The sequence below is a fragment of the Pteronotus mesoamericanus genome, unplaced genomic scaffold, assembly GCF_021234165.1.
Source record: "Pteronotus mesoamericanus isolate MK-2021 breed Mesoamerican mustached bat unplaced genomic scaffold, CSHL_Meso_final contig_68, whole genome shotgun sequence".
Lineage (NCBI taxonomy): Eukaryota > Metazoa > Chordata > Mammalia > Chiroptera > Mormoopidae > Pteronotus > Pteronotus mesoamericanus.
In genome coordinates this window covers 14,224,508-14,368,136 of record NW_026555234.1, presented here as the reverse complement: position 1 = coordinate 14,368,136, position 143,629 = coordinate 14,224,508, and the positions used below count along the sequence as shown (strand labels likewise).

The 143,629-nt window shown below is 45.4% G+C and overlaps 2 protein-coding genes and 1 long non-coding RNA gene across 5 annotated transcripts; 2 read left to right on the top strand and 1 right to left on the bottom strand.

Annotated features, from left to right (window-relative positions):
- Positions 1-26,285: 26,285 nt before the first annotated feature.
- CCDC149 (coiled-coil domain containing 149) lies at positions 26,286-125,343 on the top strand. 3 transcript variants are annotated; one of them, XM_054581998.1, is made up of 13 exons: positions 26,287-26,449; positions 60,276-60,437; positions 63,974-64,012; positions 76,470-76,577; positions 92,961-93,077; positions 93,901-94,073; positions 94,786-94,858; positions 96,272-96,356; positions 98,359-98,503; positions 105,955-106,031; positions 107,579-107,611; positions 112,067-112,183; positions 122,615-125,343. In XM_054581998.1, exons 1-13 carry the CDS (start codon positions 26,402-26,404, stop codon positions 123,046-123,048), a joined length of 1,611 nt encoding a protein of 536 aa, XP_054437973.1. In that variant the 5' UTR covers positions 26,287-26,401; the 3' UTR covers positions 123,049-125,343. The 3 variants fall into 3 exon arrangements, with proteins under 3 accessions (XP_054437975.1, XP_054437973.1, XP_054437974.1); XM_054582000.1 differs by lacking the exon at positions 63,974-64,012 and having other exon boundaries at positions 26,286-26,449; XM_054581999.1 differs by lacking the exon at positions 107,579-107,611 and having other exon boundaries at positions 26,292-26,449.
- A 4,733-nt stretch (positions 125,344-130,076) lies between these two features.
- On the bottom strand, positions 130,077-135,776 carry SOD3 (superoxide dismutase 3). The gene is made up of 2 exons (XM_054581997.1): positions 135,680-135,776; positions 130,077-132,114 (listed from the first exon to the last, which is right to left on the bottom strand). Exon 2 carries the CDS (start codon positions 132,096-132,098, stop codon positions 131,400-131,402), a length of 699 nt encoding a protein of 232 aa, XP_054437972.1. The 5' UTR covers positions 132,099-132,114; positions 135,680-135,776; the 3' UTR covers positions 130,077-131,399.
- Positions 134,948-137,150, top strand: LOC129077556 (uncharacterized). The gene is made up of 3 exons (XR_008529872.1): positions 134,948-135,007; positions 135,137-135,244; positions 136,884-137,150. It is a non-coding gene; the product is annotated as an uncharacterized LOC129077556 (long non-coding RNA).
- Positions 137,151-143,629: the final 6,479 nt, after the last annotated feature.

The following is a 143,629-nucleotide window of genomic DNA, read 5'->3' as shown; positions in this document are numbered from 1 at the left end:
ACTGTGTCTGATACTATAATGATGGCTACATGTCATTATACATTTGTCCAAACCCATAAAATGTTCAACGAAAGAGTGAACAGTGAACTGTGCTGTAAACCATGGACTTAGGGTGATTACAATGTGTCGATGTAGGTTCATCAGTTCTAACAAATGGACCTTCTGGTGAGGGAATGTTGGCAATGGGGGAGGCTGGGCATGTGGGAGGGCAGGAAATATATGGGAAATGTTGGTGCCTTTCTCTGAATTTTACCATGAATCTGAAACTGCTCTAAAAAATAGAAAGTCTTCATTAAGCCATCCCCAAATTTTAGAGACCTGTTTCATAGCAATGTGAATACACTTCATTTAATGGTTAAGATGGTAAATTTTATGTTATGTGTTTTTACCACAATAGACAACATTTTTTAAAAAGCCGTTTAAATTTCACTTACTTCCAAACCCAGGTGGGCCCGGTGAGTCATAGCACGTGTGTGTACAAATAAAGCTGGGTGTTCAAGGGGTGGAGCTGTGCACGCACTACGTGTGGACGTGAACACTGGTGCCCCGTAATATGTCCACAGGAAAGTGGACTTGTGAGTATCTTAAGCCAAATGGAGAAGAATTGTTTGGGGCCCTGGAAATCAGTGGCCCTGTGTCCTAAGCTGTGAGAAAGAGGAAGCTTTAAGACAAGGGCTGTCTAGTGGAGCTGAGGTAACTGAAACAGAGGAAAACGGGCACCCATGGAGAAGAAGGTTATTGCAAAGAGACAGTGCTTGCCCTTTGTGCAAACTCCTTGTCCTCTAGCATCTAAGGAGCCACATTTCTTTGTGATGCTGACTGCGGCTGAGTTTGGGAGGCTGTATCTGCAGTGTGGGCTTCTGTGAAGACGTGGATTATTAAGATGCAAATTAATAATCATAATTCCTGGCCTTAAATGGCACCTCTTCTTGAAAGACCTCAAAGAACTTTACTATTTACCGTCCCAAACAAAATGCTGCTTTCTCCAATAACACGGTGAGGTACAAACAGCCACCGAAACAATATAAAAAGAAAACATGTTAAATACAGTCACTATTGCAGGTGCATTTTGGATGGGAAATGTATTTTGTTGGAGAAATTGTTATCAGCTAGGCTTCTCTTCTTTTTTCCCCTTTTAAGCCACCATTAAAACCCAGAGTAAGTTACCGTGAAAAACTATAATAATGCTAATTTTGTTCCCATTTCCTGGCTTTTTCCACTAGACTTGAGGCTGTTTAATATGACTTTAAAATTTTCTTCCATTAATAATACCCTTTCTTTTGGCCTCTGATCTTTTGAAGTTGTATTATTATTTCGCTCTGTGAGTGACTGCGGCATATTTGCTGTTCAAAATCAACTCCCAATGCATGAAAGCATATTCCCAAGGGCCACGCTGTCCACCCTGAAATTTAAAAGCTTCTAAAAATGAGTCGGGTGCATCCTTCTGAATGGAAACATTTGAGGCAGCTTGCCCTGGAACCTCCTTGGGAACAGGAAGATGTGGAGCATGCAGGGGGGGTGGTGCCTGAATGGGGCGGAGTGTGTGTCTGTCTGTCACTCACACCTGTAGTCCTGCGCCCTAGCTCCAGGGGCACCCACACATGTGGTAATCACCTACTACGGGCAACAATTTCCTGCGCGCACCCCTGTGCCTGGCCCCTTTCCTTCCTCCCCAGCATGGGAACAGCTGCTTTTTCTCCCGGAGGGGTCCCTGAGGGTCCACAGATGCTGAGCTGGAGTGTCAAGGGGATCTGAGTCCTTGAAGGATGGAGTTGAGAAACACGGGGAGCATCATACTCAGAAGTGAGAATTGTGTCAACTCCCTGTGGCAACTTAGGCCTGGTCCTTCTCATCAGGTGACTCAAAGGACTATTATATGTGCCTTAGACTCACCCCCAAATTGCAAAATAAGTCTGTTGCTTTAATAAACGCAGCTTGTGTGGTGGAACACATATGTTTATTAAATCAGTGAGTGAATGAGTGAATAAAATATAAAAGAATGATTTGCATTAATGCCCACCATAACCCTAGAAAGTAAACACCATCTTTATCCCCATTTTCTAGATGAGAAAACTAAGGGTGAGAGAAGGTAAGCCCTTGTGAAGATCACAGCTGGCTCATGACAGAGCTAAGATTCAAATATTTCTCTTAATCCAAAGCCGGGGATGCTCTACCTCTCCTTCCAACCTTGTGACCCTCAGCCAAATGTCCACCTCCAAGTACACATGATTTGGGGCTATCCTGAAGTATTTTCACAACTTGGCCACCAGGAAATGAAAATAGTAAAGTGGCCTGGAGTAACAAGAACTAATATTTACAAAGTGTGTCCTCAGCGCCAGGCACGGTTCTAAGTCCTTTGTGTACATTCATGGATTAAATCGTCACAACCCTCCCGTGAGGTAGGGCTAGAACTGGCCTTTACAGATGAGGAGGCTGAAGATAAACATGTTACTTGTCAGCAAGTGGCACAGCCTGGATTCATAGCTGGGCAGTGTCACTCCGGAGTTTGTGCTTACAGCTTTGCACTGTCATCTGTCAAAAGGGAGAAGCACTTGCATATCCCTTATACGCATGGCGCCTCTCAGGTCCTTGGCACGACCCATTGACTCTGTCTCCCATCCTTCTGTTGACAGCCGCCTCTACTGCCCACTCTATGGGCCTGCAGGTTTCTAAAGTGATCGTCGACGCAAACCAAGAGCCCCGGTGAGTCTGCGCCAGAATCCCTGACAGCATCTTGGGGGCAGGGCCTTTCTGTTTCATCCTTCTGTCTGCGCCCTCTCCTCTCAGAGGGTGTCGGGTCCTCACTGCACACCCTCTCACTTGGAGGTGGGGCTGTTCTCACTTGGAGGTGGGGCCTCCCTTCCACCACCACAGCAGACAGAACGGGAGCCCCCACTGAGCGACTTCAGTGCAGCCACAGGAATGTGAGCTGACTACAGGGCCCTTCTCCTAGGCTCACATGAAAAGTATCTATCTATTGATCTACCTAACTAAGTATCTAACTATCACTAACTATCTATTGATGATAGCTAATAAGTGAATAAATGAATAGAGACACTCAGTCTGTTTGGATTATAATGGATAAGGGAGTCCCCCCCACCCCGCCCCTTCTCCGGGTGATGACTTGGAAAGAACCATTTTGGCAGTTCCTTCCTGCCTGTGGGGAGTGTCCCCACCACGCCTCCCCCACCTGCAGTGGGTGTGGGGCATACTGTGTGCTTGCCCCAACCGGAGCAGCCCCCCTCTCGTCAGTTTTGCCTGAGAAGTTTCTGTGTGCATCAGTTCCTGCAGGAAAGAGATGTGACATTTCCATGGGGTCATTGAGGAGGAGTCAATGAAGAGGTTCTTTACCAAGGCGGGATTAAAGGAAACCCAGAAGGGATGACAAAACTCTTCAGATTAATGAGAGTCGTTGCCGCTCATGTCTGAAGGGATGAGGTTCAGGGTGTTTCTGGAACCCAGAGGGACAGAAACAGAGGTGGAGCTGAAGGAGAAGGTCAGCAAGCAAGAACACAGCCACTGCCAACCAGTGACAAGGCAGGGCGAGACCTGAGGGAATAAATGCCTTCTGTCTCTCTCTCCCATCCTTCCGTCTCCGGCGGGCTCCTCCTGCTGGTTGAGCCAGCGGGGGTTGTCCTGGAGCTCAGGGGAGGGTGAAGAAGGCCAGTGTCTTAGTCCCTGTGAGCTGCTATAACAAACAACAAACAAACAAGCACAACCCATAGACTGAGTGGCATAAACAGCAAACATTTGTTCTCACAGTTCTAGGGACTGGGAAGTCCAAGATCAAGGTGCCAGCTCATTCAGTGTCTGGTGAGGACTCGTTTCCTGGTTCACAGACCCTTCTTCTCCCTGCGTTCTCACACGACCTATGGGGAACAAGAGAGCCCTCTGGAGTCTCTTTTATAAAGGCATGAATCCCTTTCATGAGAGCTCCCTCCTCATGGCTTGATCACCTCCCAAAGGCCCCACCTCCGAATATCATCCCACTGGGGGTTAGCGCTCAACCTATGAATCTCAGGGGATCACAAACACTCAGTCCACAGCAGCTCAAGTACAGGCCTGGAGAAGCAAATCAAACATGCCACACAGTAAGATGAATCCACTGGTCAAAATGACAAGTCAAAGCAAAACTTCGAAAATCATTGCTCTGATCCACCCCCGGTCTTTCACAAGTGAGGAGTTTGTGGTAGAACATAGGGTCCTGGTCCAAATTGTAAACCTAGAACACTAATGACTTGATTGCAAATCCCTAATTTGTCTGCAAGAATATCCTTCTAGCTTTCTCTCGCGGACATGCTTCAGGGTCACGTGCTTCCCTAACTGTCGGTCTGCGCAACCATTTGCTGATTTTTGATGGTAGGTCTCTTAAATCACTGGCTATGACCCACTGCCCGGCCACTCTGATACCTCTGAATTTACAGTTCCACTTAGTCACATCCACGAAGAGAGCTCTCCCTATCCCTTCAAGCCCCCAGATTGATTTGGCACTCACAGTCACTGTTATATTTTATACTGAGTCTCCTGAATCAGTTCATTGAATTTTAGCTGTAGCTATATAAAATCTTCTCTAGTGAAATTATTTGGCCCCATTGCGGACAGTTCTGCTATGATCTATCAATGCCACCGACTATCAGCAATAAAAAAAAAACAAAACTCCTTCTTTTCTTTTCACTGTAATGAATTTCGAAACCCCAATTGAACCTTAGAAGGCACTTGACTGTTTTGGTTTTTTTTTTTTAATTTTTAAAAGGTAGCATTTTGTATGTTTATACAAAACATACAAGATGGGTGGTGGCAAATTTTGAATATTTCTTACGTTGTAGAAAATTGCTGGAGAGAGTCAGGAAAGCTTGGCTGGAGTTTCTTGGGAAAAAAGGATGGGCTTGGGGCAGGGCCATGGGAATCAGGCTTGACTTAAATACCTGTGATTTAGGCTGGTCAGGAGGATGGAGTTTGTGAAGCAAAGAGCAGGTATAAAAAAAACCTGGCTGAGATTATTTCAATGCATTTGTGCATTGATAAAAAGGAAAACGTTGCCATAAACCATCTAATGGTTTAGAAAAAATATATATTATCTCATTGCACAGGAATCTGATTCCCAGGTCAGGTAGGGAGCAATTGAAGCCGACTTTATGGTAGCATTACAAAGGGGCTTAGGTGGAGGAGGCCGATGGTGTCAAAAAGAGGAAGACATTTACAGTCCAGGCAGGAAAAGCTCTGCGCGCATATGAATACTTAGACACCACAAATAATTGTGTATGGAACTCTTAAATCTTAAACTCTAAGAGTGCATCTGGAGTTAGTATAAATGAGAGTTTTAAAGCAAATCTCAGACTGATGCTAAAGCTGGAGTTAATACTATCATGCTTGACAAGATAACAGAAAGGAAACTCACCTCTTGCTAGGACAATGTCCCCTCATATTCCCCAGGACTGTGGTCTTTTAAGAGAGCCATTTAATGTGTTCCCTCCTCAGGGGAAAGCCCTTTAGTTAATCAATATTGTATCTTCTCACAGTCTACACAATGAGACATCCAATGACATTTTAACCAATGGTAGGCAAGCAAAAAGTTTTTTAAAGAACCACTTTAGAAAGCATCTTTCCTTTGTTGTAACATGTGCATTACTTCTGTAATTAGGAAAAAGAGATGTTTTAATTGAAAAATTATGTTTGAATGATGAAAATATTGAAGTAAAAGGTCCTCATGCCTCTTCAACCCAGCTAAGTGTAGACTGCTGCAAGGACACGTAAGGAGGCTCTAGGGAAAACCCTTCCCTGTCTGGTCCTAGTTGCAGGTCTCTTGATCCTGGCGTTCCATTGTTTGGGGGATACACCACTTCAATCTCTGCCTCTGTTGTCACATGGTGTTCTCCCTCTGTGTCTCTGTGCCTTTCTGTTCTTAGAAAGACGCCAGCCATCTTGGATTTAGGGCACACGCTAATCCAGTGTGACCTTATCTTAACTAAATACATTTGCCAAGATCCTACTTCCAAATAAGGTCACTTTCTGAGGTTCTGGGTGGACATGAACATGGTGTGTGTGTCGGCGGGGGGCACTATTTGACTTGTATACCCACAAAATATAAATTCTCAGGCCCCACCCTACATCTCTGGAGTCACAAACTTTGGGAGCGGAGCCCAGCAATCTGTGTGTAAATGAGATGCCCGGGGACCTGATGTCCTGCACAGTGTGAGAGCCTAAATCCCAGAAGGAGCTGCACACGCATCTCCCAACATCAGCATTCAGTCCTCACAGAAAGCATAGAGAAAGATATCGCTTTAAGGAGAAAGTGCTCATGAATGGGATTCGTGCCCTTCAAAAAAGGGACCCCAGGGAGCTGTCCTGTTCCCCTTCTGCCTTGTGAGGACACAGGGAGAAGGTGGTGTCTACAAACCGGGAAGCGGGCTCTCACCAGACACCAAGTCAGCTAGCACTTGCTCTTGGATTTCCCAGCCTCAGAACAGTGAGAAACAAATTTCTGGTCTTTATAAGCCACTCAGCCTATAATATTTTGTTATGCCATATTTTTATGGTATTTTGTTATAGTAGCCTAAACAGACTAAGACACTGTTTGTTTTTCTTCAGAGCAATTATCTCAGTAAGAAACCACGTAATTATTAGTTTATCTGTCTACTGTTTGTTATCTGTCTCTCCCTCTGCAATATAAATTCTATGAGGAAAAGGAGTTTGTTTTATTCACCATGGCATTCCAAGGGATCGCTTGGAATAATCCCTGGCCTAGTTGGGGACTCAATAAATATTTGTCGAGTTAACACCAGGCTGCAAAGTAAATAAATGAATAAAAACTGGTGTGATACATACATTCATACATACATGCATGCATAAATATTTGTCAGATAAATTAAAATACCAGGAACCCTAACGATACATGAGCCTCACTCTTCTACAAAAATCATGTTCATCTTAACGGAAACGATTTCCTTTAAATCCCAACAGCCTTTTTTAAACCAGAGATCTCTATCAGGGTGCTAGGAAAACTTCAGGCTTTTTTTGTTTGTTTGTTTAATCTAGAAAATACTCTGGGTCAAGATGTGCAATGCATTTTAAGGTGACTTGGGCATTCTTACCTTTCATTACATAGTGCAGAGCAGTCCTGTGGGGAGGTCAATGACAAAGTACCACTTAGTCCCCTGTCTTCTCAGGATAGACTTCTCGTGCCGCCCAGCCCCTCCCATTTAAATACATACAAGTCTCCACTGTTACAACAAAAAGTCCAAGCAGGGCTGATAGTTCCTTATTAGCTCCTGAGATCCCACCAATTTTTCCATCAGAGCAACACGAGAACAGCCCCCTCTTTGTTAGTCACCGAAGAAGACCATTTTCTAGTATTTTTCCTCCCTGACTCACTGGCTCTCACCACGCATAAGACATCAGCCGTGGCCACACTGGGGAGTGCCTCCCCCTTCCCTTGACACAGGCTTACTGCAATTCCTGTCATGCCCGTTGGACCACGGAGCTATAATTAAGATGAGGCTCCTCTCCCCATCACCGCTCTGATGGCTCTAAACTGGTTTGCACTATTCCATTTCTTTCTAAATGAACGGGATCTTTGCCTTTCTGATTGTAAACCTGGGAGACTGACCACCAGGTCCTTGACATGTCTCTCTTGCTGTCATTCCCCTGGTGTTTGTAGGCACTCTGCCCTATGCATTTCATTTAGGGAGCCACATGGCTAGGTTGTAATTTAATTTTTCTACATTTAGTCTGTAGAAGGCTCATGGCCAAGGGAAGGGGATTACAGCTTACCAGGAATCCACACTTAAGCGAAGGGAAGTCCCCTCTGGGGATCTGGATTTATTTTAAAAGTTTGGAGATTCAAATGAAGACCAAATAGATTTAGCAGCCACACTTCCCTATTGCAATTTAACAGTCTCTTAAGCACAAAATCAAACACAATATAAATAAAGTGACTCGAGTTTCTCCTCAGTGTCTCCCCTTAGCTTCTGCTGCCTTCTGTCATGCTACGCCCTAGATGTCCCCAAAGACCCTGTTTCATCTTCCTGAAGACCTGTAGCTTTTTAAGGAGAAACAATCACATCTCCTAAAATGCTTCCGGATCCCTCAGGAGCAATTGGCAATGTGGAAAGCCAAATTACTAGGAGATGAGATCTGTTGACAATCTTGACTAGAAAAGGTACTGATTGTGTGAAATACCTTTCAGAAAACCTGTAACAGGCCTAACATTGTACTTAGTATTATGGGGAAAAAAAGGCAACAAATCAATTTTATATCTTAATCTCTGCTAATAAGGAAGTTAAAAAAACAAGCCATAGCATAGCAGAGTAATTCAGAGCATGCATAGTGGACAAGAACTGGCTGTGCTAGAATCCAAGTGGGATACTTAGCCTTCTGTGCCTTGGTTTCCCCATCTATAAGTTGGAGACAATAAGAGTAGTTACCTCTAGGGTTACTGTGAAGTTTTAAATGATTTAATGCACAAAAATAGGAGAGCGGCATGTAGTAAGTGATTTCTATTTTATATAGAAAGGATGTGTGTGTACAATGTAAAACAATACCCATTGTAAGGAAGGGGCACATATAGTGCTCTCAGAGTTCAGAGGCAGGAGACATTATTTGTAGCTGGAGGGAAACTGGGAGGCTTTCTAAAAAAGTTGCAAAGACAGCAACGATCACTAAATATTACATCTGATCTGCCTACTTCCCAGCTCTTTCTTCAGGGTCACATGGCAAGTTCTAGCCAATGGGATGAATGGGAATGAACTGGTCTGGTCTGGTCTCTCCTCTCCTGCTGTAGTGAATAAGAAGGCCACATCTCTTAAATGCTGTAGCTACAAATGGTAGAAAGGCCATCCGCCTAAGTACTGGGGTGTCAGTGTGGAGTAGAGACCTCCTTTGACTCAAACACACACATAAAACCCCAACAATCGATAAGTAGTGTACCCTAACCTGATTTGACTAATACAAAATTTTATATACATTATAAGAAAACCAAGAATCCTGGTTTCTGCACCTTTCCCCAGAAATACTAAAAGCTATTATACTGGTGAGTGTAATCCTAGCTACTGTAACAAATAAATGGCTCAACACGGTAGACATTTATTCCTTACACAGAATCCTAAAATGGTCTTCCTGATTGGTAGGTGGCTCTCTCCATGAGATGATTCAAGGACCCAGGTTCCTTCTATCTTGTGGTTTTGTCATCTTCCGGATGTAGTTTTCAAGGTCTCTAGGCTAATCTGTATCAAACTGGCAAAAGAGAAAGAAAATGGAAGGGCATGCATGGAGGTGTAATGGGCCAGGACTTGGCATGGTACAAATCATTTATGCTCACTTTGCAATTGCTAGAACTCACTTATAGGCTCTGCATTAACTGCAAATAGGCAGGTCAATGTTATTCACCTGTCCCAGAAGACGAGGAAAGGTATTTGGGGAATAATAGCAGACTCTGCCATACCTGCTATTGTTCCCCTAAACACTTTACTCTTAATAGGTGTCTATTCAAAGAATGAGTTAATAAATCTCTAGTTTCTTGTTCTTTCAATAGACATTGATCAAACACCTGCTCCCTTCAAAGCATACGCTTGGTGGCTGAAGTGTGGGAGATGCAGAGAAGAATGCAACAGAAAGTCTGCTTTGGGGAGTTCATAATCTAGTAGAAGAAAAAGACTCCCTATATGTATAACATAAGGCAGAAAATGACAAAATTTCCTAGAGGTTTAGATAAGTCTTCTTTGAGATTGAGGAAAGAGGGAGAAGAAGAATTCTGGGATGGGAGGGGGTGTTATAGGTACAGAGGTAGGGGACCAGGGAGTCTTTACGGCAGGAAATCAGACTCAATGTACTGGAATAAACGGTATTAGAGAGGAGAGGCAAGTTTAAACTGGAACAGTGTGTTGGGGCCCACACCCTCAAATTCACTAATCACACATGATCATGTGCATTTCCGAGGGAAGCTGTTCAATCACCTCTCTCCACAGTTTCTATTCTTTCCCATCTATTTTTCAATGAGTGGGTAACCTGCTCTCTTTCCACTTCAAATAATTATAAAGATGATTATGGAAATGATAGTGGTGGTGTTACTAATGATTAGGAAGGAGAAGAGATTTTGGAAAATTTCCTAATCTACCCAGAAGTCTTACTCTGAGAACCCACCATTACTCTTACTCTTTGAGCCCACAGTTCAGGTGCTTCTCTGGGCCAGTTTCCACTCCTAAGGAGCCCAATACGAGAAAAAGTGTAGCAGATTTTGGCTGCTTCTGAGAATCAGCAGGGCAGGGCGGTGGGATAATCAGCTTGGAGAACACAGAAGTCACCAAAGAGCACATTTAGGTCAGCTCTGCATGGGGCCAAATACCATCACCAGACTGTGGGACTGAAAACCACTGGGGCGAGGACTGCTTTTCTCCACCCTCAGCTTTTGCAACAAGTGTCAAGGGATAGGAGATAGAGTGCTATGCTAATAAAGGTGCGTATTTTTCACTTAAATCGGGCAGATGGGTCAGCCAAGTGCATGATGTTGTTGCAAACTGGCAGATGAAGTTTAGCAAGAATTCGAGTTCATTTCAGGTGACCATAAATGTCACCTAAAGAGGAAGTGTGTGCTCCCCAGCCCATCACATGACCCATCACAGGGGGCCTCTTATTTTTCTCCTTCTCTAGCTCCGAGACTCATTTCAGCTCCCAGACACATTAAGAATAACAGAGAAACCCCTCTACTCTGTGAAGATGATGGTGCATCTCTCTTGGTTTCCTGGGGCTGCCGCAACTAAGTACTACAACCTTGGTTGTTGAAAACAATAGATATCTATTCTCTTGCAGTTTTGGAAGTTATGGTTCAAAGCAGAAGGAACCGTAACTGCAAAGGCTCTGAAGTGGGAAGGTAGTGTCATTGGAACAGAGAAAGCAAGATTAAGGGCAGTGGGAACTGAGATGAGACTTTTGGACACCCTGGTAATGTTCAAGTTCACGCATTAGCAGTGGTAGGAAGGCAGGGGGTTAATTAGGAAAGCGAGAGAAATACGAATACCATCCATTGTATTGGAATTTCTGGGCATTCTTCAACACCACCTCGTGCCCATGCCCCCTGATTCTGCCTCTCTGCCTTCTCCTCTGCTACCTCCTCCTTCCTGGACACCTGCCCTATCTACACACAGCACTAATCTTGACCTCTTTTATGTCAAACCATACAATGTATGTCTCTCTAGAAAACCACCTAGCATGTTGATTTGGACACAGTACACTCTGAGTGGTATTTCCTCCTTTTTCTAATAAATTCCTTACCACAACTTTAGGGATTTCCACTGTAAATCAAATTTGAACTGAGTTTTTTAGGGAAGACCTAGTTTATGTGCAAAGACATAAAGATGTAATAGAATCCTTTCAAAGAGCTCCCTTGCTAATGCTAAATTGCAGGGAACAATGCATTTCCTGACATTTTTCAGATTTGCAGCCCAGAGAAGGAATATGATCAAGAGGTAAAAGGGGGTGAGAATTTTATATTGGCACTTTGGTGCCATCTTCTTCCAGATTATATCTTAATTCATGGGGCAAAAGGAAGGAATTCACAGAGAGTAAAATCAACTTCACATCGACTTGGGCAAGGGTGTATATGTCCTACTTTTCTGTCTAAGTCAAGTCTTAGTTATAGAAAGTATACCTCTTCTACATAAGGAATCTAAGGAACATTAAAGGACTTTGGAGGGATACAGGAAATTTTGTGTATTTGTGTGCATGTGTGTAAATATGTGTGTGTGTGTGTGTGTGTGTGTGTAAAGAGAGAGAAAGTGGTAGACAAGTAACATACATAAGAAAGTATAATAAGCCTTTGACTGCTTAGACAACCGTAGAAGCAGCGCCTAGAGAGCGACATCATTATAAGGGAAGGAGGTCATTTGTAAGTGGAACACTTCGGGTTAGGAAAAGGTTTCAGCACCTTTTTTAATCAAACTTACAACTATTTTTATGGAGATTTACACTTATAGATGTTAAAGTAGTTTTCTTGAGTTCCTTCCTCTTGCTTACGGTTTGTATTTTTCCATGTTTCTGGACGCAAATAAATGCAGCTGTTTGCTCTGTGAGAGCTATGGAAAACATATATTTATGCTGCATTTGTAAGACAGAGAATGTTCAATTGAGACTGAATTTGGCTTCTTGCCTTATGTTTCAACTTTTTTTCTAATAACATAAGGTCCTTCATTTATGCAAATGATGCTATTGACTCATCAGCTTGGTATAGCAAAAGAACTGGGGTCTGAGCATAAAAATGACTGCGTTTCAGTTCTGCTTCATCAGTAATGACCTTCCTGGATGTGGCAGCTTGTATTTTCCACAGATGACCTAAAAATCTCTTATCCCCCATATTCTTTTACATTGAGAACTTGACACCCTTCCCTCAAGAGGAAGAGTCTATGTCCCCTTCTCTAGAATCCAAATAGGCTTGTGACTTCCATGTAACTAACGGAAGGTGGCAGAAGTGACCATGCCTGACTTCCGAAGCTGAGTCATAAGAGCCATGTTCACCAGAACGTTCACACTGGGAGCCAAGCTGCCATGGGAGAGGCCTGATTATCCTGAGGGTGCCATACTGTGAGGAAGCTAGGCGGCATGGAGTAGCCATGTATAGACACTCCAGTCAGAAGTCTAATCTTCGAGCTCTCTGAGGCCAGATGCCAGGCTGATTGAAAAAGGCTTCAAATGCTCCAAACTTGGCATTGTGGAGTCACTCGCAACCTTCAAGTGTTTCCAGCTGAAGCTTCAGGCAGGCCAGACACAAGCTATCCATGCTATGTTCTTGCTGAGTTCCTGATCCACATAATCTATTAGCTTAGTATTTTATGCCACTAAATTTGGAAACATTAAGAATAGAATTGGCAGCAATAGAAAGAGCAAATCTAGAATCTGGAAGCGAGGGATGGCTGTAACAAAAGTCTAAAACATATGACATTAGCCTAGGGGCAGAGTGGCAGGTGAGTTCTGGAAGCGCCTGTGAGGGCAAAAAGCTGGGAGAACCTCAAGGAAAGTGCTAATGAAGGGTTAAGGCAAATGGAGGAAGATGTTATTAGAAACTGAAGGAAAGGAGATCCTTGTTATGTAATCAAAGAAATCTCGGCAAAACTGTTTCCCATGGTAATGTATAAATAGAAACTACATCCCTGTAATTTAGTAAACTTGATTTCCAGTCGGTTACGTAAACTTGAATACAGTGGGTTATGTATTAATACACAATAATACACACTAAGTTTATTTTAAGGAACTACATCAGCTTTAGCTAAAAGGAACAGAGACAGCATATAATGAAGAGGAATTTTTGACTTCTAATTTTTTAAGGACAAGAAGCAGGATAAAAGGCTATTCAGTTGCATGCACGATTCATTTCTTAAGGAAAAGGAGGACTAATTCAGGGTAAAATCAAGAGCCACAAGGAAAAACTTCTAGAGAGTTCTTACTGACTCTAAATCTGTGCTTACTGAGTCTAATTCTGGTTTCAGAATTGCTATGGACCAGTGACTACTGATATTTTCTGTTTTCCCTATTTTTGAATGGAATGTTGGCAGCAGTTATATTATGCCTGTCCTACTGTTGTATGCTGTGCTGTATGCTCATCTCTTTAGTTCATAAATGTGCAGGTCAAGAAGAATGGTAAGGAAATTGACCCCCCCCCCCAAAAAAAAGCTGTGCTAGAAGAGCTTCATCCACACTTGGACATTACTTACATTGTGTAATTCTGCACTTACATTTGATGAATTTATCGGATGAAATTTTGTATGTCTTGAGAGAGAAGTGATTCATTTTGAACATGCAATGGATATTGTGGCCAGTGGATGTGGTCACTGTAAGGGATTATATTCTCCAAAGATAACTGCAACACCTTTTCCCATCCCCAAAACTCCCCTGAATTGTAACCTTGGTACTCCTCCCATCAGCAGGTAAAGTCTGGACAAATTTTTGACTCACTCATGAACAAAAACATGTAGTAGAAATGATGTTAAATGACTTCTAAGGACAGATCATAAAAGGTAATGTAGTTTCCGCCATGTTTGCTGAAATAGTCATTCTTGCATCTCCACAGCATCATGTGAGAAATCACTACCCTGAGCTGCCGTGCTGCAAGGAAGAAAGCCTCATGGAGAGACCACAAGTCAACACTCTTATCAACAGTCTTAGAGTCCTCCCGACCAGGTGTCAGGCACACAGAAGAATGACCTTCAGTTGAGTCCAGCCCCAGACACTGAGTCATTCTCTGCCTTTGAATCTCTCCAGTGAGACCTCATGCCTCATGAAGAAGAGCAAGCTGGGCCTACTGTGCCCTTTCTGAATCCCTGAACATAGAATCTGTGAACATAATGACACATTTTACGCCATGAAACTTGAGGCTGTTTGTCATGCAGTAATAGTAAATGAGGCCCTAGACCTCATTTTGTTTTCCCATTTGTAAGATGAAAAATTTTGCCTGTATGACTCCCAAAATCTTTTTTTTCAGCTAGAAAGAGTTGAAAATCTGATTGTGTCACTTTATGGCTTCAAAGCATGTTCCTTCATCCCAAATTGGTTTTCTTTCTTATGGGCCCATGGCCACCCAGCTAGAGAATATTCCCGGTTCCTTTGCAGTGGCATGTGACCATATGACTGAGTTCTCACTAAGGAAATGTGAGTGAAAGAAACATATGCCACCTCCCTCTCAGTTGTTTAGAAGGAAATTGCTAGCCCTGGACTTCTTTCCCTTCTGATAAGCTGAAACACACTTGGGCCAGCAATTCAGCTCAAACTTGCACTTGAGACAGGTGTCCTCGGTGAAGGAAGAACATGGAAAGAACCTAGGTCTCTGAATGGCCTTGGAAGTGGGGCTGCCTGCCAGCCTGTCATGTGAAGGAGAAATTAAATTCTTTCTTATTTAAGCCACTGTATTTGGGTCTCTGTTACTGTAGCTTCATTCTAATCCTCCCTATACCCTCCAAAGGCTCCCAGTGCTTGTGTGACAAATTCCAACTTTCTTAACAGGGCTAAGTCTCTGATAGTCCTTCCATCCTGATCTCCTGTCACTTCTTCCCTACTCTGTGCACTCAGGTTAAGCTGGTCTTCATGACATTCTTTTGTTTACATCCTGTTCTCTCTGCTTGCGTGGCATTCTTTCTTAGCTCATCTGTGTGCCCAGCTAACTTTTACACATATTTCAGGTCTTGCTTTAAATGACGCTTAACTTAGAGACCTTATTCTAGGCTCTCATGGCATCCTTGTATTTTTCTTTCATAGCACTTATGACTTTGCTAATGAAATAATCATTTACATAACTGTTTGATACCTGCTTCTTCTCTGCTGTAGACATCATGGGGACCAGGCCCACGTTCCTCTTGTTTCCTGCTCTGTTCCCAGTACCTAAACAGAGCCTGGCACATAGTAGGTACTCAAGGACTATTTGTTAAATTTTATTGAATGAACTTGTAAGATAGCTGACCAAGCCTTGCAGTTCAAGTTTGTAGCCATAGAAGTAAGCAAAAGATGAACTTGCCCATATAGTATCAACCTACAGCCTTGGCTTCATAGTTATTATGCACAAATCAACTGAGCTCACCCTACCCAGCTGAGGGCCTCCTGAGTTTGCTCTGTATAGGCCATCTTGATGTCATCAGGGACACTTCTGATAATAGAATCTCTCTCTTTAAAAAATTGGTTTATGGATGAAAAAGTCCCAAGTATATAGGATGCTGAGTTTAGCAGAATTTGTATGTAAATTGGTATTTGGCTGGTGATCAATCTTGTGCTAAAAATGGAAAATCAATAAAAAAAAGAGAATCTAAGGGGAAAAATAAGTTGTAGACATTTTTGGTCCAATGAGTTTCCAAGTCTGAGGACACTGCCTCTGAGACCAAGGTTACTATCTGTTTCAAAGGAGTGTGCAAGAAAACCAGACGGCCATCTTACCTATGTGGAATACAGCGGGTGATCCCGCTGGGAGAGAAGTCCCAAAGGCAATGTTTCCCATAGCACTTTCTGGGAAAGGCCTTTGCAGTGTCTCCTTGGGACCCAGGAGAGAGTCACCATACACGAACAGCAATTCCAGGATCTCTCGAGCTACAGAGTTCACTGAACTACTGAGGGAATAAGAGCTGCCCTCACGTGCCAGGCAGGGATGGCAGAAACAACAGCCAGCTTGAGGACATTGAGGTGGTGTGAAAAAGGAATAACACGAGTTAAAAAAAAACACCTCATCTCAGTGCTTTCCACTAGGTAGCAAAATGGATTGGCACAGTAGAAAGATATGGATTGCATGGGGGGAGGGCAAATGTTGCTGAGTAGCACCAATTCGAACCATCCCTGATTAAAGTAAGGCGGGGAAGCGTGGGGGATGGTTAAGCATTCGTTGAGAAGCTAGTGGACACAGATAATTTATGTAGATGCCTAGTTAAGTTTATTATACAGAGATGTGGGAAATCTCATCAAAAAGAAAGAAAACAGCTGTCATGGGTTGAATTGTGTCCCCCCACCTGAGTACCACAGGATGTGACTGTTCTTTGGAAACACAGTCATTGCAGATGCAATTAGTTAAGATGAGGTCATGCTGGTGTACGGTGGGCCCCTAATCCAATATCACTGGCGTCCATATGGAAAGGAGACATTTGGACAGAAACAGACACACACAGAAGGAAGACAACATGAAGAGACACAGGGAGAAAACAGCCATGTACAAGCCAAGAGAGGCTCAAAACAGATCCTTCCTTTGCAACATTCAGAAGGAACCAGCACAGCAGATTTTGATTTCTGAGTTCTAGCCCCTAGAGCTGTGAGACAATAGATTTCTGTTATTGGAAGCACCCAGGCCTGCGCTTCTTTGTCACAGCAGCCCGAGCCAACTAACACAGCATCGTGCAATAGCAGGGCACAGGGATCTCGGACGCATGCATGGATCCTGGGTCCGCCCCTCACTAGCCATGTGACTTTAGTCAAGCCATCTAAGAATTCTTTAAAAGTCTTAACTTCCTTTTCTTTCAAAAGCAGATAATCTAGAGTGCTATTCAAAATCTTAACAGCCCATTTGGTATGCTACAGAGGCTGCAGAACACCTGTGGCCAGGGAAGAGTGACTCTAGGTCATTCATTCTAAAGATTCATTCCAGACTTGGGTGGCTAGACAGGCACCAAGCATTTATCTGCTGAGGTGACAGCAACATGTGTGCCAGGGTTCTGTCTATTCCTTTAGGGTCTGGTCAAATCAGGCCAGGGATGGGACCACTGGGGAAGGACCACTTGGAGCTCCCAGGCTAACGGAGGCTCCCTGGTAGTGCCCACCTGGGTGTCTCCTGGGCCAGGGTGCTTGGTGGGAAATGACGTGTGAGGTAAGAGGCTCGTTCAAGAGATTGAGAGAAGCTGCTACTTACCAACCTACATGGAACCATTTTAATATCTCAACAATCACTTGGGCCTTCCTGACTTTTATCTGCTGAGTATCGGGCCTGTGATAACTGCAGATGATGACAGTTTTGTGAAGATTAGATGACACACGTCAAGTGCTTTGCAAAGCGCCTGGCATGTGGTCAGTGCTCAACAAATATTAGTTTACATTATTATTGACAAGAATGATACTTAAATGAAGCTAAATTTATTAACAATTAACACATACTAGGGGCCAGACAGTAGGAATACAGAAATGAATATGGCATAATCCCTGCCCTCAAGGAGTTTATTTTTAGCAGAGCTGAGACACCCTTTTCTATTTCCCTGCTTTTCAAAATAATGGGAGGCAAGGGTCTTTCAGTATTCCAGTGCCTGTCATTGTTGGTTCCATCTTTCTGTCCATACTAATGCCTTCATGCATTCCTCGTTTGAGTATTTCATTAGGGGCTTGCTACGTCATGGTTTGGCTTAAGTGATCCTTGATCTAGTAGAATCTACAAACAAACAAGCAAAGAAAAACTTGTACTGAGGCCTGAATTCAGTTGATTCTATTTCTATTAAGATAAAGAAAAGTCAGGCTTGGTTAATACCTGCCTGGTATAGTTTTTGCAAAGAGGGCACCAAAGGATAATTGGTGGTAAAAATCAGAATTGCTGCTATGGTCTCTTGTTTCCAAAGATGGTAACCATCCAATTCTCCTCTCCATGTTTGCACGAGGCACCATTGCAACCCCATCTAGAAGCGGAATCTATTTATTGACCTTCTTGAATCTGAGCTGTCTTGTGAGGTACTTTGACCAAAAGGATATGGTGGAGGTGACTTTATGCCAATCCCAGAACTAGCCTTTAAGAGAACTAGCAACTTCCACTTTGCTATGGTCTGAATGTTTCTGTCTCCTGAAAATTCATATGTTGAACTTCTAACCCCAAGGCGATGGCATTGGGAGATGGGGCCTTTGGGAGGTGATTAGGTCATGAGTGCTCTACCCTCATGACTCGGATTTACATCTTCATTGAAGAGACCCCAGAGAGCTCACCTTCCACCACTGTGAGATCACAGCGAAAAGTCAGCCATATGGAAATGGGGCCCCGCTGGACACTGAATCTGCTTGCATCATGATCTTGAAATCCCCAGTCTCCAGATTTGTGAGAAATAAATTTCTGTTGATTTTAAGCTACCAGTTCACAGTAGCTGAATATTTTGTTACAGCAGCCAGCATGGACTGAGACACGCTTCCACCCTGTTGAAACATTTGCCGTTGGGCAGCTCCTCCTGGGAACCCGGGTGCCATGTTGTGGGAAGCCCAATATTGGGAGACATGATAGGTGCTCCAGGTGACAGCTTCAGCTGAGTTCCCAGCTGACAGCCAGAATTGACCACTAGCCCTGTGAGCGAGCCAACTTGGAGAGCTAGCCCAGCCACGTCTTCAGAGGACCGCAGCCCCAGCCTCCATCAGACTTCCCCCAGCTGAGCCTAGTCAACCCACAAAACCACAAGAGGCTATGATAAATTAATATTCAAGCCACTGATTTGGGGTGGTTTATTGAATAGCAATAGATAACAAGAATTCTGCTCTTAAGAACCTCAAATATTGGCAACCTGTAAGGACTGTGAAAGAGCCGGGGTCAGAAGAATCTGAAGTCGGGGCTCCCATCACAGCTCTGTCCCTAACAAACTCCGGGACTCTTATCACTCAGGGCCTTTGTTTCTTTTCTTGTATAATAAGGGTCCAGATTGCTAACATTCCTCATACTTCTAATGCTCTGTGGCACTGTAATCTGTCTTGAATGATATGAACACCACCTTCACTAACCTTTTCTGCAGAGTTCCATTCAAATGTAAAATTTTGCTTTAATTTTATAGAGTCACAGATCTCCAAGGTCATCCGGCCCAATCTGCTCATTGTGTAGACGAGGATAAGTCACAGAGAGGTGCCGATGTCCCAGCTTCCATGCTCACTGCTTCAACCCCTTTGCTCCCTTTCTAAAGTTTTTGTCCAATTTTCCCTTCCTTCACTTTGCAAAGGGGTCATTGCTTCCTCTTTTTCAAATGCTCTAGGATTTGATAGGTAAACTCGCCAAAGTGGAGCTTTCTGTGCCTTTGCAGCCTCTGATCTTGCCTTGTCTCAGCTTTCTACGTGGACATGGTTTTTTCATTTTTTCAATTTTTTTCTTTTGCTTAAAAAAATTATGGTAAAATATAGGTAACATAAAATTTGCCACTTTAACCATTTCTCAGTGTACGACATGGTGCATTCCTGGGTCTTTCAGCCTGGGTGACACAATGCCTGAAGAGACCAGCTGTGGACCATCTCTCCGTGAATCTGTGGTGCTCAGCTGCTCAAGTCCCTGGATGAAGAGCCTTGAGGACAGAGGACCAGGTCTAGGCCTGATCATCCCCATGGCCTCGCTCAGCATACACATGCTCTAGGAATGTTTGTTGAGTGAATAAGTGATCCTATATGTTAAAAAAGAGCCTCCTAGGACTCTCTTATATCACCTTAAAATTACTTTCCCTATCCCATGGGAATAAACAAGGTTAATAAATGGCAACCACTGTGTCACATCAGGGCCCTAAGGGGCACGTTTGTGTCTCTTTCTCCAAAGGTAAGCTGCCTTGTGCAAAAGCAGGCACAGGATAAGCTCATAAACACCGTACATGACAGCGTCTTTTTAGAATTCATGTTCACTTGCCATGTGGTGTTTCTGTTAGAGAACAAAGAGAAATTTGCCCTTTGGTGACTGAATGAGATCAAAACATTATAATCAGTGTCACCCAGGGCTGGCAAATTCTGCCCCATGAATGTAATAAACATGAACAGGTCACTGCCATCCTTTGAAACACTGGCTCAAATACGTCCACAAACCGTGGCTGTGGGCTGCAACTAAATACCTCTTTGTCTGCCCCAAGACCAGGTAAGTCCTAGCTGCTCGGGGCAGCCACAGCTCTCTGGACATTGAAAGGAATTGCAGCTTTGGTGGAAAGTAAGATTACTTGTATTTCATGGGAGTGAAGGGACAGTAAAACCCTTTGGCCCAGCTTCGCCTCTACTGTCTGATTCTCCTGTCTCAGTGCAATTCCAAGTTGCAGAATAAAGCCTGGCCCAGAGACGTTACCCCCAAACTGTGAACGGCTCTCTTGGCTGTCACGGCCGTGACCAGGCTGGAGAGGCTGCCGCTGACAGGGAGAGACACATCTTTAGAGAGACACCATGACCTGGTTTGAGGGGGGGAGATAAAAATCAGCATCCACAGTGTTGTGAAGGACAGCCTAATGGACAATAAATATTTTACCAGCTCCGGCCATTTATATGAAATGCCACCTTTTCACCCTCTCTAGCAAATTGTTTTCTTTGTTTTTTTTTTCCTTCCCAAGCCCATTATTCTTTCATAGTGCAGAGGGAAAAACAACATTTCTGTCACTTCCCTAGCCAACTCTGTGTAACAGTAGGTCCTAGTTAATGTTAATCTTATTTTTTCTCCCTTGGTCATCTCTACTGGATAAAAATTGTTCCCCACCCTAAGACAAAAATCAGACCGGAGGACAACGTAGGTGATTCTACTTTGGATAGCCATCAGACTTTTTTTTTTTTTTTAATAGGCCTTCCAGAGCGACAGGGTCAGTCCTTCTCTTGGCTTGAAGTGGAGGCCAGTGGCCCCCAAGTCAGCCGCTTCTATTTTGAGCTCCCCAAGTCCACAGAGTGGTAACCTCGCGTCGCCCAAGGCCACGCAGCCAGCCTGCCTGCTGCTCCCGCCTGCAGCCTCTCTGCATCTAGATTTCCATAAATTTACATCAAATTTGTGCTGAATCATTCCCCCCGCACCCCCCCCGCCCCCCGCCGAAGAAGTGAAATATATTATCAATAAGTGCAGCAAATTCGAATAATCTGAGAGACCGGGGACTTTTCCTGTCTCTTTTCCGTTTAATTTCTTCCTTGGGCCACGGCTCACCCCACCCCTCCCATGAGTCCAGCAAGTCTTTCTCCCCACCCACCCCCTGTGTCCAAGGTTTTCTGCTTCTCTCCCCTGGCTCCTGATTTTTTGGCCTCTCATCAGGAGCCCAGGGTTCCGCATCTCCCCTGTCCCTCCTTTCCTATCTCACCTCCTCCCGCAGATCCCCCTTTCCGGCTGACATCTCTGTGCCCCCTCCTGGAACTCTTCCACCAGCAGAAGGAGCTGCCCCTCTGCTTCCTTGAGCCCCACCCCCTGCCCCACAATGCCCCAGCCAATCACGCCCACGCCTGGGCCCCCTCAGAATGACAATTGCGGGTCCCCAGCCTGCCAGGCCATTATCAGCCCCACTCAGTCAATCTGAGCACCTCCTGGTGGTTCAGCAGGGAGTGGAACTTACTTCCGCCCCCTGCTGCCCGGCTGATTGGCAGCCAGCGGGGTAGGGGAGCAGCCAGCAGCTGATTGTTTGCTCTTAGGCAGGGAAGGCTTTGTGGGACCCAGGGCTCAGGGGGCTACCACACAGAGGATGCTCTGAGGCAGGAACCTGGCCAGAATCCCCTGCCTGTCTGGCTTCCAGCCCTGTAGAAAAATGGATGAGGCCCTTTGCAGTGTCCCCAAGTAGGGGGAAGAGAGGAGGTTTACCTTCTACGGAACTGAGGCCAGTGGCCCCGGGGGACCTCGGGTCTCAGGGCTCTGCAGGAAGCCTGACTGCGGTGCACACTGGGACAGGCAGTCCAGCCCCTGGATGAAATCAAGAACAAAGGAAGGCATTTAACAACGAGCCCATGGGGGCTCCTGGCGGGGCCTGTCAAAATGGCCTTCCCTTGACAAGAGCAAGAATTGGGGGCCTTGGTTCACATGGAGTTAATTAAAATATCTATGTTTTATAAAATATCTCTACCTATCTACCACTCTAAACCACGGTCATTACGCATCATTTCCTTTCCAGGCTGATCAGACTGGGTATCTTAATCCAGAGAAAAGTGACTTGGGAAAGGAGTGACCGTGAATATTGCCCCGCTGCACAGTTCAAAGAAAAACCGAGTCAAACATCTCTCCTGGAGATTTGCTTCATTTCTTTCAATGAGAACTCCGACAAGTTTGCTTGGGCAGCCAGAATTTGAACTGGAAATGCTGTCTGGAGAAGTTGTATCAAAAGCTTCAGGGTTTCCCCCCCTGTGTGTCTGGGGCTGCTGGGACTCAGCCAGAGTCATCCTGCAAGTCAGTAGAAAACCTGTAACGAGAGGCCCGAGTTTCTAACAATAAGTTCATGTTGTTCTTTCCCAACCTCTCCAGAGATTTTTTTGTTTTATTTTGTTTCCCTTGTTTTCATCAGTATCTGCTGGTTCAATTTCTTAGATCAAGCTATTTTGGAGTTTCCACATCTAAAACTCTCTCCAACTTTTGAAAGTGAAAAGCATCACTCAAAATCATCGAAGTACTTTCTTCTCATGCGATAGGTGCATATAAATAAATAAATGGAACTGGCCCCACGGCTATAATATATATGGAAAAATTGGGTCCCTTGAGATTTTTCAGAGCACTAAGGGGATATGAAAACAGAGGCCAAAAAATGAACGAACAAGCAAAACAGAAAGACTCATAGACACAGAGAACGTTGCGAGCGGGGAGGGGGTTTGCGGGACTCGGTGAAAAAGGTGAAGGGATTAAGAAGTACAAATTGGTGGTTACACAATAGTCATGGCGATATAAAGTACAGCAATAAAGGTAAAAAATAAATAAAACCCCCTGATGTGGGCTTTCAAAATATGTAATTAGTATTAACATTTATTTTTTTTACGTTTACGAAAGGGTAGAGAAAGCAGAATATCACACCACAGTAAAAATCAACATCTCCCCCATAACTGCACAGAACAAAATATTGGAAATAAGCTAAAATATTTATAGCATTTTTCCTAGGTCATGGGAAATTTTACCATCTTCTTTCTACAGCAAGCAAATAAAATTCCATTTAACTTTAAAAAAGAAAAAAGAAAGAAAATAGAGGCTAAGGTCAAGCGTTCACATTCAGTTCGAGGTAGGAAATTTAAGTCAGGGGCCCCTGGTTTTAAACGGGTTCTGTGCAAACACTGTCGGGTGAAGCATTTAATGTACTGCTTTCATCAGAGGTAAGGATAGCTGGTCAGCAGTTTTATTATTTTTTTTTTATTTTTTTTTTTAAAAACGTTAACCAACAATATAATTAGCTTTGTTTTTGTCAGCCTGGGCTGCTGTTGATGAGGTATCTAGAGGCCTTCTTGTATAGGTGCCTAAAAGCCTAAATGGCATTTAATTATTATTATTACTCAATGTCAGGCTCCATAAATGAAAGAGATAAAAAAAAGATTGCTCGCAGCAACACTGCCTTGGTTTGTGATTTCATCACATCTCCCAAGCGAAGCAGGTTTGAGCTGGCAGGTGGGGCATGAAACCTCAGAGGAAAACCCAGCAACTAGAGATGCTGTTTCAACTGAGTGGGAAGCTTCTCCACATGTCGGGGAGGAAAGAGGCCCACCACGCTTTGACTCTCCTCCCCAATTTTATTCTAAAATACCTTAAACACTGGCTAACTTACTTCAGAGAAGGAAAGCAAATAGGAGAAATGGCATCACACAGAGTTGTCTTAAAGGTACATGGCCTCTAATGTAAGATTCCTCGGCTCCCAACAGCTTGCCGATGGCCTGTCCTGCTGCCTGAAATACGTGTCAGTGAATGTTCCCAAGGAGCAGCAGTACTGAAAGCCTCAGCTAAACGTCGTAATGGGAAGGGGCCGGATGCTTTCCCACCTGAATTCCAGCCGAGAGCAAGGCACGGACCAGGAGGCAGCGGAAGGCAGATGGACTAAGTTATGTCCACCCTTCCTACAGTCTATTTCATCGACAGGTCAGAATGAAACCAGATGGTTTGCCAGAGGGCAATATATTGGCAGACAGTACCTGCTTCTTAGCATGAGACATCAGGCTGTTAGGAACAGGAGCTTGGCACTGAGTTAACCCTAGACGTTCAGCTCAGGGATGACCTTCCTTCCACCTCCTTGGATTAAAGAGAACAGATTAGATGGCCCAGCATGGTCGAAAGACCGGAAGCCATAGCTGCATTCTAGCCCCTTCTTTTTCTCTTTTTACTCCCTAGAGCAAAACCTCAGTAGTAAGGTTTGCAAACCCCCAGGTCCCAGGGCAGGGACCGTGGTCTGCAATGTTATTGAACCCAGGATGAATATAGGATTCGTACACAACAGGTTCGGAATAAATGCGCTGACTAGCAGTCTCTCAGTCCCCGGCCTGCCAGAGTCTGTTGTAGAATCCTTGAATCTGTCTTCACGTGAGGACCCGAAAGGTCATGACGCCAGGGGCTATAGCTTTTTAAGGGCTGCCAGGCAGAGTTCAGGCCGTTCAGGCTCTTCATCACCACTGCCACCATTTACATCAGTTATCTTTTGATATATAGCAAACCCTCCCAAACATTAGTGGCTTAAAGCCACAACAGTTTATGCAGCACGTGATCTGTGGGGCAGCAAACTGGGCAAAGCTCAGCTGGGTAGTTCTTCTGCTGGTCTCATCTGTGGTGGCTGGGGGTCAGCAGCCTCGTTCACACATGTGGCAGTTGAGTGATTGTTGGCTATGAATCCCTCATCATCCAGTGAGCTTTTCTGGGCTTGTTTCTATGGTGGGGAGCACAGGCTCCCAAGGACATACGCGAGGATAAGCCTGACTGCACAAGCGCTTTATAGGCTTCTTTGCGTAACACATGTGCAAACATTGCATCAGCCAAACAGAGTCACATGGCTGAGCCAAGGGTCAAAGATGGCTGGGACACAGGCAGGAAATTATTCATGCCGCTCTGCAAACAATCTACCATGTCAATAAAGCAAAGCCAACAATAGAATCCAATCTTTTCAGCTTCCAGGGGCAATACTTCATTTGCAGACCTCCAGGCTGCTGAAGAGGGCCTTGTGGAGCCAGATGCCCCAGTGGAGTCTCTGTTTGCCCATCTGATAAATGGGGATGACACCCACCTCCCAGGGTTGATCCAGGACCAATAAGGGCTAGGAATAACAAGTAAATATTGGCTGGGATGCCTGACACATGAAAATGGGCTCACAAGTCCTCAACCTCCCTGCTCGCCTCCACTGGCAACTGCTTCTGCAGGTACGGGAAGCTCGCCTGTTGGTGGGGGTCCACAAGCGGGTTTTAGGTGGCTCAGGAGAAGTGCCTTGAATAACGTCCACTTCTGTGAGACACACGGGCCCCCTGCCATTCTCTCTCAGTCCTTCCTCTTGTAAGTCTCAGTTAGGTGCTGATGATGTGTCTTTAACACCTCTCCTGCCACCTGTGAAGTATCACACTCAGCTTTTGGACCTGTTTCGAATGCAGTATCATTTTATTTTGATTTTTTTACATTTTTAAATTTTTGACAGCTGATAATTTAAGAAATAAATACACATAAACCTTAGTAGCTGGGAAAACCATGTTCAATGTCTAACATGTGGTTCATTCATTCAGGTGTTCAACAAATTTTTGCCCAGCACCTCCATGTGCCAGGCCCCCTACGTATCTTCCATCAGAGAACAGAGCAAAGCCCCCTGCCCCGGTGGTGCTTCCAGTCTCCTGGCCAGAGAGAGCCCTTATGGTGGTCAAGAAAGGGCTGGATCTGGGGATACGCTTCCTGCGCGGGACACACAGGTGCTCGCCCTGCCTGCCACCCGTTCTGCAGGGCGGTAACGCTGGGGTCTGGGGCTGCCTCCGGGCTGAGACCCGGGCCGCCTCTTCCCCACCAGTCCCGGCGCGGGCCGGGGCGGTCCTCAGGGTCCCGGACTGCGCGGAGGGTGGGGGTGGGGGAGGCCAGGCCGGCGGGGCTGTGGCTGCGGGCCCGGGCCGCGGCTCCTCCTCCCCTTCCTCCCGGAGGCTGACGTGGAGGCGACAGCGCGGGCGGCTGCGGGAGGCGGCGGCGCAGCGGCTCGGAGGCTCCAGGCCCTGGCGGGGCCGGGTGTCTGCGACGGCGGCGGCGCAGCAGGAGGCGGAGGTGGAGGCGGAGGAGGGTGGCGTCCATGCAGCCCGCCGGCGCTTGCAGGAGGAGGCCATGAACGGGGACCCGACCGAGAGCGACTGGCAGGGGCTGGTGAGCGAGGTGAGGCCAGGCGCCGGCCAGGCAGGATGGGCCGGGCCGGGCCGAGCGCCCGCCAGCCCCGGGCCCTGCTCCCCGGGTGGCCGAGCCGGGGCAGGGACGCACGGGCGGGGGACGCGCATCCGGTGGCCGCGGCACACTGGCCCCGCGCGACCTGCCAGGTGCGCTGTTCCTCCCGCACTTCCCGGTCTATCCCGGTGCCACTTTCTTCCGCGCCATCTGGTGACAGCCTTTGGGGAGGGGCCTTCCCTGCGGCAGAGCCTGGTCCGGGATTGGAGAGAGAGCGAGCCCGGGGATCCGGGAAGCGTTGGAGCCAAGCCCCACCTGCATCCCAGTCACCACTGTTTAGGAGCCAAGCGATTGGACGCCCAGAGCTGAAGCGGAAAGGTGGTGCGGGGCGGCGGGGGCGCGGGGGGTGTGTGGAATCCGGGCCCTGGGGTAACTCCTGGGCCAGGTGGCGGACCCGCAGCACAGCGGAGGTTTGGGTCGGGGAGTTCACGCTCCTCCTTAGCCTTCATTCATTCACTATTTAACTAAATCAACACGTGTGTACTATCGGCCTACGAAGTGAAACACAGGTGCAAAAGTCATGCGATTTGTGGAAGCAGAGAACACCGTGCCCTCCTATTTTGTCATAACACCCCTGGGTCCGTTTTTTGGATTCCCATGCTATTTCCTCCTCTGTCCACCCTGAGAGTTCTTGGCTTGGGAGGGACTACGTGGCTTCTCCAGGTGAAAGGTTTGCTGATGTCACCTTATCACCGGTGAGTTGTCTGTCCTGGCTTACCACCATTGGTGATAGCAGGTACCTGTGTCGCCTAGCCAGGCTGACCGTCCACCAGAAACTCTCCCTTCTCTCCCACCTGGGAATTATCCTCCATCCCCAAGGCCCACGTGGGGCTTCTTTTCCTTTACTCCTGTGCACACATACAGAGTGTAATGGTTTGCTCTCTTCCTTCCTTTGTGGGGGGTAGGAAGGGAAACCCTGTACTGACTTTCTCTTCTCGACATTTTTCTGGGCCTCCAGGTCGGCCTGATAACGTGTGTGCAAAGCATTGCATTTCTGAGGAGGAATGAAGTGTCATAGCCTCTCCTGTAGTTTAATTGGTTTACTCTTGGTCTAGTAGTTGAAAGCGCCTACCTCTACAGTAGTATTAGGATACATTGTATTGCCCCCTGTCCCCATCTTCCCTAACGTTCAGGTTTATGCTAAGAGACAGATGCTCTGGGCATCTTTTCTCTAGGCCCATCAAAAACCATACCCAGCAGTCAAGGAGGCTGGAGGTGGTTCATATCAGTATAGTGTTGGACTCTGAAATATCAGCAGAATATTCATCATGCCCACAAATACTTATCAGATGCCTATTAAGAGTCAGGTACATTGCTAGGTCCTTGGGACTCAGTGGCGAAGAGAGAACCCTTTCTGCCATCAAAGGACTCATGGAGCATATGGCATAGTTTGGGAGGGGCCTTTCCAAACACTACCGATACTAAGAGAGTACAACAGAACGGAGTGGGAAGGATGGAAAACCAAAGGAAGGAGGTGCACTGTATTGTAATTGAGTGGTCTCCCTGCTAGGCTGTGTGTTTCCTTTGGCTTTCTTCCAGGGGTCCACACACTGAGCACCACACACAGCAGGTGCTCAGAAAGTGCTTGCAGAATGAAGGTGAGATCCAGGACTTGTCTTGCCTAACCCAGCTGCGTTTCTCCAGTTATGCCTTCTTACCTTCCACAGACATTCATTAAAGGCTTAAGATGTGGCAGGCACACAGCAAGGGGCTAGCTAGGGGATGTGAAAATGAATGCAACATGCTTCCCAACTTCGCAATAGCTAACAGCTATTTCTTGTGTCCATCTTTGATGTTAAGCATTTTATATGACCTCATTCTCATAGTGGTATAGAGGAAAAATATTTCTTATTTTATAGATAAGGAGACTGTGGCTCAGACAGGCTAAGGAATTTGCTCAGAGCCTCACAGCTGGAGGTGCAGAACTGGAACCCTGGTCTGTCTGACTTCAGAGATTGTGACCACTAGGCCACACTTTGTATTTTATTTTATTTTTCCTCACCTGAGGACATTTTTTCACTGCTTTCTAGAGAGAGAGGAAGGGAAAGAGAGAAACATTGATTGGTTGCCTCCTGTACGTGCTCGGACCAGAGATTGAAACTGTAACCTAGGTATGTGCCCTGAACGGGAATCAATCAATGCTCCAACCAACTGAGCCAGAGCAGCCAGGGAGCACACTTTGTATTTTAATCATCTGTTCATCTGTCTGTATCTTCCACCAGATAGTAGGTTCTCCAAGGGAGGGGACCATGTCTTACTCATTCTTGAATCCTCAGCAACTGGATTAAATGTTTCTCAGAATATGATCTATAGATCACCTGCATCAGAGTCATTTTATGAGCAAAGAGTACAAAGAGTCACTTTGCATTTTGGGGGAAAAAGGTAAGATTTTGAGTCTCATCACGAATCTACTGCCATGGATTGAAATCTCCCTCCCCGCCCTCCAATAGATACATCTACCTAACATCCCTCCCCCCTACCCTCATGAATGTTAACTCTTTTGGAAATAGAGTCTGCAGATATAGTCAAGTTTAGAATCTCAAGATGATATCGTCCTAGGTTTAGGTTGGGTCCTAGATCTGAGTGGTGTCCTTGTAAGATAAGATAGAGTTGATATACTGTGATACAAGGGGAAAGGCTATGAGAAGATGGAGACATGCACAGAGGAAGGTCATATAAAGATGGAGGCAGGAAGGGGAGTTAGGCAACCACAAGCCAAGGCAGGCCAGGGGTGGCCAGCAGCTGCCAGAAGCTGGACAAGGCCTGGGACACACTGTGCTTCAGAGCTTCCAGAAGGAACCAATCCTGCTGTCACGTTGAGTTTGGACTTCTGGCTTCCCCAGCTGGGAGAGAATAAATTTCTGTGTTTTAAGCTGCCCCATTTGTGGTAATTTGTTATGGCAGCTTCAGGAAACTAATACACATAAGGCATGGGAGTGCCTGGGGATATAGCCCCAAATCTACCTTTTTCACAAACTGAGCCACCCAGGCGAGTCCCCTACCCACTCAAGTTCAGCTGGCCAGGGGTGGACTGGACCTGGCAGGAGGGATTGGCTGGTTCTCAGCGAGGCAGGGTTTAAAGAAAAATGTACTCACTGGTCAGTGGTGTTTCAAAGTGATCTTGGCGCCCAGCCAGAGGAACTGGGGAAGAGGCCACCAGACATCTGACCTGGGCCAAATGACCTTTTGACACACATCTGCTTCTGCAGAAGTCCTGGTTTTTACCTGCCACTTGGGGTCCTCACTCCAGCGTCCTACCTGCCCAGAGCCCTGGGCTCGCTTTCAGTCAGTGTGCTTCCTCAGCTTGCTTCTAGGAAGCAGTTTTCATTTAAAATGATTTTATAGCGATCAGTTTTATTTTCATATTTTTAGTATAACAAGCTGAAATTACAGTCTTCTCTCAGGCCCTGGAGTAAACACAGCCAGGCCTGCGAAAGAGGCATGGCTGGTATTCTATTTTGAAAATTAAATGTCTGGGGAGGGGGGAATGTTCTTCTTATCAGCACCTGAGGTGATGTTTCAAAATCAGGGGAAAACCTTGAAATACAGCCATGCGAACAATCAATAACTTTTTATTTCCTAGATAAAAATCCTGGTCATCGTTCAGCCTACTGCCCAATGATAAACCATGCCTAATGCAATCATTGATTAATTAATTAGATAGCAATCACTCTTGTATTCCTTGAGTGTGTTGTATACACTGGCTGTGAGTCAGATAGAAGACAGTTAACCCTGGGCCTCTGCCCCAAGCCCGGCCACTCTTGATGGTTGACCGAGATATGGGGGTGAGTTGTGGTTCTACCTCTTTTTAATGCAAATGATCAAAAACTCAACCCAAAGTGGTTCAGGGGAAAATTTATTGACTGATGTTGTGGGATGAGCCGTGTCCCCACAAAGATATGCCCATGTCCTAACCCCTCTGTGTCTATGAATGCCACCTTATTTGGAAATAGAACCTTTGCATTCTATACAAAGGTGAGGTCATCAGAGTAGGCTCCTAATCCGATGTCCATCATTCTTATAAGAAGAAGAGGGAAATTTGGACACAGAGAGGCACAAAAAGAAGAAAAAATGAAGTCACAGAGGAAAGAAGCCCGTGTGATAACAGAAGCAAAGATTAGAGTTATGTAGCTCAAAGGCAAGGAATATGCCAACATCACTGGCCACTATCAGAAACCAGCAAGAGACAAGGAAAGATCCACCCCTGGAGCCTTAGGGAGCATGGCCCTGCTGACACCTTAATTTTGGACATCCAATTCCCACGAATGTCAGAGAATTAGCTTCTGTTGTTTGAAGACACTAGTTTATGGCAGTTCGTTGTGGCAGCCTTAGCAAACTAATACAGCCAACATGACTAATAATTCCAAGATAGGGGTCGCTTGGGCACAGCTGGATTCAGCGCTCAAACAGATGCTTTCTTTTCACCTTTGGGTCTGCATGCTACCTGCGTTCAGTCTCAGCCTCCCATTCGCTAGAGTTCAAGACCAGAGGAGAAGCCAGAAACTCTTAGGTAGCAGATCCCGTAAAACCCCATGAGTCACTCTATTGGAACTTCTCTGGGAGGAATCTCTCAGGAGAGCACTGATGTGATTGTCTTAGGCCTGGAGCTGTGCGCGGGGCCCCGTCCCGACCACCTGGACTGAGAGTGGGTTGGGGCATTGGAGGCTGTTTGTCAGAAGCAGGGGAATAGATGTCAGGAGAATCACCATGCTGTGCAACTTCCCTGAGCCTCTTTTTCTCATCTTTAAATAAGATAACAAAGTACCTAACTCATAGGTGCTGTCATTGTGAGGCTCAAGTGAAATAGTCCTTGCTCTCTGCCTGGTGGTAAGTATTTAGTGACCACTGGTACAATGAGGATGAACCTCAGGACACAAACTTAGGTGTTCACAAAATGACAACTTCTTTATTTGGCTATGGCACCTTAATTTTGATGACACATGGGCACACTATGAGGATGTGGACATGGAATCTGGATTGGAGTCACGCCTTTCCCTTTCCTTGAACTCGTATGTAAGTTCTAGGAGGGTTAAGGAGAACTCCGACACTGGCAGGGGGTGGGGGGCGGGGAAGGCCGTCGGCAGCTGGGCATGGCCCACTTAGAGCGGGGGGAGTTGTTCGCATCACGACCTGACGTGCTCTTTCAATATTTGGGAAGTTAAAAAGTAAGAAGGGTATATTGGACACAAGAAACTCGGAAGATAACAGTAAAAAATGATAAATTAGACTTGATCAAAATGAAACACTTCTGTTTTTTGAAAGACTCTGTTAAGAAAATGAAAAGACAAGCCACAGACTGGAGGAAAATGTATGCAGAACACATAACGTATATCCAGAATATATAAAGAACTCTCACAACTCAGTAATAAGAAAACAACCTAATTTTTAAAAGGGGCAAAAAAGTGAAACAGAAACTGCACTCAAGAAGAGGTTTGGATAGCCAATATGCATATGAACAGATACTCAGGGATTAGGGAAATGTAAATAAAAACCACCATAAGATGCCACAACACACCTATTAGAATGGAAAAACAAACAAATCAAAAATGGATAAACCAAGTGCTGACACGGGTAAGGAACAATTGGAAGTCTCATTCATTGCTGAAGAAATATAAAGTGGTATAACCACTTTTGAAAATAGTTTTGCAGTTCTCATAAAATCATACATACACTTAGCCAAACAACCTAGCAATCCTGCAATCCTGCTCCTAGGTATTTACCTGGGAGAAATGAAGACACATGTTCATACAGAAACCTGTATGTGAAATGTTTATTGCAGTCTTTTTCATAATTGCTGAAAACTGGAAGTAATCCCAATGTCCATTAACCGGGGAGCATATGAACTGGACTGCAAAGGACATCCTTTGACAGAATCCTGCTCAGTGTTAAGATGGAACAGACTACTGGGCCATGCCAAAAGACAGATGAAGCCTAAAAACATTTGGTAACTCAGAGAAACCAGAGAGTCGAGTGTGCCTACCATAAGATTTCATTTCTATGAAATTCTTGAAAAGACAAAACAAAAGAGTCAAAAACCAGGTCAACGTTAGCCAGAGCCTAGGAGTGAGGTGAGCAGATTGACTGCAGAGAAACACTCAGGCACTTTCTGGAGTGATGGGTATACTCTGTGCCTTGATTGTGGGGCTGACTACGAGACTGCATAGGTTTGAAAATTCATAGAACAGTACACCTAAAAAGGGTGAATTGTTCTCTATGTAAATTATGTCCCTAATTAACATAGAGAAATCTACTTTTTTTAAAAAAAAGGGGGGAAGTGGATGTTCAAGATAGTTCTTGCTGTAGAAACATTACTCCTTACCTCTCCCGTTCCTCGACTCCTCAGGTGCCCATGACAACAGCCAGGCTCCCGCCCGCCTCAGACCCCCAGCCCTTACTTGGTCCTCCCCTCCCCAGGCTGACTGGGCAAAGCTCAGTGTTTATTCTTAGAGACTCACGAACAACCAAGCTCTCCTTCCTTGCATTCTGACTTTGTCCTTTTTCCAACCCTGAGATCTTTTCTATTCTTTTGTGAGTGGGGGGAGGGGGCGGGGAGGATATGGGGAAGAAAGCTACTGGGAGGACTCTTCTATACCCTGATGTCTTAACAACCAGGCTTTCAAAATGAAAAACCAATCCTTTTTTACCTGCGTTCTGCTGGGTGCTCTGCTCCTTGGAACACAAAGGCAGAATACCTGGCTTATAAAAAGGGACAGGAGTATGTAGGAAGAAACAGGGAATGGGGCCAAGATGGATAGATAGGGTATCAGTTAATGTTTCAAGGTATTACTTACATTAATAATATTATCAAATGAAACAATGGTGCACAACAGTGAACAATATATCTTAGACATTTATATGGGAAGTTGGTGAGGCTTCCTGAAATAGGAAAAAGCTTCCTAGAAGTGGAATTTGACGTGGGTCTTTCCCCTTGGGTTGAACAGGGCCTGGTGTGAACACTACTGAGGGCTAGTGGTTGACCATTGAGGAAATGCCCCAGATAAAGACAGAAACGGGTGGGTTGAGGTACAGCAGACATGAAGGTCGGCTAGGCAGGGTGGATCAGCTGGTGAACGACTTCAAAAGCAAGGCAGAAGGGTCTGCAAGAGAGAGACACTGAATGCTATTCTAGCTGGAGTGCAAGTTGATGAAAATACCTGGGATAGATTTGTTTCTAGTGAACTCAAGAATCACTGAGCCTTGACCATCTTCAAGCCTTTATTTACCAAATAAAGACAAATTTGGTGGCTTTGCCAGGAATCAGGAAAAGGCAACTTGAGAAAATGGCAATCTAGTTTTTTTCCTGTCGCCATCCACATTGTCAAACACTCCTGTTGTACCTATCTCAGGCCACTTACCATGTGGTTTTCTAAATAGCCTCTGACTTGTACTTCTCGCCCCTGGACCCAAAACATCTAGAACTCCTGGAAAGTAGGGACCGCATGTTACGGATTTGCAACCTTAACATTTAACAGTGTGCTTGTAGAATATATGATTGCTTGGATGCTTGAATGAATGGAGGGAAGAGGATACAGCATCAGTGGGAATGGACAAAAAGGTGTGGCAATGAGAGAGCTTTGAAAGGATGACCTCTCCCAGATTTCATAGCCAACTGGATTGGGAATGCGGAACAGAGTGAGTCTGAGATGACCCTTGATGGGTGGCTGTGTGGAGGCGCCGTGTACGATAGAAGGTTGGGGGTGGGTGCGTTGAGTCTTCTGCCAGGAGGCCGAGTTCTGGTTAGAACTCTGCATTGTTCACTTTCCTGGGAGCACTTGAACTCTTATGAGGTGAGCTTAGTGCTTACAGGGAACATTTTTGATGAGCAGTTCTCTTCATAGAGGCAGACTAATTTAAGAGTAAGTTTATTAAAATTAGCAAGTGGGGGAAAGTGAGCACAACCGCTATTTTTAACTGATGGGATGGATTCACGTTCTCTCCTGTGCAGGGAAATTTGCACGTGTGCTTCTAAAATGGACAATTTCTACTCTTATTATGTTAAAAATTAATTTACTGACCCTCACATTGAATAAAATAATTGGCTGAAGATTAGAAGAGGACTTTGGCTAGTCCCTGAATGAAAATGACCAGAGTGAATGACATTTCTTACTCGGTGCCTGGTTTTCCACCAATAAAACAAACCATCCTGGAGCTTTGGGCACCTCACGGGAGAGGACTCTGCTTAGAGGAGAGTCTGTGCCTCCCACCCACCAGGCAAAATGATGCCGGTGCTAGGAGATGCCTGGTCCCGAGGGACACAGACCTTTGGTTAATTTTTTATTTTGAAGTCTTTCCATTTTTATTTCACCTCTTCTTTTCTACTCTGTTTTCTTTATTTGATGCTATAGTTGTGACCATTTTTTTCTTAAAGAAATTATTTTGAAATGTTTTTTAATATGTTCAGAACAAAATGCAATCTTTATAACTTAAATACAAAATTAAGAGAAGACAAAACATCTGAGGAAAATAATTACAATACTCAGATATTGAATTAAAAGGCACTGGAAAAGAGTACTTCTTGAAATAGTGATGTTTGCGAGAACGTTAACTAGATTACTAAAAGTTTAAAAAGCTACTCTGTTATACAGTAGCTAGAAGCAATAGTGTTAGACCTGATGAAGAATTGGCAAAGAGCCGTAAGCAATGATTAAGCTTTCTGTGGGACTTTGGAAAAATCAGGTGTTGAAACCACACATCTTAATTATGTTCAGGTTATGAGATCTCTGTCAAGCCAGCCTGCCCTATGTGCAACTCACCTACAGAGCCACCTTCAAAAAACAAAACACGTTTCACCAGGTTCTCTTGTTCAGAAGCCTTCCATGGCTTCCCATTACTGGTATTCAAAGCCCCCCTCAAACTGGCCTTGACATTTCTAGCCTTATGTCTCACTGCCCTCCTCATACATCGGCTGCTCCAGCCAAACTGCTCAGTCGTGCATTCTGGCGTCCCCCTTACTGCCATGCCCTGACCTCAGGCAGGTGGGCCTTCTGCTTCTTCCTAGACTTTCCCAGTCCTTTGAGGTGGAACAGGAACCCACATCCCCCGCAAAGTCACCCAAGCTTGAACTGAACTCTTCATCCTGTTGCCAATTATAGCTTAGGTTCCAGACCACTCACACAGCACTTAATGTGTTTCCTGAGAAAGGAAGGCACCTTCTCTGTGTGTGGATGTTGACTCCGTCACCACTTAGTGAGCTCCTGAGGCCCTGGACTGTGACCACCTGGGTTGGGGTAGGAAACAGGAATTCTAGGATGACGAGCTCCATACGATGGTTCAAGAGGAACAGGACCTGAGTGAGGATACTGATATAGCATCCCAGAACTGACTTAGTTCTGGCCCATTTGCAGGGCCTCTACTTAGATTTCACATCCTCGTTTATGGAAAGAGACTCATGGATGTGCCTGTGTACCTATAGCTTTATTAATGCCAGAGACACTGGTGGGGGAATAGGGACATTAGGATGGATCCATTTTGGTGTTAGGCTGGTTGGTGGGCATGAAGGAGGAGTGAAGGACAGCCCAGGAGTCTTTCAGTGGGTCGGGAGAGCAGGGGAGAAGGTCCCCGTTGGACATACCAGACCCATATTAAGTGCTGCCGTATGCAAAGCCTCGTACCTGAGACAGCTGCTCTGGAGGGGTTGACAGCCCAGTGGTGATAGAGGATGGGGATCAGGCCACTCTACACTGACACATTGGGATACGTGCTCTGCAGGTTAGGGGGAAGTTAATTTAGATTGGAGGATGGAGGAAGGTTCCTGATGGAGGTGGCACTTGGGCCAGGAAGCCTGGCAGGATTTCAGCAGGTAGAAATGTAAAGGAAGGATATTTGAAGAAGAAGGAAGGGAGATAGCAAAGCTGGCAAAATGCAGGGCTTGTTTGGAAATCCCAGATTGTCTGGTCTCTGGCTGGTGACACGTAGTAGGGCATCAGGTGTTGTTTGTTAGGCAGACCTTGAGTGCTCTGTTAGCTGCATAGAGTGCTAGGGTCCTGAGTGTGGTCTCCATTGTGGAGGTGACTGATTGTACCCTTTGGTGGAGGAGGAGCTGCCTGGATATGTTGCGCAGTAAATGATCTGCCAGTAGTGTATGTCAGGGGCTGGACGGACATGAGGACTGAGCAGGACACAGGAGCCCGCGTGCACCTGTATCTGCACTTCTGTCCCCTTGCTCTCATCCACTCTCAGCTCCCCTGAGGCTGCCTTGCACCCCTCCTTTCCTCCTGAAAGGGCTCTCGCCAAGGCCAGCCTTTTATTTGCCACACCCAATGGTCTTACTTCGGGCCTCAACTTCCTTGACACCTGGCTGTGCAGCCTCTGACACTCCACTCTCTGTCCCTGCAGGCTGGGCCGCTGCATCCCCCCATGTGGCCACTCGGCATGTCCCCGGCCGCCTCATGTGAGCCTGCCCTGCCCTGAATTCACCCTCCCTCCGCCTCTCCTGTCACTCTTTTCTTCTTCCGACCCATGTAAATTAATGACATCACTGCGCCTTCCTCGATTCTTCTTCCCAGTTTACCTCACCCACCCATTTAATTTTCATCAAGGTCCGTGTTTTCTGCTTTGTCCAAGTCCTTCAGTCAGGGCTCCATGTCACCATTCCCACTACCCCGCCATGGCCTGTCTTCTCATCCATTGTCCGCAGAATATTTGCAACATCCTCTAAGATCTTTCCTCTGTGTGGTTACTGGTGTTGTCATTCCAAGCACCGAAATGATTTACTACTCCTTTGCCTAAAGTTCTCTGATGGCCTTTCAGGGCCTGAAGAATGAAAGCTAGTCCCTCAATTGGTCTCCAAGTGTTCTGCTTCCTCCTCATCTCCTGTAAAACCCCCATTCACCCAAGGCCCACCGTCTCCCCCAGTAGAACTCCTGACTGTTACCAGATCATTCCGTACCCTGAGTCATCTCTAAGCCTTTGCTTATGCCCAAAGGTGACCTCCCACTTTAAGGAAGCCCAGCTCAAACATCATGTCCTCCACTTGGATTTCCTACCTTCCTTGGGCTTTAGGAGGTTGAGAAGTGGATGGTGTATTTCAGTTGGGAAAATGGTGTGGGGATTGTTGGTAGAAGAAGAAGGCAAGGTAAGGGGGTTCCTGAGGATGAGGGACCCTCAGAGAGGTACTCACCAATGTCTAGAATAATGCCAGGTGGATGATACTTGGCACGTACTTGTGGAAAGAAGGAAGAAGGGAAAGAGGGAACAAAGAGAAAGTAAAACGAAAAGACATTTCCAACATTTTCTTTGAAGCCAGCCCTGCTCACCTGCTAGTATGTTCCACTTCCAACCTCTCCCGATGGCTGGTCATGCCCTGAAAGAGCTGGGAATGAGTGTCTACACGGCCCTGCACATGCCCGGGGTCCTGGCCAGCTTCCTGGCTCAGGATTCAGTGGGTCGCATGTCATCAAGCTCTGCCACTAGGTAGCCACACGGTCTTTGGCAAATCTCCTGACTTCTCCAGTCCTCAGTTTCTCTGGACTTTATAACAATATCTGCCTTGCGTCTCTTAGTTAACATGTAAAGACGAAGTGTGGTGATGTGAGGATGTGCTTTACAGCCACCAACCCGTGAAAGCCAAGGTGGTGGTCCTATCCTTGCCTAGGCTTTAAGAAAACTCTTCCTGAGCATTCAGAAATGCTTCTGCAGAGAGAGGTGATGTGTCAGCTGCCGGCTGTCAAGATGATGCCATTGAAAATTCATATTGATGGGGCACAGATTGACATATCTGCTTGCTCTGCCATCTGCAGACCCCATGACCAAGACAATATTGGAGGTGGCAGGGATGGACTCCCTTCCTCTAGCCAACTCCACTTTGCTTTGTAATTTGCTCCAGCCTGGCGAGTTCTGTCAGAGTCACTCTGTCACCTTTTCTTCTTTCCCGAAAGTCTCTGGTGTTGCCAGACCTTTCAGCATGATTGTAGCTACCCAGTCAATTCCTGAGCACCTCTCATTCCCGTGGCCTCTCCTGTACTCCCCTTACTCACCTTCTGATGTCATATCCCCTTCCTGTCCCCCGAGTCCAGTCTTTTGCCTGAATGGTTTAGCCCTTCCCCAGTTGTACCCCTTTCTGGCTATCAGTGCAGTGCTGACCACTCCACTTCCGTTGTTTGCCAGAGTCTTGAATAAGTCCCCTACTAAACTGATGGTGACCCTCAGTAAAGGACAGAGCACTAACAGGAACCCCTCCGGCCCCTGGATTCTTGCAGGGGCCTCCAGCAGCCTTCCTGCCTCCTGTGTCTCCTTCCCATCGCACCCGTAAAACTGATCCAGACCCTTCCTTGCTCAAAGACCTCCATGGGTCCTGTTGGCTCTCACTTTGGTTCAGACTCTGTTGTCATGGAAAGTCTTTCTTCCTTTCATCTGCCAGGGGTGTCCAACCTTTTGGCGTCTCTGGGCCACACTGGAAGAAGAAGAGTTGTCTTGGGCCATACATGAAACACACAAACACGAATGAAAACTGATGAGCAAAAAAAAACAAAAAACAAGGTTTTAAGTAAATTTACAGTTTTGTGTTGGGCCGCATTCATAGCCCTCCTGGGCTACATGCAGCCTGTGGTCTGCGGGATGGACATCCCTCTCAACCAAATGTTCAGCCTCATTTTGTATTTCTCCTTTTTGCACGTCCTGTGCTCCTGGCAAACAGAACCTCTCCGGGTTTCCACGCACCTGGCCTTGGCTCAGGCTGTACCCTCTGCCTGGAATACTTGTGCTCTTACTTGTCCTCACTCCTCTCTCAAGGCTTGGCCGTGACCACCATGCGCCCCAATGGAAAGCTCCCTCGCCTTCTGCGACTCCATAGCATCTAAGCATGCCCCCGTGACACGTGTCTCCCAACAGCCTTATGTTGGAATTATTTATGTTCTTGCCTTGCCTCCAACCAGGAATTGCTCCCAGCAGGAAAGGGCTGATTCCTTTGTGAATCTCCCACTGTGCCCAGTGCAAAGTCCTGTGTGTAGTGGACAAATTTAAAAGAGATGACAAACCAATTGGGTTCTCAGTTAACACTTGAGATGAAAAAGGATTGAATTAAAATAAGGCCATTCTTTTTTTTTTCTTTTTTTACAGAACGCTAGTCTCCATTTCTTCCTCCAAAGTTCTCTTACATCTTTCTGACAGACCTTCTGAGTTCGAAAAGATTGTGATCTTTTAAAGGCAGTCAGTCAGATCTCCCTAAGGGATTTATGAATTTACTAGAAGGCAATTCCCTCCTCTCTTTCTCTCTCCCTCCTTTCTCTTCTTCCTTTCTTCCAAACTGGAATTTTATTGTATCAGATATATTGCTTGGAAAGAGTCAAGCAGAAGTGGTGGGTGGGAAATCGTTTGGCTGTAGAGAGCTGCTTTCCATAATGGGCCCTGACCTGTGTTGGAGGGGTCTGAACACATGCCAGCCTTGACCTTTGCACTGGACTACAATTTAAGCTTGCTCGAAGGTTCCCTGCTCCCTGTCACTGACTCTCATGCAAAGAAGTTGTGTAATTTCTTTGGTTCCGATGGGCATCTTCTCTTTATGAGAAACAATAAAAACAACTCCTTATATTTGTCTTTCTTCTCCTGATATTGAAGAGGATTTCCTATGTCCCAGGCACTTTGTTAAATGTTGGAGTGCAAAGTCCAACAGGATGTTGCCACCTTCCTCTACATTCCCTAATCTAATCCTCATAACCACCTTGCCAGTTAGTAGGAGCAGTGGGTGGGGCCCTCATTTTACAGACAAAGAAATGGAAATTCTGTGCCCTTTTTTATGGTCACTTGTCAAGAAGCGAGTATGTGGATCTCAGCCGTTTAACTTCAAGTCAGATGTGTTTCCCACCAGGACCCTTGGGCACAGACCCTCTGCCCACTCACATCAGCTGACCCAGCTCTAAACCCAAGAACTTGAGCTGAGAAGGAGACTTTGGTCTGGGCTGAAATTTGAGTGAAGGCCGTGTCAGGAGACCTGCAGATATAACCATGTCTTGAAGGATGGTCAGGACACCACATCCGCTATTGTAGGCTGACCTCGTGACCCAGCCCCTTTGTGAGGGAGTCTAACACCACCAAGGTTCACCACCCCTTCCCTCTCCCTGCTGCTTCATCGCCAGCACAGCGTTCCCTTGGGCGGGGGGCTGCCTGTAATGGACTGAATCTGTGAACGAGGAGAGGTTTGGGAAGAAAAGTGAGTGGCCAAAGGCATTACCTGGAGATGATAAAGCCTTGGGTTGCGGTGGATTTAACTTTACATACCCAAATAATACAAAGTCACCATACCTCCTAAATTTAGCAAATTAAAGATACATTAAAAAATTACATCAATACGCAGAGCTGACCGCAGTTAACATTTTCAGGTGTAATCTTCAGACATTTTCCCATGCCTTTATTTCTGAAACTAAGTTTATAGTGTATGCTATTTTATTATTTCATTTGTATGGAGACTAACATACGTACAGTGAACACAGACGGCGAATGCTCAGTGCATTTTACAGGGGTACACAGCTGAGTAACCACCGCCCAGATCAAGTATTGCACATTCCCGGCTCCCCAGAAGGTTCTGTATGTCCTCTCCCAGTCACCCCTCCGCAGGTAACCATTATCCTGACTTCTGTCAATGCGTGCTGGTTTTCTAACTTGTCCTGTTTCCTACTCAGCAATAGTAGTGCATAGCTTCCATGTCACTAAATTATTGTCATTATCCTCATAATCATGGGTCATAATGGCCACAGGGGAGTCCATGGTATTGACTATCCAGACATTTGTTGGATTTTGAGCCTGTGTCTTAGAAATGCTGATTGTATTGTTCTCCACTGTCAGAAAGTCCAGATGTCTGGTCAGGGGTTCTAGTTAGCTCTGGAATAGGGTGCAAGTTCAATGACTTGGAGATTTTCCTGTGTAGTTTTGCAAGGCCTGCTTGTGCCTTCCTTGGCTCGCTTGCGTTTTCGAGTACAGCTGTTTCATGCTGAACATCCTACTGACCCCTCCATGTGCTAGAAAGGGCATCTCACATCTTAGCACGTGGTACAAAGTTTTTACAGGAGAGAAAAATCTAGGATGTGACTTCATCCCATTCTTTAACTTCTTTTTAAAGAAGTTATTTTTATTTTTAGGCCCTGGCCAGGTGGCTCAGGTGGTTAGAGCATCATCCGATAGGCCAAGGTTGTGGGTTTGATCCCTGGTCACAGCACATACAAGGATCAGCCAATGAATGCATAAATAAGTAGGACAACAAACTGATACCTACTTCTCTCCTTTCCTCCCTCTCTCTAAAATCAATTTAAAGATTCATTTTTAAAAGAGGAGAGCAATTCATTGGACAATTTAAACACTGGGGTTTAGAGTGGCAATCTTTTTAGACAACATTGGAGAGCTAGCAAAGTAGTTGTTTTGGTTGCTGGAATCACCCGTGAAGGCACTAATGATGAGGAGAAGAACTCCACACGTCTCCCAGAAACACGCTCGGACCACATGCTGAACAGCGAAGTCAGGGTCATGTAGGCATTAACCATGCACATTTGGGAATCTCCCCTGATTTCACCCTCTCTCAATGTAGCTTTTGATTATTTCACTACTGCTATTATTACCACAACACTATTCTGATTGCTGCTACTACTGTTAGTATTGTTATTATTACTGATAGCAGTGAAGTTTTTCTTTTACTGTGTCCAGTTATTAAGCACTTGTTGTGTGCCAGGCACAACATGAAGCATTTTTCTTATAATGTTCAGTGCAGGCACATATTAGAAAGGAAAAGGAAACATTTTATTGAGCCCTTTTTAATGTGCTGAGTCCTGTGCTGGATGCTTTATATATGCAATTTCATTGGTTCCTCGCAATAGCCTTGGGAGGCAGCTAGAGTTACCACCATGTTATCGCTGTAGTCAGTATGGCTAAGAGATGAATATGTGAGTAATGGGAGAGCTGGGATTTGACCCCTAGGCTTTTATGATTCCAAAGCCTGTGTTTTTCCCACTCTACCACAGCCCCTCTGGATGGATGGATGGATGGGCGAATGGATGAATGAACAAACTAATCAACATGATACAGTGAAATACTCATTTTTAGGAAGTATATATTTTGAATTATAGAGCCAGAATGAAAATACTCTCTTATTTAAACTCTATTTAATACCTTGATGCAGTACTTAGATATACAACGTCACCTTTCAGTGGTGACATAGTGTTCTAATATGAGCTCAATTACATACCTTGCATTATAAGGTGCCAGATTTCCTCAATATCAGTTGTTTGGGCACATTGGTATATTATTTAGGATTAATTTTAATGTGACACCAAAAACAATGGTGGTTTAAATAGGATAGAATTATCTGTATTTCTCTCTAAGGAACAATAACTTGGGAGGCTGGCAATGTGGGGCCAAGATGGCAGCTCACAGTTTGTGGGAGACCCAGGCACCTTTAGTTTCTCTGGCCAACCACTCCATTCCAAGAGTGAGGCTTTCCATTTTGTGGGCCAACATATTGCAGGAGGGAGGAAGACATGAAAAGAGCATGCCCTTCCCTTAAGGGCACTTCCCGGAAGTCCCACAGGACATCTTTGCTTCCAGCACTTTGTGTGTATGTAGGGATGATAGTAGGACCCACCTTGTAGGGTCTCACTGTGAGGATCAAATGTGTCAAGTGCCCACAGAAGTACCCGGGACTCAGTAAGTGGTAGAGGAGCCTGCCACCTGCATTTGAACTGATGCTTCTGTGGTCATATCTGGGATTTGGGCCCATGAGGCTTGATAGGACTTTCACAAGTAGAACTGTGCCTGCTTTAGTGTTTGTACCCTCCCACACAAAGTGGACCGCAACCAGTCCTGATGAATCTATGCTGATGATGATTATGGATGATGATCGATACCTCTTAGTAAATGCCAGCTACATACCAGTACCTGGGCTAGATACCTTGTTTAATTATCTCCTTTAATCTTCTCACAAACCCTACGGAGTAGATATAATCATGGTCCTCGTTTTACATATCAGGGGTCTTGGGCTCAGCAGAAGATGGATTAATTTGCTCCAGGTCGTTGAGCAAGATGCGGCAGGGCAGGGACTGGAATCCAGGAAAGATAGACCTCAAAGCTCAGGGCTTTACTTGGGATCCCCATCGCCCTCTATATCCTTTTAGGTCTCTCCACCTCTGAAATTTCATCTCCTTTTGGAGGGTCAGCCTGATCATATATTTACCATGTCATCTTGATGTCACTATATCTGTAGCGATGCTGACTGTCACTGGCTTTTTTTTTTACTGAAAGAGAAATGCCCAAACCTTGACATTACCTGCATTGGTGATATCTGGGTGCCCTTCTCCAAGGAATTTTTTAAGTTTCAAGTCTTAATCCTGTACTTGGAGAAGAGTAAAATGGAGCAACCTATTTTATTGTCATTAAAATGCTTTCCTGATGAACGGTGATGATGGAGGTCGTGGTGGCTGTGAACAAATTGTCAAGGAAAGCGAGTAAAATTATGCCCGATATTGCCTTGTGGTCCGTTGGTGATGTGTGGCCAATGAGAATTTTTCCATTTTCTTTAAGAGACATAATTAACTCAGGCCACCCATGGGAGGCTTTTGCTAACATAATCAACTCATTTGCACAGTTATCAGTCAGAGAAACAGACCTGGACAGATTCCCTGCCTTAAGAAGTTGTTTACAATTTAATCTGTCCTCTGAAATCTCCGGTGACTTGAATCACCAGGATTGCCCACCCACCCATGGTCTGGAATGAATCTCCACCTAACTTTTTGCTGTGGGGCTGACTTCTGAACTGACAGTTCTTGTTGAGGAACATTTCTCACTAATCAGTATTGCCTGGAGTTGGTGGGAGAAAGTAAGGATGATGAAGATGAAGTGTAGGAGCAGATTAACAGTGCTCAGAAAAATGTGAGCAAGGTGTAGAGAGAAGGAAAACAACAGTTCCCAGCCACCAGCTTCAGCTGGGGAGACTTTCCTCCTGCAGGTGGAAATTTGGGCCCAAATGGCTCTTTAGCAGTGACTCGTGGTTCTCATCCAGAGAGAACCACTGGGGGAGCTGTTATGATCACGATTGATTAGAATCTTGGCCTATGGCGGTAAGAGCTCTATTTACTTGGATAATTAAAGTGGTGATGGATTTGCATGGCTGATTTCAAGATCTCCAGTCTGCAGATGACTGCCTCTAGGGGTGGCCTGGGATGGAACGCCTCCTTGTTTTAGAGTATCTGCACCTGACTCAAGTATCTCAGCGATGGGAGCCAGTGAGCATTCCCGCAAAGGCTGCTGCATCTTGAGTTGAATCTTCATCTTGAGCACTCTGGCCCTTACATGGAATGTGTTCTTCCCAGCAGGGAGATAATATTTTCCAGGAAGGCAGGGTCTGCTGGCAAACTTAAGAATAGAGATTGTTTCCTTTCTTTGAATAGGACTGACACAGTTCTTTTGATTACTGTGATCGTAAGATTGGTGCCTTTAGAATTTATTGTTATTCTTTACATGTATTGTCTTACAGACTCTTCTCAGAGAGAGGCAGGACACGGGCAGAACGGGCATGCAGCGGGCCTGGGTTCACATCCCACCTTGGCTGCATGATTTTTTTTAACCTCTTAGAGCCTCAGTTTCCTGATCTGTAAAAGGAAATAATAGTGTTTACTTTTTGGTGTTGTGAGGAGGATTAATGATTTCTATGTGTGCCATGCTCAGCCACCTTTGGGCACTGAGTAGCCTCCAAATGGTGATGGTCATTCATATCATCATTTGTGGAAGAGGAAACTGAAGCACAGAGCGGGTGGGTGGTTTCTCATGCCTGGTGGTAGGTGATGGCGGTGAAACCCACATTTTGCTCTAAATCCCAGGTGCCACGTTGCTTCTATTAATGACTCCTTTGCCTCTGTGTCTCCTGAATACCTTTTGTTAAAGGACAGTCCAGGAATCAGTCCTAGTTTGGCAGATGCCTCCCCTTAAGTCTCTCAGGACCTCAGTTAAAGAGTGGAGGCACTGCTCCGGGTACCTTCTGCCACATGGTGTTTGGGGCAGACTAGGGAGGTTAAAAGCTGATAGATATCCATGAGGATCCTGTAGCTCATCGATAGTGGGGATTTTAGGGTCTTTTTATGGTTTCTTTCTGAGACAAGGGGAAAATGAACCACAGTATTTTGACAGCTTTTAGAGGCAGTTTGACCAAAAGTTGTCCATGCCTTGCTGGCTTTTTACTGTGACCCAGCCCACAAGAAAAGCTCTCTGCAACTGCATTGAAGTATCATGTTGTGAAGTGATTGGAGAATCTATCATTACATGCCACGTGTGACTTATATAATGTCATTGCACACGTGAGAACTGGTGACATGAGCTCTCCCCTGCGTCTGCCGTATCCCAGGTGCCTGGCAACCTGGAGGAGGGAGAGCCTCAGGGGCCTGGGTAACGTTAATGCCCCACCCTGAAACAAACCGGAATTGCAGGTCCCTCCACCAGTGTCTCGGCTGGAGGCGAGGTTGAATGGGCCCAGCAATGGGAAGGCTGCAAATTTACTCCAGGCGGCAATGATGATTCAAAAATCACTCTTCAACATGTCAGATCAGGGTTCCTAAGCTGTTTACGGCCCACCAGAAGGAAAGCCAGCACTTCCTTCTTGTGCTTCCTCTTCATCTTTATAGGCCTGAAAAGAGCAGGGACCACTCTTCATAGAGCATAGAGGCTGGGAAGATGGGGAGAGGGAGGAAAGAGAAATAACAAGAGGGGAAGGATTGAAATAGATATTCAGACAAACCTTCCTTATTCAAAACTCCAGTTAACCAAGGCTGTCAGTGGATCCACATACCCGCCAGCTACTATAGTTCACATTATACACTCTTCCAATTACCTGAAATCTCACTTAAAATTCAGCACATCCCCTGGGGCATTCAAATAATCAAAGTCTGCCTGTCGAAAGTAATACTGGAGAGGGGAAACCACCAAGATGACTCTGAGAAAGATAGATTATTAAAAAAAAATTATCTTAGAGAATGGCATTAGAATCATTAAGTTACCAACTTGAAATTGCTGAAGTGTTATCTGAAAATTAGAGGTGAGCACAGATTTATACAGGGGTTGTGGAAATGCTTAGGAATCTGTACAGCGGGAGACCGAGGTTTGGGCACGGAAGGAGAGACGCATACGAGGGCCCGGCGAGTCGTGCTGCGTGGCGAGGGTTGCCGCGGGCCGAAGGACTTCAGCACAGGGCACACCAGCGTGTGGTCGGTGCCGCGTGGCTTTTTATGCTACAGATGCCTCAGCTCAGTCTGGCCAGGTTAGAGATACTCGTACGTGTATCTCCAAGTGACAGTTTCACTTGCCTACCTAGAGTGGCGAATCTGCAAGACTCTAGAAAATGAAGGTGGTGAACTAGTATATGGCCACATGATGTAGGGAAGTGCCCATTTTAAGCGATAAAAATGAGCACTTCACACACATGGAGTTTATGTAACTGGACTTTCTTCTTCTAAACATGATACTAAAATGGGATTTAGAGGTTTGGGCTTAATAAATTGATGCCCTACAAAAATATACAGGGTCCGACACAAATAATGCCTTTTTTTAAATTACAAAATCATAAACATGTAATTCTGTAACATAACAATATCACACTTCAAGCATACCATATGACATTTTAGGTGAAATGTTCAAATTAAAACTATAAATTATTACATCCATATTATTACCCTACCAACCACATTCAAGCAGGCGTTACTTCTGCCAGACCCTGTGTATTAAAAATATACAAATAAATTTTAACATAATAGGTATGTATATATGTACTCAATTTAGGGAAAACTGCAATTTATTGATTTCTCACGTATTTATTGAGCACTCACTCTGGGGCAGGAGCTGCGCTAGCTCTGGAGATGCAAAGGCGCAGGACCTTGGCGGCGAAGAGGCCTTGGGCAGCGGGGAGGCGGGCAGGGGCCAGGTGGCGGTGCTGCCCTGCGTGGCGCTCTAATCGCGGTGTACCCAGAGTGCCTCAGGCCTCCGGGAGCCAGCTCCTGCTCCACCCCAAGGCGGGCAGAGGGCTTTCCAGACAGGGACTTGGGAGCTGGGTCCAGGACAGGAGGAGAGAGAGAGAGGGGAGGAGATCGAGTGTGGGATCTCCGTAGGTGGGACTAATGGTGACACGGTGGGCAGGAAAAGTCCGAGAGGCGGACTGCGGGCGCATGTTGAAGGGCTTTTTAAAAAAATTATTGTTCAGTCACAGTTGTCCCTATTTTTCCCCATGAAGGGCTCTTGTTTGCCCATCTTCTTAATGGAAGCATTTTTAAAGAAGAGTGGCAGGACCTAATGGGTGGTTTTCAGAGAGGCGAGTACAGGACTAGACAGGTGGGGAGACCAAAGGAGGCTGCAGAGAGGGTCCGCGCCAGAGATCACTGAACAGGCAAAGTAGGGATTCTGGGAATGGAGAGAGTGGCTTATTCGAGGTTGGAGAAGTCATGTTGATTGCTGAATCCTGTTTACCTGGAGCTACTTATTGGGTGGGGAAGGAGGTATTCCTGGCTGGAGGAAGGAGGAGAAGGAGAGAGAGGGCAGCAAGAGAGTGGAAAGTGGAGGGGGGCCATGGGAGGAAATACCTCTAGGAGTGAGTCTGTAGTTGATGAAGCTCCTAAATTATGCCTGGGCATGAGTGTTGTGTGTTCCCCATGACACCGAGAAACTTTTCTGGATAAGTGGGCCATGTTCTTGCAGCAGTTAATGAGAACTCGCCTGATCCCATCAGTGAACGTCTCCAGGGACCACGAGTCAATGTTTGACGGAGAGGTCCCTTGGCAGAGGTGTCCCCTCCCTGACATCCCGCTACCTTCCTCTCTCTCAGCAGTTATCTGGTTGTAAAGCCATCCAGATAGTAATGTAGTATGTCAGATAGTCATTTAATTATTATGATCTTTCTTGTAGCAATTATGACTTGCTTTATTGCAGATAACAGTAAACGGGTAGATAAAAGCCACTCAGTAGTGAAAATTGTGGGTTCGGGTTCTTAAGATGATAAGTACAAGGCTACCTTCATGGTGTTTGCGGGCGGGCATGAATTAACATCGACAAATGAGTTATGGGTTCTGCTTTAAAAATGTAATTGGAATGCAATTCAAAAAAGAACTGTTTTTGAAAGGATAATAAAAATATTTCATGATATCTAGTATATATGCCAAAGACTGGGCACATGTTATCAAGTTTATTCTATTTAAATTTCACTGAGTACCCAGTCTAGTTCGTGTGCGGCCTTTTCCCCTCTGCAGTTGGTAGGTGCCTACCCCACAGCAGCCCCATAAACTTCACCACCGTCTCTGTGTTTCTGTGTATGATTAATAGAGACTCTGAAATTAATTAAAATAAAAGGGATTATTATTAAATACCCGCTGTTTCTTTTTCAACCTTTATTCATTCACTAGAAGGGGAGTAAGGTTGAGAAAGCTCAATAAAATGGACCTGCCTTGGTTACTGTGGTGAACATTTACTGTCTTCTTAATTCCCAGCATTCATTTCTCCTTCTCAACTGCACCTCCATTGGGAGGCTGTTACCACTGGATACAGTCTGGAGGAACAGCTCAAAGGGATATGATCTGGTTGGCTTGTCCTCCCCCAAGGCAAAAGATGGCACACGATCTGTTGTAGGCCAGCTGGAGTCACCCTTGACCAGAAAGACAAGAAGACTGCCCTGGCTGGTGTGGCTCAGTGGATTGAGTGCTGACCTGAAAATCAAAGACTCAAGGTTCAATTCCCAGTCAGGGAACATACCTGGGTTGTGGGCCAGGTCCCCAGTAAAGGGCGCATAAGAGGCAACCACACATTGATGTTTCTCTCCCTCTCTTTCTCCTTCCCTTCCCCTCTGTCTAAAAATAAATAAATTTTATATATATATATATATATATATATATATATATATATATATATTTTTTTTTAAAGAGACTGACACATCATGGGTTCAGTTCTACCCCATTTGGTGGCCTCTGACGTGAACTTTCCTCACTGAGACCTGGTGGTCCCTGATCCTGCTTCCTGCCCCAGAGTCACCTTGCTGCCTACTTGTTTATAAGTTTACTTCTCTGTCCTCCTGACAATTCTATGAGTGCCAATATCCTTCCAATAGATTCTCTTGCTAGAATGTCAGTTACTGTTGCTTATAACACAAGGACCCTAATAGGTATATGCAGAGAATGGTCTGGCTCTGCCCTGCATTACCTTAGTGATGAAGGATAAATTGGCCTCTTTGAACATCAGCGTCCTCATCTCTGAAATGGGGCTAATCACACAACCTGTTTCACAGGGCAGCCGTATGGATTAAATTTGTTTCAAGTGGAGAATTTAGCACAATTTGGAAAGTAGTCATGTTCACTAAATAGTGGCTGCCGCATTTACTATTATAATCAAATAAAGGCCTTTTCATTATTATTGTCTTTGACACATAGTAGACATTAAAAAAAAATACTAACTTGTTTTCTTCTCCCTCTCTTTTGAAAACAAGCCAAAACCTCCTTTTCTGGGGTTAGAGAGGAGAGCAAATATCTCTGGCCCCTACACTGCACATGAATTTGACAAGCAGAATTACACCTTGACTAAGGAGTGAAAACAAAGGTATAAGGAGAACCAACTCTGTATCCCTTGGACCCACCTGAGTGATGGGAAAGTGGGACATTTTTCTGTGGTTTGGCCTGCTCAACTTAGCCCTTTGGAGTGCGGGTGGGAAGCCATGTGACCCATTCACCACTACTTTGATGCTGATACCAGCTGCCCTGGCTGAGGCTAAACCCATGCGTGCACCTGCCAAACAACATTGTGTTAGACAAGGTGAAAACAAACCACACATTAAAAGCAGCAAACCCAGTATGTGTTTTGTAGGCTGACAAATCAGATCAAACTGCAGGATCCAGTGGTATGTCTGCAAAGTGGGAGGCCTGAACCCCAACCACCTTCCCCTCCCCATGTGAGCTTGGTAACAGGTTCCACCCGAGCTGTATATAGCCCAAGATAGTTTGCGCCACAGGATTGTCAACACACACAGATCCAGGGAGAAGCACTGAGACTGAAAATGTATCCTGTAAGCAGAGGGCGGGAAAGACCGAAGAAAGAGGCTGGCCACTCCAGCCTGGTAATTAATGGAGTTCATTAAGGGAAACTTACATACCAAGCATGTCTTGGGCAGCTGCAAGATGACGCAGGTCTCTACACCCGCTTGGCAAGGGCCAAAGAATGATATAAGTAAAGGAGGGTCTAGTCTCGGGTACTAGTAAGTGAGTGCTACCAGGTGTGGGAAGTTACTTTACATGCTTGACCAGGGTAGGACAACAACCAGTTACAAGACCCAGCACATGGCAGGAGATAGGGGAGGGGTGCTGACTTACCACAGAATGGGCATCAGTTACAATCTGTCTCTAAGGGGGGTTGGCAGGAAGCAACCTCCGTTCTGCCCAGGTCCAACTTGAGCGGCAGACAGCGGTCATGTCTTGGAACAGTCCCCTCCACAATGACGTCAGGATGAAATTGTCTTCCTAAAAGGATTCTTAATGTCACTCCCCTAGTCCAAGGCCCTTGGGGCTCCTGCTTGCTGGAAGAATAAAATGTGAACTCGGTCCAGCCCCTTTCTGACCTGGCCACCTCTCTCTCCCCAGCTCTATCACCTGCAGCTTTTATTCCCACCCTCCCTCGGAAGCCAGCCCAGCACCGTGCTCGCTGTTCCAACAAGTGTCTTCCTGAGTCCCATCTTTGTGCTTTGCTGTGACTGTTCCCCTGCCCAGGCGTATTGTTTTCTTGTCCCCACTACCTGTCACAACTACTCTTATCCCCAAACAGAAAGTATCCCTCTACCTGTTTTTTTCAGAATTCCTTTTAAACATTCACACCTTCCTCCAACTCTTTGAGAACTGTCTTTGCCAAACTGTGATCACTCCCGTAGGGAGGATAAAGAATAGTAATAACAATTAACGTGCATGCAACACCTATTCTTTTCAATGTTTTACATATATGAATGAATTCTTTTAATTCTCATATCAGCTTTGTGAAGGTGCTATACTTATACCATTTGGGAAACCTTGTCACGGGAAAGCTAAGTAATTGATCACATAGCTAGTGAGTGGCAAAGCCAAGGGTGAACTCGGGTATTCCAGCTCCTCGGCCAGGTTCTCAACTGCTTTCCTCTGTCCTGGGAGGCTTGTTTGTATCTCCTTATAGCACTTAGCATACTATTGTTAGTAACTATTAGTAAATGATGGTCAGGCTACTTATCCTCTATTTTATTATATTAATAATTATGATTACTCTCAGAAAAAGTTCCAGGCACCATTGTAAGTCTATAGGCACTTGTGACTCTCCAGCAGGAATATATACCTCAGTTTGGGAGTATGGAGAGAGCGTTGAACTTGGAATGAGAAGAATCCTTAGTTTAGATTTTAGCTCTGGGTCCTATCAGCCAGCCGTGGATAGTTCAGCTCAGCATTGAGTCCTGATTTCCTCATTTGTAGAATAAGGAGCCTATCCTAGATGATTCCTACGGTCTTCACCAGCTGTGAGGTTGAGAATCTGTAAAATGGGGACAAGACTATGTGTCACATGTATGTTGAAGTTGTAGTAAGACAGTGTATGACGATTTCTCATTCATTTTTATATAGATCACCAGCTGTGTATCACGCATTGTTCTTAGTGCTGGGGATGTGGAATGAAAAAGCAAAGTCCTTGCTGCCATGGAGAGGAAGATACCAAAAATAAATCAGTAATTTATTATACAACTCGATGTCAAGTGATAAGAGCTATGAAGGAAAGTGCGAGGGGATTGAGAGGCTGAGTGGTGGCAGAGAGGGCTGAGCTATCTGAGAAGAAGGCCTAACAACAGAGATGTGAATGAAGCCAGGCAGCAAGCCACACCGCCCAAGCAGAGGGAGCAGCCGTGCAAAGGCCCTGAGGTCGGAGTGGCCTTGATGTGGCCAGAACCTAGCAAGGAGGCCAGTGAGGAAGGAGAGCGGTGAGCAAAGGCAAATGAAAGAACTGGATTTTGTTTTAAATGTAATGGGAGGCCACGTGGGATTTTGAGCTACCATATGTTGCCATCTGTTTTCATCTTTCCTGTAGGTGGGCAGAGGCAGGAGGTAGAAGCAGGAGGCTAGGGCCGCAGTCCAGTATGGTGGCTTGAATGAGGGTGATCGTGGTGGAGAGGGTGAGAAGTATTCTAATTCAATCTATCTTGTGAAGGTAATGCCCATAGGATTTGCTGACGAATTAAACGAGGGCTGGGAGAGAAAGAGAGGAGGCAAGGATGACGCCAAGGCTTTTATGGAGAACTAAACTTGGTTGTACTATTTACCAAAAGGGAAGATTTGGGGAGGGGCAGATTTGAGGGGAGATCAAGGGTTCAGCGTAAGATGCCTCTTAGGTGCTCGGGTGGACGTGCGCAGCTGGGCTCCAGAGTAAGGCGCGCAGGTGACAGGGCTGAGCTGGTGGAATTGACGTGGGTGCATTCAGCACAGAGGGGACTGTGAAAGTTATTGGACTGAATGAGACCCCCTCGTTGGAGTTCAGGGTCATAGTGGGACTAGAGTTAACCAGGAGACAAGGGCTAGGACCTGTGTCACAGCTGCCATAGCTATGCGAGCAAGTTCTGTTTGAAAAATAAAGTGCCTTATGCCTGTGATTCAGCTGGTGAAGACCCCAGTGATTCCGCTGGCAAAGATCCCAGTGTAGTGAGCCATCGCCCACTCAGCTAACCCGGTGTCCCAGGGATGTGGAGGTGGCTGGTCACTGAGCAAATCCACAGGGGGCCTCTTGCCCCTCAGCCACCGCCTGTGGAATAGGATTGAAAAGGTCCCAGCGAGGGTGCCCGTTTTCCAAACAGGGTCTGGAAATACTATGCATTAAGTTGCATTGCTTTCCATTTCACAATTATCTCCAGGAGCATCTTGTTAAAAATAGGATTGGACTCAAGAGAGGTAATATGGGGATCTGCTAATAACTTATTTGGTACCGATGTGGAATAGTAAAAAGAGCCTGGAATGTGTAGGTAGGAGTCCCAGTTTGAGGTGACACTTATTAGTTATGTGACTCTGAGAGAGACAATTCATCTATTTTGTCAGTAAAATAGGAAGAAGTTTTGGTCCCACTTGTCATATAGTGTTGCCTAGTGAATGAGAGAGTGTTACAGTGTTTTGTGCACTTTAAATGCTATTAAAATAATACCTTTAATTTTGAAAAAGTTTACAAAGCCAAAGTTTAGCATTTCACCTTTATTTCAGGCGCACAGTGGCTTCAGTGAGGTGGCAGAACAGGTGTTAATTAATCAGGGTTGTGCCTTCATCCCAAAGAAATGGCTAATTATTTCTCTTACACGATGGCCTCTATTGGGTGCCTTTTATATGCACTCATCACTCAAAACTCATTCCAAGCCTCATCCTCTGTGTGTGCTTTTCCTGCTTGCCCGCTACCCACCCACCAGCCTCACTTCTGCCTCTCTTGGAGCTTTTCACTGAATATTTACTGCCTGAATGAACTGTGTGCAGAGTGGTTCATTATAGAATAGTAGTTTTCAAACTTTTTAAATGACAGTCCACAATAAATGCATACAAATATGCATGTAGGTGTATTTATTCTCACATCCATATCCAAAAAGTGTCCCAGGAAGCAATTCTTACCCTTACTACATGGGACTCAGGCTGATGTTTTCCGTTTTATTCTGTAACTTATTTTTTTTAAGATAATGAGGGCTGCAATTGAATTGAGTTCACTACCCAGACTAATGTATCATGCCCCACAGTTTGGAAAACACTCTTCTGGAACACACTGGCGGCCAGGAACCTTGTTCCCTGCCAGTCGCTTTGGCTATCTGCGAGGTTTGCCCAGCTCCAGCATTCACGCTAATCCTAAGAAGAAAGAAAGTGGGAGGCTGTGGGAACAACAGTTCAACATTACGGCTGCTTGAACATTTGCTGCATGGAAAGTGCTTTTAGTCTTTCCCGGACAACATGAGGAAGTCGAAATCTAATAAATGCTTAGGTTTGTGGCGATTGCTGCTTGAGAAAGATCTGATTTCAGTCCCACATATGTCATTGAGACTATGTAGACATTTGCAAGCACGACTTTCAAATAAAAGTTGGCTTCCCTGTCCAGAATCCTTGGGCCCCAAATGTTTCAGCTGCAGGAATTTTTGGCGTCTGATAGGAAACACAATAAGCTAACTGTATATTTTATATCATCCCCAGTAGAGGCGTGGGCAGCAGCCTGTACTCAAACACATTGATTTGTCTTTAGCAAATGCATGAATATTCATACTCAGTAGCAAAACGACCATAAACATCCCCTCATCAGCTGAGGTCGTTAACAGGGTGTGAACACATTTGCAAGTTTTTAGAAATTTGGGGGTTTCCCCCAAATCCATAAGGGATTGCAGAAGTAAAATTTTGTTCTCCCGGTTTCATGTTTTTCCTTTTCAAAATCCACAGGAACATTTATCCCTTTAGGCTACCAATGCTTGGCTCAATGCCTAACACATAGAAAGCACCCAGGAAATGTTTGTCGAATGAATAATGGAGACCGACTATAGCTTATAATCCTCTGTTACAGCCAAGCAGCTTTTGAGAAAGGGGCCCCCTCGTTCTCTCCTGAGGCCCTCTTTCGCATCTTATCCCATTTCCTGCAAATGGAGGGAGCCGTCATGGCTTCAGCATGGCTGCCTCATGAGGAAGGGGGAGATGCTTGTGCATTTGTTGTTTTTGTTTTTTCCCCTTCTTCCTTCAGGACTTGCATCTGAGGAAAGGAGAGACAGACCCACTAGTTTTAGAGAGAGGGGGTTGGGTGAAAAGATAAATAAATGTTTGACTCATTTTGTCCTAGGTCTAAAACATGGCCAGATGCAAATTGTCCTTTCTTTGTTTTCTTTGGCTGGGAATACCAGCTCAAAGTAGTAAGCAATGTCAGAAATATTCTGAGTTTCTTTTGGGTGTGCAGAGGGTGGGGCACAGAATGCTTGGTTTGTAGGGAATCGGGGTTTCACAGGCTTGGCTCTATAAAGACCTGGGTTCGAATTCTGGCTCTGCCAATCTCTTGGCACATTACATAAACTCTTTAAGCTCCATGTTCTCATTTAGAAAATGAAGATAATAACATCGTAACCTCATTGTGTTCTTGTGAGAACTAAAGGTGATCATACGTGGAAAGCATATGCCACCAAACTTTGGGTTTTTTGTTGTTGTTAATAGTAAGAGTGAAAGTGTTAATCCTGGTGGTCATTGCGGTAACATCTGCCAGAAGAACAGAGCAGGAGAAAATACATCCTCCACCATCTCCCACTCTTTGATATGGACTGTACCAGTCAGGATGGGCTCAGTTATGCCCTGGTAACAAACATCCCACTCCACCCCACCCCTGCTGCACCGCAAACCTCTGAAAGTTATAAACTATGAATGTTTATTTGTGGATCATACAGATTTCTCCATGGACCCAAATGACTCTCCAGGGTAGTTTGTCTCTGTGTTGGCTCCATACTCCAGGCTGATTTGTTCCAATGATATCTCCATAGCAACACCTGCTCACTTAGCAACCACGGAGGAGAAAGCTCGGTGATTCTTACCTTGACTCTCAAGTGCTCCCACCCTGGAGGTTTCTCACATCTCTCCCAGTTCTATTTTATTGGGTAAAACAAGTTACATGGCTTTGCCTTCAAAGCAGTGGGGAAGGACAGTCCCTCCACTTGTCCTGAAGTCAAGGAGACCTGGACATATTGGAGAAGAGGCACTCATGTTGATCACGTAGACATTTAGCCTTTTCTCACTCTTGGAAACACAGCTTGAGCTTCCAACCAGGTGGCTGAAAGCCCTGCTGTGTAGAGATTCTGGCATTGCCACTGTTGGAGATGATCTTTCGGGATCATGGAGCCGGCTCTGTCCTAGACAAGCAGAGGGAGCAATTTCTGGGCACTTCAAGGGAATCATACCTCCTGGACTGGAGCTCGTCCGCCCAGTGTTTTCTCTCACACCCTTCACCCCAAACGATATTGCGGTATGGCATGGAAGTTGTGGCTTCCTCGCACTGGAGGGCACCCTGGGAACACCCCTCATAGTCCAAATGTGGAAGCTGAGGCCCAGGCAGTGTGTGCTTGCTGTGTTCCTTGTGTCTTGTGGTTTTCCTGGAGTCCCAATGGTTCATGATTAGCTCATCATTAGACCTATGTCTGGACGGAGGCCTCCTGCCTCTGCCCGGTGACTTTCTGCCGTCCCCCTCCTCCACCACCCGCACTCACTCATTCTCCTTTAGGAGCCAAAACGTCCCAAGCACTTGGCTGGTCTGGCTTTCTGGGCCATTATCGGTCCCTTCTAAGGCTGAGGGGCAAACCTGTGAATTTGGTGGTTGCTTAGATCTCCAACAGGAGGATCTTTAGCATCTTTTTCCTTTCCTTCCAGCTTTTTGTTGTTTGTTTCCAGATAGAAAGATAGGAAATGGGACATGCTAACAGCTGCCATCACAGGGACCAAACCATCATCATTTTAGAATGAGAGTGAGAAATGCTATCCCCTTCCCCAATACCCCACCAACACGTGCCCCCCAGAGGTTCCTACTGTCATTTTATTGAGACTGTGCATATATAGGGTGTTTGGCCAGATACAGTAATATAGAGCTCACGCGTATACTTGGGTTTTATTGAGGTAACATTGGTTAATAACATTGTATACATTTCAGGTGTACAACATTATAATTCCATATCTGCATGCTCTTGGGGGCTGGCCACTCAAAGTCTAGCTCCCTTCTGTTACCATATATTTGGCCCCTCTATCCATTTCACCCTCCTCCAGCCCATTTCCCTCTTGTAAACACCATTCTGTTTTCTGTATCTTTGAGTTTGTTTGTTTTGTTAGTCTGTTTGTTACTCTTTTGTTGTATAGTCTCACATAGGAGTGAAGTCATATGATTTTTGTCCTTTTCCATCTCACTTATTTCACTTAGCATAATGCCTTCAAGATCTACCCATGTTGTTGCAAATGGCAGTGGTTGATCCTTTGTACAGCTGAATAGTATTCCACTGTACATACGCACCGTCGTCTTTATCGTTTTACCCCTTGATGCACACTTTGGTTTATTCCATGTCTTGGCTATTGCAAATAATGCTGCAGTGAACATAGAGGGCACATCAGCATCAATAGCTGTTAGGGAAATGCTTGTGCTTGTTTAGAACCCCTCCAGGCAACAGAAGGGGGCACAGCCACCCCCAGAACAATTCTGAGAGTACTCCTTGGTCCTGAACTCGTGGGCTGCTGCTGGTCTCTCGGCCCTTCTGGACTATGGTAGACGGTTCTGACTTCTGAAACCCCATGAAGCACAGGTGGGCATGAGAACCATGCTAACTGCAGACTCCTGAGCCAGTCACCAGAGACTCCAGTTCAGTGGGTCTGAGCCAGAGCCCAGGAATGTGCATTTCACCAGCACCCCAATATGATGCAGAGCTGTTTTTTTCAGGGCTCCTTGTTGATGCAGCAACACCAGGCAGGGGGGCTATAGGGGAGGCGCCGGACCTTCGGCCAGGGCAGCACCACTTTGAGCTATTTTAGAAATGAGGTTTCAGCTCAAGATTTGTTCTACTGATAAAAAATCACCAACGTGGAACACAATTTTTGAAGTTCACTGTTCCAGGCCATAGTGAGCTGGAAGAAGAGCAGTCCAGCGTGGCTGTCTGAAGACCGCCCTTTTGTTGGAGTGGCGTCTCCTTCTATACAGAACGCATTTGCTTCCTTACCCTTTAGTGGAGTCACAATTGTCCTGTTTTCCGTGCCCTGAGGGGACGGAAAACAGCGATCCTGTGCGTCCAGTGCTGGTCCCTGGGTCTTTGGCAGGGGCCTCTGTGCCCAATATCTGCCGGGACCCTTAGACCAAAGGGGAGGGTGCTCTGCTTCTGAGGACCCTTTTGGACCAGGCCCCGGGAGAGGAATGGTTTCTCTCTTGGATCCTAACTGACCACAGTTCAAGGTCAGGGAACTCGAATTTCCACTTTGCCAATAGTGGTGGCCCTGACCTGTCCCCCGTCAGCAGACCAGACGTTACAACTCCTCTCACCTACTGCCCCTTTCAGTGTCTCCATGCCATGGGGTTTTCTTCCGCAAAGTGGGAAGCCACTGAGTATCTTTGGGGCTTCTTGCTTGGATCTAATAAACTGAAGGGACAAAAGGTAGCTGCCTTGGGACCCCCAATACTAATAGCTCTGACAATGGAGGCTGCTGATTACGGGCAAGGAACCGAAGGCACAAGGGCAGGTCTGTTCAATTGTGCGTAAACGGTATTTTTTTTTCCTGTGAAGTCTCAATACCTCCCTTAGGACATTGCAGCTGAGGTTTCGTAGCCACTTGCCTTTGATATTTACTCATTGGGGATTTTACTCTCGAGAAATCACTGTGGCAACAGAACCATTTTGCCTCCATGAAGACGGTGTCAAAGTCTTAAAATCCAGGACATTTTAAGGCAAGGTTCCAACCTCATTACTGCCAGGAATAAGATTCATCCAAGGTGGAAGTGTCCTCTCTTAGAACACAAATCCGTCTCAGAATGGCTTTTCTTTCCCCTTTGTTTTGGAAGCTAAGCAATTACTTTTTTTTTTTTTTAAGGGGGAAAAAATTGTGCTAATGCACAAAACTCTCTTTTTCCCCTTTCATTTATTTGAAATGGAACTTAACGAAGTCACTTCCGAGTAAGCACTATATATGAGTAATGCTTTTTGTCCATGAAGGAGCATTGGCTCAAATGGCACGGGAGTGCTGATTCTCTCTGCTTTGTGTGAGCGTCCATAATGACAAAGTGCTCATGTCAGGGTGTATAATGAAACTATAAATTGTTTTCATGAATGCTCTGAATTTGGTCTTTTACGGGGCAAATTCAAAAGGTACTTAGTGCCACATTTCACACATGTGAATAGCACCAGACTGCACAGCATAGCCAATAAAAGTAAAGAAGCTGTGGTCAGGGCGCTCCCTGGCCCATGTGGCGGGTGACTGTCAGGCAGGGGTGCTTCAAGGTAGACGGGGAGGTGGGGGGAAGGAGGGACAAAGAGTTCCTGGAAGGTGCACCCGAATGTTTGGGGATAATTCAAAATGTGGCTAAGATACTTGGCTCATAAAACTGGCCTCTGGTGGGAGGGGGCCGCACTGGGATCACAGAAGTTGTGCACGTCTTGGCCAAGATGATGAACAAAAATTCTCAGGTGAGAAAATGTCTGCTGCTGCATGGACAGGTACCATCTATGGCAGTGCTTTATGGTTCAATTGAATTATTTTTAAGAACATTTTTTGTGTTTTTTATTATATAAACCATATGGATTTATTCTAGAAAATTTGGAAAACACAGAAAAGCCAAAAGACTAGAATTTTAAAAGCATGCAAATTATTTTGCTACCAAGTGATAATTGTTAGTAATATATAAATGTCTTATTAAATGTCTCTCTGTGTCTATCATTTTGCAAAATTTTAAGAAAATTTTGCATAATGTTATCTGGATATATAAATCCTTTTTAAGCAAAATTGGGATCCAGCTATCTATTTATTTAGCTGTGTAATTCTTAAGAAGTATTCTACTAGTTTACTTATTTGTCAATGAAATGATTTTATCAGCCCCAGTTTGCCAAAGTTCATGAACATCCAAGATTTCGGTTGTGTCTTGAGGGAAATAGGTCAGGTACTGTAGCAGCCTTTGGGTGTGTATGTCAGTTACTGACAAATGTCTCCGGGTATATGATCTCTGAAAACACAGAAAGCAACAGAACAAAATAAAAAGCCAACCCCGCAGGGCATGTTAAATGGAGACCTGCTGACGTTTTGACCAGTCACTTGGATTTATTTTGCAGTACCTGGTGTGCAAAAGGAAACTGGAGAGTAAAAAGGAAGCCCTGCTGATCCTCTCCAAGGAGCTGGACACATGCCAGCAGGAGCGGGACCAGTACAAACTCATGGCCAATCAGCTTCGAGAACGCCACCAGTCCCTGAAGAAGAAATACCGAGAGCTGATTGTACGTATTACATCTTGGTGACATTCCTGGTCCCCCATAAAGATAGAAAGAGGGCATTTTAACATGCTGTTTCTTCAAAAAAGGATTGAATTCAAACAATTCCAAAGTGGAAAAATTAAGAAGTGCAAGTCATCATCCCTGTTTCCTCCACTGTCCAGTTCCATGGGCTAGTCCTGTGTACATCCCACCAGATCCAGACTGCTTACACGGGCACCTATGAAACATGCACATGTATGTATGTGTTTGTGTGCCTGTTAACTTATTAATTTGTTCATATGGAGTATTTTTTAAGGAAACTTGTATTATAAATCCGCTCTGTCTAATTCAGAAACCACATGTGGTTATTTAAATTCCATTTTAAATTAATAGGAATTAAGTAGAATTGAGAACTCAGTTCTTTCTCCCGCTACACGGGCTCAGTTGGCAGAGTCGGCTGGCTGGGGGCGACCGTGTTAAATCGCATTGCTGTGGGACATTTCACAGGGGCCCCTGTGTCGGGCAGCTGGCTGAAGGAAGTTCCCATTTGCTGTGGAGTTCTGTTGGATACCATTGTAGGCGTGCTGCTCTGAAACTTGCTCTTTTCTTTTCTTTTTTTTTTTCCAGTGTCTGGCATCCAGTAGGTGCCAATTGGACTGTTTTATGTATTTTCTATTTTTATATATTTTATTGATTATGCTATTACAGTTGTCCCATTTTTTTCTCATCTTTATTCCCCTCCGTCCTATACCAGTCCACCCCCCAACATGCCCCCCCGCTTAGTTCATGTCCATGGGTTGTACATATAAGTTCTTTGGCTTCTCCATTTCCTACGCTATTCTTAACCTCCCCCTGCCTATTTTGTACCTATTATTTATGCAGCTTATTCCCTGTACCTTTTCCTCTATTCTTCCCCCTCTCCCTCCCCTCTGTTTTACTGTTCATAGTTTTTGATCTTCTTTTTCTTAGATAAGTCCCTTTAACATTTCATATAATAAGGGCTTGGTGATGATGAACTCCTTTAACTTGACCTTACCTGGGAAATGCTTTATCTACCCTTCCATTCTAAATGATAACTTTGCTGAACAGAGTAATCTTGGATGTAGGTCCTTGTCTTTCATGACTTTGAATACTTCTTGCCAGCCCCTTCTTGCCTGCAAGGTTTCTTTTGAGAAGTCATCTGATAATCTTGTGGGAACTTCTTTGTAGGTAACTGTCTCCTTTTCTCTTGCTGCTTTTAAGATTCTCTCCTTGTCTTTAATCTTAGGTAACTTAATTACAATGTGCCTTGGTGTGTGCTTCCTTGGGTCCAACTTTTCTGGGACTCTCTGAGCTTCCTGAATCTCCTGGAAGTCTATTTCCTTGGCCAGATAGGGAAAGTTCTCCTTTATTATTTTTTCAAATAAGTTTTCAATGTCTTGCTCTTCCTCTTCTGCTTCTGGCACCCCTATGATTCAGATGTTGGAGCATTTAAAGTTGTCCCAGAGGTTCCTAAGCCTCTCCGCATTTTTTTGAATTCTTGTTTCTCTGTTTTCTTCTGGTTGAATCTTCTCTTCTTTCTGTTCCCAGTCAATGATTTGAGTCCTGGTTTCTTTCCCTTTACTGTTGGTTCCCTGTATATTTTTCTTTATTTCACTTTGTATAGCTTTCGTTTTTTCCCTCCATTTTGTGACCATACTCAACCAGTTCAGTGTGCATCCAGATTACAAGTGTTTTGAACTGTGCGTCTGATAGGTTGGCTATCTGTTCATTGCTTAGTTCTATTTTTAGAGCTTTGATCTGTTCTTTCATTTGGGCTATATTTCTTTGTTTCAGGGCACCTGTTACATTGGAAGGGGCAGAGCCTTAGGTATTTGCCAGGGCAGGGCAACCCAGGTCGCTGAGTTGTAACGCTGTCTGTAGGGGAGGGGTCCGAGAGGGAACAATGCCAGTTACTTGGCTCTCGTCTGGCTTCCAGTCACTGCCCCCACTACCTACAAGCAAATTTATCCCTCTGGTGCTGACTCCCAGGCGGGTGAGTTTGTGGGTGGGCTCTAGAACCCTACTGGTCTCTCCAGTGGACTCTCCTGTGAGGCTGGGAGTTTCTCCTGCCACCACAACCCCCACAGTATTTTACAGCCAGAGGTTTTGAGGCTTCTTTTCTCACACTGGACCCCTGAATTGCGCTGTCTGCCTCATTCCCCAGCTGTTACTCCCAGTTTATCTGCACACAAACGTGGGATTGCCTGGTCTGCCAGCCGCTGTCTGGACACGCGGCCTCTCCTCCAGGCTGCCCATCTCCGCCCCTCCGCCCCTACGCCCCTACAGTCTGTATGAATGTTTCTTCTTTAGCTCCTTGGTTGTCGGACTTCCACACAGTTTGATTTTCTGGCAGTTCTGGTTATTTTTTGTTTTTAAATGTGTTGTTGTCCTTCTTTTGGTTGTATGAGGAGGCAAAATGTACCTACCTATGCCTCCATCTTGGCCGGAAGCCTAAAACTTGCTCTCTTCATTCAACACTTGGTTTTGGACATCTCTTGAGGCCATACATACAAATTTAGTTCCTTTTTAAAAACAGTTGCATAGTAATGTTTCCATAATTTTATTAACCTTTCTCTTATCATAAACATTTAGGTTCTCTCTAGGGTTTCATATAACAAGATTTTTAAGGGTGTAGATTATACTGAATTGGAGGAAACCAACAGCATAGTGCTATTTTGGATTCTTGCTTCTTCTTTTTTTTTCTCGTGGATACAACCTCTTTTTTAAGTGTGGGTACCTTTGCCATTTGTGCTGGGATCACTGTGCCATCCTGGAATAGGAAGAGTAGAAAGATTCCTCAGGTTAAAATAATGTTGACAATATATGGGCAGTATCAGATAAAAGTGTACTCGCTTATTTAGCATTTACTCATTCTCCAGAGATTTTGTATTCCTGGGTGACCCACAAGGGAGGGAATTGAACCCTTTTAAGACAGGAAGTGTGATAGGACTGGAAGTTCTCAGTTACTTTTATTTTGAGCATATCCTTTCCACACACCCCAAATTGTTCTATTCATAGAGAAAACTCAAGTGATCTATTTAAAAGAGAAACTCAACTCAAACCAAATAAAATATAAGTTTGGCTCTTCTCAAAAATAATTTTGATATTGTTTCACATAGTTTTATTTTTATTTTATTTTTAAGGTTCTGTTGTTGTTATTCTCATTAGAAAGAGGGGGGAAGGGAGAAAGAGAGAGAAAAACATCAATACCAGGGATCAAAGACACGGTGTAGGTATGTGCTCTGACCAAGAATTGAACAGGTGACCTTTCAGTTTAAGGAACAATGCTTCAACCAACTGAGCCATATCAGCCAGGGGTGGTTAACATAGTTTGAGAAAATATATAGGTTTGGTCCTAATTGAAACTGATTCCTTAGAGGTTTTTCCAAAATAATTCTTGTTCAGTTTATAGTTAATTTTTTTAAAGCGTATTTGAGCTTGGTTCAGCACATTTCTGGTTGCAGAAGGTAGGAGTTGGGAGGATCTGAATGTAAGCACTTTTTTTTTTTAACTAAAATGTAGCACTTGTTTCCTTGTAGGATGGAGATCCGTCACTTCCTCCTGAAAAGAGGAAACAGGTAAGACTTATTCCTGATCTGAGATAACTCTTAAATTGTTTGCATTGGTGCCTTACAACAGTTAAAGAGATTGGAGAGTTCCACAACGTATAGAGAAATCTTTTATTTTCCAGAATCCTTTTGTACTACTGGGGAGAGTGGGTGGTAGGGAAATTCTGACTGTAAAGAGGGGATGGGGATGGGGTGTGGTGATGGGTGAAGGAAACCCAGTGAATTCCAACAGGATGGAAGAGGACACCCCAGTCAACCACATTCCCTTTCTTTGCTGTTGGGAACCCACGGGTTTAGAGTTCATGACTATAGCACTTTAGCTTACTCTTCCATGGATGATACTCTTCTACTGTTTATCTTCCGCCACTTCAGACATTTTTAAAATTTTGTATTTTATTTGATTTATACTTTAGTATAGTTAGCATACGATATTATATTAGCTTCAGATGTAGTGATTCAACATTCATATACCTTATGATGTGACCACCACAGTACGTCTGGGACTCATCTGTCATTAAAAGTTATTATGATATTATTGACTCTCTCCCTGTGCTGTACACTACATTCCCATGAATTGTTCATTTTATAACTAGAAGTTTGTGCCTCTTATTCCCCTTCACCTTTTCACCCCTTCCCCCACCTCCTCCCCTCTGGCAACCACCAGTTTGGTCTCTATATCTATGCATCTGTTTTTGTTTTGGACTTTGTTCATTTGTTTTGTTTTTTTTAGATTTCACATATAAGCGAAATCACATGATATTTGTCTTTCTCATTCTGACTTTTTTACTTAGTGTAATGCCCTCTGTGTCCATCCATGTTGTATTGTCACAAATGTTAGTATTTCAATTTTGTCATATTCCTGAGTAATAATCCACTGTGTATATGTACCACATCTTCTTTATCCATTCATCTGTTGGTGGACACCCAGCACTTCAGACTTATAAAAGCCATCTCACCAGCAAAACTCACAAGCCGTTTATGTTCTTTTCTCCTAAATGGTAGCTGACATAATTTATTGACATATTTAGTTTTTCCCTGCAGATTTCAGATGCACACTTTATCAATGAACAAATCCTTGTTTTTTTATACATGGATCTGTTTTTGGACTTCCTGTTCTGTTCCTTTGAGCTTTCTATATAGTCCTGTGATTGTACCATATTATTTTGGCTCTCCTTTATAGTACTTTTAATGCCTATTTGGGCTCATTTCCTTCCCTTTGTGCTTATTTTTCAGGAAGATACACTTTCAAACATTTTATTAGGACCTCCTCTGATGTCCCCAACCTCCACCAAAACCCATATCTATTGATATTTTGATTCGGTGTTTGTTAACTTTATAGAATAATTTGAGGATTGTTAACATTTTCATATGATCATGTCATACATCAAATTTCTTTTAATACAGTTGTGCGCACACACACATATATGCATACATACATATTGCTTTTTCCAAAGATACCTTTGTTAGAACTTTTCTTAACTTCACGAGTGTTCTATACTGATGTACCCTGAAGTATAGCCTTTCACGGGGTTGACGGGAGCCCGGATGATGGTGATATTAATGCTGTTATTAATGCTGTTCAATGTTATTGGAAGTCTCTGCACCAAGGGAGAGCTTCAGAACTGCTGGATGCAAATAAGGACAGATTTGTTTGGTCTCTCCATAACTGTAATGGCTAATTCAACACCCTGCTTTTGTTCATTGATCCTATACTTGGCACTGCATAGAAACTCCTTGGGTTCCTTACCTTGTGATTTTTGATGGTGTGTTAACCATATGCCCAGGACACACACACACACACACACTTACCCTTAAATAGCAGTTCAGTTCTGTGCTTATCCATTTAGTCATTCAGTTCTACTCACTCCCATAACCTCCTTGCTATTTTATTTTATTACTTTACAAGGCTTCAGGTTTGATCTAAAGTTGAATTTTTCTATGGAGCCAATTGATTTTTTTTTTTCTAAGCAAAATTACATGGAAATGTATTATTAACATCTAAAAACTGGGATCCTGAATCTGGAATTGCTAGGTGCTTTTGTTTTTGTGTTTTTGGTGGTTATGAGCAGTCATCTTTGCCATAATTTTAGAGTTTGTTAGTATTCATGAAGGAGTTTTACAGTGTAAATGAATTCACATTCCATGACTTTGATAAAAAATTTACATTGACTGAGGAGAATCTGATGAATTCCAGCAAGTCTGTCAAGCCGCATTCGTACAGCTCTTTAAAAAAAAATTTCAAGGTCCTAAACTCTGGATTTGTAGATTTTAATATAGCTTTAATATGGCACTGAGTTCTTGTCCCTCTGGGCTTAGTATGGTGCTGTGAGCTTGTACTCTGCGCCCTGTCTGCCGGAGCGGGAGCTGCTGACCTGCTGCCTGAGTTAGGGTGCACTGGGGTGCAAGTGACAGAAACTGGAAACTGCTTGGGCAATACAGGAACCGATGACCTAACAGAACCAGAAGTTCAGAGGCAGGCTCCAGACGCTGTGCGGTCATCAGGTGCCCGTTCTCTCCCACTGTGTCCCACTTGGCAAATAAAAATACAGGACGGGCAGGTCACTCTAAATTTCAGGTGGACAATTAATACTTTTTCAGTATAAAGATAAGTTCCATGCATTATTAGGGACATATCATTGCTAAACATTATTCATTGTTTATCTGAAATTCAAACTGAACTCGGTGTTCTGTATTTTATCTGACCACTCGATCGCTGTGCCACTTTTAACGTCAGCTTCCTCTTGAACATCACATGAGTTTTTCTTCTAAGACTGGTTCCTCTAAGCAGGGAGGCAGAAAACCCAGCCCCAGAATATAAGTCCTTCCCTCCAGTCTAACTGGGTGAGTGTTGGATGTGTTTCCCTTCCTGGGCTACTAGCATTCACCAGGAGAGTACTACGTTAATTGCCTTAGATGAAGCACCCGGGATGGAAGAGCTATGAGGGAGCCAGCAGAGACACCCATCAAACTAATTGTGTGGCCTTGGGAAGGTTGCTTTGGGTATCTGAGCCTCAGCTTTCTCATCCATTAATTGGCAGAAAGTGGTACCCACCACATAGTGTGGCTATAAGAAACAAATGAGATATTGCAAGTAGAGTGTTTTCAGTTCCATTTTTCTGGACCAGTGGTTCTTATACTCTTGAGAATCCGAGATATCTTTGAGAATACAATGACAGATAAGGGTCTTTGCTCCAGAGATGGGACACATACATGCCTACATTTTTGCATTCAGTTACCTGGATTCATACGCTATCTGCAACCCATTCATGGACCCTTGGGATTCCTGGGACTACATTTAAGACCTGCTACTGTAAATGTGTTGAGGTTCTTCTCAGATATTAGTGGAAACAATACCACATCCTCTGTCTTTGTAGTGCCTCGTGCTTTTTTCCCAGAGACTATATATGCATGTGAGGCTGGCTGGCTGGGAAAATGGATGGATGGATGGACGGATTGATGGATAGCTGGATAAATGGATGGATGGATGGATGGATGGATGGCTGGGTGGATAGCTGGATAAATGGATGGATAAATGGATGGATGGATGGATAGATAGCTGGATAAATGGATGGATGGATGGATGGATGGATGGATGGATGGATGGATGGAATCTCCCAACTATCTTCTGAGGTCACACTGGCAAGTTCTGTCATGTGTAAAGTCTCAAGGGTGCATTATGGGCATCATTGATTCAAATTTAACCCAACCACTTGCTGGCTGGGTGATCTTGTGTCACCTATCTGAGACTCAACTTCTTTCTCTTCCAAATGAACATAATAATGAGACATATTTGTAAAGTTTTTATGAGGAATTGGTATGAAAATGCTTCAAACACTGACTTCCTTGTACTTGGTGAGTGCTCCATGGTAAGTAAAAAAAATTGAGTTGGCTGTTTTTTATTTTTCTCATGACTTGTCCAAGGTCACATTGCAGGTTGATAGAGCAGGACTAGAAATCTCCTAACTTATGGTTCAGGGTTCAAGTTCAGCTGTTTTGGTTCTACATCCGATTCTTGGAATGTTTGATTGGAGAGCAAATATGATCAATATTTAATCCAACCCATTCTGTAAGTCCAAAGCTTAAATGTGCTATTCAAAGCCGTCTGCTTCAATGTGGTGGAGAACCCGAAATGGACATAGGAATTTTTACCTAAGCCAGTGTTCTTTCCTGGGGTGAACACAATCTGGCCATAATTTCTTCCTGCTTTTTTTGTCTCCTCCTCAGAGGACAGACCAGATCTTTCATGGTTGTGGTTCTAGAAATATAGTTGTCGAGGCTTTCTTTTGGAACTTAGAATCCTTTTTAAGACAACTCAATTTCCAATGGTAAATCATCCGTTAAAGAAGCTGTGGGGAAATCACGACAACAGCAATGCACTAATAGCTTCTGGTGGAATGTTGAAATGAAAATTTCTTCTTGACACTCCAGGCAGAGCTGGGCACCGAGTACCTCTTTGTACCAAAGCGAGAGATCACCAAAAGGTCTCTGGCAACCCTTTAAATATTTTTCTTTTGCTAAACAAACAGTCTCTCCAAGGGGGACAACAAGGGGAATTGAAATGATGGTCTTGTGTTAATCTTCTTATAAAGTGGGATTTGGGGGATCACAGCAGCACATTTTCCCCACACAAATTCCTCCTTGAATAAATCATCAGCTGCCTCTGTGTCTCTTCCAGTTTTGATTTCAAGCTGATACACTACGGGAGACGTTCCTCCTGGTCCATGAGGCAGCCTTTGCCCTCTTCCATTAAAAAGAGATGGCTTGCCCTGACTGGTGTTGCTCAGTGGGTTGGGCATCCTCCCACTAAGTGAAAGGTTGCAGGTTCAATTCCCAGTCAGGGAACATGCCTGGGTTGCAGGCTGGTCCCTGGTTGGGGCATGTGAGTGCAAGAGGCAGCCAATTGATGTTTCTCTCCCTCTCTTTCTCCCTCCCTTCCCCTCTCTCTAAAATTAAACAAATAAAATCTTTAAAAGTGACAGCTTATTTAGACAGCAGCGTGCGCCAGGATGACATCCTGGAGAAATCAGAGCGGAGCGTAGCCCTCCGTGAGGTGGGGCGGAGGGGAGGCTTTCACTTCAGTAACAATGTCTTCTTGGTCAATCTTCTCTTAGTCCCCGGTGACTGCGAATCAGAGCAGTTCTGTCCCTGCGTCCTGGTTGGATGCTCAGAACCCAAACCTTCCTTCAAAGGTCTTGAGTGCTTTGAGATGTTTCTTTTATAACACTGAACAGTACAGCATCCAGGGAAGACATGCAGGGTCCAGACTGTGGGAAACCTCCCAAAACATAAAAGTAACTTTCTGCTGAGCCCTAATGCCTCTTGCCATAAGCCCTTTGAATCCTTGCAACAAGTTTGTAAGGAAGGTGAGAGCAACCCCCAATTTATAGATGAGGATATTTAAGCTCCAGGAGTCTAAAGAACTTGGGAGCTGTTAAGGGAGCCGCTCAGTGGCAGATGCAGGATCAGAATGACTAAGATTAAGCAAACATTTATTTAAATAGCAACCTCCGAAACCTGTTTGCCTGTGGGCTGGAAATGCAGTCACGAGGGTGTGTTTTGAGATTATGAGGTGGGAGTAGGCCCCTGAGGGCTCCTTGCACAGCCAAAACATATGTATGGAATAATCTCTCGGGGGTGGTTTTTTTGTAAAACAGAAAGCTGTCGTTGCAGCCAAGGCCATCACTTTGGCAGTTGCCGCGAATAGGGGCCCTTGCTCAGCAAAATGAGTTTCACTTTATTACTATTAACACAGGAGTCGCCATAGACCAAAGCAGCCGAGTAGAAATTGCAATTAAATTTGCTATCAATCACACCTCTCAAGTATGCTTGGTGTTTCATCCAATGTTTTTTGGCCTTTTTTTTTTTTTTTACATATTCTTGTTTAATGTAATGCTTTCCCCTCTTGAAGATGGGGGTTTAAGGGGTCCAGAGTGTCGAGCTTTTTAACACCATGCAGTTGAGCAGCATTTTCTACGTCTGGTCTCTCTCTCTTTTTCTCTCTCGCTCTTTTTTTCCTTACTCTCCCTGAGGAAGTGCCTAGGCCATGGCTTGACCTGACTCTCTGTCTCTCTTTGATTTTTCCCTCCCACTTTTGAACTCCAGTTTTGCTATGTAAACAAACTAGAAGTAAGGTAGAGGGCTTTCTGGTAGGCATCGTTTTCACATCACGTCGTAGAGCGAGTGTTCCATGGCTGTAACAGAAATGATGGTCATCGAGTAAATTACCGAGACTCAAGAGGACAGAGGGATTGGTCCTGGCATGCTGCCCTTTCCCCTCCTGGTTGCTGGTCTGAATTATTTAAGGACTCAGGTGAGAACACGTGGCTTTTCCCTGTGCCTGGGCTAGCACCAGCTTAGACGATTAACCTGAAACTTTTCATCACTTTCTTTTCATTTTTGTATTCTCTACGCTCTAGGTTCAGTGCATGGGCGGGCGGTGGGGGTGCTGTGGATTTAACTAACAGGAGGGGAAAAAGCATATAATTTTATGAATATTTTATGTAAAAGGGGGTTCATAGAAAAGAAGTGGAACTCAAAGAAATGATTAGATTTGGGAGTTTAAATACCATTCTAACAAAAGGAATGGGCTTCCAGGAAAAAGGCTGGAAAAGGCTGGGCTTCCAGGGATGGACAGCTGTGGGAAAGTGACGAGGAAATGTATGTGGAAAATAATGGAGTTGGGGTTGTTTTAGTTAGCGGTGTTGACTGTGCCGCCTCTCTGGCTGCAGCGTGAGGAGCCGCTCTCCTCTTCCTGGAAGCGGAGAGGATGGGACATGCTCACAAAAGGAAATTTATGCCCTGCCTTTAGGCAGAAAAAGGGAGGAAAGATAGCTCCCTGTATGTTGATTCTCGATTGCCTTTAGCTCAAAATAATCCTTACGACCAAGCGGCCTATTTTGGAGTGACATACTCTGATCCCCTCATAACCATCTTTTCATTTCTTCCATCAGGGAGAAAGCTGGTATCGTGTGGGCTCCCTTTCTCCCCATCTCAAAGATTTAGGGCCGTTTCTTCCCACTCGTATCCCGCAACCCCCTCGTCGCGCACCAGTGATGATGACTAGATCATTGAAAACAGGGGCCCTTGACAGTGGCTGTCATTGTCAAGTGTGAGGTATCATTTAAAAAAAAAATCTCCCGTCACTTTTTATACGTTTAAAAAATGTATCGCATCCAGAGTGCAGACTGTCCTGACACGTCTTGTGGCGTTTCTGAGGGAATTGGAACAGCGGCAGAGGCAAGCATTTAGGATGCAGTTGGGCTTGAAGAAAGGTGGGCCAGGCTGCCCTCGCCCCCTGGACGAATCCGCCTCAGTGAGGATTTCTGCCTAAAGGCGGAGGGCGGTCTGGGGTGAGGGGCACTCTGGCCTCTCAGCTCCCAGATCTCTGCCTCTACAACCACTGTCAGGGGTGCCAGTCTTCGTCTCTGCGTGGGGAGAATTTCCAGGGGCCTCCTTGTTTCTGCAGCAGGGGCTGGCCTTGGCAAAATGCGTCTGCAGGCATCCGTTGTGATTGGGGGTGAGCTCTCCCGCCACACAGGAAGGTCTGTCCGAATGGAGAGTTGTCATGTACTTTCATCCTCGGGTCTACGAGCTATATTTTCATCAAATCTCCCTTCCTTCCCTTCCCCATCCCAATTTTAATAGATCAATGTCTAGCCAAAAAGAGAGACTTAAGTATATATGGCTTCTACAATATATTCCATCATATTCAGCATTCCACCATAATCAGAGCTAAAATGTCAACCTTTACTGTCGGCCCTGGCTAGATCTGAATATTGAAAAGAGGCTTCTTTTTAAGCCTTTTCATGTTTTGCTCTTTATGCGCCCCCGCGCCCCAGAGATTTAGAGGAAATAATCTCTTCGGTTTTGTTTTCTTTCTCTGTGAAATCCTTCCCAGCGTCTGCCACCTTTTCCCTGACATTTCCTGTGCATAGTGCTGCCATTCTAAACCAACGGTCACAGAATCCTTCTCAATAACACAGAGACAAAATGCTCTGCATAGCTGATAAATTATAAGCAGGTGCCACATGTTTGCTTGATGGATTGTTATAGTGAATGTGTGTGAGTCACGGGGGTTATTTTTGGTCAAAGGAATTGTGTGAACTTTTCTCCTCTATTTTGAGTGCTTTGAAATGTACTAGTTTCCTTTCTCTTTTCCTTTTTTTTTTTTTTTGTTCTTTCAGGTGTTAAGGTGTTAGGCACTGTATCAGAATAGTCATTTTCTAGTTTTCAAAGTTATTGTTTCGGAGTTGAAGAGGTGGAAGGCCTGATGAATAGGAAAGAATTGTGTGTTGACAAGTAATCCAGCCCGTGAAATGTAAAAGAAAATTACAAGTCACTGCTTTAAAGCGGGACACCGCCCCGACCCCAGCCTACCCCAGGGGTCAATTTTAAAGCGGGTGTACATTTACTGTGAACTCATTTGGAAGCAGCGCGGTTCTGATTGACTGTTGTTTGCAGCTACTGTGGACATGCCTGGCTTTAGTTTGGTATATTTCTTTGTAGCCAGGCTGCAGAGTAAATAATGTTTGACAGTCACGTCACCAGGTCTCTGACCTGCTGTTTCCTAAAGCAGCCCTGTCCTCTGCTTTATGTATCACTGGAACCTTTGAGGTTTACACCGCGTGCCTGCCCCGCTCTATCTAATGTCTAAATACCAGGGAGCATCGCCAAGCTCAGAGCTGTTCAAAGGGAGGCCCAGGGACCAGCACCAGGTTACAAGCTGCTGTTTCTAGACAAGCTACGTGCAGAGAGTAAAAGTGTTCAGAAATTTCGAAATGCAATCTGACAACATGATTTTTGATTCTAACAGACACTGGGGTCTTGATGTCTTCTTAAATTCATTTTCCTAGTAATTGATTTTTATTGTGTTCTGCAAAAGTTCTGGTCTGTGATGGAAGAGAGGTAGAGAACTGGTCTCTCACTGCTGACAGATGGAGTTGTATTGATTTAGGTACTGCGATCATGTTGGCGAGTGAACTTCCACCCACCTGAGGGGCTCAAGCCATTATTGATTCAAAAAGGGAAGGCTAGGACATTGCAAATTTTTTGGTCTTGTTTGTCTTTATTAATAAGTTTTCATTGTTACTCTCATAAGCATTTCTTTCTGAGCATCTCTTCCGCAGGCTTCTGTGAAGGTGAATTTTTCCGTGTCTTGCAGATGGGGTACTGACATGCCCGACCATGTGCAGGCTGCCTCCGGCTCCTGGGAGGCTGCCTTCAGCCCCGGGCCCCTCTCCCGCTCCTCCCGGCCAGCCCCTTGGTCTGGGGGCCTGTCCCTCCCACTGTCGGAAGAGGATTTGCTTGCTGAGCTAATGTTTGGGGAATGTCCTGGATTTGTGGGGAGGAAAGGCAGAGGCTACCCACCGGTGCTAGTTTGCACTCTGTAGGGGAGGAGCCAGCAGAAAGGAATCAGGAACTGAATCACCTGTCTGTCCCTTCACTGCAGTCTCTGGGGTGAACTGCTCTCCAAGGTGGAAGGTTTTCCATAGGATGGGGGAGAGGGCGAGAGGGACGCCAGTAGCTGGAGCTGGAACATATCTTGCCCCCATCCCACCTCCCCACCCCACTGGGATTTCCACAGGTGCTCGCTCACTCTCTCTCCTTTTTCCAGTCTTGGTTTAGATGTGGCCTTCCAGGCTCTTTCCCCTGGCACACTCCATTTCCTTTGCCAGCTTCATTTTTCTCTATAGCACTAGTCATCCAACTACTGGGTTGTTATTTATTTTCTTATAATATAATGTAATGAATGTACTATCATCTGCTAAAGTGTAAGTTTAGAAGGACAAGGGGTGTTATCTGTATAGGCTCTGAAGGCTATAGCTTCAGAGTCTAAAACGGTGCCTGGTACATAGTAGGTGCTCAATAAAGATTTGTTGTATAAAGGAATAGATGAGTAAGGAACAGTGAAGAGGCAGGGTCACAAAGCATCCATCTGTGTCCAAGGAAGCATTTGGGCACGTCACCCAATGGCTCCCTGCATGGTTGGGCTGGGGCAAGTGGAAGGGTGCAATCAAGGGGAGGCGACCGGCCTTTAACCAGAGCCTCTGTATGCCAAGGACTGGGGTAGGGGTCCTGTGTTAATTACTCAATTTCAGTATCAAATCTCCCCATGAAGTATGTATGGTGATTCCATTTTACAGATGAGGAATGTCAAGAGGTTAAGAAACTCACCCAAGGTCACCTAACCCAGTAAGTGGCGAAACTGGGATCCAACTTCATCTTTCTGATTCCATAGAGAGAAATTTCCAAAAATACTTGCTAACCGTGCATCTTGTTTCTTTTCTTTCCTCCCTGCAAAATGGGAGTTAATTTTCCTCATCCTTCACCAAATTTTTATCTGCTGAGAACAGAATCTGGGAAAATTGGAATGCAACTATTACAGGATAATGAGCTTTGCAAATACGGGGTAGAAAAATTAGATCAGATTAGAGTAATGTTCACAAATAAGTGAGTAGAAATCAGGGCCTGGTTAAACCCAGTCAGCAGGGATGAGTAGGCTTTTTCAGGAAAGACTTCAAGCTGGGTACTGGTTTCAGTATTGGTCGTTGTTATTATTCCAGGTCCCGGCCTGGGCCGAGATCACAACTTCCAGGCCCAGCATATTGTCTCTCATTTAAAAAAAAATATTTATGGAGTATCTACTAAGTGCTTGAGGTAGGTCAGTAGAGAAAACAAAGTTCCTTGCCCTTCATGTAACATCTACTTTAGCGGGGAGAAGGAGACAGGAAATAAGTAGTAAGCAACAAGCCATAAAGTAAACTACGTGGTATGTAAAAAAGATGACAAGTGCTATGGAAAAAAGAAAAAAGAGTGTTGGGGAAGGGGCTTGGGTGGAGGTGAGGAGGTTGCAGTATTAGATGAAGTGGTTTAGGAAGACCATGAACTTTGAACAAAGGCCTGAAAAAGGTGAGGGTGTGAGCCAAGAGGTATTCTGGAGGGAGGGCATTCCAGTGAGAGAAAACAGATAATAGCACCAAGCTGGGATCATGCCTGGCATGTATGGAGGGCAGCAAAGAGCTTGGTGGGAAGCTCAGTTGGGTGGGGGATACCTTGAGGGTGGAGGCATTAGATACCCCGCTAGATGGGAAATGGGAGATGAGATAAAGTAAGGGGTCAAGGATGAGCCCAGGTTTCATTTTTATATTCTTTAGCCTTTATTCTTTTTTTAGTACCTAACAGAACTGAGTGTTCCCCAAAGTAGTAGCACTGCAGCCTTTGGAGATTTAGCTACTCCAGTTACACTAGTGTGCTAATGGCTCTGGATCTGCAGTTCTCCAGCTACACCATGAAGGGACTCTACAAGATAATCTTTAAAATCCCTGCGTGATGATGTCTGAATGATTCCTTTCCAGGAGTCATATTCTGATTGCTTGCTTCCTTCCCTCCTTCCTCCGTCATTTACTCGTCATGAGTCTTTACAACATTTGCTGGAACTCAGGCTCCCTGGAGCTGAGGAAGCAGAGAACAGAATCTCTACCTTTCTATAGCTTGCCATCTTCTTGCTCATGTTAGATAAGAACAGCATAAGCAAGGTGAGAATTGGAGCTAGTGAAACAGCTAGCGAAATACAAGTAGTACCTCAGAACAGGAAGCCATGTGAGGCCCCGCGGAATGGCGAGTTACAGGTTTGATGGAGGAAAGTGTGGCCTTGGGGGGGCGGCGAGCAATTCCAGATTCGGGGAATCTGAAGAAGGGGTGGGAACATGGGAAAAGGTGCTGTGTGTCATGGGGAAAGGGCAGGGATGGTAAGAGATGAAGCAGGGTTGAGAGGGGAGACTGGCTCTTGGACAACCTCCTGCAAGGGCTGGAGGGATCTGGGTCGGAGCTGGATGCAAATCTTAAGAAGGGATGGCATCAGAAAGATGGATGGGCATGTGACCATGCTGGCTGTTTTGGATGAGGAGGTAGGAATTCCAGCCCAGGAAACCGTTGAGTTATCCCTGGATCCTGATTTCTGAGACTGTGGCGCATCTCTTGTGTCTCCTCTGGCTGCTTCCTTTTGTGATCAAAATTCTGGGCCTTGAGGTAGCAAAGGAAAGTTTATGAAACGAGATCTCATTTGAAGGGGAAAAAACCATCTAAACAAGGAAATGAAACTTTTCCTATATGGTTGGCCCAAATTTTAGAATTAAACTCTAGGCTACTTGCAAGATTTTTAGTGTAGGGCACTTAAATTCTTTTTCAAAAAGTCAAATACAAACAACATTTTTATTACTTGTCCGTGAGCCATTCTGGAAACAAAGAGCATCCCCAAACTGAGGTTCATGGCCAACTTCATTTCCTCCATGCAGTTGTCGTGGCATGATTTGCACACTTGCTACATTCATGTATGCATTTGTTTACTCTAATGGGCTTTGTGTGGTTCAGCTGGGCTTGGACGCCAGCCTCTATAAGCCTAATAAAGTCCTCCATTTATCCACTCCTCCGTTTCTGATTGTATTTTATAATGTGTTGATATTTCCAGGCTAATCTTGCACAACTATTGAGGGATTCTCAGGACCGAAATAAACAACTGGGAGAAGAAATTAAGGAACTTCAGCAAAGGCTTGGAGAAGTCCAGGGTGACAATAAGGTACGGTGAATATTTAAAGGAGAAAAGTCCTGGCTGAATGGTTGTGTGCCAGAGGTTTATATAGAGTACATCAGAAGAAAGTAATGCAGCACTTGCTGAAAAATTTGTTATAGGTTTTTACATTTGCAATGAAAAATTCACAGATGGGCATTTCTTTATGACACTCCCTTTGTGTGTGCGCGCACATGTATGTGTGTGTTTCTAGATTGCTCTAAAATATCGTCACAACTCATGGTAAAGTTTCATTATGATCAGCTTGGTGGTGAATAACATTGTGGTTGAGGGCAAAATAAAACCCAAATGTTATACTTTCCCCCTTCCATACAAATAATGATTTGTGGCTTAGATGATTTGGAATTACTCATATTTGGTTTTGAATTTTAAGTAGTCATCCTACTAATTATACTCACATAACCAATTTATTTTATTGCTAAATTTGGCAATTTGTATGGAACATTGCTCAAAATCCACTGTTTGGTATTAATCAAATTCCCCTGTTGGCAACGTTAATTATAAAATATGAACTCATAAACCAAACTAAATGTATGCATTCTCTCAGCTGAAGCTACAAACAAAAGTACAATTGAGAAAAGGACGAACTACTGAAGTTTAATTCTGTCCCCACAAATAATTTCCCATTTTGCCAAGAGAGATGTATTTCCAATTCCCCGCCAGAGGCAGCTTTCTCAGCGGAGATGACCAGTGACGTTTAACTCAAGGAAACTACTGGGTTGGGAGGATGTCCTTTCACGGAAGTGCTTCTTAAACATGACCAAATTCCTTGACAAATTGTGGTGATGGTCGTAGTTTCTGGGAGTTGTCAGTTATTAGAAGGCGCCATTCTGAAAGATGTCCATTCTTAAAAAAAATGCATGGAAGTGTCTGGTTACCCAAGAACTCTTCCATAACAAAAGAGCAGAGAGGATTTTGAGTGTACAGCATGCTATCCTGAGAGTCTCCATTTGTGGGAAGTCTTTCTTATAAGCAGACTTCTCCACCTAATCTGCCTCCAAAATTTTTTTATACCTCTTAGATTTAACATACATTTGAAAGATTAGGCTCTACTATTTCTAGTCATGAAATAGGAGGTGGGAAAGGATGCCTAAGGAAGGTTCTAACTAACGTAGGACAAGCTAGTCAGGCCTCTGGTGTGGTTTTATGCCTTATTAAAAGGACATAAGCTCTGTAACTAACCTATGTGTTTGGTCAATCATTAAAGGCCAGACCTTAGTCACTTCCTCAGATGATAACAGCAGGGCAAGGTTTTCTAGAGAATAAAATGAAGTGCAGTAGTTTCCTTTAAACCCATAAAAATATGACAGGAATTTTGGAGACATTATAAACCCACAAAATACTGAAATATTTTATAATGTGGTTTCTATGGTTCTTGACTGACTGATATTTTTTTCTTCTTTGCTTTTTTTTTTTTTTTTTTTTAAGCTACCCCCGACCTCCAGCTTTCCTAAATACACCTCATGCCTTGGTCACTTTTAATTATATCAACTTTTAGGCATGAGATATTTTAGGAATTGACATGAACTGATATTTCAAGGAAGGAGAGGGAGGGTGTGTGCACACATGAGTGTGTGTGAGTGTGCGTGCGTGAGCCTGCGTGTGTCTAATAGTAAGCGCCAGTCTGGGGCTTTTCTTGCATTGACACAGTCTGAACTTCATGGTTTGCTTGTGCTCTGGGTCTTTATTCCAGTAGCTGGACACATTCATCAAACTTTGTTTCCTCACTCAAGGTTTAGAATTTAGTGACTCAAATTCACTGCCTGTGAAGTAATTCACCTGCCACAATGGATAGCGAGGATGTTATAATGCTCCACAGATCCCGTATCTCAAGTGTCCAGCCTCTCCCCCTCACAAAGGACCAACCGCAGTGAGCCCCAGTGATTTCATTTATTCTCATTTGTGCCTAAAGTTATAGGGCTGGCTTCTTGCCAGCCCCCTGTGAGTCATGGTCATCCTTCCCCTTACCCTCACCCCAACCATCAACGTTAAGACCAGGTTATTTATTTGATAAGGACACCAGACATTTTGAGAAACTCAGAGGCCCCTGTTCAAAGGTGGCTGTGTCTGAGGGTTGGGAAATGGGTGAACCCTTCATTGTTATTATTTTTAGTTACCATGTCTCTCGCTGCTCCAACCTTCCTATGGCCCCCTGAATCCAATCCCACCTTCTTGCTGTGGCGTGCCAGGCCGTCCATTATTTGGCCCCTACTGACTTCTCCAGCCACACCTCTAACCACTAGTCTCCTCCTACGTCAGCCCTGCAGCACCAGTTTAGCCCCTTTGCTAAACTGAACTACCATATGCCTCAGGGTCTTTGCACCTGTGGTTTGCTCTGTCTGGTACACTCTTCCCTGTCTCCTGCAAACTGCTGCTCAGCGTTCAGGTCATAGGTCAAGTGCAGCCTTCGCTCCCTTTTAGAGGCAGGTCCTGTGCTTGCCCACAGTGCCCTGCTCCCTCCCTTCTGCTTGCACTTGTATGCCCCCTCCCCGCGCCCCCCCGCCCCGCCCTCCAAGGGTAAGCTCTTGGCAGGCCAGATTCCTGACTGGTATGCTACTGTATACCTAGGTATACCGAGGGATTAACATTCTTAGTTCTTGGTGAGTAAACATTATTTGATAAATCCTTGGGAAGGAATGGAATAAATGAATGAGTGAATGAATACAATAAATGAATAAAGGGAATGAAAAGAAAAGCCAAAGTGTTCAAAAACATTAAAAAAAAAGAATACAAGAAAATTAGTGGACTCCCTGCCATTCTGGTTGTTATCAGTAACTCTCTGCATGGGGCGAGGAGTTCTTTAGAAATTTGGAGAAAGGAGCTAGAAAAGCAAACCCATTTCATCCGAGAAAAAAATAAGTCAAACTAAGCCAGACTCAAGGTGCGAGACCTTGGAAAGTGCCCGTGGAGAAAGCAAAGAGTTTGATGTCTTGGCAGCCACCGGGTAAGGTCCTGTTCATTGACCAGCTGAATAGCTGAAGCCTGTTAAATTCCAGAAAACTTAATTGCTCTTGTTGGACTCCTAATTCCCCACTTTCCAAACAGAGGGGCTGATGGCATCATTTTATGAGCGACCGTTAAAGTGGAAGATTTTTATCTTCAAGTTGCCATTTTAACTGATGACCCTTATCCATATTTGGGGAGCCCAGCTTCTTGATGTTAAGTACATTTAAGAAACAAGGTGATAGGAAATTACTTGCCTTGGATATTTTAAGGTAGACTAATTTTTCCATTTGTTCAGCTAGAGCCTTGTAACCCTATGTGCCATAAAGCATTTTCAAGCAGCCTCTTGAAAGATTTGTTGCCACCCTGGCTTGCAAACAGTTTAGCACTCAGGTGGGGTTGGGGGGTGGCTTCTGTGACAGCGTGGGGGGTCCAGTGATCAAACACCACCTGCCATCTCTCTGAACAGTGCCCAAGAATTTTCCGGGGCTCCCAGATGGACATACCTCCCCCAATCCGAACCCGATGAAAGGGGTGCAAAAGGAAATTTTTAACTAGACACCCTCCCCTGCCTTGATAATTAGAGTTCTGAAAGATGAACGAGGCCTTTGGGGTTAGAAGGACACACACCTCCACAAATCACCCTGGGAAAAGGGCTCTCATTGTGTCTGTCTCTAAGGAATAAGAACCAACTAATTATGTGGAAAGACTCAGACCATGCTGAGCCTCAGGCCTGAAAAGCAGCCCACTGGGAGAAGCTGCCCCGCTTCCTGCCCCAGAGGTCTGCCTTCCTCCTCTTCTGGGCATTCCGAGTGGATTCAGGGGAAGGGAACCAGGAGGAAGAAGAGGGTTCCTAGAATTTAAGGATTAGTAAGAGTCAATCAGCAAAACTAGTAGAGCACGTTTGAGTCACAAATATCCAAAGGTGAGCTGGTGGACCAGCTGGGTCTCCGAACAAGGAAGCCTAGCAGGTACCGCTTTGCTAATTTCCATGATGTAAATTGCTGATGTCACGACAAGTATCAGGCTACCAAAGTGAAGTCACTGAACTTTGGAGTTGTAAAGACTGGCACTCCAGGAAGAGCCAGCTCCAGCCTGCCACTGCCGAGTTACGTAGTGTCGTACAGCAGGTCTTTGAAAAATATTGTTTTGTCTGACGTCATTTTATTATAAGATTGATGAGAAAAAAATAGATTCCTGGCTGGGGCCACTGGCTGTGTGGAGTTTGCTTGTTTTCACCATGTCTGTGTGGGTTTTCTCTGGACTGCAGTTTCCTCCCACATCCTAAAGATGTGGCACGGGAGAGTCTACATTGTCACAATCTGAGTGGGTGTGGGTGTGTGATGCATCCTGAGCTGGACGGGCCTCCTGTCCAGGTGGTCCCATGGGGCACCCTGAGCTGCCAAGACAGGCACCGGCTACCGCAACCCTCTACTGGAATCAGTAGGCTGGAAAATAATTATCTTCACTTGTTTCTATTAATCTTCCTTAATTATATATACAGTTTGCATTTATTTTAATATTTAATACTCTAAGTGGGGTCTTTAATGAGAAATTTGGTGATACTTTTGTGACCAGAAATAGGCTGTAGGAACTTAACTTATGTTTGTATCAATTAGCCTACGATATTTGTTTCACTGTATGTCATTTTGCTTAAAGTCAGTCTCCAAGAACCTATTGACGATGTTCAGTGAGGACGTACTGTATAGTCTAATAGGTCCATCTTTGGAAATTTTGGGACCCAGGTTTATATTCTAGCGGTGCCAGTTACTGTATGTTTGGCCTTGGGCAAGTCGATATTGTCTTCAGGCCTCAGTTTCCTCATCTGTGAAAAGGGACTAGTAATACCTCTGATGGAATCGTTGTCAGATTACATCATTTATTCATCAACACATACTTGGGGACTTGTTATGTGTTGATTAATGTTTTGAGATTGAAGGAAACATCGAGGAATAAAAAGGACAAGGTACTCATTCTCACAGAGCTTATGTTCTGGTTGGGAAGACAGACAGTAAGAAAATAAAAGAGATAAATAAGATCATTAGATAGTGGTTAGTGTTGGGGAAAAAAGGAAGCAGGAAAATGAGATTTAATGATTTTGTGTGTGTGCACACAATATTAAGTGTTTGTAATGTGTCTTGCCTGGTGCCCAGTAAGCACTCCATCAAGGGTAAATGTTGCTGCTGTGTTTAGCAGGACATGGGCTGTACATCCCAGAATCCTCTTGTAGAAGACTTCTACCAGTGGACTGGGTATGCACCTCCCCACAGGGACAGAGACTGGCATGAGAAGCTGGGCATGTGACCCCCCAAACTCAGCCCCCCTCATCACTACTCCAGACTTTGCCAGCACCCAGCCTCATTGCCTCGATGCAGAGTTCCCGGAAGCTTCTTTGCGTTTTATGTGCCCCTTATGGAAAGAGCACCTGATAGATATGCCAGGAGCTGCAACTCATGTTCCTGTGGAGACAGCCAGCAGCTGATTTTCTTGTCCATTTGCTCTTGCTTTTCTTCATTGTGTGGAGTATGGCTCTTTAGTGCAGAAGAACAATACTGTAGTGCAAGGCATTCAAAATCAAGAAGGTTCAGGTGGACAACCGCTCCGAACAGTGTCATGGGCCCCTGCTGGCCAGTTAAATGTAGCTGTTTGTGACATAGCATAAACACCAGGCTTTGCCCTTAATAATGAGCTTTCTGTTACACCAGCTGACACCTCTCAGTACCTCTGTTTTATCTGGTGTTGGCATCATAAAACAATAGAACCCTTCTGTGACTGTACCTCTATTTGACGTGGGACTTTTGGACAGATTCAGCGAGCGAACCAATTAAGTCAAAGCCACGAGCCAAGAAAGACAGACCAGTGAGCATGCAGGTGATTAATTAAAATATACTTTGTTTAAAATTTTGAAAAAGAGCTCAGCTGTGGATGTTTGTAATGGTCTAGGATGCGGCATCAGAGAGCTCTTTGCAAATGGTTCCTCTTCATGCTTTAAAGAAGCACAGAGGTGTCCTAGCCTGCAGGAACCCAAATGAAGAGGTTGTGCTAATGAAAAGCTCTCACCTTGGGCATTAGAGAAATTAATTACCAAAAATTGAAATGAGTGATAAGGGTCATTCACTCACTCCAGCCCCATCATATCTTACTCTAACTGGGATCTTGACTGTGAACCACAGGTAACGCTCAGCTAGTTCAGCAAGCAGCCAGACTGGTTCAGCATTCCCTAATGTTTCATTGGCAAATGAATTAGATGCACTTGGTCTCAGAGACCATATCCGAGCCTGTCCTGGCTTATGTGAGCTTGTAGCCTGGATGGCCCATGCGACCGAAACAGCATGGTTTGGGACTTTAATCCCATAGACCATGTGTTGTAATTACACTGCTTAGTAGAGAACTGGTTGTGAAAGATACCTCTGCCCAAGATGTACTTTATAGTGCACCGTGTCCAAACTATGCTCAAGTACAACAGAATTGAAGCAGCTTTAAAACTGTCTGGTGGGGCACTACTGTGGCTCTGGGAGTAGCCTGTGCTGAATTATTTGAAGGCTGTTCAGGGGGCTCCCTAGTTGTGTGATCTGGTGTCAGTTGCTTGACTTCTCTGTGCCTCAGTTGCTCTCATCTGTACAGTGGAGATAATAGCAGTTCTTGCCTTTATGGAGGGTGGCTCAATTCATACCAACACATCTTCATTGAGAACCTGACTACATGTTCCGGGGACAGGACGGTAATCAGTGAGTGCCTGCTTTCCTGCGGCTTCCATTCCGGGGGGGACAGATGGATGGGAAGCACATACATATTTATTTATTAAACAAATGAAAATATCATATTTCAGAGCTTGTGAGGTGCACAGGTTTTCACATTTGAACACCTGACATAGGCAATGGTATCATGTAGTTATGATTGGCACTTTCTATTCTTGTTAGAGGTGCATAGTGGTGGCCCTTAAAGTGATAGAGATTTATGCTTGATGAAATGCAGTGGTTCCTCCTTATTTGCAGCTTTGCTTTCCCCAGTTTCAGTTACCCTGGTCAACTTTGGTCCAAAAATATTAAAAGGGAAATTCCAGAAGTTAGCAATGAACAGATGTTACATTAAGGGTGGTTCTGAGTATTGTGATGGAATCTTGAGTCATCCCGCTCCATCCAGCCTGGGACATGACTCATCCCCTTGTCCAGTGTCCCTGCACCGCATACACGCCTCACCCTTTGGTCACTTAGTAGCTGTCTTGTTATAGGTCACCCTCCGTAAGGCTCAGCTCACCCTTATTTTACTTAATAATGGCCTCAAATGACAAGAGTGGCGATGCTGGCAATTTGGATATGCCAAAAAGAAGCCATAAAATGCTTCCTCACAGTGAAAAGGTCTGTGTGTACAGGAAAAAGCATAGTATATATGGGCTTTGGCACTCTCTGCAGGTTCAGGGGTCCACCAGCGCTCTTGGGACATATTGCCCTCACATAAGGGGGCACTACTATATGACATCATATGTCAGAAGGTGCTAAGTGCTAAATAAAAAACATGGAATATGTAGAACGCAGCCTGGGCTGAATGGGGGACACTGTGTTGGGTGGTCAGGGAAGGGGTATCTATTCATGTGCCCGTTGCCCAGAGCTCTGGAGGAAGGGTGAGGGGAGGCAGCCAAATAACCCAGGGGTGAGGGGAAGAGACCCCTCAGGCAGAGCAAGCTGGGGTGATAAAGGCCTAGCTTAGGCCCAGTGAGCCTTTCATGAAGATTCAATAGGAGAAGTTATACAAAGCGCAGAGCACGCTTCATGGTGGAGCACTGTGCAATGTTGTTGTCCTGGAGAGAGGCAGCGTGGCAGAAACTCCAGCCCCCTAGGATGCCAGGGTTCCACACCTGGCCCTGCCATGTATATACAAGGTCTGACGTGGGCAAGTTACATTATGTCTCTGTGTCTCAGTTTCTAATCTGAAAATGAGGGTGGTAACAGCCCCTTATAGGGTGCTTGCAGGACTTGCGTGGGCCTGGCGGGTAGGCAGCTCTGTACGCATGTGTGCTCACAGTGCTAAGACTGAAGGCTCGGGCGAGGGCTGCTCCCGAGCTCTGCCCGGGCCTGGGGCATGGAGACCTGCTTCAGAGCCCTGTGCCAGCCCCTCGGGGGTTCTTGCCTGTGAAGAGCTGAGGACAGTGTCTGCCTCCTGGAGTTGTGGGAAGCATCAAATGAGCGGCTTCCTAATTTAAGAAGCTCTTGAGGACTCCCTGTGGCGAGCCAGACACTGCTGTGGGGGCCGGGCTAGCTCAGTACAGACGGCAGGCAAGGTGGCTGCCACTGCGGAGCCGGCAGTGGGGAGGGCATGGGCAGGGCCCCGCGGTCATGCCTGTATGTACAAAGGGGACAGTGGGGCAGGGCGGTGGGAGGGAGAGTGGCCTGGAGGCTGAACACCTTCAGTGATGGTGTCCAAGGAAGACTTCTCAGAGGAGGTGACATTGAACCTGAGACCCAAAGGTGACAAAAGAAGTATGTTTTGGACCAAAGTGGGGGCAGGCTATTCCAAGGGCAGAGGCAGTGCAGGAGTCCAGAGGCAGGCGGGAGCGTGTGTATTTGAGCCAGGGTGGCTGGAGAACTGAGAGCAAGGGAGAGGGTCTGAAATGAGGCGAGGGGGTGGACGGGGAGCAGCAGCTCATCAGCCTCCTAAGGGCTATGGCACTTACTCCGGTGCAGTAAGGAGCCACTGGAAGTATCATGTGAAGGAAACGTCTAGTATGTTGTTTGGCCCAAGATGGGTGCTCATGAACCAGGACACCTTGATACACACTGATGAGTGGCACACAATGGTCTCCAGAACCTTGGGAGAATGAAAATGAAAACTGCTGCGTTTGTTTTTGTTTCTTTCTTTTTAAGTGGCAAATGCTTTGGTTTGTCTGGACTAGAAATTTGGGCTCTGGTATATACAGCAGAGTTGCCCACTTGGGGCCTTTTTAAGCTCTCGTGTTCAATTTTATCGAGGGTATTTCTAAGTATCAGGGGGCAATTGGAGAGGATGTGGAGAAAACCAACAGGAAAAGTAAAGAAAAGATTGTCAGGGCCTTGTTTATCAAGTTGCCCAGCCCAGTACTATGCCAGACAAATGTTTGATAAGTGCCTGTTGGGCTGACCTCGTCCTAGGTGCGCTATTTGCCTCAGCACACAAGGGTTCGGGGTGAGGAAGGGCTAGCATCTGCATCCTATTAACAGTCCTTTCCTTTGATCCTCCCAGTAACCCCTGGCAAATAGAGTCACTTTATAAGAACTGTAACATACCAACTGTGGCTGGGGATTTCACTTTTAAAGCTCTGCATCAACAGCATGGTTACATCAACAGTCAGCATTACATCAACAGTGGTCCTTGCGCTATGTCAGTGATTTTCAACCTTTTTCCTCTCATGGCATACATAGACTGTTTACTAAAATTCTGAGGCACACCAAATAATGTATTTTGCTGAACTGACAAAAAAAATAGGTATAATTTTGATTCATTCACTCTGGATGTCTATTGTTGTGTTGGCTGTTGTCATTTTTTTAATTTGACATTCTAAGGCAAAAGAGGTCAGTGCCCCTGACTAAATAGTCAGGTATTGCATGTTTTAAAAATTCTGTGGCACGCCCTTTGAAGCTCGCTGCATTATATCTTCACACTCTGAGGATGGAGGCCGTGGAGTTGGCTTTGTGCTGTGTAGAGGCTGGGCAGCTATACACAGCTGTCCTATCTGCAAGGTAGCTTTTATCCTCACTATAGACTGAATGTGTCCCCACAAGATTCCTATGTTGAAACCTACTTTCCAGTGCGGTGGTATTGGATGTGGGGCCTTTGGGAGGTGATTAGGTATTGACAGCAGGGCTCTCAGGAATGGGATTAGTGCTTTCATCAAGGAGACCCCAGTGAGCTCTTTTGCCCTCTCCACCACTGAGAAAACAGCCATCCATGAACCAGGAAGCAGGCTCTCACCAGGCACTGAATCAGCTGGCACCTTGATCTTGGACTTCCCAGGCTCCAGACCTATGTGAAATAAGTGTCTGTTGTTTGTAAGCTACCCAGTCTATGGTATTCTGTTATAGCAGCCTGAATGGACTAAGACAATTACCATGTAAAAACAAACAAACAAAACCAGGCCCAGCGAGGTGAGATGGCTGCCAAAGACACAGGACGAGATTTAGCAGAAGCAGGGTCTGAACACCTGGAGAATAGCAGCAGCTCCTGCCCCTGGCTGCCTCTCAGTGTCTGGGGTAGGGGCAGAGGGGCGGGTGAAATGGATTCAAGCAATGGAAACAAGACGAGAGAGAGGATGGTGAAGGGTGTGAGGGATGGAGCCTGAGAAGAGATCAGGGAAGGACCCAGGCGCCCTGAGGAGGACCAGACGCTGAGCAGGGCACTGGCAGAGGCATTGGACTCAGTGGGCAGGGTTGGGGGGGGCGGCGCCAAAGAGCCGTTCACCCCCATCGTTTCCCAGGCGAGTCCCTCAAGCCACAGCCCAGCTGCAGCTGCGCCTCATCCATAAGCTGACGACTCACGCCCATAATTCATTCATAAACGTTTATTTCCGTCTAAGTCGCCAAATGAATGCATGCACTGATGGCAGTGCGTGCACCTCGTAGGACGTTGATCCGCTTCAAGGGCTGGCACAGGGAGGCTGGCCGTGCGGCGCGGACGCCATGTTTGCGGGAATCAAGTCCCCTGAGCAGCTGCTGCCTCGCTGTTTCCGGGAGGGGAAATCGGCGTCCTTGCCTGCGGTGCGCAGATAAGCCTGGCCTGGGAGCTCTGCCTTCTCCCGCTGTGGGTCTGTGTCGGGGAGCTCACGTGGAGGGTGACAATGACCATCTTCGTTACAATAATCATGATGGCAGCTAACGTTTATTGCACGCATTTCACATTCCAGTGGCTATGCGAAGCAGCGCGGAGAATTCCGATCTTCTCTCACGTAGGATTAGGTCCTGAAGTCAGCATAGAAGAGGCAGAAACTTGTGTCTAGTCAAAATTCCCCTTGAGGGACCTTAAAATTGTCCATAAAGTTCAGGGCATGTGGTCATGGGTACACCTGAGCGGAGGCATTGTGTGTAAGTATAAACTAGGATTTTGCCCACCTCCCAGCAAGGGTGGGGAAAGCTGCCCAATTTTTTCAATTTCTTTTTCTCTCTCAGTCTCTCCTCTCCATCTCTCTCTTAGTCCTCTTCTGTGCCCATCTTTTTTTCCCAAACACATATAATTTGAATGCTCTAAGTTAAGTGGGCATTTAGTGCTACTCCACTCTTTCTCACCTGACAGTAAAAAAACTACGCTATGGCTGTTGTATTTTTACAGTGAAGGATACTAAGGCTCAGAGACATTAAGGGACTGCGGAGCCAGGACGTGAGTCCCCGAGCAGGGGGACTCCAGAGCCTATGAGCTGTCAGCAGGGAAGGCAGGAGCCTCTCCCTGGGTGCTGCTGTCCCCACTGCGGTGGCTACTGCGGTGGCTTCTGCGTTGGCCTCCTCCGGCCCCTTCAGCTGATTGCACTTGAGCGTCAGACCTGACTAATGATCCAGCTCTTACCAACTTGGGCCTCACTTTTAAAAATAAGTGTTTCAGCCAGTCTAGCCCTGAGATTTAATAGCCGATATTGTATGCACATTAAACACCAAATGATTGTTAACATATTTATTGAAGCTTAACAGGCATCCAGTATATAAAAGATGACTCTCTTATATGGCTGTCAGACCTCAATAAACATATTTAATAATTAATTGACATTAAGCAAACATAATTGTGTAATTCTAAATTAAGTGCTCAGTGAAGCGTATTGTGAATAGAAAACCACAGTGGTGTTTTATTACTTAAAGTTCAGGCTGTCAGTCTGGCTTTTCATGTATCAAGAAAAGAGCCCACTTTGAAAGCCATGTTGCTGACCTCCTTTTGCCTCAGACCACAAAAGGCAGAAGCCTACCTGCTCCTAGGCCCTTTGATTGGAGAAAAAAAAAATTTACTTGCTTAGCTGTTTGTCTTTCTGTATATTCACCTGGGGTTCTGCAAGTCCTGAGCCAGGCGATTGTGTAATGTGAAAGAATTTTCACATGTCAGCTTTGAGTTGAATTAATTAGTGCTGCCATAAATTCCACCCCCACCCCCGCCATGCCCAATACAGTTGCTTCTCGTCATTTACTGTGGTTATATTCTCTAACGTTGCTGTAAACACTGAATTAGCGAATACTGAACTCTGAGCTCCTAGGGGAAATACAGGATTAGGTCTGTCAACCCTGAGAAAGAAGACACCTACCAAGAAGGGCTCCTGTGGCTAACCGGGCTCAAATTTAAAAGCAGAGGCTAGCAGCCATTTGTCAACAGGGGCTTCTCACACAAGCCACACCTGAGGGAGAACCCGGCATTAAACCGTCTGCCTCAGGGCTGAACCACCTGCCTGCACAGTGTTCCTGCCCTCTGAGCCAGTCCTTATAAAGGAGCTCCTGGAATCCTATTTCAACCAACAGAACTGAAGTTTTCCCTGTCTCATGGGAGCTGTGCAAGTATATTCCATAAACATCTTCACTGACCAAACAGAGGGTGCTTTTTGGACCAAACTGTGAAGATTTGGAGTCCTCATTTGCATGAGGATAGACCAGGGTGGGGGACTTCTGTCTACCTGTCAGCTCCCCTCTGGCTCAGGGAGAGAGAGCACTTTCTCACAGCCCTGCTGTGTCACAGTTGAGCTGTTTGCAGTGCATGAAGTTTCCGTCTTCACCACACCCCGAATTTGGGATTCCTTTGGCATTGAATTGGTGCCAGCATTGATTGACAGGTTCCTGTGAGCCTCTGGTCACAACATTTTGTCAATGTCAGTGCATGACTTTGTTTTATGTGTGTTTTGTTCCATTTAAAGTCACATCGTTAAACGTATATTGTTGATTCATTAACATTGAACTCACAGCCAATAGCACTGTAATTCACTCTTCTTTTAAAATCATGTTTATCCCATTACAGTTGTCTCAGTTTTTCCCTCTTTGCCCTCCTCCACCCATTCCACCCTGTCCCCCGTAATTCACTCTCGAATGATGCTCATCTGACACACGTATTCCCTCCGAAAGACCCCTCACAGCCTTCCTGCACTTAGAAGCACCAGACAGCACTTTAGCATTATTCACAGGGGCCATTTTAAACAACAAAACACCAAAAAAAAAACCCCACAAAAATGTGGGAAAAATGTGGCCCTAAATAGACCATGGAAGGACACTTGTGTAGGGAGCTAAACAAGAGGCAGAGCGTTGCCCGGTTCGACCACAGCTGGGGCCAGGCTGATGGACAATTCACATTTTTTTGCAACTTCTGTGCTTGTTCGCCCATGTTCATGCATGCTTTGAAAGTGCCACGGGTGCTGATTTTGAGATTACATATAAATTTGTGCACATTTGAAAATACAGAATCCTGGAGTAATATAGCTTGACTGTAATCAGATTCCATAAAGCACAGCTGTTTGTATACATCCCTCCGCCAGGTCTTTGTACAATATAAGGCATTCTGCTGCCTGGAACATTGTCTGCCCAATCCCAGTGCTGCTTTGGCACATAGTAGGTGCACAATAAATATGCGTCCAAGTCCAATGAGTAGTTTTTAAGTAAGGACCCCAAGCCGATGTCATTTGAAATTCTCTTTACTTTTCTCCAGTCATTATTTCCTTTTAGTTTGCTATTATTTCAGGCCTGTTAATAGTCTACCTTGGCTTTTAACTTTCCTTTTTCATGTCCATGAGTTCTTCCTTTTTCTTCTTTTTTGCTCAATCCCTCTACTCTCCCCAACCCGCTCCCTGCCCGCAAGCTGTCAGCTTGTTCTCCATCTATGATTTTGTCTCTATTTTGCTTGTTGGTTCAGTTTTTTCATATAATTCCACATATGAATGAAGTCACATAATATTTGTCTTTCTCTGACTGGCTTATTTCCCTTAGCATAACATTCTCCAGGTCCATCCATGCTGTCACAAGGGGTAAATTTTCTTCATTTTTATAGCTGAGGGTATTCCATTGTATAAATGTACCGTAACTGTTTTATCCACTCATCTGCTGATGGGCACTAGGGCTACTTCCAAATCTTGGCGATTGTAAATAACACTGCAATGAACATAGCGGGTGCATATATTCTTTCAAATTAGTGTTTCGGGTTTCTTCAGATAAATTCCCAGAAGTGGAATCGCTGGGTCATAGGCAGTTTCATTTTTAATGTTTTGAGGGACCACCGTACTGCTTTCCACTGTGGCTGCACCAGTCTGCATTCCCACCAACAATGGATGAGGATTAAAATTCTGTCTATCTCTCACCTGCCCCGAAATCCTTCAGAGACCTGAAAATAAAGCCATGCTCTCTACTGGCGATGAATCCCTTAAAATTCATTGGAAGGGACAAAGAAGCATACCCCAAGCAGGCACTGTGGGCTGGGTCGGATCTGTGTGGCAGGCCGAAACTGTCCCCAGGATCTCATCCGTGTGTGACTCCCATCCACACACACCGTACGGGGAGGCAGGGTATGCAGGCTTACAACCTCTTTAGAAGACGCATCTGGGAGCAGTCCTGTAACTTTACAAAGCCACTCTAATGGCAATGTTCTTGGCACTAATGGGCACATAAGGGATCCTCTAGGGCCAGTGGTTCTCCCTGGGGTCTCACGCAGTCCCCCCTGTGGCCCTACTTGAAGGTTTGAGAAGCTTGGCCCTGCAGTCTGGGGAAGCAATGAATTCTGTGGGGATCCCTTGGACAATTGCATTTCTGAGGACTGGAATTTTATCCCTACGGATTTAAGAACATATAAATATACATATGTTATGAAAGTCATGCATACTTATTTTAAAAGCTAGAAAATTACAAGTGTTGACAACAACGTGGAGAAAAGGAAACATTCGTGGACCGCTGGTGGGAATGCAGATTGGTGCAGCCACTGTGGGAAACAGTGTGGAGGTTCAAAACACTAAAAATGGAACTGCCTTTTGACTCAGTAATCCCATTTCTGGGTATATATTTGGAGAAAGCTGAACCACTGATTTGAAAGAATATATGCCCCGCTATGTTCATTGCAATATTATTCACAATAGCCAAGATATGGAAGCAACCCACGTACCCATTCAACAGATGAGTGGATCAAACAGCAGCAGTACATTTATACAATGGAATACTACTTAGCCATAAAAAAGAACGAAGTATTACCATTTGTGATAGTATGGACCTAGAGGGTTATTACGGTAACTGAAATAGTCAGTCAGAGAAAGACAGATGCCATAAGATTTCATTTATATGTGGAATCTAAAGAAAAATATAAATGAACAAACAAAACAGACTAATTGATACATAGAACAGACTGATAGTTGCAAAAGGGGAGAGAGGTTGAGGGACTGGATGAAGAGGTGAGGGATATGAGAAGTAGAGGTTGGCAGTTACAAAATAGCCTTTGGGACGTAAAGTTCAGCACAGGGAATACAGCCAATAGCACTGTAATAACTCTGTATGGTGCCAGAAGGGTGCTGGAAATACCGGGGTTGGGGGAACACTTGGTAAAGTATATGATTGTCTAACCACTATGCTGTGCACCTGAAACTAATACAAAATAACATTGACTGTAAACTGTAATTGAAAAATTGAAAAATTAAAAATAACAAAGAAAAGAACAGGTCGCATACCTAGTCCCATCATTACCTAAGCATATGCATTTTAGTATTTTGGCATAATTGGTAATTTTTTTCTTTTGCGCATGGGTTCTCAGTATAATTTTAGTCACACTGCATATAAAAGTCGGTATTATGCTTTTTTTCCTCCACTTAACATGACATTCTAAACACATCTGTGGGATTGCATAGTTCACATCATCCTTATTTTAAGCAGCTACAAACTGGCCCATTGATTGATTGCATCATAGTTTGCCAGCAATTCCGCTATTGTTAGACTTTCTAGCTTCTTCACTCTTTCTATAAATAACAGTGTAATCTACTTTTCTTTTTTCCCTAAAGATAGTCCCTGTCTGGGATTATTCTTAGCCCAGATTGTCAGGAGTTACTGGATCATTAGGCCGGGACACTTTTAAGGCTCTCAATGGTATAGCCTTATTGCTAGGAGTGTGGCAGCATGCCCATCTCTCAGCATGTGTTATCATTTTTTTAAATTTTTTCCAAGTTTAAAGAAACGCAGAGTAGTTTTCCTCACTGTGGCCCTTCTACACAGGACATCCACTTTCAGATGCCCAGGCCTTACTTAAACTGTGTATGCAAGCACGCATGTGTATGTGCGCATGCACATGGGTACAGAATACGATATATTAAAGACTCATGATATTGGCAAGAAATGTCTTTGTCTTGTGCTTTTCCCCAGCATTTCTTGAAAATATTTCAAAACTTTCTGCCTAGTATGCTTGGGTTTTGTTTTGTTTTTTTAATCTATTCTCTCCGCACCTCACCACCCCCCCCCCCCCCCGCCATGGAAAATGCAGCTCCTGAGGATGACAATTGCGAAACAGAGGCTTGGAGATGAAGAAATCGGAGTACGGCACTTTGCAGCCCACGAGCGTGAAGACTTGGTTCAGCAGCTGGAGAGAGCAAAGGAACAGGTTATTGCTAACATCTGTGAGCGGAGGATGGGTTTGCACAGCTGGACACAACCCAGAGCAGAGTGGGCTGAGTCCCGGCTGCCCGGTGGGTGCAGGGTGTCTGGGATGCGAGGAAGAGGAGGAAGGAGGGTGAAAGCTGGAGGCTTTCCCTTCCTTGCTCCTCCCCTGTGTTCCCAAGCCACCTCTGTGTCTCTGGCTTCCAGCAGGTCTGCTGCTGCTTTTGGTGCCATTGTTCTGAACACAACAAGAAACTGCCCCCTTAGCCAGGATAGACAAGGAGAGAACAAAAAGTGACAAACTGGCCTTAATTTGCAAGTTTCCGCTCAAATAGCTGAGCAGTGCTTTATAGGCAAAATCTCAACGGGTACAGAGTCCTAGTTAGGGAACAGCTAAGAGAGCCCAGACTTCGCTTTCCTTCTCTTGCTAATTGGTTTTGAAGAGCAGAACAGGATTTCTGGGTCTAGAGTGGATTGAAAAAGCATGTGTTTGTAAGCTACTGGCTGCTGTTCCCATATGTCGGGATCTGCCCTCTCCCAGCCTTTGACGTTAGAGCATGACGCCATTGGTTAGGGATCGGTTCTGTTTTTCCAAGCTGGTACTCCCCTCCCACCTTAGATATATTTAGTAAGTGGCTGGCAGGACGTCATCCCCTTCCCTTTAGCTTTGCTCGTATCCCAGTTAGTGGCTCTTACAGTTTTATAGCATGCGGGTGGCATTAATAAGCTCTCTAAAAGTCAGCCAACCACACAGGAGGCTCCATCTCTGGCCATAAAGCTGGTTATCTGAAGAACATCTTGAGTAAGGGCGCTTCCTTTGGTTTCAGATTGAGTCTCTGGAGCATGACCTGCAGGCCTCTGTGGATGAGCTTCAGGATGTGAAAGAAGAGCGGTCTTCCTACCAGGACAAAGTGGAGAGGCTCAACCAGGAGCTAAACCACATCCTGGGCGGCCATGAGAACCGCATCATTGATGTGGACGCACTGTGCATGGAGAACAGGCAGGTGGCCAGGCCCGGGTCTGCGATCCATCGGGGAGATTGCTGCTCTGCCACAGGCCTGCAGCCTGGGAGTTATCTGCAGCCCTGTTCACGTCTGACAACATTGCCTTACAGTGAAAGGAAAGTCACAACCCCCAAAGCAATGATATTAATGTCACATATTAGCCATAAAAGTCAGAAAAGGAGTGCCACATGCCTACATGTGTACGCCTCTCTCCCTTTCCCCACTTGGGCAAGAGGGTAGGGGACCAGTAAAAGCTGCTTGTTATTGCTATCAAGGAGAGAGAAAAGGATAAGAAAATAAATTGAGAAATTCCCATAGCTGTTTCTTTTCCCCGAGGCAAATTTCAGTGTGTGTATGTGTCTAACTTAATGTTATGTCTGGTGTCGCCTCTTCCTGCCTTCCTTCCCAGTGGAATCATCTTAATGAGAATTATGTGAAAACCATGTTGATACCCCTTAGGGAATCTCTGCAGAGGGCTCATCTGAAGTGTGGTTTTTGTGATTTGGGCATATTTGACCTTGATCGCATTCATTTAAGAAGAGGTCACAAAGATACACTTTTCTCCCCCTCCCTTCGGTAAGGGGAAGGCATTATAGGTAAAAGATGGCTCTTCAGACATGTGCTTTTCTTTCTCTCTCCTCTCCTATTTGAGTGTGTGTTTTTTATTTTGTCCCCAAACACTTTCTAGTTGTCTTTTTCTCCCCCCAGGTACCTTCAGGAGAGATTAAAGCAACTTCATGAAGAGGTCAACCTCCTGAAATCTAACATTGCCAAATACAAGGTAGCAGAACCGTGACGATGATGGTGATGATTCACTCTCGTGCCTCTAAATGTCATCCTACTTTAATTCCCTTTTATGTGCCAAAGATATTTTCGTGCCTGCCTGCCCTCCCAGAGAGAGGCCCGTAAGAGCTTTAACTGAGGTAACCCGTGAGAATTAAACCCTAAACAACAAACACAACAAAACAGCTTTTGCAAGGGCTCCTTCTCTTGCTGTTATCAGGACAGGGCACACGGAGACCCCCCAGGATCTTGACAGAGTCATCTCACAGCCTCAGTCCATACGGCATTAGGCTTCTTACTGACTTTTCTATAAAACGTTCTGTCATCAGATACTATTTGTCTCATCACCATCCGTAAGAAAACAGTTTCGGAGCGATGAAGAAACAAAGCTTAGGAAATCACAATCCAGACCATAATGTTCACATCTCCCTGAAAGGACAGAATGTCTAAATTCTCCCCACTGTTATTTCCTCTCATTCCAGCACCATTAGTTTGATAATATCTATTTCTGCAGATGTTACTTGTGTTATAATTAGAAAAATCTCCTGGGTGTCTCTGCTTTGAAAATAGATTGATTTCTCTTCCTGAGGGTGAAGTTTTCTAGCAGTCTAGATGCTTGAGGGAGCCTTCTCATTTTCCTGGCTTTTGACGTGGGCTTTTTTTTTTCTCTCAGAAATCTCCACGCTATTCCTCCTTTCTGTCTGTGGGGCCACACTTTAGTTTATACCAGTCTATATATACACATGCAGCCAAAGAAGGCAGCTTTTAAAGATGTATAATTAATACATAATTAAAAAATATGCACATGCGCATTCATTTAAGGACGTTAATTCAGTTCTTCTATGGGCCAAGCACTGGCTGTATAGTACATATCAATTTTAATGTAAGCGTTTCTTCTAAGAATGGCATTTAAGGGCTCATGTGCACTTCCCTTTCTTATGTCCATGGCAGATATCACCTATCGATGGTGGCTCTTTCTCCGATCCAGCCATAGAATCCTTCCAAATACCACTAATGACTGCTGGGCATGGGTACATGAAAGATAATCTGTTCTCCCTCTCACGTCTGTTTGAAAGGGGTTTTCATAGTCAGTGACTTTACACATTAGACTGAGTTCCTGCTTCAGATTCGGTAACTTGACAAATATGCATTGGGTGCCTTTCATACTTAGGAGACAGTAGTTGCTGTCATTCTGCCAGGCACCAATTTTTTTTAAAAACTCTTTACCAGGTCCATACAAATGCTAGCCCTTTGGCAGGGACTCAGAATTTGAACAGGGGGGCCAGCATTTAGAGTTTGCCAAGGGTTCTTGTATGCTGAATTGAGAGGATGCAGCTAACCGTAACTGGGTATTTGTCCATTATTGGCTTTTCTGACAGAGGTTTTTATTTTTCTCCCCATGCTCCTTTAGAATGCTCTCGAGAGACGGAAAAACTCAAAAGGCCAGGGTAAATCCAACAGCAGTGCTCTGACTGGAGTCCTCTCTGCCAAGCAAGGTACGGTGCGTTATCTGGGAAGGGCCACTTAGCATCACAGAATGCTAGAGCTGCCAGTGCCCAGCCCGTTTGCGGCCTGGGGACCGAGCTGATCCATAGAAATGTCCACCTGCCTCAGAATTCCCTGGATGGCTTGTCAGAACACAGACTCCTGGGCCCCCCACCCAGAGTTTCTGATTTAGTAGGTCTGGTGTGGGCCCTGAGAATAGGCATTTCTAAAAAGCTCCCAGATGATGCTGATGGTGGTTTGAGGGCCCCGCCTTAAGAACCTCTCCCTTAGAGGTTTTTGTAATAACTGGCCCTTGTTTGTGTCCCTTCCCCTGCACTGTGCTCTCCTTTCAAGAATGTTGTCCTTTCTCTGATCACCAGTTTAGTGTCTCCAGGTACATGTTTCAGCCTCCTTGAATTTCCCTTTTTCCTGGCTTCTTTGATCAGAATAGAAGTCTCATAGCTGCTGAAAACATTTCATCATGGAACATGTGCCTTTTTCAAAGAAGCTTTTATCGATTGCAATTTTGTTCCCCCTCCTTGTCAATTCCGATGAAAAATAATGATCTTCCAGGAACAGTCCAGGGGAATAAATAGCAGGGAGCTTGCTTCTGACACTTACTATTTGGGAATTCAGTGGTAAATGTCAGCCTCAGGTTGAACACGCTCGACAAGCCCACTCTTGGGTGGTTGGCAGGGCAGACAGCGCCAATCAGATGGCAGTCTTAATCAGAACTAGGGTAGCTTGAAAAAAAACATGCTGACTCTCCTGCTCACCTAATAACCAAGGCACTTTTCCAAGCAACTTCTTTTTATTCCACTAGGAAAGGACACTCTAGAATTTTTTTAAAAGGAAACTACAATACTCTATAGATATGTGAAGTAGCCCATCTAGGTTTAGTTTTGGAGACCCTTGACAGCATCGCATCTCTGAATGCTGAGATGCGGTCTCATCACCGCCGTGGGGTGGGAGGAAGGATGCCACCCACACCCAAACACCATGGCAGAGCAGTAAATCTGGACAACCTTCCTAGGTAACCATTTGTCAACCTCTTATGAAATCCCTTAAATGGATGCCCTTTGAGCCAGCAAGAAATAACTGTAGACACACACAAACATTTTGTTTCAAAAAAGTTCTTCCTGTATTAGCTATAATTTTTTTAAAAAACCATTGGAAACAACATATTTATTAATAATTATACATCTATATATGAATTACTAAGCAGCTCTTACATTTTGTTTTAGGAGCTATTCATGATGTGGCATCAGGTTAAATAAAAAAAGCAGAGCTTTTCCCCATTTTTGAAGAGAAGTGTATGAATTTGTATACCCACATGTAGAAATGGTGTTCAAAAATCTATAGTGATTTATACTGTTTCCTTTTCTTCTGTCTGGTCAGAGTGCAAGTGCAAGTGGCCCTTGTCTTTTTGGGTAATCTCTTAGTTTATCCACCCTTTCTAAAAATGTGCCTGTACAAAATATATTTTGTAGTTTAAATAATCTCCTGAATTATCTCACTACCCACTGGAGGCAACTTGCCCTGGGAAATTATGTTTTAGAGGAAGGAATTCAGGACTAGAGTCGTTGTCATTTGCATGGCTGCGTGACCTCCAGCCGACGCTTTCATCCATCTGCACCTTGCTTTCCTGTCCATGAAATGGGGATAAATGCTACTTCCCAGGTGGATTTTTTTTTTTTTTTGGTTCATTTTACGTCTCGAATGAGTTAGTCAGTGTAAAAGTTTTGTTGAAAATGTAAAATACTGGACAAATGCAATAGATTATTATCCTCTTAAAAATTGTTAACAGAAGTCCATGAGGACTTCCTCCTTTCTGTTTAACCCACACACTGAATTTTATTTTGTGCTTTTACCCCCTGAGTGGACTCTTCAAAGCAGCATAGCAGCATTTAGAAGCTGGGCATCTATCTTTGCCCAGGCAGGGCTGACGCGGGTTTGCGACCCAGTGTTCCAGGTGAACTTCAGGCTGACTTGCACATGCCGTTTCCCACCTAGTTCAGGATCTGTTGTCTGAGGATCACGGATGCAGCCTCCCAGCCACTCCGCAGTCCATTTCGGACCTGAAATCTCTGGCAACAGCCCTGTTGGAGACGATCCATGAGAAAAACATGGTCATCCAGCACCAGAGGCAGACCAACAAGTAGGTGGCTGGACCTTTGGGTGGGAGGTGGGCAGGAGAGATGTGGGGCGATGGCAACTGGTGTGACTACAGGCCTCTAGGGAATCAGGTGAGAAGCCACAATCTGGAAAGAAACTCCTTCAACTTGAACTGTGCTTCTGTGTTATGATAGCACCTTGGCTCTCAGCTGAGGTCAAGCCAACAAATAATACTGGTCACTTGCTTACTGAATGCTTCCCCCAAACTACTCACTGAGTCATGGCTATTAAATGGTGATTTTGATTACCCTTGCCTGGGTAACTCAGCCTACCGGTCCTCCAGGTCTTCTTTAGGGGAGGCACCTCCTGAGGGCCATTTGCACCTATAGCATGACTTTGAGGGGCCCTGAATGGCAGGAACGGTGAAGCATCGACTCAAAGGCAGCTGAGCCTGCAAAGCAGTCTCATGTCACTCTTCGGGATCAGCCAAAAAAAGGTGGTGAAAAACAATTAAAAAAGAATGTCTTATTTGGTAATTATAAACATACTGACTGTGATGGACAAAATCGAGCAAGTTAAGGTAGCCATTAGAGATTACAGAAGCAAAACTGGAAGTGTTCAGAGGACGGCGAATAAACAATCCGCTAAAGCAGCAGGCACTGCACACAGGGCTGACTCATGGGCTAGTGCCCTGTGGCTGCTCAGCCCCCCGAGCTCAGAAGCTCCCTGCGTTTGGTCTAATGCTCCTGTCTCCATGTTGAAATTCTGAATTATTTTTTAGCAAGGGGGCTGCACATTTTCATTTTGCACTGGGCCCTGCCAACTATGTAGCTGATCCCAGCACCAAAATGAAAGTGTGAAAGAAGTGAGCAGACAATGAAAGGCTGGGCTTCTGGCAAGAAGGGGAGGGACCAGGGAATCGGGGCCTTGGAAAATGATTGAGAGTATTGTAAAAACAAAATAGAAAGAAGAGGAGATGGAAGTGAAGGGAAGATCGCACAGGAGATTAAGATATATATAAAAGAAGGCAGAGAGCAGTGGAGGGAGTCTGGGCAATCTCGAAGAGATGACAAGGGTAATTTATTGAAAGGAGTTTCAAAAATTCCTTTAAAAGAAATCTTAACCAAGAAATGAAACAGCCAGAGGCTGAAATGCAGATACTAATAAGGGAAGGGCGAGGGAATGGGAATCTCCCCAGTGCAGGCGTGAGGTCTGTTTTTTCAGGCTGGATCCCTGTGGTGCTCCCCACCGCTGTTGGCCTGACACTCCTGCCCCAGGGACAGGCTGGTTTCCTAATGTGTCCCCAACATGTCCTGCTGCAGCCATGTGCATTCCCAAGGTCCTTGGGCTCTCACCTCTTTTGAGAAAGATTGACACTTTCATTTTGCCAGGTTTAACTTTGCTTCAATGCACGTTTTCATTCTTAACTATTTAATAATTTGTAATTGTCTCGTGGTTCAAATTTAAAAGGTTAAACAACAATATACACAGCTCCTTGAGTAGGCGGTTTGTTATAACATTAATGTGTTGTGTAGGAACTTAACTCCTGTTCATCTCAGTTAGCCTGTGGGAAAATTGGTTTCCTTATATGTCATTTCACTTGAAGTCAAAGAACCTGCTGAGGGTGTTAAGTTAGGACCTACTGTATCTCCCAACTACTGTTGTCTCTTAGTCACCAAATTCCCTTTTCTGGAAGAAACTACTGGTCCTCACGGCTTGCGGGTCTTTCCCAAGCAAGCACATATAAGTAAATGCGTAATACATTTACATGGACACACTAAAATATTCATGTATGTTTATGTAGATATAGACATTCTCTTTTTTATGCATAGTAGATAGCATAGACTTTTTAAAAAAGGTTTTCACTCTTCTGCACTTTGCCCATAACAATAGATCTTGAAGATTGTTTTATATCAGTACATGAAGTACCTAATGTGCCATTTTTAATACTTAGAGGGTCTTAAGTTTCATACTTTTGATAAATGTTTTATTTGGGAGCATGTAAAGAAATTAATTAAACAAGAAATGGAGTGGGGGCTAAGAATCCAATGTGATTTCTGTCTGCTTGCTGTTATTACCCCCAACTTAGCATTTTGTAACTAACATAATAAGATAGCTTTGTGTTGGTGGGGCATGAAAAGTAGGAATAAAGATACTCTGTTCCAAAAGTATGATTTCTACTGCCTGACAGTTACCGCCCACCCCTTGAGAAGGTGCAAGGAGAGCCATCTTGAAGAATTGATGACTAAACCCAGGACTTTACATTTGAGAGCGTGTTCAATTACAAGGCATTTTGCTCGAGGTACTTGTTTCCAAAGAGTTGGCAGTTGTCTGATTATCACTAAAGAAGAGATGAGGTTCACTTGTCTTATAAACAGATGGCAAAGCATTAATAGAAGAGGCAGATGTTAGAGTACTGTTTCACTCTCTAGCCCTTCCCGACAAACCCTCACGTTGCCAGAGGTGGGGGTGGGGGTGGCAGTGGTGGTGAATTTATGAAGACATGTTGGCCTTTCGCTCCCCTTCCTGCTGTGTCTGAAACTGTTCGCGGCTCTTCCCTCTCCCTGGCCAATGGTAAACAGCTTGGAAGTTCAAGATCTTGGTAGCAGCAGGAGCTGTCAGGGATCAGAGCAGAGATTCAAAAGGCCACCTGGGTGGCGGTGGGGGCAGGGTTATCTCCAGGGCTGTGTAGAGCCACAACCAGCTGCTTCTGCAGGCCCTGGTTCTCCCCAGGGACCCTGCCTCGGGGATGCCTGTCCCCTGTGCTGTCCAGATAGCAAGGACGGAGGCAGAATGGTGGCCAGTTCCTGAGTGAGTTCTGTCTTTGCAGATCCCCTATGATGTTGTTATTATCACTAACTGCTGTTGAAAATCCATCTAGAGGCCTGACATCTTGAGGATTTTCCTAGACTACTGGGTGGACATATGCTGAAATCTCCCCTGTCTTAAAACAAACTGTAGCTAAATAAAAATTTTTGTTTAAAATCTTCCTTATCCTTAAAAAAAAAAAAAAAAATCCTCTCTCTAGCCTGTTTATGCCTCAAGCTACCGCCCTAGCTGTCTCCTTCTATTCCCTGCTAAGCTACTTGGAGAGTCAGTCATCTATACTCACCACCTCAATTTTCTTACATTCTGCTTTTGTCTCAGCCCAGTCACTTAGATTCTGAATTTCACCTCCTCCACTGAAACATCTCTGTCAAGCGTCAGACACATCTTCTAAGTGGCCTCTTCTAAACTTTCATTTAGAAGTATGACCACTTCTAGAATAAGAAAACACTGACCATGCCATCCCACCTGGAGCTCTCTGTTGGCCTCCAAGGTCCCACGTTGCCCTGGTTCTGCACCTTCATCTCCAGGTGTGCTTCTCTGGTCCTTTCTTGCCTCCTGCAGGAGGCGATGTAGTTCCCCGTCCTTCTGACTTCTCCCATGCAGTTGGTGAGCAGATCCCCTCTCCCAAGCTACACTCCCATCTTTGCACCCCCAGATCTTTCCTCTCTCCCCTGTGTCCAGATGGGTATCCTGCAGACACTGCACGCTCCTCACCTACCTCCTGGTTGTTGCCCTATTCCTTGGGCTTCCCTACGTTCTTACTGGCTTCTTTTGGGCCATGATTGTTGTCAACTTGGATGATGACCGTCTATCTGGTCTTTCTGCTTCTTTTCATATTTCTCCCAGGACCTTCTCAACTCTGCATCCAGAATACTTTTCCTAAACTTCATTATGCTGCTTCTCTGCTTAGCATCCTGCAATGCCTCCCCATTGCCAGTGTGTAAACCTTAACTTTGTCAATATGGCAACAAGACCATGAAGTCTGGGTCCCTACAAGCCTCTCTGGATTCATCTGTCATGTACTCTTTGCTTCTGCTCCACGGTTCTACTGAAGGACTTGGGTATTTCCAGGCCTAGGTTTTGATTCTGTCCCCGTCACTTAGCAGCTGTGTCACCCTGGGCATGTTAGTTGACCTCCCTGGGTCTCAGTTCCCACGTCTACAAAATTAGGATGAGAAGAGCTCCCTCATTGGTTGTGGCAAGGGATTAAAAGAAATATCTGTGCAGTGCTTAGAGTAATACCTGGTACAGAACAAGTGATTGGCAAATATCAACTATTAGTAAAGCTTTTCACTGGCACCGTGTGCATGTGTGTGTGCATCTGCGTGTCTGTCTCCCTGCAGGCTTTTAGTCCCTCAATTACAGAGACAGCATCTGCTTCTCTTCAGTATCCTCTACAGCCACAGCAACTGTTTGTCAAACTGGTCAAACTGGTCAAACTGAATTGAACGGACCCTGTTCCTACTCCCACCATCCCCATCTGTAAATACAGCCACCCATTAAGACTCAGATAGCTCTCCACCCTCACTGGGCCGCATCACGCCACGTTCAGTGGACCACCTGCCATATTCTTCCAGTGTCAGGCCAGTCCTGAGGTCCCTCTTTGTCATTTGAAGCATCTCGGGTTCTATTTGGCAAGTCAGCTGTGGTTATAGCCCTATTTCAATATAAATGGTTTTTAATGAGTATTTGCTCCAGTCGTGATAAAGCTCATCTTACATTGTTGTTGTTGGTTAAGAGCATGCACTTCAGAAGCAAACTGAGGCTTAGGTTTGTGAACCCTGACAACTAAGAAGGGCTCCTGGTGGCTAACTACACTCAAATTAAAAAAGAAAAAAAGAGCTTTACAGCCATTTCTGCCCAGGGCTTCCCACACAAACTGCCCTTCACTGAGAAGCTTCTGTGCCAACATGCCTGCCTGTGTTAAACTTCCTTCCTCCGCACTGAACTGCGTGCCTGTGTTTCTGTCATCTGAGCCAGCCCCTATAAAGGAGTTCCTGGAATCCTATTTCAACCAATAGGACTAACTAAGGCTTTCCCCACCCAATCAGAACTGCACAGCTCTGACCAATCAGAGCAGCTCTATTCTGACCAATCAGAACAGTGTCTTGGGACCAATCAAACTGAGGACTAGGTATCCTCATTTGCATGAGGATGGACCAGTCAGGGACAAGGGGTGGGGACTTGTGCCTATATAAGCCAGCTCCCCTCTGGCTTTGGGAGCGTAATTTGCACAGAAATGTGAGGGCTGGGTTTCCTGGCTCCAGACCAGTGCAGTGTGGAGCAGAACAGAGCACACCATCACTGAACAAGCAGCCTCACAGCCACGCTGAAGCATTATTGAACTGTTTTCACACCATGCCTATTGCCATTGAGCTGTTTGCTCTAAGTTCCCTTCTTCACTGCACCCCAAACTGAGGAGTCCTCTTGGTGTTTGAACTGGCGCCAATGACCGCCAGTTGAGAGGTTCAAATCCAGACTCATCACCAGCTGAGTCCTGCATGTGGCTTTGGCCAGGTTAACTCACTGCCATGCCTCTGTTTCTTAGTGGGAGAAGTACAGTATGGCAGTGAGAGCACTGGGTGTTGGGAAAAGACAGAAGTTTGAAATGAACTCTGGGTCCTCGGGCAAGTTGCTTAACCTCTCTGTTCCTTGGGGTTCATGTATAAAAGAAGGATAAAAATACAATGTACAGTGCAAGATTTTCGTCAGGTCTGATGAAATAATGCAAGTCTTGTAGGTGTTCAGCATGGACCCTGATTTACATACAAGACTCAGAAAAGATCAGTTTTGCTGTTAGTGTTAATAGGAGTATAGTTGCTATTGTCAGTGATCCTATTACTACTACCACAACTTCTTCGGGGCCCATTTGACTGTCTGTAGCCCTGCATCAGATGCCTGTGTCAGGTCAAAGAAGGAAACAGTCACCACAGGCAAACTTGGGCAGGGCCTCTGAAAGTAGCTTGTTGGGGACACCAGTGAATTCACCTCACTCGATTTCTGGGAGACACAGCCGTTGTCTGGGAACAGAAAAAATGGTACGAAATGTCTCTTCACCACACCTCTGAGCGGTGCCCTCATGGCACCCTTCAACATCCACAGGAGAGTTAAGCCTTATCTTTTGTTTCCAAGAGGCAGCCACCTACAGATGATCTGATCTCCTTAAGAAACAGGCATCAACTTGAACACTGCTACGATTGCATCTCAAACCCATCAGCTGGTGAAAAGGGAGCTTGGATCAGAAGGTCTAAGCAAAATATTGAAAGTGAGATTACGAAGAATGGTGTTTATTGAGGGGTCAGAGTCATGAAAGCAGAACAGACCTAACAATTGGAGTGAAAATTGAAAGTAATTGATAAAGGCTATGCAGAATTGAAGACTTAAGGAAAAGAGGCGAAGAAACGCTCTAAGTACCTCGATGAGGGAAAGCACATAGAGTAATGTCAAAGGGTTTTCTGTGAACTCACAGGGGATATTAATTAAGATGCTATAAGTCAATTCAGGTAAAATAAGGATGAATTCAAAGCCATATGCGTATGTGCAGATATATACATATTCATGTCTCTGTAAATATGTGGGTGTGTGCAGCTAGCTCTGGAATATAAAGAGAGCCAGAGGAACAATCCCGGTGTTCTGATTTCTCCTGTTGAAAGGGATTGAAACTCTGCTATTAAGGCTATTTCTGCATCATATTAGCACAGCAGTGCCAAGAAAATCCCCTGAATAATATAAAGACTAGTTTGTCTGTTTTTTTTTTTTAAATTTCCAGGCCAATGGAAAGTGATTGAAATTTTAAATGAATGTGAAATCATTTCCCAATATATTTAATTTTGTGTAAAGGAAGAGAAATGTGTGCCCATGTTTATGTCTTTCCATGCATATAGACAAAGTCTGACATGCAGGTAAATGGTATAGTCTTTTCAAATACTCATGCCAGAACTTACATATCAATGAGCCATAATGGTCACCTTGGCAATATCATTATTCTAGTGATTCTGCAATCTGCAGTTACTGAGAATTCTTTAGAAATGCCTGTTTTTTTAAATTTTCTCCATCAATAATTACAAGCCATAAGAAAAGGAAAACATTTACTTAATCAAGCGCATTTTTTTAACATCTACCAGTCATCATGCTAGATATCAAGGAAGACTCGGACATCAGTCTGACATAGGCGAGATCTAAGGAAGCAGAAACTATTATTTTATTGACCCAAAGCAGCATTACCAAGACTTGATTGTTTCCAAAATTCAGATCTACCTTCAAAGAACTAAGGTGTGAAACCACTAAGGATATTCAAAAGTTATAGTCATTTTTAGCAATGAGTAATTCTTAAATAGAAATGTTGTTAAGATGTTTGGGCAGTGGTGGAATAATTGCTTAGCTTCTCTAAGGAAATACCTTTTTGGGAGAGGAACCACTTCAATGGCAACATTTTAGTTTTTTAAAAAAATTATTCACTTTATTTTTACTTGTATTTTAATAGAGAGAGAGCGAGTGTGTGTGTGTGTGTGTGTGTGTGTGTGTATTCTCTTTTTAGTAAATATCTTAAATCTCGAAACATTTTCTATTAGTGCACTAGTGGGTTCCCATGTATTCTGCTCACAGCCCTGGGAGCTGAGGAGATGCTAATTAATCTGTTTGCTGCAATTTTCTCCCTTTTTCCAGAATCCTAGGGAATCGGGTGGCTGAACTGGAGAAAAAATTAAGAACTCTGGAAGTTTCTGGTTTGTGGAGTCTTCCAGGTAAGCAGAACTTCATAAAATTTGTTTTCTTTCTGTCTTTTTTTTTTTAAAGGAAGCACTCTCATAATTTGCAAAGAAGAGTCTACCTTTTCAATGTCCTTTAATTTGAAGACCATTGCTGAGAAACCTACAAGTGTCTTAAACTTAGAAACTATCATTCTGGAGGGAAGTTAGAAAATTAAAATAAATTTGCAGTTTCTCATCTATGTAACTATGAAGTTTTGCTAATTTAAATGGGCAAATTGTCATTGTATGTGTATTTTTTTTAAGATTTGTATTTTTAAAAAGATGTTGTGAATATAAGAAATTGTTTCATTTTTGTTACCTATAGGTGTCTTATATTTTTTCAACTTAATCATCATCCCTACAAATGATTGTAAGGATACACAAAGATTTGTTCAATTTAATTGTCAATCCTAAAAATGAAAATAAGGAAAAGCAAATGCTCTAACTCCAGGGGTATCCAACTTTTTGTTGTCTCTGGGCCACACTGGAAGAAGGAATTGTCTTGGCCCACACATTAAATGCATTGCGATACATAACCACAAAAAAAATCTCAAAATGTTTTGAATAAATTTACAGTTTTGTGTTGGACCACATTGCAGCCACCCTGAGCCTCATGTGGCCCATGGGCCGCAGGCTGGACACCCCTGCACCCAAAGGCGCTTGACAACCTCCTTCTCTCTTCCCCTATCCCATCTGAAATGTGGCTTGAAACTCAAAATTTCCTGTGGAGATTTTTTTTTACACTTGTGCACCTGAGGAAACTCTGATGTTTCACTTTAATTAGCTGTATTTTTTCTGTTTGTCTTGAAAAGAAATACACCTTTCATGAGACCCCGGTCAGTCATCCCCCCACCCTTTCTCTTTACAGCTGCAGGAATGGGGTGCCTATCATTTCCCACCATCTCCTCTTCCCCAGAAGCAACGCTGTACAGATATTCTAGTTACTTAACCTTTCCGCACAGACTGGTCTCCTCTGCCCTTGATTTGTATCCATTGCCTCCCTGTAATGTACGGGGAATGAAAATAACGCAGCAGGGACATGGACAACAACACGTTGCTTAATGTAAATCTGAATAGCTGCCTTAGGTCGCCTGGAAGTGCGTTTCATAAATTGGAATTTTTAGCCGTGATTCCTTGAAGTTGAGGTCAAAAGACCTAACAGAACTAATTAGTGGCGAGTGCCATCCTGGGGATTTGAATGATCCATTTTGCACAAGAACCTTTTGATGCAGTTAAAACCTTATCTTCTTTGAAGGCCTTTCTTTTATTGCATTGAATTTCAACACAGTCGGGCAAATTTATCGTTTATTTGTGCAGTCAGATTGCTATTTCTGTGCATGTACTGAAGTTTTGATTTTTTTCTCCTCTCCAAATGACTTAGTGAAATTTCACAATGTTTTATTTCTACAACTTATGTAAAAAGCTGAAAGTTGAATAACAATGAATGCTGAGAATTTTCTGTCTCTGGTGATGTTTGGTCTAGGCTGGAATGGCTATTATGCAATAACAATTGTTTCTTTCCTTCCTTTTGCTGCCTGAAGGCCTGAGCTACAATGTTTCAGTAGGATTTGGGAGTATGTTCTACTTGAAATATCTGTGTGTGTGGCTAATATCAGTCCTGCATTAATATCATCCCCGCATGTAAATAAATAGGAATGCATTCTCTATGTATCCTTGCACTTCCCTGATTAGAACAGTTAATTGGAATCGAGAATTCAATTAGTACAAAGCAAATATTAAATGGTAAAATTAGCTTTGAGGGACCCGGCTGAATGGGTTTTATGCCATGGCCGCGTTTGTTCTAACCTCCAGCCTCCACGTAGATGCAAAGCGGGAGGATGGGGAGAGTGGCGATGGCCCAGTGGGATGGCATGGCCCTGGCACAGTGATGAAGGATGTCACCACGAAGCGTCGCCTCACGGCCCTTCTCCAAGCCTGCTGGCGGGGGCGGGGGCGGGGGCGGGCGGGCCCCTCCAATGGAACGCAGACCAGCCCCTTCTGTCTGCTCGTTGTTTTATGACTCCATTTGAGGTACTGAATGGTGGAGCAAAAAGCAGTATGTTCTCTTCTCCTCCTTCTCCTCCTGTTCATCCTCTTCTTTTTCTACTTTTTCCTCCTTCCTCTTCATTCTTCTCTTCTTCCTCTTCCTCTTTCCTTCCCCGAATGGGAGCCAAATTACAGTGTTTTCAGCCAACTGGAGGAAGCTAGGTCTCAGTGGTTTCAGAGAATTGCCGGCTCTCTCTTATTTAGCTGCACCTGGAAAGAGCATCAGTGTCTCCTCCGGTCACTCAGTCCATCAATGTGTTTGATACCTTTCTGAGCATCAACTCTGTGAATTTAGTTCTGTGCCAGGTATTCCAAGACACGCCCCTCACTCGCCCCCAGAACCCACTTTCCCATTAGCACGTGAGATGAATGTACGCCAAGCAGTGAGAGGAAAGCGGAAGATGGTACACGATGAAGCGTGGAGTGATGAAGGTATCACCGTGTGAGATGTCGGCAAGTGCTAGACCTCGAAGGACAGCTGAGAGCAAAACACTCAGGGATGGCGAACCCGTGGTGTGTAACCCGCACTCCCAGGACACCGCCTCCTGGTCAGAGTGCACACGGGAGAGAAAGCATTGTCCTCTTTCCCCATCTAGTCTGATCCCCTCCTCTTAGGTAAGGAAGTTGTCTTAGGGAAGCCAGGAAGTGAGATGATACCCGAGGCCGCCGTGGCTGGTATGAGAACCCAGGTGTTTGGCTCTTCCTTTCCTGGGTCACCGGTCCGAGGGAACTGCATTTGGAGAAGAGGCAATAGGACAGATCCGATCTGCTGGGAAATGGTTTGCAAAGCAAGGTGGATTGGGGAAGAGGAAGTCAGATGCCAGAACAATCTCTTTGGAGACACTCAAGGACGGGGTGAAGACGCCCAGCCCTCATTACTACATGGCAGAAATACTGCTGGGAGTTTAACGTGCTATGATTTTTCTTTAACTCTCTTCTCCCTCCCTCCTTACCCTCTCAGCCAACGGTATCAAGCTCTTGAGGCTGTCTAAAAGAGTTGGGGCAAACTTGTGGTCTTGCTGGGAAGTGGACAAGCTTGACAAATGTCACAGCCTGTGGAGAACTCGTCTGGATAGCAAAGCATATTCCACACTGTTTAGCCAGTCCCTGAGAGGTAGAAAAGGTAAGGGGCGAGTGCAAGGAAGCAGGAGGCTGGGCCGACCTGGTGGACTCGCCGCCGTTCAGTTCCCGGAAGGAATGAGCCTCCACCCTCCCTGCCCCTCCCTTCCCCAGCCCTTGGCTGCCCTCTGCCTCCTGCCTCTAGGATGGTGCTTGGGGACCTCTGAAAGGATGTGTCCTGGATGTGCTCATGCTCTGAAAACAAAATGCCAGAACAAATCAGGCGAGAGCAGAGCCTGGCTCCTTGAGCTTTTCATTTTCATTCTCTCTCCTCCCCTCGAAGCATCAGCCTAAGGAGGAAAATGTGCATTTTGAAAGCTCTTGGTACATTTCAGAGCAGAAGACGGGGGATGTTGTGTTAGAAGGAATCAGGAGGGCTTCCAGAAACCCAAACACCAGTTTAGTGGATGGAAGGGCCTGGAGGACCGTCTCTGTTAGTTCAGGTTTGACCCTAGTTTGTGGGTCACCGTTGCCCCGCTCCCCATCCTCCAGTCCGACAACCCAACGCAAAACCATGAAAGAGCAGCCCATCTGATTAGAGCTCAGCTTAGTCAATACAGGCGCAATCTAGGCTGAGTTAGAAACAATAGAACTGGGATCCTTCTAAGAAAGACCTTTGAACCCTTCAAATATTGTGCAAGAATGACCAAATCTTGGCATTTTGCCTGAAGATAAGGAAATGATCTCCCCAGGCAGCCATTGGGAGAGGGATGTGTCTTCTCCCCAGCCCCCACCTTGATGGGACATAAATGAGTGGCAGCTTCTGTTTCCTCCTCTGTGTGCCTGCTTCTCAGGGTCTTGGAGAGGTTTGATGTTGCTGCCTCCCGCATTTTGGAGGGGCCTTGAGGGGTTGGATGTCTCCCTGTGCTTTGAGGGGGCCACAGGCAGTCCACCCTGGAGAATTCCTCGTGGGAGGAAGGCTCGGGATCTCAGCCTGCTCCCAGTCTGCCCATAATTCTGATTCGTTGGCCACCAGAGAGGACTTGGAAGGCTGGTTGTTCACAGAGAGGCAGGGTGTGTCTCTTACTGAGTCCCCTTAAGGCCAGAGAGCTGCCAGCCCACCTCCTAGAAAAAAGATGGGTCAAGAGATGCTTTCCTTTCCCCGAAGGGAGGACAGTAGCTATTGCCTGTGGTGAGAAACAAAAATCCTGAGGCATCTGCTGCGGGTTCAGAGCAACCATTAAGCCCTCAAGGTGTTTCCAGATGGTCCCTTTGCAGCTCAGAGGGAGACCGATTGTGTTGACTTCATTCTGAGAGTCTCTTAAGAATATCCCGATGGCTCTCCTCGGGAAGCCTCCCCAGCCTGTGGCCTGGAAGATTGCTGGGTTTTTGCCATATGTGAGGAGTAGCTGTGCCAGTGGGGAGCTTCAGGGTTGGCTCCTCTCGGATTTCTGTTCTTCTGGGAAGACCTTCAGAGAGCAGAGAAACCAGAGTGCTATGGCTGCTAATAACACGCGCCATCTGCCTGAGGCAGCGGCCCGCAAGACATCAGGATTCCCAAGGACGCACCTGCCATTTATTCACACATTTATCAGATACTTATCGAGCACCTACCATGTGCAAACTCTCTACTGCAGTCTCGGAGATCAAGTTAATAAGATATGGCCTAACGGGAAGACGGTGCGGTAAACAAATTGAGGGCTCAGACGGAGAGTCCAGGTTCACCCAAGGAGTGAAAGTCTTCACACAAATTTTACCCTGTGCTCTGTTGAGCCTGAAACTAAGATCGTAGAACTCAGAGCCTCTGACTCGAGCCCCACGGAGTGACTTGGCTTTAGAAAGGGTCTAGCGCAAAGTTGGACAGCCAAGGTTGGACCACAGGCTGGGACCTGGTCCCTGGGGCTGGGGTTCGGCACAGTGGTTCCCACCGAGAGAGTGCCAAGGCCTCGTGGAGCAAAGTGCGGGAGCCAGTCCTGCCTGCAGGGCCCTTTAACTGCTGCTGCAGCCGCAGCCCTTCCTGCCCGCCTGTTCCGAGTCTGTGTTCGCAGTGCCTCTGTGTGGAAGCCGTACTTCCCGCTCCTCACCTCCGTAACTTGCCGTGCCCCTCAAAGTAGAGTCATCATTGTTTTCCTTTGCTCCTTCTCTCTGACTCATACTTTCTCCATCCATTGAGGGAGTCCATACAAATACATGGAAGGTTTTGGCTGGTCTGGGACTCTCTGTTCTAAGTGAAAGTTGAGCTGTGATCCTCTGAGGGACCTGATACTCCCTGACTTACCACAGAGTTAATACTCAACCTTAATGACCACACCAAATGAAATCAGATGCAGTGTATACGACAGAGCTGTGAAAGGTACCTTGTAAAGTAGTGATTTTAATAGGTGCCATTGATTGAGTGCTGACTAAAGGCCTAACCCTTGACATGAATCAGTTCGTCAGAACCACCCTGGGAGGTGGGTGCTGTTATTTGTCCTCACTTAACAGGTGAGGGCCCTGTGGCTCAGAGGGGTTAAGCGGCTTGCCCGAAGTCACCCGGCGAGGAGGGGATGGAGTCCAGAACACACACGCTGTACTGTGGCTCCAAAGCCCGTGCTCCCAAGCGTCCCGCTGGTGTTAGTATTGTTACTGTGTCACCCTGATCAATGCCACTCAGCTTTTGGCTGACATACAGGCCGCCCCTTAACGGTGGCGTTTGTGGGCAGCCATGTCCCAGGCAGACCCCCAGGGCTCGAAGGCAGCCATTGCCTGTCCTCACGTTACAGAAAGGCCTGCTGGCCATTTCCTTTCCATGGTGTTAAGAGACTCTCAGACTGAATGAAGAGGGTGCCCTGTTCAGCAGCCAGTCCATTGTGTGGGCGTGAATGTGTCAGAGCAGCGACTCCACTGAGGACCTCATATGTCCATTTTCCCCTTCTCTGTGACAGGGGGCAAGGACACCATGCTGTTCAGTGACCCCACCCTTCCCACCACGCAGAGGTCCAGATCCCCATTGCTGAAGCTGGTCGAGCAGCCCACCGAGCACAAAGCAGACTGCAAGGACGGTAAGCACACCTCGATTTCTTTGTGGTTGCTTGGCTCATGCCAGGGATGGAGGAAGGCTCAGTGGGCATCGGTCCTTGCCCTCCTCACAGCTTCAGGGGCACTGTTGGGACATTCTTTATGTTCCTCAGTTACTTCTTTCTTGTTGCTTACATGGGCTCATCTTGTTTGGAGCTTCTGGAAGAAGAATGCAGGCTGCTGCACTCTCTGCACGGTGGTGCAGAGCTTCAGAGTTAGGGCTCGGTTTGCTGAACAACTTGGGTTCATAATCTAGCCCCACATTGTAGTGACTGTGAGGACTTGGCCTAGTAACTTCAGCCTCAGTTTTCTTACCTCTAAGTGATGATGCCAACCTCAGAAAAATCCTGACATGTTGCCTGGCACATGGTAAGCAACCTGGGAATCAGTCACGTGGAGAAAAAACCTTCTGCTCTCCCAGGCACACTTTCTGAAGGCTGGGTGTCCTGAAGGGGACCACTTAGGGAGAAGGCAAGCCAGCGGGTGCGAGAGCCAGGTCTCTTCCCACGTGGCCGTCTTGTCTCCAACTAAGCTGTCCTCGTCTTTCTAAGTTTGGCTTGTCTTCTTCCTCCATCCCCAGTGTGGTTGCCACCTTCCAGAATGGCCCCACGTGACCCCTCCTCCTAGTGCTCATGCCCTTGCGTAGTCCTCTCCTGCATGTGTCAGGGCTGATCTGTGTAACTTACAGAACACAGCAGAGGTGACAGTATGTGACTCCCAAGGCTAGGTCATAATAGACATGTCTGTCTTGGATCATTCACTCTAGAGGAAGCAAGCGGCCATATCACGGGGATGCCCAAGCAGCCCGACATGCCTTCAGGTGGCGTGGAGCGGAGGCCTCCAGCCATTGGCTGTGTGAGGGGCCATCTTGGAGGCAGAGTCAAGCCATCGGCCATCATGAGAGACCTTTAACCAGAACCACCCGGCTAAACTGCTCCCAGGCTTCTGAGTCTTACGCTGCTAAGTTTTGAGGTCATTTGTTATGCAGCAGCACTCGACTAACACACCCAGCACATGGGTGTCAGGGTTCTTTCCTTGAACACTTACATTTTCTCTCCATTTTCTCGTGCTCCAGAGTCATGCCTTCAACCGTCACCTCCATGAAAATATTCTCAAAATATTTTCCCCCCATTGGGGCCCTCTGCAGAGTTATAGTCCCACGTTTCCCCAAGCTCAAACTTTCCCACCCAGATGCTCTATGGACTTCTCAAGTATGACATCAGCAGCTCTCCCTGCCTCCTCCCTCGCCTGTCCCCCTCTCAGCCACCCGGGCTGGAAACCTACGCGTCATCAGGGCGCACTGTCAACTTGCCTTCCCCCTCCGCTCCTGGCCTGTAGCCCAGCCCTTTCTTTAGAGTTCCTTGTGCCTCCGCTCCTACCACTTCTGACTTGGTACGGGCCCACTTTACACCCTCAGCAGGACTCCCCCCCAGTTTCCCTGCCTCCCAGACTCTCCTGACTTCATTCCCATCTTCCCGCTGCTGCTGCTGCAGCACAAAACCCTGGAGCCCCGCTTTCCATCTCGTGCCCCGCACCACACTCTCCAGTAGCCCCCAGCTGTTTTCTGCTTGGAATCGCAGCCCAGTGGCCTGGCCTCGCCTGTCTTTCTAACCTTATGGTTCTCTGGCATGAAAACTGTGTTTGATCAAAACACGGAACTGTCCTAACCAGCTCCATCAGCTAGCTATTTTTGTACAACAAACCACTCCAAAAGTTAAAGCTTAAAGCAATGACAATATACTATTTATCACAAGCCGTGTTGTCAGATGGGCAGGTCTGCTCATCTGAGCCGGGCTGGACAAGCTCGCTCACACATCTGGACAGCTGTGTTTGGAAGCCTGTGCTAATCACTCATCGTAGTGCTGGAATGGTAAGAAGAGAAACTAGGGCAGGTCTGGGGTTTCAGCAGAGAGGTTCCCCAGGCCACGCAGGGAGAATTCCTGGAGAGACCCCCTGACTTGGGTGGGTCCCACACCAGCCAGAAGGCAAGGCTGGGCCTCCCCAGCCAGCAGCAGGTGGCTGTTCGCAAGGCTGGTCGCTAACACAGCCTGGCCTCCTGCGCCGTCCGGAACATGGCTCAGCTGGCGGTGAGCCCCTGGGTGGGCCCGGCCTGCTACGCCGCAATGGAGTGTGAGCCTGGCTTGATTGTCACCACAGCGGCATAAGTAATGGCCTGATGCAGAATGATAGCTTCCCGGATTCCATCATTAGCTCTCATTGTTCCAAGCCCGGCCTTCGGCAGCACGGGCGAGAACAAGGAAGCATTTATGGCGCGCGGTCAGTGTCAGGGATGGCCTGCCTCGTCGCCGCTGCTCTGATTAAATCCACCTGGACGCAGCTCACACTCGGGGCGGCGGGGACAAAGTCCATCAGGGACTGGTTAACAAAAGGAGACGAATGTCCCCTTTGGGCCAGTGGGAGGGGAGGGGGGCACATTTTTAGGGACTAGCAATCTTTCCTCCAAAGAGCTACTGTTTCATCATTTTTTTTAGAGAAAATATTTTTTCTCTCCACACTATTTGTGTCATAATGCATTTGTATCAGTTGATTACCTCATCATTATTGATATGTGTATTGTTATTAATAAGTATTAATGATACTAATTCTGTTTGCTAAAACAGCACGGAATAATTACTGTTATTTATAATAATATTTTCCTACTCTGAGTGAGTTCAGAAATCTTTCTCTTATGAAAATGGCAATGTTGTGTGTTCTCAAAGGGAAGATGACATTTCACAGCTTAAGAGTTAATGTTACAGAATCACAGAATTAAAAGAAGATTTTGCTCCCACTGCAAGCAACCAGAGGCGCTAGTTTTGGTTCAACAGTTGTGGCATTTTTCAGTGACACTTTTTGGTCTCCTGGTGATGACTTCAGTATATTTTTTAGACACCTGTGATAAACAAAAGGGAGGAGTGTTTTGGTAAATCTGCTAGGACCCATAAGCTAGTCCTGGAGCCTGGCCTCTGTATCTTGGAGGTCCTGGGGCTCTGAGAAGCTGGCCTTTATCGGAAAAAAATCCCTGATAGAACCAAATGGTAGAATTTCAGCCTTGTCCCCTCCCCTTTGCAGCTGTGCTTTGACCTCTAATGATGAATACAGTTTGGCTCCCCTCCCCCAGTTCTCCCTGCTAATCTCAGAGGCTTGCTGTTTTCAAAAAGATTTGTACATTTGATTATGAGCGACTGCCACCTAAAGAAATGGCACAAGGCAAAGTACCAGCAACCAGAAGTCCCCAGTGTGATTTAGACCACCCTCACTTAGATGTCAGTGAAGGTAGAGAAGATTAACCTGACCCACTGGAAAAACATTATAAAAGGTTTACGGGTTAGGTTGTTGTTGGTAGAGTTAATGCATTTTTCAGGGCCACTCGAATATCCTATTAAGTGTCCTGGAAGCAGTAACATCATAAGGGTAATTTCCAGAAGGAGTTTACCCATCTCACGCTGGTGAAAAATTTTGCTACAGAAAAGACCATCATTTACTCCTCTTGAATACAGCGGCTCACTCCATTCTGGAAACTTCGTCAGTTTGACTCAATATTTCCCATGCTCCCTGTGCAACCGCTGTAAAAATTCTCACTTGCTAGTATGAAAATTATGTGACTGCTTCCCTGAGCTACCTCAGAAGCAGCTAGATGTTTGTGTTAGAAATGTCTCTCTCTTCCCTCTCTCTTTTTATTTTTTGAAAGTGCCATAGTAAGAACTTTTAGGGTAGCAACCTGAATACAACCTGGAACAAGTACCATAAATTCAAGGATTGCTTGATTTATTAATGCATGGTGTTTAAATATACTAACGTATTCACTTATTCATTAATTAATGTACATATCCATAGATTCAAGTATTTAGTAAGCTATTTATTGAGCTGCTACTATAGAACATTGACAAAGTTAAGAAATTAACCTGGTAAGACTTTATGCTTTGGGTGGGTTTTATAGGCTAACTCTATTTAGCTGATCATTCAGGGTAAAAAGAAGTACCCTGTTCCCTCGGAGGCCCAGGCGCAGCCTGGTGGGGATTGGGGCCCTGGGGAGGGTACTTCTGGCCGGATTTAATCAGGTAGGCTTCATGGAGGAGGTGGAGGTGGAGGTGGAGCTGACCCTAGAAGTTGGCCGCCTGGACACGTAACGGAATGATGGTCACAGAGGGCAGGGCAGGGATGCCGTCGAGGTTCCAAGTGGCCGGAGTCTAGGGATATAAGGAGAAGAGCCGGGATAGCAGGTAGGAAGGTCATGGACTTTGTTGGGTCCTTGAAGATCCTGAATCTCATCAGGCTTTGTTCCTGTGGCAGCGGCCCCCTCGGAAGGTTTGATAGCTGGGGAAAGGTGTGGTCAAGTTTGTCTTTTACACTCGCAGTGCTTCTCAAACTGTAACGTGCACCCAGATCACCTCGGATCTTGTTAAAATGCAAATTCTGAGCCAGTCAGTCTAGGGAAGAGCCCAAGGACCTGCATGTTGAACAAACTCCCAAGTGATGCAGCTGCTGCTGGTCTGTGGGCCCCACATTGAGTAACAAAGTTTTGCGCAAGGTCCCTCTCCCAAAAGGTTGGATTAGAGCAGGAGACTAGAAGCAAAGGAACTGATTGGAAGCGAACATAATTATCCTGGCTTAACAGATCTGGATAGATTTTTTTTTTTTTAAGTCAAGGCTCGCTTTATTCACTCATTTATACACTATGAATTTCACTGTAAGCACAAGTAATGGTCTCATTTTCAGGTACAATACTTACTGAGGTCAATGGCTTCTCTGGAGAGTAATACATAGTTATCCGTGACTAAGCACACACTTTAGACAGTACAGTGTAGATCTGGTTCAACTCCTGTCTCTGGGACTTATTCTATGGATATCAAAAGGCAAAAGAGAAAGAAAGGGGCTTCTTTTGCAGGTGGGAAGCAAATGTGTATGGGAAGGACTGCAGAGATGGGGGGACAGTGGTCGTGGCCTGCCTGGCTGAGCGGAGACCCACAGTCACCTTCCTCAGTGATTCCAGCCCGTCAACTTCACAGCCCCCAGCTCTGTCCAGCCACCTTCTCTCCCTCACTGTGCCCCACCCCGTCCTCATTTTAGTAGCTTCAGTTCAGCCTTATGGTCAGTCTGATCTCACTAATATTTCATTTCTTCTAAAGTTTCTCAGGGTTTTTTATAGCAGTGTTCAGCTATTTTTAAGTTTCTTAAAACTTTAAATACCATTTTAAATAACTAAATGCCCCAAAACACACCCAGCTTTTAAATTGAATAAATAGATGCTCTAAACACATCCTATTCTTTTTTTTTAGTTTAATTTTCTATTACAGTAGACATTTAATATTATTTTATATTAGTTTCAGGTGTGCCACATATTGGTTATCCATTTGTATAATTTACAAAGTGATCCCTCTATTTCAATATCCGCCTAGCACTGCACATAGTGATTACAATATGACTGACTATATTCCCTGTGCTGGACTTTCCATCCCCGTGACTATTCTGTAACTACCAATCTGTGCTTCTAATCCCTTCACCTTTCTGACTCAGCACCCCAAACGCCCCTCCCCTCTGGCAACCCCCAGTCTGCTTTCTATCTATGAGTCTGTTTCTTTTTGTTTGTTTATTTTGTTCTTTAGATTTTGCATATAAATAAAATCATGTGGTATTTGTCTTCCTCTGGCTGACTTATTTCACTTAGCATAACACTCTCTGGGTCTATCCATGGTGTTACAAATGATAAGAGTTTGTTCTTTTTTAATGGCTAAGTAATATTCCACTGTGTATATGTACTGCTTCCATGTCTTGGCTGTTGTAAATAATGCTGCAGTGAACATAGAGGTGCATATATCTTTTTGAATTAGAGTTTGGGTTTTTTTATACCTAGAAGTGGAATTGGATATATGATCAGAAGTGGAATTGCTGGGTCCTAAGGAAGTTCCATTTTAAATTTTTTGAGGGACCTCCATAATGTTTTTCATAGTGGCTGCATCAGTCTGCATTCCCATGAACAATGCATGATGATTCTTTTTTTGCAATGTTTTTACATTGATTTATTTGGTTTCTTGATTTATTGATGATAGCCATTCTGACAGGTGTGACATGCTATCTCATTGTGGTTTTAATTTGCATTTCTCTGATGATTTGTAATGTTGAGCATCTTTTCATATATCTATTGGCCATCTGTATGTCCTCTTTGGAAAAGTGTCTGTTTAGGACTTCTGTCCATTTTTGGAATGTTTGGGTTTTTTTTTATGTTGAGTTGTATGAGTTCTTCATACATTTTGGATATTAACTCCCTATTGCAAGTATCACGGGTGCATATCTTCTTCCATTCAGTAGGTTGCCTTTTTATTTTGTTGATGGTTTCCTTTGCTGTGCAAAAACTTTTTAGTTTGATGTATTACCATTTGTTTACTTTCTCTTTTATTTTCATTGCCTGAGGAGATATAAAAATATTGCTAAGAGAAATGTCATTGAGTTTACTGCCTGTGTTTTCTTTTAGGAGTTTTATGGTTTCAAGTCTTTAATTCATTTTGAGTTTATTCCTGTGTATGGAATAAGAGAGTGGTCTGGTTTCTTTCTTTCTTTCTTTCTTTCTTTCTTTCTTTCTTTCTTTCTTTCTTTCTTTCTTTCTTTCTTTCTTTCTTTCTCTCTCTCTCTCTCTCTCTCTCTCTCTTTCTTTCTTTCTTTCTTTCTCTCTTTCCTTTGTCTCTTTCTCTTTCTTATGTATCTGTCCAGTTTGTCTAACACCACTTATTGAATAGACTGTCTTTAACCCATTGTATGTTCTTGCCTCTTTTGTCATCTATTAATTGACCAGATAGGCATGGGTTTATTTCTGGGCTCTATATTCTGTTCCATTTACCTATGTGTCTGTTTCATGCCACTACCATGCTGCTTTGATTACTATGGCCTAATAGTAGATTTTGATTTCAGGTGGTATACCTCCAACTTTGTTCTTCATTCTCAAGATTACTGTGACTATTCATAATCTTTTGTGGTTTTATATATACTTTTGGATTACTTTTTGTAGTTTTATAAAAAATGCCATTGATATTTTGATAGGGATTGCATTGAATCTATAGATTGCTTTGGGTAAATGGACATTTTAAAGATGTTAATTCTTTCTATTCTTGAGCACAGTATTTGCTTCCATTTATTTGTATCTTCTTCAGTTTCTTTCTTCAATGCCTTATAATTTCCCAAGTATAGGTCTTTTCCTTTTATGGTTAAATTTATTCCTAGGCAATTTATTTTTATGTAATTATAAATGGGATTCTTTCTTAATTTCCCATTCTGATAGTTTATTTTTGGAGTATAAAAATGCAACCAATTTCTTAATATTTATTTTGTATCCTGCTACTTTATGAATTCATTTATCAGTTCTAGTAGCTTTTTGGTGAAATCTTTAGGATTCTCTATATACAGTATCAAGTCATTTGCAAATAATGACAGTTTTACTTCTTCCTTTACAATTTGGATGTCTTTCGTTTCTTCTTCTTATCTGGTTGCTATGGCTAGGACTTCCAATACTTTGTTAAATAAGAGTGGTCAAAGTGGACATCCCTGTCTTTTTCAAAATATTTTTAGTTTTTCATATGTGGTCTTTGTTATGTTGAGGTGTGTTCCCTTAATTCCCACTTTGATGAGTTTTTATCATAGATGGATGCTGGATTTTGTCAAATGCTTTTTATTTCTGCATTTATTGATATGATTATATGATTTTTATCTTTCATTTTGCCTATGTGATGTCTCACATTAATTGATTTGCAGATACCGAACCAACCTTGCATTTCAGGAATAAATCCCACTTGATTATCTTGTATAATCTTTTTAATGTATTGCTGATTTCTGTTTGCTAATAATTTGTTGAGAATTTTTGCATTTATGTTCATCAGGGATATTGGTCTGTAATTTTTTTTTCTTTGTAGGGTCTTTGTCTGGTTTTGGAATAAGGATAATGCTGGCCTCGTAAATAAGCTTGGGAGTCTTCCCTCCTCTTTAATTTTTCTGAATAGTTTGAGAAGGATAGGTGTTAATTCTTTGAATGTCTGGTAAAGTTCATCTGTGAAGTCATCTGTCCAAGACATTTTTTCTTTGGTTGTTTTTTGGATTATTGCTTCAACTTCATTGGTTGTAATTGGTCTCTTCAGATTTTCTGTTTCTTCTTGATTCAGTCTTAGAAGATTGTATGTTTTTAGTAATTTATCCATTTCTTCCAGGTTGTCCAATTTGTTGGCATATAATTGTTAGATAGTATTTTTTAAAAATAATCTTTTGTATTGCTGTGGTGTCAGTTGTCACTTCTCTTTCATTTCTGATTTTAGTTGTTTGGGTGCTTTCTCTTCTTTCTTGATGAGTCTAGTTAAAAGTTTATCAATCTTGTTTATCTTTTCAAAAAAACAGCTTTTGGTTTTATTGATTTTTTTTATATTATTAATTTAGACTCTATTTCAACAGGCCCTATTCTTAAGAAACACTTTTATGCATTATATTAAAATTAAAGTGGATCACACATATAATAATATTGGTACATGTTACAGAAATTCTAAGCTGGATTTTAATTCAAATGTTTTAGATTATGCCATTTTTAGGTTATATCTATTTAGATTTATGCACTTTTAAATAATCTTTCTGAATTATATGACTAATCCTCAAAAACTCATACAATTCTTATAAACAGTCAACATACACCTATCACCTGCCAGTGTAGACACAAAGCAGATCATACAGTGTGATTTCAGCACTTGAAGGGCAAGGGCCAAAGCTCACCCTTCGCACCTGAAGTAGGATAGTGATCCCCTTCGCAGCAGAGAAGTGTCTAGGAAGGGGCCTAGGCCGGGGACTAGACTGGGACGTGTTTGTAAGGCATTGGTAATACTTTGTTTCTTGTCCCAGCTGCTGGTTACACAGTGTGTTCACTTTGTGAAAATTAACTGAGCCATAGACTTAACATTTGTATACTTCTATGTATGTTATACTTCCATCAGGAAAAAGAAAAAGGGAGGAATTGTTATATTTTTTAATACTCTTGAATGCTTAGAATGTTCCAAGCACTGTGAAAAAGTCGCGTGATATCCCTGCATACATTTTAGAATAAGGTAAATGGGTAAAATGCTGAGTGCCAAGGCTCGCACAGAAAAGAACCAAATAAGCTGGAATAGTTCACTTTAGAGAGGGGAGAAACCAAATGGTGTAGGCAGGCTGAAAGACAGCGCAGAATGGACAGAGGGCATCTATAGGTGAGGGAACTGTGGGAAACTGGGTCGCAGGGCGAAGCAGGAGCAGGTCTGGTAGGACCTTATGAAGGACCGAAGTGAAAGGAATTGAAATTTCTCCTAAGCCACCAGCCTCCAGTGGAAGGTTTAAGCAGAAAAGTGCATGGTCAGAACAGGTGAACTTCCTTTCTAACCCTCCTACAGTTTGCCCTCAGCTCTCCAAAGTTCCAGCTTTTAGCCCAAAAGCACATGTGTATCTCATGCAAGCCCAAAGGCAGTGGGGTTCCCCTCTGGTTCAGTTGGGGGCACCAGAGGGGTTCCCCAGGCTCCTCTCCCTGGGAGCCTCCTCCCAGGCTGACATCAGCCAGGGAGCCTCTTCCGCGCATTCCTCACTGTCCAGGTGCTAAAAGCTCGCTCCCCAGGCGCTGCCCAGTCACGCAGCACCACTGTTGCTTGTTCGGTCTGGAAGCCACCTCAGGGAGTCCTGCCCCGCGTTTTCTATCCAGGAAAAGGAGGCCAGGCAGGTCCCTGCCCTCACTAAGCAAGTGTAGGAAAATGAGGACTAGACACCAGCTCTCAGGGCCTCTCGCTCTCTCCTGTCCCCAGTCAGTTACAACTCAGGAATCTCTACTGTTAGGGCAGGGGCTTAGGGAACAGTTTAGCTGGGGACAGAGGGAGCTTGAAGCTGCATTTGCATATAGTTTTATTTGAAATTGAGGAAACTTCAGCATGTGCATCAAAGAATAAGATACTGATGGGGAATGGGAGGCGGGGCGGGGGTGCGGGGGGTGGGGGGACACCGATTCCCTCCCAAACTGCATTCTGTTTCCTACCCTGAGGGCTGGCAGAATCCGTTTCAGTTTCTAAAGAGCCCCAGGTCTTCGCTGAACTACAGAACATACAAAACCTTTGTCCTCAATTTCAATATTTAATGGGCACAAGGAGCCACTGCTAGAGAGGGAAGCAGGAGATAAGAGGGGCCTGGACGGGATGGATTATGAAAGGATCCAGGTGCTTCCTTTCCCTCCCTCAACGACACAGTAACCACCAAAGCACCTGCTCTTTCTTTGTGAGCCTGAGTCCAGTGCTCCCCTTCAGCAGGGGAGGCGGGGGCAGAAGCATTTTCTCTCTCAGAGGCCCCAGGACTGTGGGCGGAGGTGGGAAGGAGAGGGGAAGGGAGGGCTGACTTCCAGCCAGAGGTTTGATGCTGTCCTCGGTCTGTTCCAGGGGAGGTTCAGACGCAAGAACAAGATGAAAGTTGTGCCGCTGCCGAGGTGTTGACAGCGCTGGAGGATGCTGGGAGGCCTGCTGTCAACTCCCCAGCAAACCAGAGCCACGGGAACCAACGCAAGCACTTTCATCCTTCATTACCCCAGTTACCTTCTGAGGAAGAAGGAATAAACAGGCTTGGAAGGGAAATAATGAAACTGACAGAGGAGCAGGCAGCTGCAGAACCAGAAGGGGTGGGGGGAGAGAGTCCCGTGGAGGGTCTGAGGGACGAGATGGGGCCATCCCCTCGGGGCCTGGCCTCCGTGCGGCTGCTCCCCAAATCTTGCCAGGACTCCTCTGAGTCCAGCCAGCCAGTGGCCCAAGCTCCCACTCTGGAAGATGGCAAGGAGGCAGCAGAGGGCAGTGGCCCAAGGAGCACCGTGAAAACGTGAAGGGGACAGGAACCTGGCATGGTGACACACCAAAGGCACTGGGGACCATAGAGAATTCAGCGTCAGACAGCTCTCTGAAGTTGCTTTCTCCTAAAACACCTCCAAGTCTGCAAGTGAGAAAAGATGCGGATCCTGTCGCAAACTGTGACTATGCTGAGGACACCAGCATGGTCTGATTTATTAAATGCGGGTCCTCCAGTGTCATCTCTTTCTGCCGGAGACGCGCTGCTGTGAACATGGCCAGGCACGAATCGTGTCCGCCATATGGCTGGTTTTCCGCATCCGTCTTTCTGTCAGCGTTTGTTTTATTAGAGATAAGATGTTTTTTATTAGCATTTAATGTTGTTGATCCAAATTATGGGAAGAGCTTGAAACCAATGGGGTTTTTAATCAGATCTCCGTCTTTGTAATGGTTAGGCGGCTGGAGAGAAAGGTGTAATTGAGTATAATGCGTCCAGAGGGCCCGCCGCCGCGCTCCATCACGCCAGGGCCCGGCAGGACCTCCCGTCTTGGGTGTTCTTGGCATCCCGCCTGCAGCACTGTCTGTCGTGGCTCCGACTGGCAGGTGGAACGGGGCTTAAGCAGGCTCAGAAGGTTGGGCTTCCAGTTTGAAATCCACAGCCCCTGTGGAGACCCGTTTGCTGACTGCTAGAGCTGAGTTTTCCAGCCTGTAATTCTGGAGGATTAATCGACCTGGATTGATGGGGGGCTAAGAATGGAGGAAGGGGACCCTGGGGGTGTGTTGATTTTTTGTTTCTGAGATGAGATGAGGGCCAGAACCTGGAAATATTGCCTCTCTCATTCAACCTGTGTTGCATACAGGGTTTTGTGACCATGCGCAATCAGGGCAAGGTATAGCTGCTTAAGGGCCAATTTCCTGCCTCACCTGAAGCCTCGAGCCCTTCACTCCAACAGAACGTAAAGTCGGCCTCCTTTGTGCCCCCCTCCACCCCCAAGTACTGGGATTTAAAAGACAATAAAACAAAATGACTAGAGTGGAGAGAGGAAAACAAAATGACTTTGTTACAGCCTTGGGGGTGTGGGGGTACTACCGTGGAACCAAGTACCAGCTCCAAGTGTGGGAAAAGAGGGAGGGGTCCGCCCTACCAGGTTCTTTCCTTGGGGATAAAATTAGCTTTTCTTGGCAGGATCTGGCGTTGCAGAAAATTGAAGGCTCATCAAACGATAGAATTTTCTTTGAGCTGAACTCAGTTTCTTTTCCCAGGAAGACCTGATACCAGCTCCCAAAGCTCAAAAGGCCTCTGAGAACCAGAATCGCTCCTTTGAGAGGCTCTTCTGTGGGGAATAAAAAGAGGCCCTGGAGGTGGGAAAGGTTGGAAGTTCTTCCTAAAAATCGGGTGTTTATACCAGGGTTGAAAGCTCAGGCGTGAAACTGCACACGGTGGCCAGCGCTCCCTGACACATCCCCACCCCACTTCATCCCACGCCACTCTGGGGGCGGAGCAGCGTAGTAGGAATTCGTGCTGTCTCGCTCTGCCGGGGGAAAGTGCAGGCAAGGAGGGCAGTCCTCTGCCACACGCACCGCAGAGGGAGCGTCCAGCTGCTTCCTTTCCACTCACCAGAGGTCACGCCGGTGGCACGGGGGCGTGGCCGAGCCAGTGCGCTGCTGCTGCTCCTGGGGAGCCGGACACCCCATCGGCCCCTGCCCGCCAGGCCCGAGTGGCCCATTCCTCCGGCTGCGCTCCAGCCTCCTCCTGCCCCGGCCTGCCCCCCGCAGCGCCCGCTCCAGGGAGGTCGCTTCTGCAGCTGCAGAGTGTACACAGCCCAGCAGCCACGGAAATCATTTTCCTGCTGCACTAGGCCTTAGCTGTGTGCAAACCTTCGGCACTACTGCATAGGACGCTGGAGTCACCAAAGGAAAACATAGCCAGACGTCATACAATAATAATAAAAAGATAAATCTCTTCCTGCAGAAGCTCTGGTTTTGACATACAGTTAGCTTGGTGCACATCTCTGGGGCCCATCATTAACCTTTTGAAAAGCAAGGTTATTACAATAAATTCCCAGCACGTTCCATCACGGACAACAAAATTCCCGTGAGCTCCAGGGAGTCTGGGGTTGAGGGCAGGGAGGCCATAGAGCGATAACCTAAACTCTGCATGTGCCATCCGTCCAGGGAGCTTTTGTGTTATCAGATGGCATTGGAGCCAATGAGATGATCCTGAGGTATGTGTAACCTTGACCTTGCACTATACACACATGGGACACTATCCCACCTCTGCTATCCCAACCCAACATGGTTCTCGTGTTCCATAGATATTAAAGAGAGTTTCAGCAATTACTTATGGTTGTCATTTGTCTTTTTAAGAGTTCTTGTGAAAGTGTGTGGCACTCTTTCCCCTATTTTACCAGCTAACCCTGCAGTAGTCAGGTACTCTGCTATAATTCACACTTTAAGAAATTTCAACAATAGAAAAATGAATTATATTGCATAACAAGAACTTTAGAAGTAGGGCATCCAGGTCTGGTTCATTCAACAAAGTCATCAAGGATCTGGGTTCTTGTCTCTCTGTTCTGCCTGCCAGTGCCAGCTACTTCCTCAAGCTCATAAGATACCTGCAGCAGCTCTAGCCATCACCTGTTCTCACATCTGTGTTCAAAGGCAAAAGAAAGTTTCTCCCTCTCTGTGTGTATGTTGAAGAGCAAAAACCTCAGTTCTTGTCACGTGTCATTGGTAAGAATTGTCGCACATCTCCCTGTGTCTAAACCAGGTCCTGGAACGTGAGGTGAAATTATGCCACGGGTTTAGGTTCATCAAGATCACCCCCTGCACTGGAGCAGAGCCCTGTGCCGGAGCATGCGGACTCTAAAAGGGTGTAAACACCAAAACAAAAGTCAGGTCCGGAGAAACATAGAAGAGCTGAGAACAGATTTTAGTAGACCATTAACAGCATTGTCACCGAACCCCGTGTCTGTTTTTGTTTTGCTTGTTTCTCCTTAAAAAAAAAGCCAGCATATTACGTTACTGATGAGAGTGGAGTTGGGGGGAGGGGTCGTGGTGGTGGTTTGTTGGTTTGTTAAGAAAAATGCCATCTCATCTCCCCTCTTCCCTGGCTGCTTTATCATGTGTCCTATTTTGCAGCTGGAACGTTCCCACCTTTGTTTACCTCTTCAAGTGTATCTGTCCTTCCATTATTTTTCCAGCTCGGTTGCCAGCAGAATGCAGAACAGTCTGGATAAATGAAACTGAGCTGACAGGTCTCTTAATGAAAGCTTGTTTGCACACACTGCATTTCTTGTGATCTCTCTGTACCTGAGAGCCTTTAGGTGAGGTTTTTTACATATGAGTGTTTGTCGTTCTTTTAATTAAGGCTTGTGGAGATGGATTGGTTTTTGTAAACCAGGCATTTCTCATCCCTAACTCCTTCCCTTTCCAAGCCCTCTCTGCCCACCCTCCTCTCCTCCTCCCCCTCCCTTCCTCCCCTTGCACAGCTACTCCCGGAGCCTCTCTAGCTGGGAGGCTCCTAATGGCATTCAGCTCAGTCCTTGCTGGAACCTCCTCCCAGTAGGCAATCTTAAATAAGCTAAACTCATTTTCCCATCATTGTTCCTCCCAAACATACACCACCATCGCGATATGAAGTTCTAAAAGAGGGTTCTGGTATCAGCTAGTCGCATGTTGAAGCGCCTGGTCGGACATGTTCTTCAGACAGGAGCGTTGGCATCCCAATTCACCATGGGACATAAAAGGTTCAAGCTCCTCTTGAAGGAATTTCAAAGACCAGCTACTTGCCCCGCGTGGTTATGTTCAGCGTCTCTTTAGAAGTACAGTATGCCTTTGCTCCTCTCGGTGTTTTGTTCCTGTAGAAACATGGCACTTTCTCCTGGCTCGATCATGATCTTGCAGCCCTGTGGATGGCGTGGAGCCCTGCTTCTCTCAGAGAGAGTTCTCTCTTCGAGCACCTTTTCCCCCTGCTTTCACTCGGGAAGGCTCCATTTGAAACCATGTTTCCCCTTAATAATATTGGGGGCACCTTAGGATGTCAAAAAGGCAAAGGAGTCCCCTTAACTCACTGCTGTAATATATTTCTTTTTTTCCAGATGTCTTTCTGAACAGAGAAAAATCTGAAGATCAGAGAGATGCAATAGAGAGCTCAGGAGTTGATCTAAATAGAAATGAGAAGCAGAAAAAAATAAGAAGGACCTGTCTCTCGATATTATGATTGCTCACAAAAACAAAACACGTTGATACAGCATGAAGGCAATTTAAAATGATAGATATTGATGCGCTGCCTTACATTTCATATCACCTCTTTACCAAATGAGAAATTTTTTTTTGAATGCATAGTGAATGTTTGCATAATACCGGCAAGTTTGACTTTCTGGAACCTATGTGAGCCTAGGAATATACATATTTTAGGATCTTAGCCAAGACCAGTGATAGCCTATTAAATGTGAAACAATTGACTTAAAAAAAAAAAAAGAGGCAAAACGACTGCTGTTTTGTAGTTTAATTTAAAGAAAGGAGTAACTTCTATCATTTGCAGACCTTGCTTTATTGGATTCTCCGATCGTGTATCATAACTATACCATTTTTGTTACCTAAAATAAAAATGTGTGCCCTGACTGGTATAGCTCAGTTGGTTGGACATCCTCTTGCAAAGCAAAAGGTCACTGGTTCGATTCCCAGTCAGGGCGCATGTCTGGGTTGCCAGCCCACCCTCTGTCAGGGCCTGTGCAAGAGGCAACCGATCAATGTTTCCCTCCCTCTGTCTAAGAATAAATAAATAAAATCTTTTTTAAATAAATAAAGTAAAAACGCAATTTTCCTGATATACGTGATTAATAATCTTTATTATTTGGGTCGTTCTCTCTCTCCACCCTCGCTGCAGGCCAAGCACAGGCTGAGCATTTCTTCGAGCATATTGTAGCACCTTATCAGTCATAATCTGTCACCTACAATTATTAGCTCATATGCTTATCAGGAAAATTGTGGAGAATGTAAAGTTTTTATGCATTCAGTCAAAAATGCCAGATCTAAAATAAGTTGGTTTATTTCCTGCAGTCTTTCAAGTTGACCAAAGCACTCACTGATTTGCTCTATTTTCTTACGTTTTTAGTATTTCTGTGTATATATATATATACACTGAAAAGCCCAGCTCAGAAAAAAATTCACTGCAATTCTGAGAAAAAGCTTATCCTAAACATCTAAAGATAGCATTTCTAATTATTGTCTACATTGTGTTTAAACTGTGCAAACTTGAGCATTATTCTCACTTTACCAGCTGTGTCTAGGTAGAGTCATTACATCAAGCACTTCTAATTTTACAAAAAGAAATCAAAACAAGTGTGTGTTTAAGTCTCAGTGACAAATGCAAACCCTGTGAGTCAAATAGGCAAACTGATTAGCAAGCTGGCTGGGAAGTCAAAACAGAAAAAGTAAAGAGATTAACAAAATAGAACTGTAAGAGGAGAGGGGTAAAAATAGCCTCCACGGGCCGAGCGGGGTCCACAATCTTTCCCTCATCCTGGGTTCTCCCCGCCCCCCGCATCACAGTTTCTCTCAGCCAGCCTCTGCAAGGATGCAGAAATCCTTAGAAACCTAAGAGGGGCCGCCTTTCCTTCACTTGAATCTTTCTAGTTCAATGGTACTCAGTACCTTACAAGGTGGTCCAATCCATTAGCAGTAGCTGTTTTTCTGGCCTTTGGCAGTGTTATTAATTAGACACTTATTAGATCCTTAGGTCTTTGTATTACGCTACAGACCTTTCATGAATAACACTTGATTTAATCTGGTGGGATAGTCTTATTTTTACAGATGAGAAAACCCAGGCCAAGAGAGGTGAAGCGACTTGCTTAGCTTATAAGTGTGGCAGAGCTGGGGTTCCAAAGAGGCCTTTCTAGCTGAACCTGAGCTGTCAACCACCACACTCCCTGCATTCCTTTGCTCTGACAGGGAGCCATGATTTGCCCTTCTACTATTTCCTATTCTTGGCTCTGGAGCCCCCATTGAATAGTTAACCCATTCTGGTCCCCTCAATGGACAGAGCAGAAAGGAGTAGGTCTGCTAGGGTCTCTCTTTAGTCTGGGGAGCTGAGGGTAGTGAAGAGAGAAACAAAGAACAGAAGGTACTATGGTCTGAATGGGCCCCCTACCCCCAAATAAATATGTTGAAATGCTACCCTTCAGAGATGATAGTAGGAGGTGAGGCCTTTGGGAGATCCCAAAATCATGAATGGGCAGGGTGGGGGGGAGGAACACTGATCTCATTAGTGCCTAAGAAGCCACAGAGAGATCCCTTGCCTGCTGCACCACGTGAGGATGCAGCGAAAAAGCACTGGCTTTGAACCCCAGAGAGGTCTCTAATCTGACTGCGCTGGTGACATGATCTTGGACTTCCAGCCTCCAGAACTGGGAGAAATTTCTGTTGTTCCTAAATTACCCAGTCTGTGGTGTTTTGTGATAGCAGCCCCAATAGACAAATACAGGGGGTAAGTGATGAAAAGCACGAGCCTCCTTCTGAAAAATAAATCCAGATCTCCCTGGGTGATCCTGAATTAACCTATCATCCGGGCAACGTGGCATGTTTGGCATTTTATTTCTCTCCATCGTGTGTCCCTATGGAATTGCTACCTCACTTTCAGAACTTTTAATTGTGGGAATAAGTAAACACATCTCTCTGAGATTAGGATATTTAAAGACTTAGTTTGCTTATTGCTTTTCAGTGCTGACCTGGGCAGTTCAAGTTAATATTTCAAACCAATGAAAATGAGTTGGTGAAGCCAAGTCACCGGACAGTGATAGCCTTTCTCTCCAGTTGTCACTTGGTTTCAAGGAAAGAATTCTCAATAACAAGCTAGTCCTAGTAAGAGGTAAAAATAACCACTGGGAATGGGATTCTGGCTAAGGTTCAGTTTGACTCACTGTCTTAAGAGCCTGGGAGAAATGAAAGCTGCCTCCAAGTAACCAGGGTGGAAAAGGCACAGCTAGAAAGTTGGTGCACCCCAGCAGGTTGAAGAGTTATTATGAGAACTTTTATTCAATAGATGAAGGTGGATATGCAAGACCGATCTAGTCTGTATGTAGATTATAATATTCAAAAAGAGGCTGAAACTCCAACAAGCCTTGAATTAAAATCAGCCTGCCTTTGGACCCCACTGCTTCCAAGAGCTTTTGTGTCAAGAAGAGCATTGTTCCGGTTGCAGAAAGGCTGACAACTTCATTTGCCAACACCAGCCTCCCTGTAACTTGCCCAGGGACTTTGCTTCGCGGGCCCTGTCTCCGACATCCGGGAAATGGACCTCATGCTGCGCTTGGAGGCAGATGCGAGGAGACACAGGGCCCAGGCCGGTGGCTCTAATGTCTAAAATGTCTAGAGTGTCCAGTGTCTAGAATCGCCAGAAGCTTGTTGCAAATAGATTCATTTTCTTCTCTCTAGTTGGGCTCCTCAGCTCCAGGGCGTAGCCCAGGAAGCTGTATTTTTTTCCCTCACTTCCCACAACAATCAGTGACTGAACAGCGTGGCCAGCAGAACTGGGAAGAGGATGATAAAAAGTCCTCGGGGCTTTTTGGAAATATCTTTGCTATTTCCAAATAGTAACCGAGCCAGGGGAGAGAGGCCTCAAACAAACAAAAAAAGTAACCAAGACCCTGATGCAATACTGAGCTGCTGGGTTTTTAATGTACAACATGAGGATTGGCAAACAGCTCCAAAGCGTGTCTATCTGCCCTCTGCAGGGTGGCGGGGCGCCGAAAACAGCTGAATACTCAGGCAGGGGCACCTAACTAGAGGCAGGGCGCTGTCAGGGCCACACGGCGGCGGTGGTGGTGGTGGGTGGGGAGGTCGGGACCCTAGGCAGCAGCAGGCCTGGTCTCAGAGCCTAGGAGGAATCTAAGGGGCGGGAGAGGTGGGTGAGTCCTTAGGGCAGAGAGGTGTCTCCGGGCTCCTGGGGTGAGGGGAGGGGTGTCAGGGTAGAAAGGGGTCTTAAGAGTCTAGGAGGCCCTAAAGGTAGGCGGGGTATGTGGTCGATGGAAGGGTATGCCTCGGGGGGTTCTCGGGGCTGGGGGAACGGTGCTCCAGGTGGAGGGGGTATCTCAGCATAACTGATTGGAGAACTCAAGGTAGAGGGGACTTCTGGGGAGACCTCGGCCATGGCGGAAGTGGGACTGCCGGGTAGAGGATGTCTCTGGGAGCAGAGGGAGAAAATCAAGGTGGGGGCAGTGTCTTGGGGCAGATGGAGGGGATCTCAGTGCGCTTGGAGGAGTGTCAGGGTGTGGAAGAGGTCCTGAGGCACCTGGAGGGGATCTCGGGGCTCTAGGAGGGGGTGTCAGGACATGCAGCGGGCCCGGGGCGCCCAGGAGCTCTCCAACACAGGCCGGGCAGGGTGCGCTCAAACCGTCTTGCACTCGCTGTCTCGCCGCCGCTTCCTGCGCTCCTGCGCCTGGCGCGTCCAGGGCCCGGGCCCGCACAGGCCCACCACGCAGCAGGCCAGCCGGCGCCCCGCGTTGCCGTTCTCCAGGCTGGCCGGGTTGCCGCCGCGGCCCAGGTCGTCCTCGCCCTCGTGCACCACTACGGCTCGGCCCACGATCGAGTGCGGGCCGCTGAGCGAGGCAGCGAGGCCGGCGCGGTACTTCCAGAGGCTGCCGTCCCGCACGGCGAAGTTGCCAAAGTCGCCCGGGTGCTGCGGGTGCTGCACCCCCAGCGGGTTGTAGTGCGGCCCGGTGGACTCACAGCCCTGGCTCAGGTCCCCGAACTGGTGCACGTGGATGGCGCGTCTGGAGCCGTTGGGCTGGGCCGGGAATCCCTCCAGATTGAAGAAGGCCTCGAGCTGGGCGCCGGGCGCAGCCTGCCGGAAAAACACCACGCCGGTGACCTGCGGCTGCTCCGCGCCCAGCGAGGCCGACGGCCGCACCTGGCAGACGGCGTAGAGTGCGGGGTCCTGGCCGCCGCCCGCCGCCCGCCGGGCGGCCACCTCCTGCCAGATCTCCGTCACTTTGGCGTGCATGTCGCGGATCTGCTCCTCCGTGCTCAGGTTGGCGTCCGAGGTGCAGGCCACCAGGAACACGCAGGCGCACAGCAGCGCCAGCATGGCTGCAGTCCGGCACCTGCAGGTATCCCCGGCGGAGGGGGCAAAGCGAGGCTTCGTCAATAGAGACAGGAAATCTCTGGGACCCCCAAGTCCTTGGATCCCGTTCATCCTCACCAAGGAGTGACCTTGCCCACTCTTTCTTTCAGCCCGTATTTCTCCAGGGCTTTCTGGGCCCCAGGAACTGTGTTAACTGTTGCCTGGGTTGACACAAAATCTCAAGAAACTCATAGGGCTTTTTATGAGCTACGGATTTGACCTTGGTCCTCTCGAGTCCTCCCTTCATGAGCGCGGAGTCTCAGGGCAAAGGCAGGGTGTCTCAGGGCCCATGAAGGGAATCTCATGGCCCTTCCAGACCTCCCCCCTCCTCCTCTCCCCTCCCCTGCCACTCTCCAAGCATCCTCCCTCACAGGCCTGCCTGAGACCTGCTGCCCTGCCGCCCTGATCTTTGCAAAGCTGTGCCCTCTCTAAAGTGTCCTATCTCCCTTCTCTACCATGCCCAGTAGACTTGAAGACAGAAACTCGGTTTTATTCCTCAGTATCCCAAGCACCTGGGCCCACACCTGGCAGTGGGGAACATTTAATATGTGATCGTTGAATGAGGAGGAGTTCACTGAGTGACAGATGCATCATCCAATCATTCCAACCTCATTCTGTGATTAAAGATGGAGACTTGTGCTAGGGGTGGATGGAGGAAGTAGTGTCCATGTCCCCAGGGGGGAATCCAGGAAGGCTTCCCAGAGGAGGTGACTTTGAGCTGGCTCCTACAAGTAGTTTTTCAGCCAAGCCTGGCTGGAATCCCATTTCTGGCAGAAGGCACAGCATGACATAGTCACAGGCTATGGAAGGACACTGTTTGCTTTGGTGATGGGGAGAAATTCAATGTGGCTGGAACCTGGCCTGTGCCGCCAGGGAGGAATCGAAGCCCAAGAGCGAAATTTGAGCTAGGGACTGAGAGGCTGGGTTTGCTGTGCTGAATGTGGATGTTAGCTGGGAGGCTTGTGCTGGTGGAAGTTTTAGGCAGAAAAGGGGATGATGAGGTAGTTTTTTAGTTCATTAAATCTGGCAGGAGAAAGGATGTGGGTTGGACTTTGGTGATACAGAGGATAGGGGAGAAGGAATGGGAATAGCCTAGGCAGAGATGGAGACACAGAGAAGGTGAAATGGAGACAGTCAGAGGGCGATGAGATAGGAGGCTGTTGCAAGAACCCCAGCCCGCAATGAGGAAGGTTTTTTCCAGGGTGGAGGCAGCAGAGGCAGAGGCGGGCAAGGGCTGGGGAGACATTGTGGGAAGCGTTGGGGGAGGGGCGCATAGAAGATGACTGAGTTCTCAGGGGAGAACGGGCATCTGGATGGTGGTCTGAGGCCCCAAGAGGAAGGAGAGAGGGGGAGATGCCGGCGAGTGCTCAGGTGGGGCGTTTGGCGAACGGCTGGAACGGGACTGTGGCACCTGGAAGAGGTGGTATAGCTGGGGATTGTTCTCCGTGTTGCCTGCACATGAGATTCTGACTCTTAAAAATCAGAGTGCCAGGTTCCACCTTAAGGGATGGGCTGGAATTGTGCCTTAAAAAAAAAAAAAAAAAAGGCTCTAGCAAAGATTCTGGAACCCAGCCAGGGATTTTAGAGTGAGACACAGATTCAAATCCTAATCCCAACGTATAGGATTTGTGACATCATCAAGGAAGGTATGACTGACCCTTAGCTACTTGTAAAATACGGCCAGTCATACCACCAAGGGTCACAATGTGGATTAAATGAGATGTCATATGTCGGGCTATTGTCACACCTTTAAATCTGCCCAGAGAGATCAATGTCACGTCCAAAAAACTGATGCAAGGGTCAGCTGCGCTTTCAAAGGCCTTCTCCAACCCCAGAGCGAGCGCCATTCTAAAAGTCAACGCCAGGGTCCAGTGTGCACCCTTCCCATCACCACCATAGAAAGGCGATCTGGTAGGGTGATTACAAGGACAGACTCTGAAATTCACTGCCTCCGTCTAAAACCTGACTCTGCCGTGGACTCTAAGTGTGAGCTGCTACCATTACTTCTATTGCCGAGCAGCCGAGAAAATGCTGGATCGCCAGCCCTCGTCGGGCTTCCCCTCCTCTCCAAGCCTCAGTTTTCTTACTCTGCCAATAGCGATAATTACACGTCCCTTATGGGTTTGCTGTGAAGCTCAGAAGAGGCTGAGCTGGACAATTAGAATTGCTAACATTTATTGAACACACGTGCCAGGCACTGTTAAAAGCACTTGCCGTGTGTGAATTCATGCGACCCTCCCAAGAACTCTGTGGGGTGTTATTGTCCTCCCCCTTCTGAAGTGAGGGGAAACTGAAGCACAGAGAGGCGAGTGTTTTGCCCAAGGTTACGCACTCGATGACAGTTGTGGACAAGACTGGAAAGCATGTGGTCTTCTCCGAGCCCCTAGCTTAGACACCACTCTAAACAGCTCTCCTTGAAGGGCCGGAGCTCAGAGCCTGGTACCTAGAAGGTTCTCAGTAAATGGCAGCTCCTTTCTTAGACATCAGAGACAAACTGCTGATAGAAAGTTCAGGGCCCATGTGCTGAGAGATGATATCAAAGCCGTGGGAAGAGGAGCCCAGGAGAGGCTCCAAAAAGGAGCGGCAGGTAAGGGGGAAATGCCTCCGACATGGCCTGGTGTGGCTCACTTCCCTGAGGCCCAGGGGGCAGGGACCGTCCTTGCCAGACCCCAGCCTCAAACTTTCCAGCCTCGGGAACCACCCCCCTCCTTCTGAGGCAGTTCTACCCCTTGGAACTTACCCATTGGAAAGTTCTTCCTTAAAAACATAGAGCAAAAACAGATTGTTTACTTTCAAGAACACTCGGGTAATAATTAACATGTTATGGAGACAGTGTTTTCTTAACGAAAAGAAAATTCTCCCAGAACCCTGCGGTAAGCCCTGACTCCCTGTTTCTTAAGGCTTTGACTTCAGTCCCTGGAGGCCAGCTGGCCTCAGGCTCAGCCTTCTTGCACAGCTTCCCCCGTAGTTTGATCTGTAGATGACCAAGTGGTTTTTTTCAGGCCCAGCTCTGTGCCTGGTCTGGAGGGGAAGACAAGATTATCAGAGACCAAAAGGCTGCTGAGCCTGTGCCTCCTTCCTGGGTCTGGATCCGAGAAGATGGCAGCCTGGTACGTTCTAAACCCTCAGCCTACTCGTAGAAGGAGCCCCCTGGGGGCTTGAGCCACCCGGCCTGCCCGTCTCTTCCTCCCACAAGCAGGTGGCTTTTTCTCAGTAGCTCCTGCCGCCGTCTCTCCACCACCACCGGGCCACGCAACATCCAGACAGAGCAGCCTTGCTCCCTCCAGATTTCTCTTTTCTAACACTGAAGTCCTCTCAGTCTGGCCGTGGCCCATCCAAAGCAGAAAAGCTTTCTGTCCCACTTGCCTTCCTCGCCCCTCTCCCCAGCTGCCCTCTCATCCCTCAGAGCAGCCAGCTTCTCTGTTTCTCCCTCAAGAAGACGATTGAATACTTTTCCAAGATGAGGCCCGATGTCCCACCCCGGTTTCAAACTCTTACTAAACAAAGTCTGAGAAGGACGAAATGAACCTCAACCTGGTACCCACCTTTCCAGCTCTTCCGAGTGTGGGGCGGCGGGGGGGGGCAGCACCCAGCAGTCGTCAGCTGCGGGAATGCAGACCGACTCCTGCCGCTGGGCTGTTTGTGGGTGTGCCGGGAAGCCAGCCCAGGGGAGTGGTCACCCTGAGGAAAGAAGGTCATTGGGCCAGTTAGGGAGGGAAAGCAGGCCAGGCTGGCCCTTGATGAATTGCCTCATCTCCTTCTCCTTGGTTCCCTCCTCCCCTCATCTCTCCCCAGCCCCGGGCTCCCTGGCCAAGTATTCCTTGTTGTGACTTCACTGGTTTGTGCAGACGTAGCCAGTGACCTTCAGCACGCAGCAGCGGGGGAATAAAAATGAGACAAAAAAATAGCCTCTTTGGAGAGGTGTACAATGGTTTCTTTCTTGAGAGGCCCTTTGCTCTCACCCGACTTCCTCAGCCATTGGCTTATTTTTGCTGGACACTTCTACGATAGAAGTGGACACCTGACTGACAAATATGCATGATGTTTTCTCAGAAGTGCGTCACGTCACCTATGAGACATGAGAGGCAGGTGTGGCAGCACAGGATGCAGAGTGCCAGCTGTGTCCCTTCCTAGTGATGGGCTCCTGGACCAGCCAGCCCCCTGTGCCTCCCTTTCCTTGTCTGTAAAATGGGGATATAATGCTAACCAGTACCATCATCACCGGAGCTGCTGTCACTTTGTTACAGAAGCTGTGAACGAGCACTGTAAAAGAGTGTGAAGTCTGGGCAAGCCGTGGGCCCATTCCATCCCCAGTGGCCTTTCTTCCTTTGCTGCTGGGATCTCTTCTCAATCACAGAGCCCCTTCCAAAAATAAGAGTTTTTGTTCTCCAGAAAAGCCCACATGGGGAAAGGCAGCTTGCCTGGCCGCCTGTGTGTCTCCGGCCTTTCCTTCAACAAACATTTCATGGGCACTCTCTCCATGCCAGGCACTGCGCTGCGTGCCCAGGGTCTGAGGCCACAGGAGTCCCTGCCCTCCAGGGGCTCGGCTCTGGGGAGGGAACAATGGCATGAACAAGTCTGTCCACTACCGAGTGGGAGGTGCAGCTGGGGATGGAGGGACAGTGCCCCCGGAGGCCCAAACTCCAGTCCTCACCACAGAAAAGCAGACTTCTGGGCCCCACCCCAGACGGAGTCCATTGTCAGCAAGAGCTTTCTGCAATCATCTTTGTAAAAAGCTATTCATTCTAGGGAGGAGCCATGCTCGGGAACCATTACGTGGCAGGAAGAGCTCAAACAGAAGATCTTTGGCCGGGAGTAGCCATTCTGGAAGCTAAGATGGAGACTCCTGGGAACTCAGAGATTCCAGAGCCTCTGCCTGCCATCCACCCTGCAGGCTCACTGAGAGCTCAAGCCTCATCCACTCAGTCCCTGCTGCTCTGCGTTCTGCGGCTGGGTGTAGTTGTCCTGGCCTATTGGCTTTTCATGGTTCCAGATGCCACCTCCCACCCCGCCCACCCCCACAACATTCGGCTTTCTCACTGTGAATTGTTCATCATAATTTTTGGATAAATCTGTATTTTTGTTCAGTTCTTGAAATAATAATTATTCAGGGTGGGGCAAAAGTAGGTTTGCAGGTCAACGTGTCAGTGTGTGGAGTGCAAGGGAGTCACTGATGTTACAGAGATAATTACACCGTATTAAAATCACCTGTCGTTTCTAACTTTTATCTCCCCTTTAGGCTGGGAGGTAGTAGAGTATAATGATTAGCAATCAGAGAGTCTTGAGTTTAAATCATGACTTCACTATGTTCTAGCTCTGCAACTTTGGACCCATTCCTTCTCCTCTCTGAACCTTATTTCCTTATCTACGTAGTGAGGAAATTAATAGTCATACAACAAAATCATGGCAGGCATTAAATAACATGATATATGAGAAAGTGTCTTGTAAAGTGTTCCGTTGCAAGCCAGAAAACCCAACCCAAACTCGCAAAATAATGTATTGGCCCTCATAATGAAGAGTTAGAGCTTCAGGCATGGAGAGATCAAGGGGCTCCAATACTGCTATTGGGTCCAGATTTCACCCTACTTTTATTCGGCTTTCCTCCATGTTGGCCCTCTCCTCAGACAGGTTCTTCCTTAGTGGGGCAAGGTGGCTGCGATAACTCCAGTCCTTCTCTTCCAGTTTCAAGTCCAGGGGTAAAGAGAGGATAACGCTCTTCGAACAGTCCCAGCAAAAGTGCCATTGCATCTCACTGGCTCTGAATGGATGATCCTGGAACCAATGCAATGCTGTGATTGGTCATGAGCCCCCCTCTGGAGCAAGGGGCAGAGTCAATGGCCCCTGCATTGCCTGAAAATGCCGTGGCTTGCAAAAAGGAAATTGGGGTGCTATAGCAAAAGGACAGGGCATTGAATGTTGCCAGGGTTGGGGTAGATTTCCCCCAGAATTCCATATGGTGATCTGTCTTGGGCCTTAAAAGAAGTAAAATTAGATTAAATGAAGAAAGCATAACTTGGTAGAGTAGTCATGAACTTATACATGGCTACTATGTTAAAAAGCAGGTTTGTGGTTGTGAGTATGCACAACATAGAGTTTATTCTTGTATTATTATTTATTAATTATTGTATTATTTTCTATACCAACAACTGTAAACCTCCTTTTGCCCCACCCTGTGTGCAGAAGAGATCTCTGTTAGACGATTTTGTACTTCTTTTATACAGAAATACCAGCGGTACATAGCTTCCTTTTCACTGTGTTCAGAAAACCGATAGAATTAAATTCTCCTGGGAAATCAGTGGTTACCACGAGGAGAAAATTTTTTAAAGCAACAATTAGGATTTCAGGCTGCCTCCCGTAAAAACCAGGCTCTGTCTGATGACAGCGGACCCGACCAGAGGATTTCAGAGACACCCGAGAAAGTGTGTCTCGTCTGTCCAAGGTTCTTCCAGAAGCCCCCAGGGGAAGGGAAGCAGAGCCAGGTAAGTCATCATTCAATCTTGGATCCTGTCATTTTGTCCAAACACATTTGGGTAATGTGGGGACAAAGAGATCCTTGTTGGCAAGGTGGGCAGGAAGAAAAGAAGCATCATTCTTATTAATAAGAATAAAGTAATAACATCTAACATGTATTAAGTGCTTCTGTGTGCCAGGCACTTAGTAAGCAATTTACATGCACCTTTTTATCTGAATTAATGGCACTGCTCCTCCATGAAAAGACAGGTTGCATTCTGTGTCTACGTCACATTCTGGCAAGTTTCCTTTTCACTACGAACGTGCCACCCCTTCCACTTAAGGGTCAGGACGATGTGTTTGACCCAGAAGGTTATGAAAACCAGTCAGAACCAGGAACTTCTCAAGTAGGTACACATGGCTGGCCGTGTGAGGACAATGACCAATGATCAGACGCAAAAGCAATGACTTTGCTGACCAGCAGGTATGTATCAAGTCTTCTCTCAGAAAAACACCAGAGTGAAATCCCTCTAAGCTACATTTTCATGGACTCTGAGCCTGTACCTGTGAGAGGAAGCTCGAGCCATTCCTACTTTACCATATAAAAACCAGAGACTGCCCTGCCTGGTGTGACTCAGTTGGTTGGACTGTCATCCTGTGAACCGAAAAGTTGCATGTTCAATTCCTGGTCAAGGCACGTGCCTAGGTTGCAAGTTCAGTCCCTGGTTGGGCCGTGCACAAGAGGCAACCGATTGATGTCTTTCTCTCACATTGATGTTTCTCTCTCTCTCTCCCCCTTCTTTCCCCTCTCTCTAAAATCAATGAGCATGTCCTTAGGTGAGGATAAAAAAATATTAAAAGCAAGATACAGTATGAGTAACTTCAAAGCATAGCCAAGGTAGCACTGATTTCCTCAAAATAATGGCAAATGCATTCCTCTTGGAAAGAGAAACCTTTTTCAGCTTATTTTCTAGTTGTATTTATTTAAAAATATTTGTTGAGCCCACAGCCATACCTAGTACCCATGTTCTTGCTGCCTCCCACTATAGAAGCTGGAAAGCCAGATGCCTGCTCTCCCAGCATCCCTTTCAGCTGGTGGTGGTCATGTGACCTAGTTATAGCCAATGAGACATAACCTGATGTGACTTTCTTCTACTTTTATTATAAAAGGAACAGATGTGATTGATGACACCCCTTCCCTGCTTCTTTTGCCTTGAGTGTGGATTGAAAGGTTAGCAATGTGGCAGTTACCTTGAGACTATCGGTTAACAAGAATGAGAACAAAAGGCCAACATGCACGGGGTGGAGGAGGGGAAAGATGCCAAGATCCCAGGTCCTCAAAAACATTATTGAAACAATAAACAAAATCAACTGAAAACTAAAGGGGTAAAAAGTGCCCCATTGAGCACCTCAACCAATACAGGTACAGCCCTAATCTTCTCTTCACAGGAAAAAAAATATACATCGATGTGTTCCACTGTTAGCGGGTTTCTCTAACAGCCAAATTTATGCCTAATGGATGTAGTTAGGTACCAGAGCCCATCCTGAGCACCATGACTATGAGGGGTGGGAACCACAGCCTCACTTTAAGCGTTCATAGTCTGTTTGGAGAGACCTATATGGGAGGGGCCGTAGAATCCTCCCCAACGTCACTCCTATATTTCACAGGAATGGACACTGAGGCCCACAGTGTGTAATGGACTCATCCAGTGTCGCACCTGTTAGGCGCAGAGAAAGGACTTAAGACCAGTTCGCCAAGCCTTCAGGTTGGTGACCTTCTACCCTATCGGTTCTGAGCTCCATTGGCCGTCTCTCCACCTCCCCCGGTGACCCCTCACACACACGCCTCCCCCCACCCCCGGCCTATCGTGCAGCCTCAGGGTAACGAAAAAGTGCTCTCCCCTCTCAGCTGGCCTGGCCCAGTCCCTTTCCCGCACAGCCGCAGAGTGACCAAACCAACAGCACACATGGGCACAGCAACCCCGGGGAGCATGTGAGAGATGCACAAACATCACAACATGTGGAGAACAGAATCTAGGGACAGAGGTGGTGAAGCTTCTCTACTCCTAGGTTTATGGAAAACTGTTGCTGGGAAAAACTATAGAGGAAAAGTCTTTTTGATTCAGCCTCCATTTTAGAAAATGAGTTAGGAAGTCTGAATGCTGACAGGATTCAAAAGTTTCCAACTCAAGGCCCAGGGAGGGCAATGGTCAGGAAAGCAGCCGGGTCCTCACTCAGAAAGTGAATCCTGCATGGGTCTGGCCACTCTGAAGTGAAGTCTGCAATGGAATGGGTCACAGCTCCCATCACAGCCTCCAAGCTACTGTCACCCACCAAGGTCACCCAGAATGTAAAGCCACAGGACAGTGGCATTGGGAAGACTGGGAATTTCTGCATTATGGCCCTAGTAGCCTATTGTGACTTTCATTTCACAGAGTGTTAAAGCAATCTTATAAAGCGATCAAGTTCCTCACAGGGCTCTGAGCCCTGGCCCAGCTGCGCAGGACGCCCTCTTGCCCTTCCTGGAAAGAGCCCAGGAGTAGCGTCAGGTCTCAAGACATCGCCTCATAGGAGGGACGTGATAGGAGCTGCTGGCACTCTGTCCCCCTCCCCGCTGGGGATCGAGGCATGGAACTTTTCAAATGTTTTTCCTACCTTCTTTCCATCTTAGCACAAGAAATTTTTACACTGGCCTTTCTCCACACAACTGTTATATGAGAAACAGGAGTTTCTCTCTTATGGGCCTATTTCCCGCAAAAGGCAAAGCAGAAGAAATGGAATCTGACTATCGGCTTAACTGTTTGATTTTACTTATAGAGACATTTTAATAATCAGAGCGTTGTTCTGCTTGGGTAATATTGACAAGGATAAAGTTAAAATTTCATTTGTGACCACATTCATTATATAAACACTAATATAGACTTGAAATTATTTTAAAAATACATTTACAAGAAGAGAACAAACGTTTTTAAAAAAAAAAAAGCCTATGCATGGGCTGAAACCATTGTCTTTCTCTCTCTCCCCCTCTCAATTCTAATCCTTAAAGTTATTTAATCTCAAACAGAACTTGAATATTTACTGCAACAGAAATTGAAGCTCAAATGTCTATGGCGGCCAAGAGGGTCACGTGGTGAATAAAGTGGGCCAGGTCTACATCGTTGCCTTTTTGTCTTTAAACAGACAGCCTTTTATCTACATTTTGCCTTCCCATTTTAATGGAGATATTTACTGGAAGAAATATTTGTCTTCTATGAGAAGAAGAACAAGAGCCCATTGAAAAATGGCAATTCAGCCCCGGTGCCTGGGAGACCACAGAGATGACTGGGAACTGGAGGGGACATGCCAAATCTATAGGGGGCAGCAGCTGCTCAACCATATGTTGCCACGTGGGAACGCCGCCTGCTACTGCCAGAGCGTCTGTGTCTCAAGAGAGGCCAGAGATGCAGGTGTCTATGTGATTCCCCTCATTTTTTTAAATGATGGCTTAGTAGTGTTATTTCCTGCCTATCAGAGATACATACTAAATATAAAGACAGGTAGATTGCAGTAAAAGGATGAAAAACAATTTACCGTGTAAACAGTTAAGCATGAGATGAGCATGGTCACATTAGTATTAGATAAAATAGGTATCGAGGCAAAGACTAGATAGTCACAGCGACTGGACTGCCACAGTAATAAAGCGCACAGGTATAAAAAAGACAATTATCCTAAATATTTGTATACCGAATAACAAAGCTTTAGCATACATTAAATAAAAACTTATAAAGCTAAAGAGAGAAATAAATCCATAATCATAGTTGAACATTTTTAACATACTCTCTTATTAATTGATAGAATAGATAAAATAGCAATATATAGATTATCTGAACAATACTATCAACCAACATGACTGAAATATTTTCCCAATAATTGCAAAAATAAGTATTCTTTTCAAGTTTTCATGAAATGTTCACCAAGATAGACCTCATTCTAGCCTCTCTTGATTTCATTAGATTAACAAGGTTAGAGCCTTACAGACTAAGTTATCTGATTTCAATAAAATAAAAATAGAAATAAATTGCAGGGGGAAGGAGGAGTGGGTGAAGGTAGTAGGGGGTGTAAGGGGGATAAATGGTAATGGAAATGAATACAATAAAAAAAGGAACTTAAAAAAACAGAAATCAATAACAAGGAGATATCTAGAATATCCCCAAATATATAACAATTAAATAATACACACCTAATAATCCATGAGTCAAAAAAGAAACCATAAGAGAATTAGAAAATATTTCTAAGTCAATCATCATGAAAACAACATGTTAAAATTTATGGGATGCAGCCAAAGCAGTTATTAAGGGGAAAATGTATAACTAAAGGCCTATATTTAAAAAATAGAAAGGCTTAAATGTTAAGAAGCTAAACAAATAACAGCAAATTAAATCCAGTGTAAGTAGAAAAAATAAATAATAAAAAAAAATCACTGAAATTGAGAATAAACATTACGAGTTTAGAAAGCTAGTAGTGGATACTTTGGAAAGATTAATAAAATTGATAAAGCTCTAGCAAGACTACTAAAAAAAAATCCAAATTACTAATAGAAAAAACTGAAAGCGGGCACATCGGTTCAGATCTTACAGCTTTAAGAGGATAAGGAAATATTTTGAACAAACTTATGTTTATAAATTCAATAACTGAGATAAAATGGAAAGCATAACTTATTAAAACTGATGCAGGGAAAATAGTTTCAATGGCCCTCTATGTATTTTCAAAATCAACTCTGTAATTTAAATGCAGGAAAAAAGGGAAAAAAGTGTAGGCCCAGATGCATTCACTTGGTGATTTTTACCAAACAGTTATCAAATATTTAAGAAAGAAGTGATTCCAACTTTCTATGAACTATTTTGGAAACAGAGAACATTCTTCTCAATCCATTTTGAGGCTAGCGTAACTCTGAAACCAAAATACTGACAGACCAATGTCTCTCATAAACACAGAGAAAAAATACTCTAGGAAAGACTCTATTGCATGACTCTATCAAGTGAAATTCTAGGAGAGGTGAGCTAATC

Coding starts and splice junctions, on each gene's coding strand:
- SOD3 (XM_054581997.1), bottom strand. CDS start 132,098: ATGCTGGCGCTGCTGTGCGCCTGCGTGTTCCTGGTGGCCTGCACCTCG.
- CCDC149 (XM_054581998.1), top strand. CDS start 26,402: ATGAACGGGGACCCGACCGAGAGCGACTGGCAGGGGCTGGTGAGCGAG. Junction 93,078..93,900: donor TGGAGAGAGCAAAGGAACAG/GTTATTGCTAAC, acceptor CTTTGGTTTCAG/ATTGAGTCTCTGGAGCATGA. Junction 112,184..122,614: donor CAAAGCAGACTGCAAGGACG/GTAAGCACACCT, acceptor GGTCTGTTCCAG/GGGAGGTTCAGACGCAAGAA.